Source organism: Hemitrygon akajei, chromosome 27, assembly GCF_048418815.1.
Source record: "Hemitrygon akajei chromosome 27, sHemAka1.3, whole genome shotgun sequence".
In the NCBI taxonomy this organism is placed as follows: domain Eukaryota; kingdom Metazoa; phylum Chordata; class Chondrichthyes; order Myliobatiformes; family Dasyatidae; genus Hemitrygon; species Hemitrygon akajei.
This window is the reverse complement of record NC_133150.1, coordinates 27,235,786-27,379,964: the sequence shown is the minus strand read 5'-3', so window position 1 is coordinate 27,379,964 and position 144,179 is coordinate 27,235,786. Positions and strand designations below refer to the sequence as shown.

The 144,179-nt window shown below is 41.1% G+C and overlaps 1 protein-coding gene across 1 annotated transcript; it reads left to right on the top strand.

Annotated features, from left to right (window-relative positions):
* The first annotated feature begins 63,458 nt into the window (after window positions 1–63,458).
* alx3 (ALX homeobox 3) lies at window positions 63,459–110,834 on the top strand. The gene is made up of 4 exons (XM_073030511.1): window positions 63,459–63,806; window positions 101,956–102,245; window positions 104,374–104,502; window positions 108,389–110,834. Exons 1-4 carry the CDS (start codon window positions 63,485–63,487, stop codon window positions 108,707–108,709), a joined length of 1,062 nt encoding a protein of 353 aa, XP_072886612.1. The 5' UTR covers window positions 63,459–63,484; the 3' UTR covers window positions 108,710–110,834.
* The last annotated feature ends 33,345 nt before the right edge of the window (window positions 110,835–144,179 follow it).

Here is a 144,179-nt window from a genome sequence, read left to right as displayed (position 1 = left end):
TCTTCTAATCAATGTGCAAGTTAACAGGATAAACTGATGCAATTGATTTATTTGTGGGTAAAATTGCATCCAGAGGCAACAAAACAATCAACAGTAAAGTAAAATACTCAGCTAATTAAAGCTATCAGTTGATTGGGTTATAAGAATCTAAGACCTTAAGACTTTAGAGGTCACTTAGCCCATCAAATCTGCTCCGCCATTCAATCCCATCTGATTTATTTTTCCTCTCACCCCATTCTCCTACCTTTTCCTCACAATCTTTGATCCCTTACTAATCAATAACCTATCAACCTCCACTTTAAACTTACCCAATGACTTGGCCTCGGCAGACATCGATGGTAATGAATTCCCTCGGCTAAAGAAATCCTTCCTCATCTCTGTTCTAAGGGATACCTTTCTATTCTGAGGCTGTGCCTTCTGATCCCTGACTCTCCCGCTGCTGGGATCATCATTTCCATGTCCACTGTATTTAAGCCTTTTAATATTTAGTAGGTTTAATTGGAAACCTATTTCTTATTAGACAATTCTTACTAGAAAATAAAATCTGACACCTGAAATGTTTTTACAGCAACAAATGGATGGTGTTTGATCCATGATCAGAAGTTCATATTTGAAGGCAAATTGAAAATTTGGGCATAGAATTCACAGAATAATTATATTCATTCATTAAAAAAATACTGGATATTAAGTCATAGGTCAGTGCATTGGCTATAATTTCACCCATTGACCCAGAACCCTGAGCCAGCTGACGTAGTGTCCCACTGTCTCCCTGACGTCGATAGAATTCCTTTACCCAGTGACCCCATTGACCCATTGACTCTCTGACTGGGTGACACTCCAACAAAAGCTGTAAACAAGAACAACTGACGCTCATGTTGTTTTATCTGGAAAAAATATTGTAGATATTGGAAGTAAAAAGAGAAGTTGTTGGAAAACGTTCATAGGTCGGTGAAAGTAGTTCGTCAGGCCAGTGCGGGGCAGCAGAAAGTGTTGGGCTCCAAGGGTTTTAGAGCATCTCCAAAGTTTTTATTGGTTGATTGTTGTCTAATGACAATCAGTAATCGTTTAGAGTTCTTTGTATTTCTCTCTAATGACTCGCTCCTTGTAATGAAGTCTCCCAGTGCCTTTGGTTTAAATTTATTATGTGTATTTTGATCAGCTCAGGGAATCCGTGTTACTTGTATTATTTAAGTGGATGCACGATTAACACTGATTGCTGAGTCCTGGTTTTCAGATTCCGATTCAGATTCAGTTTATTGTCATTTAGAAACCACAAATGCAATGCAGTTAAAAAATGAGACAACGTTCCTCCAGAATGATATCACAAAAGCATATGACAAAACAGACTACACCAGAAAATCCACATAATGTTTGGCAATCCCCAATCCAGAGTCCGGAGAGACTGCTGCGTATTAATATCGTGTTACCATGCTAGCACGTTTCCTGGAAAGGAGCTCCGAACCCACCAGACAAAACAAGACCAAAAACTAAAGCTACAAGACCTGAACAAAACCACATAGTTACAACAGTGCAAATAATAGCATAATTGATAAAAAAACAGACTATGGGCACAGTAAAAATAGTCCAAAGATGTTAAAGGACTATAAGTTCAAAAGAAATCACCACACATTTTCCACAAGTCCCCAGGGTCCTGACAGACTCGCCATCCCATGCCGGCGGCAGAAGGGAATACCCCCGCTATGGACTTCCATGGCTCCGCCCGACTCAGCCTCGCAGACGCAGCACACACCGAAAGCGACCTGACCGCAGCGGACTCCGAGTCTGTCGAACCTCCGAGCCAACAACCATCCCCTCCAGCACAGCTTCTCTGAGCACCATCCTCTGCCGAGCATATTAAGATGGCCCCGCCAACGGCCATCGACAACGCGACCCCGAGGACTGGGGGCCTGTTCTTCCCAGCAGAGTCCCGGACCTCACAGCAGCAGCAGCAACGAAGAAGGTCTTCCTGGAATTTCCTGATGTTTCTCCGTGCTCCCACGTCCATTTTCAATTGATTATGATTGCGCACGGCACCCCACTTCACAAATAACAGATAATTTGAGAATGTTATTTCGCACAGTGTCACTCTATTGGTGTTTTTTTTTTGGAATTATTATAAATAAACTTCTATCACTGTTTCTACATGGGGAGTCTGTCATTTCTCTGCACTTGGGTTCTGATATTGCCAGCCAGGGCACATTGTGACAGCCAGTCAGCATCTGTGGAGAAGGAAGCAGAAATTTATTGCCTTATAGTAAGTGCAGAGTTATTGGCATGAAAAGGCAACGTACAAGTAAAAGGAAAGACTTCCTTCCTTTTCTTCCACAGATTCAGTGTTTGGTTCATAACTCTGTGCTTGATTTGAGTAGAGCATGTTACAATGCTAATTTTTTTCCAGTCTGATAAAAGATCTTCAACCTGAAAAGATAGTCCTTTTTCTCTTTCTACAGCTGTTGCCTGACCATTGTTTTATTGCCACCATTCCCTGCTGTCATTGCTTTGTTGGGAGATTGGTCACTAAAGGTTCTACAACACACTTCCCATATCTGAGAATAAGGAAGTGGTCCCAAGAAGAGCTCATGACTTTAAAGTAGTGAGTTTGTCACAAGGTAACAAAGTATAACACAGTCAGCATTTAACACAATCATTCCTACAGTTTTGATGGAAAAGCTCCAGAACCTAGGGCCTCTGTACCTTCCACTGCAACTGGATCCTTATTTTCCTAACTGAAAGGTCACAATCTGTGTGGATCGAAAATAACATCTCCACCTCACTGACGATCAACACTGGTGCACCTCAGGGATGTGTGCTTAGCCCACTGCTCTAATCTCTCTACAGCCATGACTGTGTGACTAGGCACAGTGCAAAAAACATCTATAAATTTGCTGATGACATAGCTATTGTTGGCAGAATTTCATTTGATGACCAGAGGCCGTGCAGGAGCGAGATATATCAGCTAGTTGGGTGGTGTCATAGCAACAACCTTGAGCTCAATGTCAGTAAGACTAAAGAATTGATTGTGTATTTCAGAAAGGGTAAGATGAGGGAACGCACACCAGTCCTCATAAGATCGGAAGTGGATAGAGTGCGCAATTACAAGTCCCTGGGAGTCAATATTTCTGAGGATCCTGGACTCAACATATCTTTTTTTCTTTTCTTTTTCAGTCTTTTTATTGAATTTTTCAAAATCAGATACGTAACAGTCATAATAGTACAAAGGGAGTGAGATTACATTGTTGGCAATTAACACGAGTAAAAACTATAGGTAACACCAATATTGTATACCTCCCAAACCCTTGATATAAACAAGATACAAAAAAAATAAAAAGATAGGGGGAAAAAACCCAAATTGAAAAATCAAAAACAAAGTAAACTAAACTAAACACAACTAAAACCTAAACTAAAAAAAAAGCTGAGCTATTCTATTGCATGAAAAAAAAATTATTAGTGTCGTCAACTCTGCTCCTCTACTCAAGTTAATGAATAATATAAAGGAATCAGAAAAGGTCAAATTACATTCTGTGAAAATATTGAATACAAGGCCTCCAAGTTTCTTCAAATTTAACCAAGGAATCAAAGGTACCACTCAACATATCGATGCAGATACAAAGGAGGCATGACAGCGGCTACATTTCATTAGGAGTTTGAGGAGGTTTGGTATGTCACCAAAGACACTCGCAAATTTCTACAGATGTGCTGTGGTGAGCATTCTAACTGGCTGCTTCAGCGTCTGGTATGGGGGGGGCTGGTGTTACAGCACAGGATTGAAATAAGCTGCAGAGAATTGTAAAATTAGTCAGCTCCATCATGGGCACTATCCTCTGTGGTATCCAGGACATCTTCAAGAAGCGATGCCTCAGAAAGGCGGTATCTATCATTAAGGGCCCCCGTCGTGCAGGTCATGCATTGTTCTCATTGTTACCATCAGGAAGAAGGTGCAGAAGCCTAAAGATACAGAATCAGAAACAGCTGAAACAGTTTCTTCCCCTCAGCCATTTGATTTCTGAATGGACATTGAACTCATGAACACTACTTCACTAATTTTTAATTTCTATTTTTGCACTACTTATCTAATATAACTATTTTATGTACATATACTTACTGTAATTCACAGTTTTTTTCAATTTTTTCTATTATTCTTATTGCATTGTACAGCTGCCACAAAGACAACACATTTCACAACATATGCTGCTGATATTAAACCTGATTCAGCTTCTGATAATTATACTCTTTGTTTGAAAGAGCATTGAGTGACTTTCAAAAGACAAACAAGTTTGTGGGGAACTGGGATTCATCACTGAAGAATGGAGACTGATTTCACCTGCTGCTTACTGGGAAATTTAATAATCCCAAACACAACCTGTTGTTCCATAACTATTCCCCCATGATTTACCTGCATTACCACGGAATTGGAGTGAAGGGTATTAACTGGTTGATGAGCCAATATTGGTCTGTTAAAGGAGAATGTTTAGCTTGGTAAAGTCATGAGAATCTCTCAATCATGACAACGTTGGCTTAATTCTGTAAGTCTCTTTTCTCCCCTGCCAGTGATATCAATTCTGCATGTGATTCCCTGATACAAATACCCCTGTTGGCTGTGGTCTATATTCCCTCTAAGGATTTCTGAGTGGAAACTCGATCTGTTTTTTTTTAAATATAGCTTGCAATGGCAGTTTCCAGAGCAAAAAGAAACTTGCAGAGATTCTTTTGCCTTTGAACATACAAGGAGCTGAATGCCTACTTTGGGTAAGGGTCTTCGATTTCTTCATACATTTTTTAACTATAAGAGTTGGTAGCATATCAGACTTCTAAAGAAAAACATTTACCCCTGTCATATTGAATATTTAGCGACTTAATTTACACTTGAAATGTATGACCTGTAACTTTTGGCATTATGCAGATTAACTGCAGTTATTATTACAATATATTCTCAAAACATCAGGTTTCTGTCACAATTTAGTAACTGCAAGGATCTATCCAAATGTAACAGGCTGTAAGGTTTCACTGCTAATGCAATGGCCTGTCTGTAATGTTCCACTGCATGTTACAGTAATCGTTTTTCTGTAGCAGCAATGTTTGGGTTATGACTAGAGATAATGGGGGCTTTGGACTGTATACTAGCCAATGAATGGGATGTTGTTCTTTTTTGTGGGTCTGAGAGTAGGTATTTTGCAGTCTTTTGCTGGGGAGGGATGAGGAAAGAAGACGTGAATGGAGAGAGTTGTTAGACCAGTTGACGGTGTGGACTCGGAGTGAAGGTCCGACAGTCAGCGACGCTCGGAGGAGATCGATGGGGAATGAATGGACGAATCCGTGAGCTCCAAAGTGCCTATTAGACCTTTTTATTAAAATTGGCCCTTTTTCTTTTAATTTTCTTTACTAACCCTATAGTCAGATTAAGATTTAAGAAGTTCAATCGTTAAATTGCATACAGTGTACTGTCTGATATTTTGCGGTTCGGATTTGTAACCGGGCAACACATCACGCAGCATCCACACAAACGAGATTTCTCAGTCTGGATGGGCCAGACGCTCTCTTCCCCCTAGACAAACGCAAGTAGGCTGAACCTGAGGGTTAGAATTGTGGGGGCTCGTCCGGGATTGATTCCATTGGATGCTGTGTGATTGCCCTGAGCATTGAATCAGTAGGTTGTGTGTTTAAGTCTGTGCTGGTATGGATGCTGCTGGGATGGAGCAGTGGTGCATCTCTGTGGGGTTACCTGTAACTAATGCGTGCACGTTGAGTGGGGTGGATATTCATACCCCAGATTAATTGTTAATTCAATTTTTGAGTAGGATTAAAGCTGTTGTAGGGCAGAGATTTCATAAAATGTCAGGCTGAGACCTTGTTTTAGTTCAGACTAGCGTTGATATAATGGCAGTGGAACTGCCCGCTTCTATCAGTACCGCACGTGAGGCAGGGCCATGGCCCGTCCATACTGTCAGGGAGGAGGAGAATGTAGCGGAGCAGTCCGAGTCACAAGTTGAGGTTCCCATAGCTGGGGGTGGAGACTTCAGAGACAGGGTTCTATCTTTTCTGAGGAGTGAGGGGAAGAAGTGGTCAGACTTGGAATGTCTGATTAGTCCCTGTCCCCCAGTGAAAAGTGAGAATTCTGAGTTAGTGTCTGCTCTTACCTCTCTGGTGAATAAATGGAAGAATGCCCAGGTTCAAAGTCTCTGCTATGGTAGGCTCTGCCTATTCTCTGGAATAACGCCCACTCCTAAAGGGGAGGGGGAGTATGTGACCTGGGCGAAGCAGACCTCTCAGTTGTTAGACGAGTGGCAGTGCTCTGACGACATAAAGCGACAGAGATTGGTTGAGAGTTTGACTGGGCCGGCCGCTTATGTGGTGAAAGCTGTGAAAACACGCCAACCCTCAGCATTGGAGAGCGCCCTTGGTAAGACAGGGAGCCCACCGGAGCTCATGGTGGGGGGTTCGGAAGGGGGAGAAGCTTTCTGCTTACATTTTTTGGCTAGAGAGGCGGCTAAATTGCTTGCAGCGCAGAGGGCTCATTCAGACAGCTGAGGTGCATCAGTTAAGAATGGACCAGACAACCAAGGGTCTGATGGTGTGGGGTCTTCGACAGTCCCGAAAGATGCGACCCCCTCTCTCTTTTGTTGAGCAGATCGGGAGGAGGACGTGCCAGAGCTCCGTCAGCAGCTCGGTAGTAGCCCCCCGTGATCGCCTGCCCCAGAGAGCAGTAGAGGAGATTGTGGCAGAGTTGAGAACTGAGATGTCTCGGCTGTTATCAGCAGGTGTGACCTCCCCATATGATGGAGCTGATGGGAGGGGGGTGGATTCCCTAAGAGGACAAACAATGCGAGGGCTGCTAGCAGCCAGTGTCACACAAGGAGAGTGAGACCCCAGGTAACTAAGCAGAGAGAGTCATTGGGAAAACCTAGAGGAGACCCAGTGAGGGAACAGCCTGGTGTCTCTGGGGGAACATATTCCCAGCAATGTACCAAGGAACTCCCAAAAGCAAAAGATCCTATTCCTGAAGGCTTAGTGGGGCCAGGTTCCAGTGTGTCGCTATGGATAGAGGGTATTTATGCTAAAGCCATACTTGACACTGGGTCGCAGGTCACATTAATGTACAGTTCGTTTTACAACCGGTATCTGGAGCATTTACAATTGACACCATTCAGGACACTGGAGATCTGGGGTTTCAGTGCCAGTGATTATCCCTACGACAGTTATTTGTCAGTGAAGCTGGAGTTCTCGGAGGCCAATGTGGGAGTGTCTGAGGTCCTCGATACGTTGGTGCTGGTTTGTCTGGACCTTGTTGAGAAAGGCGGTGTTTCAATTCTGGTGGAGACCAACTCGTCTCTTGTCAGGAGGCTCATGAGGGCCTGCAAGGAGAAGGCTGGCGAGAGCTTTCTGGGATCATTGTCCGTGCACCCAGTGTTTCGAGCTGCTTTCGAGGAAGCACGTGGCAGCATTGGGCCGGGTACAGAATTTAGACACGGGACTGTGTCGTTCATTCAGTCAAAGCCAATAGTGGTACGGCCCAGGAAAGTAGCATGAGTGATAGGGACCCCCAAATTTGCTAGAGTGCCGGAGGGCAAGGCCCTTTTAGTGTACGCTTCTGAAGACCACGAGGGGGAGGCGGGATTTCCTGCTGGGGTACTAATGAAGCCCGAACTGCAGAATTCTCGGTTGTACAGAGAAGCAGGATGGCAGTGATTGTCAAGAACACTACGAAGCGGGAGGTCACTTTAAGCAGGGGATGCCCCTTGCTCATCTGTTCCTGGTGACATTAATGTCTAGTGTCCCTCTGAGACAAGCCGGGAGAAACTATTGGAAAAAGGGGGAAAGTTGACCGCTGAGTCATTCAACTTCAGGGACTCCCCGGTTCGTGCAGGTTGGAAGAGGATGTTGGTAGAGAAGACGTTGAAGCTGGAAGGTGCCTTTTCCACTGATGAGTTTGATGTGGGTTATTCCAAGAGCACTCATCACACTATCCGGGTGACCAAGGACACCCCGTTTAGAGGGAGGTCATGGAGACTGGCCCCTGCAGAGGTGGAAGACATTCAGCAGCATTGGTGTAAGTTGAAGAAAGCTGGTATCATCACAGAGTGCCAAAGCCCCTAGGCATCCCCAATAGTAGTGGCCGAAAGAAGAATGGGAAGGTACGGATGTGTGTGGGACTATAGGACATTGAGCAGGCGCACCATCCCTGACCAGTAAATGGTCCCAAGCATCAAAGATGCGTTGGACTGTCTGAGTGGTGCAAAGTGGTTCAGTGTGCTGGAATTGAGAAGTGGATATTACCAGATCCCCATGAGTGAGGCCAAGAAAGAGAAGGTGGCATTTATACGCACCCTGGTATTATTCCAGTTCGAAAGGATGCCCCAGAGGGTCATGAAGAAGGTGATGGGGGATATGAACTTGCTCGAGGTATTGGTGTATCTGGGTGACCTCATAGTGTTTGGATCCATCTTAGAAGACCATGAAGTGAGGCTACTGAAGGTGCTGGGCTGCCTGAAAGCTGAAAGGTTCAAACTTTCCCTGGACAAGTGCCAGTTCTGTGAAACGGCTGTTAGCTATGTTGGGCACATAGTCTCATGGGATGGAGTAGCTGCTAGCTCAGATAGAGGTGGTGACCACTTGGCCAAGACCCCAGACTGTGAGCGCTCTGTGCTTGTTCCTCGAGCTCTGTGCTTACTATTGGAGGTTCATGAAGGGCTACACAAAAGTGAGTCACTCATTGAATCAGCTTCTGTGTGGTTAGCCTCCCTTGGGGAAGGACAGGAGGGTGCAGAGTATCTTAGCCCATCAGAGCCCTTTGGACGAAGATGAGATGTGAAATGTGAAGAGGCCTTTCATTTGTTGAAGGAGCTGCTGACCCAGGCACTGGTGCTGTCTTTTGCGGACTCCCTATTGCCATATGTACTGCACACGGATGCCAGCCGAGAGGGCTTGGGGGGCATCCTGTATCAGGATCAGAGCACCTGGTTGAGACCTGTTGTGTTTGTCAGCCAGAGTCTGTCTCCCTCTGAGAAAAAAACTACCCCACGCACAAGCTGGAATTCCTGGTGTTGAAATGGGCGGTGGTGGATAAGCTGAGTGACTACCTCTACGGGGCCAAGTTTGAGGTGAGGACGGACAACAACCCCCTAACTTATCGCCTGACCTCGGCGAAACTGGATACCACAGGTGGAGTTGTCTGCCTATGAATTCAGCCGGGAAGTTGGAACATTGACACTGACACCTTGTCCCGACAGGCACACGAGGGACTGGACAGGGACAAGGAGTGGGAGAGTGTTCCGGCTGTTGGGGTGAAGGCCATGTGTCAGTTTGTCATCACCGTGAAGGCAGGATCGAGCGGTGGATTAATTGAGAGCTTCTGATGACACCATCCCCCAAGGTTACTGTAACCTGACTGCTCCGAAGACAAATTAGCTACCGGAATTGAGTTCTGGGGAAGTGGCAGGTACTCAGCGAAATGATCCGGGTATCAGTACCACTTGGTCAGCAGTCAAAAGGGGAAACATGGCTCAGACGGAGAAGACGAAACATGTGTCAGTGCCTCCATTACTGACAGAATGGCCGCGGCTGGAGTAGCAGCTCCCTTGTCCCACTTGCAGAGTGCAGTGCCCCTGGATCTGGTGTGTCTGGATTTCCTGTCAATAGAATCTGATGCCAGCAACATTGGGAATGTCTTAGTCATCTCAGATCACTACACTAGATATGCGCAAGCTTTTCTTACCAAGGACCAGAGGGCGCCTACGGTGGCCAAAGAGTTACAGGAGAAATATTTCATTTATTATGGCCTTCCCAGGTGAATACATAGTGATTAGGGACAGGATTTTGAGGGTAGACTCATCCTTGAGTTACCGGGCATGCTTGGAGTCAAAAAGTTGAGGACCACGCTCTATCACCGGCAGGGTGATCCCCAGCCCGAGAGGTTTAATTGGACCTTGTTAGACATGCTCAGGGCTCTGGAGATCAGCAAGAGGAGCAGGTGGAGTCAACATATTGGGCATCTGGTTCACTGTTACAATTGTACCCGAAATGAAGCTACTGGGTACTCGCCATATTATCTGATGCTTAGGCGTGAGGCGAGGTTGCCCATTCCTCTTTGTTTTGGGACTGATGAGGGTGACTTACCACCAAAGACTTATCTGAAGTATGTGTCTGACGTGAGAAATCTGGAAAGCGCTTATGAATTAGCTGGGGTCGCAGCTGCCCAGCAGAATCAAGGAAAAGGGAAGAGGTATGATCAGAAGGTGAGGCTCTCCCAACTCCTGCTGGGAGATCGGGTCCTCATAAGGAATTTGGGGCTACCTGGAAAGCATAAGTTGGTGGACCGTTGGGCAGCTACATCCTTTGTGGTGGAGAGTCAGATGCCAAACCTACCAGTTTTCCGAGTGAAACCAGATGGTGGGAATGGGCCTGTCAAGTTTCTCCATCGAAACCACTTGCTGCCCCTGGGGCAAGAGGCGCAGGTAGACCCAGAGCCCGACTTGGAGCCTACACCTAGTAAGAAGACTCTGCGGAAATGTGGGGCGTCTGTAGGGCTCACAGCATGAGAGGTTAGGCTGGCCCCCACCCCTAAGAGGGATACTGATTCGGAGGATGAGGTGTGCTATATGCTGCTTTTTGCAAACTTTCAATTGATTGAGGAAGAAATTTCCAGCCCTTCTCCCACTGAGTCAGGTGAAGTTGGGGGGGTCTATCTGTGGGCAGCCTGGGTTGCAGCAGGACTCTGCAGGGGAGGAAGTGGGGCCTGGACATGGGACAGAGGAGTTCAAATTGCAAGTGGGCACGAGTGATAGGTCGGGGGAGGCCTCGCCAGGTAGACCGGAAATATCCCCAGTAGTGTCTGAACCTGAAGAGTTAGGTGAGGGAGTACGGAGGTGTTAAAGAATTAGGCGACCCCCAGATATGCTGTCCTATGTAGCACTGGGGGAACAGAGTGTGACCCCTACTGTTTTGGGAAGCTACGTCACTGCCTGTTACACCTGGATTGGACTTTGTGTTTTGCAGGAAAGGTTGACGAATTAATGTCATGAGGACATGAGTAATTTTGGTGGGAGGGGAAGTGTAACAGGCTGTAAGGTTTCGCTGCTAATGTAATGGCTTCTCTGTAATGTTCCACTGCTGAGGTAATAGTTTCTCTGGAGCAGCAATGTTTGGGTTATGACTAGAGATAACAGAGGCTTTGGAATGTGCGCTATTCAGTGAGAGGCATGTTGTTCTTTCTTGTAGGTCTGGGAGTAATGATTTCACAGTCTTCTAACAGTGAGGGATAAGAAGCTAATGGAAACAGTTGGTAGACTGGTGGATGGAGTGGACTCGGAGTGAGGGTCCAACAGTCAGCGACACTCGGAGGAGGTCGATGGGGAACGAGTGGACGAATCTGTGAGTTCCAATGTGCATATTAGACTGTTTCATTAAAATGGGCCCTTTTTCTTCTTATTTCCTTTACTAAGGAAGGTGAAGGTTTACAAAGTTCAATGGTTAAATTGCATATGGTGTACTATCAGATATTTTGCGGTTCAGATTTGTAACCGGGCAACACATCACGCAGCATCCACACAAATGAGATTTCTCAGTCTGGCTGGGCCAGAGGCCGTCTTCCCCTAGACAAACGCAAGTAGGTCGAACCTAAGGGTTACACAAAAAGTTGCAAGGCAAATTGTCTAAACCAGCACAAATCTGAATTGTTTCTTTCCCTGAAGAGATTTGACAGTAATGAATCTGAGTTAAATTTGGAGACAGGAGCTGCAAGTACTTGGGAATTAATCCGCACATGGGCCAGTCCTGAAGCCTTTGATGAATGTTGTCCCAAAATGGGACCAGTGCTATATAAATCAGACTAGTTCAATCAGCTGCCCCTCTGAGTCCGAGTCAGTCACAGAAAGTTTCAGTCCTCCCACAGGTTCTCCTTAAACTTTGCTGAAATAGAAATCTGGCACTAATTTACAACTTGCTCATGTTTCATGGCCAGTTTGTGTCTCAGGGCCACCAGATTTAGATTTCACAGGGCATTTAGAGTTCCAGGCTCTGTCTGTAAATGCAATGACACAATGTTTTTTTCTTTCAGATTAAACTCGGAACCTGTTCCAAGGCCGCTTGTCAGTATTAGAGAGTTGCCAAAGGAAAGTCAAGGCAAAGCACCAAACAGAGGGAATCAGCACAGAGGAGCCTGCGGAAGAGAGGGGTGTGATCGCTGAGTTACTATGAAGCACCTCTGAGAATAATCACTCTATTCCATCAACTTTGGTATCATCCCCTCAACGAGATCCATCTTCAATTAAAAATTGGGTTCAAGTTTCTTTCTGGGATACTTGCCAGAAAACTTCAAGATGAAGCAAAACAATTAAATAGGCAAAGCGTTACAGTGTTCTTACTGTGATTCAACAACACTTCAACAGATAGCATTACCTCTTTGAGCACTGATACTCCTAAGTAGTACCTACACAATCATAAATGAGGACTGATAATATTGCTATCGGCAAACGGACTAAATTTAAAAGCAGTGGCTCATGTCGACTCATGGCTCCCTTGCCATAGGACCTGGGTGGGAGTTCTGTGCCATTGACCTGTGATACCAGGTTCACTTGGAGTGTTGTATACAGTTCTTACTGCTATGCTAAAGGAAGAATATGATTATGTTAGAGAGGGTGCACGTACAATAACAACATTTAAAATACACTGGGGATGTACATGGATATGGAAGGTTTAGAGTGAAATAGGCCAACTGTGGGCAAATGGGACTAGTACAGGTGGGCACCTTGGTCAATATGGACAAGTTGGGGCAAAGGGCCCTTTTCTGTGCTTGACAATTCCATGGCTCCATGATGTAATTAAGTTTGGATAGCAACTAGGATTCAGGAACTGTGCCTTTGATGGAGGCAGGGCTATCCAAGGATGCTTACAATCATTGACTAAACCTTTTGGTGGATGCCAGAATAGTGTGGAATGCATATTATTCCAATGTCTTCCCACTTAGATAAAACAAGGGTCAAGATTGATGGAGAGTGGGTGAGTTCAGAGAGAAGTTAAGAAGTTGGAAAATCCAGGGCTGTGGTCCTCTTTTGTGTGTTTTAGAGAACATTGCCACAGGATCTCATTACAACCTACCGAATATTCAAAGGCCTGGATTGAGTGGATGTGGAGAGGATGTTTCCAATAGTGGCAGAGTGTAGGACCAGAGGACAGAGCCTCAGAATAGAAGAACAGCCCTTCAGAACATTGACATGGAGGAATTTCCTTAAACAGACGGTTCCAAATCTGTGGAATAGATTTCCGCAGATTGCTGTGGAGGCCAAGTCATTGGCTTTATTTAAACCGGGGTGGGGGGGGGTGGCGATAGGTTCTTGATTAGTTATGATATCAAAAGTTACAAGGAGAAGGCAGGACAATGGGGTTGAGAGAGTTAATAAACCAGCCATGATCAAATGGAGGAGTAGACTTGTTGGGCTGAATATCCTCATTCTGCTCATTTGCCATAAGTTCTTATTTACCATCATTGTGAAAAGCCATTGGCAATAACTTGATGGGTGGTCAAGAAAATCCGATTCTGCTTTTCAATGAAATGAAGGGATTGGTACAACTGTGTGGAGACCACAGAATATAGAGCCAGATAAGCTGACTCCCACAGGGTGTCCCACTCTCTCCAAACCACAGAGAAAATGGGCCACTGGCATTGACTCAAACTGCTGGTACAAAATCACACAGAGCTCAGAATATAGGAGCAGAACGTCTGACTGCCACTGCCTGTACAGTCCTGTAGACATTACAATGAGCAGAGGAACACAAGAGACTGACTGACAACTGAAGCAAGCAGTCTTGTGTGGAAAACAAATGGCATGGGGACTCACACTAATGGGAGAAGTCTAAGATAAGCACAGAGAGTACGAGGGGTGATTGATACATTCATGGCCTAAGGTAGAAAGAGTCAATTTTAGAAAACCTAGCACATTTATTTTTCAACACAGTTCCCTCCTACATTAACACACTTAGTCCCGCTGTTGTGGACCACACGGGTCCCTTATTTGTAGAAGTCGGCGTCTTGGTCCTCCAGAAAGTGTCCACAGCAGGGGTGATTGATAAGTTCGTGGCTTAAGGTAGAAGGAGATGAGTTATACAGCTCTCGTTACATGCATGTGCAGTTCAGCTCTTTGAGTGATTATGCAGGAAGTTTGAAGTTAATAACTTTTGTGGTATTTCTGTTCCAGATAATTGAAAATTGCAAGTAAGCACTGTCTGAGAAAATGCACAACATCGGCCTTCACGCAGTCATCCGCTGCCTCGGTCTCAACGGTTTATCACCCAAGGAGGTCCACAAGGACATGGAGGCAACACTAGGGGACGGTGAAAAATAAATGTGCTAGGTTTTCTAAAATTGACTCCTTCTACCTTAGGCCACGAACTTATTAATCACCCCTCGTATGAAGGCACCAGAGATGGCGGCTAGTATTGGTAAACCCCTTTGCAAAGCACGGCGGACAAGGGAACACTGGGGATTGACTCTCAAAGCTGGCACAACCCTGTGCATAGTGGAGCACATCGGACTGATTCCAGGGCAGGCAAATATCCACGTATCATGAAAATGTTTTATACTAAAAGTTCTGCCTTTTAATTTCAGCTTTTCTTAATTCCATACAAATTCTCTTCATTCCTCAAATAAACTTTGCAAAGCCATGGAATCATGGAGTACTACAGCACAGAAACAGAGCCTTCTAGTCATGGCCCATCTAGTCCATTCTGACCTGATCTTCTGCCTAGTCCGATCAACCTGCACCTGGACCATATGGTTTCAAACACCTGCCATCCATGTCCCTGCCTAAACTTCTCTTAAGAATTCAAATTGTAACTGCATCTGCCATTTGTCCTGGCATTCCACCCTCTATTCGTGATTTTTAAATCTACAAAAGAATGAATGTAGTACATAGCTCTTTATGTTGTAAATGGCAATCGCTCAATATATTCAACAACATTAATACACTTTCTTACATAGGATCACGGCCACTCTGTGACCCCGCCCCCAGGTGATAAGCCCCTGCATTGTTTGAGCAGCTTCTCTGCACAACTCAGCCTCGATGTCCAGTAGCAAAAGGAGTCTAGACAGTGGTCATTCCCCACAAAGCCTTTGCATTGGGAGAGCCATGTATCTGTGCATCTCACAGTTCCACACATGTTAGAGGCATGGTCCAACTGTCAATGGTTGACTATTGGACTACATCTATGTTACTTGTTGACGGATATTGAAGTGCAAGGGAGTTATATCAAGTAACGAGTCCACTCAGATCAACCAATCCATGTCAACTTTTTCTCCCCCCATACAACCAATTTTAAACCCTTCTCCCTTGTTCCCCTGTCCCTTCCGTGTCATCCCCAGTATAACCTAGAATGTCTGAGCCACCCACAACTGCAGTCCAAAAGGCGTTTTGCAGGGAAGTCTCCCCTGCACCTCCAGCACTCAATCTTCTATTCTTTCTCTCATACCAGACCTCTGGCCACAGTTTGCATCTGATGATCATCTGTGGAGAACCTTTGGAATTCTCTGTCCCAAAGAGTTGAGAAAGCTAGCTCACTAGAGATATTTAAAGGCAGAGCGGGTGGGGGGATGAAGAGAAGGAGGGTTCAGATAAATTTTTGATAGATCATGGGATAACGGACATGAGGATCTGCCACTGAGAAGGAGCAAAAACCTGGTTTACATCAGCCATAATTATATTAAATTGCAAGAGTCTACTGTGATTCCTATTTTCTTGCGTTCTTGTGTGTTTAGTTTCTCCCAGACAGACACAATAAAGCAGCACCCATCATCAAAAGCCCCCCCCCCCACCATCCCTCTTCTTGCTACTACCATGGGGCAGGAGGTACAGAAGCCTTAGGTCCTACACCACCAGGTTCAGGGAAAATCGTTATCCTTCAGCCATCAGGCTCTTGAACTAACGTGAATAACTTCATTTGCCATTATTCTGAATTGATTCATTATCTACAGACTCACTTTCGAGAACTCTTCACAACTCTTGTTCTCATTATTATTATTATTATTTCCACAGTTAGTCTTTTTTTGCACATTGGTTGCTTGTTAGATTGTCTGTTTATGTATAGTATTTTTGTAAATTCTATTGTATTTCTTTTTCTCCTATAAATGCCTGCAAGAAAATGAATCTCGAGGTAATGGCATATATGTACTTTGAGAATAAGTTGTCTTTGAGCTTGGAAGGAGGCAGAACAGGGATTGAGAATGTAAATGCTTTGAGGTTCTAAACAGTGGAACTCAGCAAGGAAATGGAAATTGTAAAATGCCCTATATGATAACCGTAACAATGTACCGTCAAAAATATTTTGGGGGCTATACTCCATTACTGCCAGAATGTACTCTTATGCTTTACAAGTTTAAAGGTTCTGAGGAGAGAGGTGGTGGTGGGGCAGAGTGGGCAGGCCATAGCTGAAAGGGATAATATTGCTATCTATACATTAAATTAACCTCTCCCCCCACAACAAGTCACTGATTAAAACAACATTATACAATTCTTTATTTACCTTTCAGGCAGGGCAATATCCGAGCACATTTGAAATATCAGAAAGCAGGATGGACACACAATATTCTTTTAGTCTCTGAAAGATCTGGGCCGAATAGAGGAACGCACAATCGGATTAGATACAAAAATACAAAATCTGTTTGTTTTAATCAGACTTCTGACACACATCCAACTCGATCTTTGAAATGTAAGATGCCTTCGGAAGAAAAGTGAAGCCCCAGGCATCCCAGCTTGGGAAGGAGAATGAGAACCATGCCCTCCCTGGGTCAGAGCCGCTGTCATCCACAAGGCCAAATACAGTTCAGAGAGAACACAAGATCTCTCGCTGAGATTACCTGGGCATGCATCAAACATGGCTGCATTTCCAAATCAAAACAACACGCACAGAAACATAGCAAAGCCTATCATGCAATGGGTCAAAATGCCAAATGTCAGCCAAGGTTACTTCAGTCTGTTGTCCAGTTGATATCAGATACTTCTGTGTTAAAACACTGAATTCAAGAGCAACACACACAGCTGTGGTTTCATTGACACAATACTCTTCTATTCTGCAAATTCCTATTTGAATTCCAGTTTTAGATATTAAAGACTAGAAACAAACACATAACTGCAGATAAATGTTTGGTGTTTGCACGGCATTCTTTTAAGTTTTTAAGCAAAACATTAACCCATTTAAAATAAAATGGACTAGTTTTACATAGAACCCTTTGGCCCACAATGTTGCGCTGATGCATATAAACCTAACTCACAATCAATCTAAACCTTTTATTTTGTAACTTGGGAGGGAAGAGAAATGTATTTGCTAGCTGTCAGAGGATGTGAATCTGCCATCAGATTTCCCTCTCATTTTTAACAGACATGGTAATTTTCTCTCAGCTGCTTCTCTCATGGTCTAGACCCATCTCTCCTTTACATCCTTCTCCTCCTCCTATATCCACATTTAGCTGAAATGAGGCCCCCCACCCATTCCTTCCCAGGAAATCAAATTCTACAGTCTTTCTATAACCAACAAGCAAAATATTGAAGGAGCAATTGATAAACTAAGACTAATAGGCACTGGAGAAGTTTTTTCCCTACTGCAGTCACTTTGCTGAACAGTTAACTGCTGGTTAACTGTCGGCTAACTATTACTTGGAGTGCACTACCTGTATGTATAATCTATATTTTCATTTATATTTATCATTATTATTGTTATGAGCAGAGAGACAACATCTGCTGGAAGTAAATTCCTTGTATGTGCATAGGTACTTGGCGATTAAAGTCTGATTCTGATCCTGCAGATGCTATAAATCCAGAGCAACACACACAAAATGCTGGAAGATCACAGAAGGTTGGGCAGCATCTATGGAGAGGGATAAACTGTCAATGTTTCAGGCTGAGGCCCTTTACTAGAAAGTTGGCGGATTGGGTAGCATCTATGGAGGGAAATGGGCAGGCAACATCTTGGTTTGAGACCCTTCATCTGGACAATACACAACCCTGACCAAGTCCCACTTGCTTGGAGTTCCCTGTTCCCAACAGTAAGTAGTCTTTGAATATCTGAGAATATGTTCTGCTAATGCAGCCTCTTGATTTATTCCATCTTCTCTCCCATTCCTTTCAGAGGTGCCATGGATTGGAGCGAAATGAGCAGAGTAACTGGAAAGAATCAGATCCCTTTGGTTCCAGCATAGATGTGTGACTGCAGAGAACAATCTTCATTGCGATGAGATCTATGGTACAAACTTCATTCTGAATGGATGCATAATACTGAGACCAATATGAATATTTAGCAGTACAGGAAAGAGTGGGGAAGTGGGCCATGGATTCAGTAATAGTGAATGAAGGGTTTCTCCTGCAGGGCACCATTTGTGCTGACTCCAGATCCTGACCATTTATCAGAACATCAATGCTTTGTCTAGAGTCTTGGGAACTCAGAAATGTAAAGAAACAAGTTACAAAATTTTCTGCAGATGCTCAAAATATTGGGCAACACTCACAAAAAGTTGGAGCGATGTAGCAGGTCAGTCAGCATCTACGATGAAGGGTCTCAGCCCGAAATGTAGAGTGTTCATTTCCCTCCATAGAGGCTTCCTGACCTGCTGAATTCCTGTGTGTTGATGAAGATTCATTATTTGTATTTATTCATTGATACGGAGCTTGCTCTGCAGCTAATATTTATTGTTCCTTTAATTGTTCCTTCAATTGGGCTACTTGATAGGCCATTTCAAAGGGAGTTCTCAACACAACATGAACAGCCAAAAATAAACAGCTGGAGGAAGACGTTGGGTCAAGCAGCATCTGTAGGGGGAAGGATATTTTGGGTTGTGACCCTGCAGTAGGACTGAGAGTACAAAGGGAAGCTGCCAAAATAAAAAATAGAGGGGGAGGTGAGACATTATTGGTAGGTGATGGGTGATAGGAGGGGTGTTGGATGATGGCTATTTAGGGAGGAGGAGGAGGGGTGGAGTAGGAAGATAGAGGCAGATGGGTGATGGGTGGAAGCAGATGAGGAAATCAGATTCAGATGAAAGCTGGTGGGGACAGGGGAAGGTGAAGGTGGAGGCAGATGCTCGAGGGCAAAAAGCAGGAGCTACAAGGGCTGGAATCTGGTAAGTAAAGAAGATGATAATGAGAACCATTGAGGGGGAGCGGAAAGACAGATGGAATCATATGGGGGAGGGGATCCAGTGACTGAAGTACATGGCTAACAGATGGATGGAACTAGGAAGGCAGAGGACCAAATTGGAGGTGGGTTGCTGGAGGGAGTTTGAATGGAAAGGGGAAAATGTGTGAGAACTAAAGGTGAATCGGAAGAAGAGAGAGAGGGTAACAGCAGGTAAGGATTATGTGAACTGGAAATTTCAATGTTGCAAAATTCAAAGTAAATTTATTATCTAAGTACATATATGTCATCATATACAACCCTGAGATTCATTTTCTTTCAGGCATACTCAATGAATTCATTATAGAATAATATCCGTAATATAATGAATGAAATCTGCACCAACATGGGTGTTCAACCAATGTGCAAAACACAACAAACTGTGCAAACACAAAAAGAAAGAAACTATAATAATAAATACATATGCAATAAATATTGAGAACAAGAGATGAAGAGTTCTTAATAGTGAATCCATAGGTTGTGAGAACATGACGGGCCAAGTGAAGTTGAGTGAAGTTATCCTCTTTGGTTCAAGAGCCTGATGATTGAGGGATAATAACTGTTCCTAAACTGGGTGGTGTGAGTCCTAAGGCTACTGTACCTTCTTCCTGATGGTAGCAATGAGGAGAGAGCATGTCCCTGGTGGTGGGGGTCCCTGATGATGGATGCTGCTTTCCTGCAACAACATTTTGTATAGATGTGCTCAAGGGTGGGGAGAGTTTTATTCATGATGGACTGAGCCGTAGCCACTCCTTTTTGTAGGATTTCCTGTTCAAGGGCTTTGTAGACAACCGAGATGGAGTGTGAGGCGGTGTCCTGGTTTGCATTGGTCCTGACTTTGGCAGCAGAGCAGGTCAAGGGAGGGCCGGTCAGTGTGAGAATAGGAAGGGGAATCAAAATGGCATGTAAATGGGAGCTCATTCTGGTCACTGCAGGCACAGGGTGATCTGCAAACAGGTAATCTAGACTGTGCTTGGTCTCAATGATATAGATGCAGCCACTGAATACAGTAGATGAGGTTGTGGGAGATGTATGTGAATTTTTACCTCAACTGGAAGATCTATTTAGGTCCCAGCGAGATGATGAGGGAGGTGGTGTAGGAAAAAATACCACACCTCCTGTGGTTGCAGAGAAAAGTGCCTGGGGTCAGGGAATTTCAGCAAAAAGTACCCGGGGTCAGGGAGGATGTATGGGAAGGGGAAAGTGGTCCAGGGTCTCGTGGAGATGCTGGTCCCTGCAGAAGGTGGTAAAGGCAGAGGGGAAGATGTGGTGTGCTGGATGTGGTGGCTAGAAGGGTGAAAGGTGAAAACCAGAGGAACTCTTTGTCCTGTTTGGTGGGAGAGAACCAAAGTTCAGGAAATGGAGGAGAAGCAAGAGAGACGATTCCACCAACCCCAGTAGAAGGGCAACAACTTTTTCTGAAAAAGGAGGACATTTCAATGAACTGGAATGGAAGTCCTCATCTTGAGAACAGATGCACTCGAGACAGTAAAGCTAGGAGAAGGAGATTACATTCTTACAGGAGACAGGATGGGGAGAGGTATAGTCTAAAAAGCCATGGGAGTCAGATGGTTTATAGTAAATATCAGTGGATAGTTCGTCTCCTGAGATAGAGACAAAGGAATCTCAAAAAGAGAGTAAATCTGGAATTTCCCAAGCCACATGACTGTGGTTGTTATATATCAGGCTTCAACAGGTAGGGATGGCAGAATTCTTGCCCTGAAGTATAAAAGTGAAACAAATGAATTTGTGTCAATCAGAAGTTTCATGAGCAGCGTTATTGATACTACTCTACTGGTTCTTTTTTGACACTAAATACAATTAAGACTGTACTTCAGTTCTCTGCCTTGAATCAAAGCCCTTAACACACTTACCCACTGTCAGTCTCAGGTCTAAAGGCTTCACTTGGCCAGCCTCCAATTATAGATATGATCCCACGGTGGAGAAATGGTGGATTAGGAATAAATTCCCACCTATTCACTACTGTGCCCTTCTCTGACCCTCTTCCTGATCCTTTCCTGAAAAACTGCCCCTTTACGTGAGCTGGGTAGTACATAACCGACAGCTATAAATCAGATTGAAGTCACCAATGAAAATAAAAGTGTTCAGGGAAGGTCATGAAGCTGCATAGTGGATTTCAGTTTGCCTCTGAACATCATTTGAACTCAATGGCTGGATTTGTGACTTACATTTACTTGCTCTTTGATGTGGCTGTTGTTTGAAGATGAAAGCTTTGCCCGGTTATGTAGGGGAACAGATATTTCCCATTAGCACTCCCTGAAGATTAGTCCCTTCGCACTATGGGGCATAAATTCACCTTGAACAACAGCAAATCAGACATCCATTTGCACTAATGCCGGAGATAACTTTCACCCTCCATATCATGCACATAGATCAAATACTTCACGAACAGCAATTGATGCAGGGTGAATGGTGATAGTTAAGTCTGAAATGATGCAATTCTTTGTTAACTCTAGGTACCAGGAGTAGGTGGCTTTGTGGAATTAGGTCACACTAATTGACAGAATAGTCTTGTAAACCCAAATAGACCTCTCCCATTCATGTGTGTGAGTAAGGAGAGGGTAACTTGTTTCATTTGCTGAAATATCATATGTGGCAGAGGACTGCAAATTTCTCCCCACAAGACTGGAAGGTAAGATGCATCTATTTATTTGAACATTTGCTAAAATGTGGCTAAAGCACTAGGACACGGCAACAAGCTGAACCAACCTGGCCTACCCTGACTCAACGTAAAGGACAATCAACTTTTATCATGCACATCTTGAAGCAATCCAGGTCCAGTTCGGTGGGAGGTGGGTCACCAGACTGTGAGTACCACCTCTCCCATCTACCCTATTTCTCAATACAAATCATATAAAACCTCTTGTCTTTGATTTTTTGTTTGATGTCATTGCCTTTAATCTCTCAGAACCACTCACTATTTTCAGTGTCTTTCTTTTCACTCTTCTTTCCTTCCCTTCTTTGTCTTCATTCTTTCCCTGCTTTCAACTCTGTTTGGCAATGTCACCATCCCAGTATTGAGGCCCATCCATTGGTCAGAGTTGACCATGAATATTGCCTCGTAGCTGTCTACGTGACATGCAAGACAGGGGCAGTACAGTATGGAGAGCAAGATGTTGCCCATGAAGCAGCCTTCTCCTCTATACGGAGCTGATGAATCCAAAGGAATGGTGGAGATTGGTACAGTCCGGCAGCAGTGGCATTGCAGGAGTTGCCAGTCAGTGTTGAACTCAATGTAGGATTGCCTTAGGAACTAGAGTTCCAGTTTCCCTCAGGATTTACTCCCAAAGCCTTCCCTGTGAGTGGGTATAGCTGCAAGGCAGCAGAAGTTTGAGATCTGAACTTTCCTTCTCCTAGATGAGCTGCCAACCATGGCTGATGAGTCCCATCTGCCTGGAGCACTCGGATTTAAAGTGCCAGTAACCTGCTTTTGCCCCTTCTCCTGTCAGTAGAAACATGTGAAGGCCAGGAGCTGGACTTGGTTGTCAGAGGCTATTTGAGACACACGCCATGGGGAGCATTTAATAGGTAGTGAGAGCTTGTCTCCATTACCACCCCCAGCTATAACAACTTAAGGATCCAGATAATAAATCATCATCTCAATAAAATCTGCACCAGTGTTTACTCTAGGCTTTCTCCAGCCTATGCTACCAGTGCAACATCTTCCTGATAGTCTGAATGTCTCTTACACTTGGCTTGATGCACGCAATGATGTGCTGGCGAGCAAGGCTTTCTGCCCACGTGGGGCAGACACACTGTTGGGCTGTGGCTGATATGAGCAAGACCCTAGCCAGGGTCAACCCACGTAAAGCTCTGGGGCCTTATAACATGCCTGGTCGACTGCTGAGGGATCGTGAAACCCAGTTAACAAAGGTTCTAACAGACATCTTCAACATCTCACTGGAACAGTCCTCTGTCTCCTCAAGCTTCATGGTGGCCACCATTGTCCTGGTGCACAAGAGGGCAATGGTAACCTGCCTCAATGACTACTGTCCTGTAGCACAGACCTCAACAATAATGAAGTGCTTTGAGTGGCTGGTTATGGAGCATATTAAATCCCAACATCCTGCTACATTGGACCTTTGCTAGTTCATTTATCCCTCAGATCGGTCCACTGATCATGCCATAGCCTCTGCACTCCACTCTGTCCTGCCCCATCTGACAACTGGTGCCCCATTTGCCTGGATGCTATTTGTTAACTGCTTATTAACAATTAATATGGTCATCTCTCAAAATCTAGTGGTCCTCATTGGGTCTCAATACCTGTCTCTGCAACTGGATACTGGGCTTCTTGACAGAACAGCCACAGTCAGTCCCTATTGGCAGAAACATCTCTAGCATGATGCTGAGCACCAGTGCTTCTCGGGGTTGCGTGATCAGACCACTGCTTTTCACGCTGCTGATGCATGACTGTCCTCCACATCCAATTCTAACCGAATCGTCAAGTTTGCTGTTGACACAACAGTGGTTGGCCTCAATAATAATGTTGAGACGGTGTATAGAGAGGAAGAAGAGTGACTGGTAGAACGGTGCCAGCTCAACGACGTGAGACTCAACATGAATGAGATCAAAGAGACCAAAGTGGACTTTAGGAAGGTGAAGGCTGACCATGTCCACTCTCACTGCACACACACACTGCTCCTACTTGGAAAGAGTTAGGAGCACTGAATTTCTGAGTATGTACATAATGGCAGTCTTACCCAGTTCCACAACACCACCTCTAGCCTGGGATGACATTCACAGCAAGCAGTCACAAGCTCCCAGCGAAGGGAACTTGGGAATGTCTTCCCTTCCCGATTCGCTTCTCCACCATGAATGACATTTGCACCAACACAGAATACAGGAAAGTAGGAGAAACCTTCCTTCTTGGTTCTGCCCATTATATGACCTTATTATGGACAAGGCAGGGAATATGTTAACTATACATAGAACATCCAGTTTTGAAATAAGGCAATTTAACAGACAAATCACTTTAAGGTTGTAGGGCTGCCATTGAAAGCGGGTCTCCACTTTGAATTAAAGCTCTTTCTGTTTCCCGATTTGACAAATCTTTTCCAGCGACCTCCTGGTGACCTCATTCAGGAAGTCATTACTACTGCTCCTGAGTGACCTAGTGAATGAGCCTGTTTCTGACTCTAATCAGTGACATGAGAGAAATAGATAAACACACAGCCTCTGTCCAGTAAAAAAAAACACTACTTTTCACATCACAAAATTCATGATTCCTTCAGCTTTTTATTTCCCATTATTTGACCATCATTCTTGAAATGCCAAACATTTACTTTTTCCCTTCCTTTGGATTGGTGGCCAGTGTTAGCATCTACTTCCAACAAAAAGAGAAAACAGTCATGAATATATTCTTATAAATTATGGAAAGGTAATAATTTAGCAAATATTAGGAAAACATCTGCTCAAAATATAACAGATGTTAACATTTGTGTTGTAAAATGACAAGGTATAAAGACTGGAAAGTGTCTGTGACAAACTAAAAGTTTTTTATTGCAAGAATAATATTGAGTCTAATAAGTAAACTAGAAGTCCAATCAGCTTACTAAATACTTCCTTAATGTTCACCTATTGATGTATCTTTTAATTCTGATCAGAGGACAGGACAATAAAACAGCAGAATCAAGTGAAGAATTTAATGGATTTAATATAGATTTCTAGAAACTGAGTTAAGTAGCACAAGAGGCCATTCAGTCCATTGAGTCTACACTTGTTCGCTTGAAGAGAAGCTTTGTAACCAACTCCAAGAAATGTTGTTCTTCAGTTCTTTATCTGATTCCATTTTTTCAAGGCTGTTATTAAATCCAACCATCCCATCATATTAATCTGGACCCTCTAGATATTGACCTTTCAATCCTGGAAACAACTTCTTTGCTTATTCTTTCTAAAGCTTCATGATTTAAGCACTTTTACCATTTTTTCTCTTATGCCATCTTTTCTCCAATGAGATGAACTCCACCTTCCCAATCTATCCACATAATTATTATCCCTGTTGTCCTTAAGCCATTGTGGTATTTTTTTCCTGTACTTCTTCAAAGCTTACATTTCTTTCCCTGCCCAGAATTAAATATAATGCTCCAACTAAAATGAGGCTAATATCTAAACAGATTTAGCATAACTTGTGAGTTTTGAACTCTTTGCCTGTAGTTGTAAAGGTTACTGCTGTTAACATTTGCTAACCTGCCCTGTCATCTTTAAAGAATTATGCAAAAACTTACTAGATCTCTTCTTTTTTGATGCTCTATTTGAGTGGGCTAAATAGATACATATGTTGTTGTTTGGAGACAAGTCTCTACCAAAGGAGATATACGGCACTTCTTCCCTTTGCTAGGCTGCAAGTCACCCTACAGCAAGGTGTGGCCCCCACCGATTCAGATCTCATGAAGCCAAAGGTGGTGGATGGTCATATGAGCAGCTGGTGTATATACAAGCCCTAGTTATGTGACCACTGTCACCAGGCAAACAATATCTGAGGAGTATTGATCATGGCTGGGGTCACCCATCTTGTAAAGACTTCTGTAGAAAAATTTGTCATGATCAATCATGGTCATGAGACCATGGTCGTCCACATCATATGACATGGCACATGATGATGATGACATAGATACAAGTAGAATTTAGTAAGGAATAGTGGACCTTAATGATAGATGAAGGTCTGTTTTAAAAGGTGAGAACTTCGGAATTAGAACAGGGAACGGTATAGGTCCTTTGGCCTACGATGTTGCTGTGAACTTTAAACCAACCTAGCCCTTCCCTCACACATAGCCCTCCATTTTCCTTTCATCCACACACCTAAGAGTCTCTGAAACGTCCCAAATGCATCTGACTCTACCAGCCACCCCCAGCTGTGCATTCCTTGCACTCACCACTCTGTGTAGAAGATCTACCTCTGACATCTCTCCTATTCTTCCTCCAGTTGAAAAGCATGATTTGCAAAACCCACTAACTGAATCTGAATAGATGCAGCAAGTAATTTCATGAAGGGACTGCAGTGTTGTAATCTAGAACAAACATTCAATTGCTGAGGGAACTCAGTGGCTCAAGCAGCACTTGTGGAGAGAAAGGAATTATCAACATTTCAGGTCAAGACCTTGCAACAGGTCTAGCAATTCCTTCCCTCCACATGTGCTGTTCGACTCATTATTCCTTCAGCAGTTCCCTAATTTACATTTGATTTGATGGACTAGGTGATTCCCCCATAGGACTCCCTTTACAAATTAAATATGAGGTCCCTCCCCACTGATCTCCCTCCTGGCACTTATCACTGTGAGTGTGACAAGCGCTACACCCGTCCCTACACCTCCTTCTTAACCACCATGCAGGACCCCAACAGTCCTTCAGGTGAAGTGTCACTCGTCCGTGAGCCTGTTGAGATCAACTACTGTATCTGATGCTCGTGGTGTGGTCTCCTCAACATCGGGGACACCTGACACACATTGGGGAACTGCTTGTCAAGCAGGTTCATTCTGTCTGCCACAAAGGGGGGTATTTCATGGTAGCCACCCAATTCAACAAATTAATCAATGGCCTCTTCTACTGCCACGATGAGGCCAGACTCAAGTTGGAGGAACAACACCTCATATTTAATTTGTTTAACCTCCAAACTGATGGAATGAACATTAATTTCTCCAACTGCTGGCAATTTCTCTCCCCTCTCGCTTCTCTGATTTTCCATTCCCCATTCTGGCTCCCCTCTTAAACCTTCCCTTCTCCTCAACTACCCACCACCACCCTCAGATGCCCCTCCTGCTCCAACAAGGGCACTGGCCTCCTAGCATCGAGGATATTTTAAAAAGGCAATGCCTCAACAAGGCAGCATCCGCCATTAAGGACCACCAACACCCAAAACACCTGCTCTTCTCATTGCTACCATCAAGGAGGAGATATAGGAACCTGAAGACACACATTTAAAGTTTCAGGAACAGCTTCTTTCCCATTGTTATCAGATTTCTGAATGGACAACAAACCCACGTACACTACCTCATTGGATTTTTTGCTCTTTTTTTGCACTACCTATTTAATTTTAATATATTCCATATTGTAATTTATAGTTTTTAAAATTATGTATTGTACTACTGCCGCTACGAAACAACATATTTCACAACATATGCCAGTGATATTAAACCTGATACTGATTCTGGTCCACTGACCTCTCACAGCAGATTCCTCCTTCTTCTTCAGCCCTTTACCTCTTCCACCTATCACCTCACAGCTTCTTACATCACCTGCCCCTACCCATCCCCTCAGCTGTAAACCTATCACCTCCCAGCATGTGCTTAATCCTCTGTCCCACCCTCCACCATCTTATTCTGGCTTCCTCCCCATTCTGTTCCAGTCCTGATGAGAGATCTGGGCTCAAAATATCAACCGTTTATTGCTCTCCATAGATGCTGCCTGGCCTGCTGAGTTCCTCCAGCACTTTGTGCACATTTCTCGAGATTTCCAGCACCTGTAGAACCGCTTGTGTTTTGATGGGCCAGTAATTTCCTGATGAAGGGTCTCAGTCCAAAACGTCGACTGTTTACTCTTTTCCAGAGATGCTGCCTGACCTTCTGAGTTCCTCCAGCATCTTGTGTATGTTGCTAGAAATTTCTTTTTCCTTTTACCTCAGGAAAACCAAAATATAAAAGAATGAATGAAGTGTTGCAACTTTTTGGATCATTTTCAAACCAAATTTGGATTCCTACATTCATTTCTGGGCTACAGACTGTAGAAATAGTACATTGGACCAGCAGGGGATATAGTACATGTTCTCAGTCAGAGAACTAATTCATAATGTGCAGTCCCCTTAAACATCCAAAATAAACTGTTAATCTAGTTGAAGATTTTAAGGTATTCATAGAAATGAATGAAACAGACGGTAAAGGTGGAAGTTGGGTTGACAATCTCAAACTTAATAACTGATAACGTTTTTGCTACCTTTATGCTTTCAAGATTACACCAATAAGTGGCAACTCTTGGCACTCTTTGAATCATCAAACATTCCCATTTAGGGTTACTACAGCTGAAATCCACAGTCACAGCCACGGGTACTTCAGTAAGCAACATTGTTTCTAAAAATTGATCAATACTCAAAATCGGCTGACCCCGGACAATATATACTCGGATCATGAGTGCAGTTCCCCTTTAAGAAAATGGAATTGTGAAAGGCAAGCCAGTCCATAGGTACATTTGAAAATGCAGAGCCTTTCAACTCCCACTCCCAACTATCGGGCTGGTGAATGTACAGTCTCTGGAAAATGAAGTTGAAGACCTCAAAGCAAGATTGCTGTACCAAAGGGACATCAGGGATTACTATATACTTTGCTTCACAGAAACACAGCTCACCCCCATGATCTCAGATGCAGCGCTGCAGCCCGAGGGCTTCACCATCCACTGAAAAGACAGGACAACTGAGTCTGTTGGAAAAGGAGGAGGTCAAGTATGCTTTCTGATTAACTCATCCTGTTGTACGGACATGATGATTCTCTGTCAATCCTGCTCACCTGGCCTGGAACATCTAGCAGTCAAATGTTGTCCATTTTATCTGCTGATGGAGTTTTTTTCCCCATCATCATCGTAGCAGTGTACGTTCCCCCTCAGGCAGGCACTAGATGAGCTGATCATCATGACTAACAGTCACGAAACAGACCAACCTGATGGACACTTCAATCAGGCCAGCTTGAAGAAGTCTCTGAACAGCTATCTCCAGCATATCACTTATGGAACCAGAAAAGCCAACATGCTTCACCACTGTTATACCACCACCAAGAACGCTCACTGTGCAATCCCACGGCCACGCTTTTGGAAGTCCGATCATCCAGCTGTAATTCTACTCCCAGTGTATAGGCAGAAGCTAAAGACCCAAGCACCTGTGGTGAGGATGAAGAAAGTGTGGTGAAGAGAGGTGGAGGAGGTTCTACAGGATTTTGAGTCAGTGGACTGGACAATACTCAGGGATTCCTCTTCGAATTTGAATGAATACCTGTATCTTTGACAACATACTGAAACCAAAAGCCGTGGATGAGCCAGAAGATGCGTAGCCTGCCAAGGGCTAGGTCTGTGGTATTCAAGACCGGTGATCCAGAACTATACGAGAAATCCAGGTATGACCTATGGAAGGCTATTTTAAAAGCAAAAAAGCAATTCCATTGAAGATCAAGATAGAATCGGATGCACATCTGCTCTGGCAGGGTTTGTAGGCATTACTTCTTACAAGGTGAAACTGAACATCATGAACGGCAGCGACGCTTCGCTCCCAGATGAGCTCAATGCCTTTTATGCACACTTTAAAACTATACCCATGCAAATTCCTGCAGTATCTGGTGATGCCAATCCGGTCTCGGAGGCCAGTGACAGAACACCCTCCCCTGCATTGAGGACGCCTTCAGAAAGCATTGCCTCATGAAAAATTCCCATCACCCAGGACGTGCCCTCTTCTCACTACTACCATCAAGGAGGAGGTACAGGAGCCCAGAAACACACACTCAACATTTTAGGAATAGTTTCTACCCCTCCGCTGTCGGATTACTGAATGGACAATGAACCCATGAACACTACCTTGCTATTTTTTTGTTTTCTTTTTGCACTGCTCTATATATATACATTTCTTAGTTACAGTTTTTTTATTATGTTTTGGAGTATAAACACATATGCCAGTGATAGTAAACCCGATTCTGATTTTAATAAATGGCTACAAACCTGAGGTGAGCAAATAATGTTAAAGTACAGTCATCCACGGTCAGATTGAATTGTCCTGAGGTCCTGAAGGGCATGCAGCTGTTCCTGGGATGTAGGGCACTAGATAGGCAAAGGCTAACACGCAAAATAATTGGTTGAACTTTCAGAGATGAAATTTCAGTGGGACCACATTCATTCCCAACTGTGATGTTCTGACTTCCCTGACTCTCCTAATAAACTTTTGGAATAATGTCTCCGACAGTAAAACTTTCCAGGACTGTTCTTGTGTGTTTCTATCTTGGAGACGTGATAATCTGCAAGAACCTAACATAAAAATTGTCTATTAAAATCAAATAGCACTGGTGTTTACACTCTGCACAATCCTCCTTTTTATCTTTACAGAGTACTACCATGTTAGATTAAAGCATACAGCAGCTAAAACTTCAAACATAACCGATATACTGTAATCTTTTAATATGAAATATCTTAAAATCAAACAGCTGCTATCCCATTCCAAGCTTAACTGTACAGGTAATGTCTTCATTGAAACAAAAGACATTAAACAGTTTGGAAAATGCATTAAGAACTTGTGTATTAACATAGTCAAAGTTACATTGTTAGAGTCTGAGCAGGAGCACGCAGCGTCAATATAGGATATTTAAATCAATACAGGGTTGTTGGATTCATACCGAAGCAATGAATTAATGCATAATTATTGATCAAAATGGGACCATTTGTTCATTCATGATCATTAGATCTATATGGATCTATTAGCTCAACATACATCCTTGAATCTTTACAGTAATGAAAGTTCAAGATTCAAAGTAATTTTTATTACTGAAGTACATGTATGTCACCATATACAACCCTGAGATTCATTTTCCTGTGAGCATACTCAGCAAATCTATAAAATAGTACCTGTAACAGGACCAATGAAAGATCAACCCAAGTGCAGAAGACAGCAGACTGCGTAAATGCAAATATAAATAAATAGCATTAAATAGCAAGAACATAAAATAATGAGATAAAGAGTCCTTAAAGCATAGGTGTCAAACACAAGGCCCGCGGGCCATATCCGGCCCGGCGTACAATTATATCCAGCCCGCGAGATCATTTTAGATAGATCTATTATTTTAATTATTAATGGCCCGGCGATATGAAGCACTGATAACACACAAACTACAGATCCCATAATGCAGCCCAACAGCTGCCGATAGGCTACCCGGGAACATTCCCGCGTCAAGCGTCTGTTGCTGTATACAACGCTATGCTGAAGTCAAAGCTAACCCCTAACAATGGCGAAGAGAAAAGTTGATTCTGAAAAAAGAGTCTTTCAAAACCGATGAGTATATGTTTACTGACATTGCCGGTAAACCCGTGTGTCTTATTTGTGGAGCTAATGTGGCTGACATAATAACACATCTCAGCGTCTTAAACCTTCAGCTCCAGGGACGTGACTGCATGATCACTGACATGTATGATGCAGTGAAGGCATTTCAAGTGAAGCTGCTCTTATGGGAGACACAAATGCACCAGTGCAACTTGCCTCATTTTCCCTGTTGGAAGTAATGTTGAACCAGGTCGGCACAATGATGTTCCCAAATGCGCACTTTGCTGATAAACTGAGCGCACTTCACACTGAGTTCGCACGGCGCTTTGGTGACTTTGAAGCACAAAAAATTAATTTCGAGCTGCTTCGCAACCCATTTGCTGTTGACGTGGAAACTGCACCTGTACAGATTCAGATGGAGCTGATAGAGCTGCAGTGTAATGGGACACTAAAGGCAAAGTACGACACTGCAGGGCCCGTACAGTTTATTCGCTCCATTCCTGAAGCAATGCCTCAGCTCCGTCTACATGCGGCTCGAACCTTGTGCATGTTTGGTAGCACATATCTGTGTGAGAAGCTTTTCTCAGTGATGAAGATTAACAGAACATCACACAGGAGTCGTCTCACTGATGAACACCTGCAGTCCATCCTGAGAATCTCCACAACACAGAACCTTACACCAAACCTAAACGAACTTATTGCCAAGAAAAGATGCCAAGCATCCAGCTCTGACAGAACGGCATAAGAGCAAAGAAAACTGAGTGTTTTGATTTGTTGTTGTTTTAACTTTTGCTGAAAAGCACAAATTTTATTTATATTTTCAGGGTTTTTTTGCAGCATGCTCATATTTCTAACTTGTATAATACTGACAGGAGATATTTTTATGGAGAGCAAAATATTTAAGTTATTTAAAGTTTTAGTTTATTTTTTCTGGAATAATATTCCTGTCTGTTTTTATTCATATTTATGTTCAAAAAATGTTTAGTTTTAGTGTGTTCAATAAATGTTTATCCTGTTCGGCCCGCGACCTAAAGTGTGCTTTGAGTTTTGGCCCCATGTGCAATTGAGTTCGACGCCTCTGCCTTAAAGTGAGACCATTGGTTGTGGGAATACTTTAATGAATGGGCAAGTGAGTATAGTCATCCCCTTATGTTCAGTAGCCTGATGATTGAGGGGTAGTAACTGTTGTTGAACCTGGTGATACGAGTTCTGAGGCTCTTGTACCTTCTAGCTGATGGCAGCGGCAAGGTGACGGGGATCTCTGATGATGGATGCTGCTTCCCTTTGACAGTGTTTCATGTAGATGCGCTCGGTGGTCGGTGGGGCTTTACCACTACCTTCTGAAGGATTTTCTGTTCAAAAGGCATTGGTGTTTCCATACCAGGCAGTGATGCAGCCAGTCAGTACACTCTCCACTACATATATATTGAAATTTCTCGAACTTGTAGAAGTCATGCTGAACCTCCGTGGACTCCTAAGGAAGTAAGATGCTACCGTGCATTCTTCTTAATTGCAATGAGATTATTGAATGATCATTGCATCTGCACAGAATCAGTAAATCCATGGAGCATTATTAGGCCAAAACAGGATTATTGGCTCAATCTGTGATCATTGTATCAATATACTCATTAGATTATATGAGAATAACGGGATCAGGTCAAGAGTATTGGATAAATGCAAACTCATTGGATCATTTCCATATTTTAGATCAAACCAGGATCAACACTTATTATAGGATCAAAGCATAGTATTTGTATTAATGCAAAATTACATGGCAATGTAAAATCTTTGATTCAATACATGGACCAAAGAAAAATCATTGGACAAATATGAAATCATTGAATCAGTGAAAGATATGTCAGTTCAATGAATTGATGTGGGATCTACAAATTAATGGTGACTTGTTGGATCATTGCTGGGAGATTGGATCAGTTTTGAATTGCTAAAATGTTAGAGTATCTGCAGATGTTATAAGGTCCATGTTACAGCATTTAATGGAATGAGGGAAGAGTAGAAAGAGAAAAAGTGGGGGAGGGAGGATAAGATTTAAGACAGTAAAACATATTCTGCTTTCCACAGCAGTATTTCATTTCATTTTCAGTTGGAATGCCAAGACAGACAGTTAGGCTGAAAGGCAGTCAGAGGTCAATTCAATTACCTCAAGAGCTCAAAGACTGCAGACAGTTAATTCAATGCCGGATTATTTTTGTGGCATTGCACAGTATCTTTCCATCAGAGGGAACCATGCTTGTTATGGTTCAGTCTGACTGGCAGATGTTAGCCTAAGGGGTCATGGGGGGAGAAGGCAGCAGTGGAAGTAGTTAAATGAAAAAAAATTCTGAGTCAGGCCTTTGACTGACAAGGTGCGGGCATGCTGAATTATTGTGGCGTGGCTCAGTACTGACCTCTCGATGGTCGTTAGGTCAATGTTCCTCTCACCATGTTCAGACACAGGTTCGAATGAAATGCAGGCACATTTTATGATATACAGATCACCTTTGCTAACATTAACGCACAGCCCAAATCCCTCCACAATAGTCATTTTCCCTGTAATAAATTTTATGGGAACATAAATCCAGATATTGCTGCATTTTTGAGCACAGACTGCATGGATCACAGTGTGTATATTGGAGTTTATCAGAGAACAGACATTATATTGCGTTACTTTCAGGGTATAGTTTACATATTGTAGTTTCTTAAAGCCAACCCTACAATTTGAAGTCTATTAAGTTACAGTTAACATATTGCTGTGTATTAGGTAACAGCCTGAATAATGTTGTGACACACATATATTTTTATGACTGCACCATCTACATGATTCATCCTATTAAAATATAGTCTGTATATCACTATAGATACACTACACAAACTGTAGTCTCTGAGAAAATATTAGATGTTCTGATATTATGCATTTGAACATGGATCATGTGTTATTGTATTTTAGATTATTGTTCATATTATGCAGTCCTAATAGAATGCAGAATAGATTTTGCCCTGTGGCAGAACACAGCTTGTATATTCGGTCAAGTAGTGCACAGTTTGCTTATTGCTGTGAATTTCAGAACATGCTTAATGGAACTCAGCAGGTCAGGCAACATCTACGGAGAGAAATAAATAGCCAACATTTTGGACTGAGGTTCTTCATTAGGACTTTCTCAGGATGACTCTTATTCTAGTATAGTTGCAATCCAAATGGTGAAGTTGTTTTACAATTGCACAATGCAGTTAGAGAGTAAGAGTACTGAGACTCAGCTACAACAAACAGTGGTATGTTTCCAAGTCAAAATGATGACCATGTCATTATTAGCAACTAGTAATCAGTGGTGTAATCAGGTACCTGTAATTCTTGTATTACTGGTTGGTGCAGGTTAGTGCTTTAGGAGATGCTCCTGGAAAAACTATGCTCCAGTAAGAAGCTCCAGGTCATATGCTGATGATATGTGTTGCAACTGCGGGAAAGTCATACTGATGCTGAGATCCAGAAAGGGCATTTCAAGATAGCAAAGGAATTCACAGGATGAAACACGGGTGTAAATCTTCATGAATGTTCCTTTAAGCATCTGTGCACTGGAGTGTTTGGCACGTGGAAAGTCCTCTACTAACTTCCAACTCCAGCTATGAAGTGAATGAAAATCGCACAAAAGGCATCCATACATATATTAGATAAAATGGAGTGTATCAGAGTCATCCATATTAAATGTATGGTTGAACTTGGAATAAAATAGATGAATTTGCTACGTCCTTGGTATTTAGTTCTGTAGAAATGCTATCATGCAGTGCAAAAATGATCATGCTAAATTATCTTATTTCTTAGTAATTATATGTGAGTGTATGTGTATGTTTTCATAAATACAATTATGTTTGTAATTGGATATGTTTCTCTCTATGTGGAGGGCTGAGTTTAAATATGTATAAGTATGTCTTTTGTGCTGGAACCTGCAGATATTCACAAGAATAAGTGAACGGGTGCAAATGTATTTAAGAATGTATGGGAATGTCTAAATAAGTACTTATTCTTCCTGTAATTAAAAAAATTTTGTAGCTGATGATATTTAATAAAAATAGGGCTGGGTTTCAATTGGATCATTTGCATGCTGAAAGATCAAATTTTCTGTCACACATTACCAGTATCACATATTGAATAAATTAGTACTCACAAACTCTGAAAGTCTTGTAAAATTTACCCACATACAGTTCCTAGGCTTAAATATATCTCTGCAGTTGTTTTTCAGAAATAAAATTACAATAATGTGAGTGTAATACAACCTCAAACAATAGGACATGGATCTTCAACCTATCACTGCTGTGGACAGAGGTCCCACCAACTTCAAAGGGCAGCAATCATAACGGCACCCAGGAAGAGCAGGTTGAGCTGCCTCAAAGTCTATCACACAATAGCTCTCAAATATACCATAATGAAGTCCTTCAAAAGATTGGTTATGGCTGGAATTAACTCCTGCCTGAGTAAGGACCTGGATTTGTGTAGAGCAGACACAATCTCACTTGCTCTCTACTCTTCTTTGGAGCACCGAGACAACCATAAGATATAAATCAGCCTGGTCAACATTCAACACCATTATCCACTCAGCAGTACTAGTCACCTTACCAAATCAATACAGGGGTAGTTTAATTCCCTTAACTGGAGCACAGAAATGACATTGGCACCTACAGCTGCTGCACTATTGCTTGGATTCAGAGCCAGGGGAAAAAAAGCTGGTGTTTACATTCTCGTATGAACGCAAACAAAAAACAGCAAAAAGGGTTCAATTCCCACCGCTGCCTGTAAGGAGTTCGTACATTAGCCCCATGACCGTATGGGTTTCCTCCAGGTGCTCCAGTTTCCTCCCACGGTCCAAAACAGTGCCAGTTGGTTAATTGGTCTTTGTAAATTATCCCATGATTAGGCTAGGATTAAATTAGGGAATTGCTGGGTGGCACAGAAGGGCCTATTCCACACTGTATGTCAATAAATGAAATAAGTAAATAATCTGCGTACACATGATCTATATCCCTTCATCTCTGCCTGTTCAGAGTTCATCTGAATGTCGCTTAAATGTGCTGTCATATCTATTTCCACCACTTCCCCGACAGTGCATTCTCTGCGTATAAAAATATTGCCACATAAATCTCCCTTAAGCTTCCTCTTTAAACTTTCACCTTGAAGCTTCACCCTCCAGCTTTTGGCTTTTCCACCCTGGGAAAAAGACCCAGACTCTCGACCCTATCTGTGACACTCATAATTTTATATAGTTCTATCGGGTTGCCCTCTCAACGCCTGATACTCCAGAGAAAGCTTATCATACTTTTCCTTCTACCTAATACTTTCTTATCAGGACAATATCCTGGCAATCTTCTTCTGCATCCTCTCCAAAGCCTCCACATTCTTCCTGTGATGTGTCAACCAGAACTACACACTGCACTCCAAATCCAGTCAAGCCAAAGTTTTCTACTGCTGCAACATGGCATCCCGATATTTATACTCGACCGATAATAGCAGGGATACGTATACCTTCTCTACTACCCTATATACTTCCAGGGGGCTATGGACTTGCATCCCAAGATACTGCAGTACATCAGTGATCCTTCATGACTTGTGAACATTCCCACAACCTATTACTTCCCACTGGTTTCAACAACAGCTTTCACTTATATATCCTCACATATCCTAAATTATGCCAAGCCACCTTGTAGATGCATTACTAGGCAGAAGTTGTTACATCAGTGATTTCCTTAGGATCACAATGTCCATGATTTCAGGTTGAACTGGGCTTATGTTCAAAGTGCATTTGTGAAATCGGTTGACACAAAGTGAAGAAATTGTGTGCAGTCCGGAAGTGATATGATTCTGAAACTGGGACTGTAATTTCAGTATTTTTCTCATTTGCTACCCATGACCTCTCACATGGTCAGTATGCTGATGATCGTTGAATGTCCCCCATTCATATACTGGAGGCATCTGAGGAGCAGTGTTGTGAATTTTCAAGAATTTCCCATTCCTCAGAATAGAGCAAAAGGAAAACAGGGGCACGAGATACATTTTTCTGTTTTTCCATCTATCACGTTCCAACTTCTTACTTCATCCCCCCTCCCCCAGCAATCTACCTTCCCCATCACCTGACTCCACCTATCAAAGTACAAAGTAAATTTATTATCAACATACATATATGTTACCATATACAACCCTGACAGTCATTTTTCGTGGGCATTTACAGAAAATACAAGGAACACAATAGAATTAATGAATAACTGCACCCATCAGGACAGACAAATAATCAACTAGCAATAGACAACAAACTGCAAATACAGATAGAAACAAAGAAAGTAATAGATAGGTAGATATGCAAGCAAGCAAGCAATAGATATCATAAACATGAGAAGTGAGTCCATAGTTTATGGGAACAGCTCAGTGATTGGCAAGCGAAGTTGTGTGAAGCTATCCCTCTGGTTCAAGGGCCTGGTGGTTGAGGGGTGATCACTGTTCCTGAAACTAGTACTCCAGCTTGTACTCCTTCCCCTCCACCACCTTCTTATTCCAGCTTCTTCCCACTTTCTTTCCAGTCCTGATGAAGGGGTATGGCCAGAAACATCGACTCTTTATTCCATTACATAGATGCTGCCTAAACTGCATAGTTCCTGCAGCATTTTGTGTGTGTTATTCTGGGACTCGTGGGATTGAATAGAAATAGTGTCACACAGTGCAGAAAATTATTGGCTCATGCAAGCTTATTTCCTGGGAATTATATGTGATGGCATATGTTATTTGACTAGTAATCCTGTCAGTGAGAGTTTAAAAGCTACCAAGAGAGTAAAGTTGTGGTCAGGAACTTATAAAAGAGACAAACCCGATGCTGCAACATGTTTAATGATGTGGCCTGGACCAAACACCAGATATCAAGAAGGAGAATTAATAAATATTACAGAAGAAACTAAAAGGTGGGCATTCATTCTTAGTTGAAAGTACTAAAGCCAAGCTTAAGTTTATTTGTCGTTCACCAATACTTGAAAAACCACGAATACAGCCAAACAAAACAGTGTTACTCCGAGGCCAAGGTACAAAGCATAGTACCAACAGTCATACACAGCACAGGGCAAATACAGCGCACGTAAAATAGCAAACATATAAGAGAGCAAGCACATATAAGATAGCAGTAAAATGCAGCGACACAAACAAAATACAGTGCAAGTGCTGGAGCCCATGAATGTTGCAGCAGTCTGCTGCTGAATGAACCCTGGAAGGCAGCACCGATTCCAGAACGTTCCTCACACAGCAACACCTCTGGCACTCCAAGGCCTCCACCTGGGTGGCTGCAAAAAAGTGATTGCACGGCTTGAGGCCCAGTCTTTGCTACAATCGAGGCCTCGCAGCTCTGTCGGCATTCGCCAATAACCCAACGAATAGTATGTGCAGCGTTCCACATCACCAAAGTCTGACAGGGGCTCGCGATCACAAGGAAAGCAACTAAGATGATCATTCACCGTTAGACTGCATGCCGCTTTCACGCACCGACCCTGATGCAGACTGCCGCACAGTCCACACCAAATCCAGTTCCTTCAGTTTCTCTACCAATGATGGGAGTAGACCTACAGTACTTTAAATTTGCAATACCCAGCAAGTTCTTGCAATCATAAAAAAATGTTTAAAAAAGTCAATAGCACCTTTTATTTTGTTGGCCTCATAGAAGCTGCTGCGTCTGAACGCATCACCAACTTACCAGAAGAGTATATCCAACATAGTACTAGTTGTAGAAAATTTTCCTTGGTGGTTTCTACTATACGTACATTTCTGAAATTCCATTCCACTGAGAAAGCACAGTACAGCACAGCGGCTGCCACACTGCACATATAGCGCAGACAACCGACAGCACATTCTTACCCATTCAGAGAGGTTTAGAACATAGAGCATCACAGCACAGTACACACCTTTCAGGCTACGATGTTGTGCCAACTTTTTAACCTTCTCTGAGATCACTCAAATCCTTCCTTCCTACAGAGCACTCCGTTTTGTTCTCATCCATGTGGTTCAATCATTAGGTATTAATATTGAAGTAGTAAAATGGATTCAACAGTGGCTGGATGGGAGATGCCAGAGAGTGGTGGTGGATAACTGTTTGTCAGGTTGGAGGCCGGTGACTAGTGGTGTGCCTCAGGTATCTGTACTGAGTCCAATATTGTTTGTCATATAGATTAATGATCTGGATGATGGGGTGATAAATTGGATTAGTAAGTATGCAGGTGATACTAAGATAGGTGGCATTGTGGATAATGAAGTAGGTTTTCAAAGCTTGCAGAGAGATTTAGGCCAGTTAGAAGAGTGGGCTGAAAGATGGCAGATGGAGTTTAATGCTGATAAGTGTGAGGTGCTACATTTTGGTAGGACTAATCAAAATAGGACATACATGGTAAATGGTAGGGCATTGAGGAATGCAGTAGAACAGAGTGATCTAGGAATAATGGTGCATAGTTCCCTGAAGGCGAAATCTCATGTGGATAGGGTGGTGAAGAAAGCTTTTGGTATGCTGGCCTTTATAAATCAGAACACTGAGTATAGGAGTTGGGATGTAATGTTAAAATTGTACAAGGCATTGGTGAGGCCAAATTTGGAGTATTGTGTACAGTACTGGTCACCGAATTATAGGAAAGATGTCAACAAAATAGAGAGAGTACAGAGGAGATTTACTAGAATGTTACCTGGGTTTCAGCACCTAAGTTACAGAGAAAGATTGAACAAGTTAAGTCTTTATTCTTTGAAGCGTAGAAGGTTGAGTGGGGACTTGATAGAGGTATTTAAAATTATGAAGGGGATAGATAGAGTTGACGTGGATAGACTTTTTTCATTGAGAGTAGGGGAGATTCAAACGGGAGGACATGAGTTGAGAGTTAAGGAGCAAAAGTTTAGGGATAACACAAGGGGGAACTTCTTTACTCAGAGAGTGGCAGCTGTGTGGAACGAGCTTCCAGTAGAAGTGGTAGAGACAGGTTTGATTTTGTCATTTTTTTAAAATTGGATAGATATATGTACAGGAAAGGAATGGGGGGTTATGGACTGAGTGCAGATCGGTGGGACTAGGTGAGAGTAAGCGTTCAGCACGGACTAGAAGGGCCGAGATGGCCTGTTTCCATGCTGTAATTGTTATATGGTTATATGTGCCTATCTAGCAGCTTGTTAAATGTCCCTTATGCATCTGCCTCCAACCCTGGCAGTACATTCTGTGCACCCACAACTCTTTGTGTGAAAAACGTACTTTTGTCATCCTCTCTATACTTTCTTCAATCACCTTGAAATTATGTCCTATTATATTAGACATTTCTGCCCTGGGAAAAAGACCACTTGATCTGTACCTCTTGTCATTTTGTACACCTCTATCAAGTCATCTCTAGTCCTCCTTTGCTCCACACAGAAGTCCTAGCTCACTCAACTTATCCTCCTAAGACATGCTCGTTAATCCAGGCAGTTTAACCATAACCTTTCCTCATCATTATGTACCAGACCTGCGTGTATTTCAATGCCCAAGTCATTCAGCTCATCTTCTTCATTGTGTCAAATCTGGACTATAAAAACCACAAATTCTTGCAGGTTGTATAAGTGAATACTGCTTTGAGTCCAGGACTATCTACTGCTTCACCACACAGCAGTGTAAACAGCAAAGCAAGCTTTAAAAGACACCAGGGTTTAAATCCATAATCCCCTGTAAACTGAGTGGAAATGAACTGCACGGATGGATCTGGAGTTATATACATCCATATCTTTATTGAAGATTACAGCTTTATTTGCATTGAAACACAGAGTGAAATGTATCATCTGCGTCAATGACCAACACAGACTGAGGAAGTGCTGGGGCAGCCCGTGAGTGTCACCAGTATAATATGCCCACAGTTTACTAACCCTAATCCATATGTCTTTTGCAATGGGGGGAAAATCGAATCACTCGAAGGAAACCCATGTCATCACTGGAAGAACATGCAAGCTCCTTACAGCGGCAGGAATTGAACCCCGTTCTCCCGATCTCTGGCATTATACTAACCACTACACTACCTGCTAAGGATGGCAGATTCCTTTCCCTGAAGTATCTTAATGAACCAGATGAGTTTAAAGTGCTAACATGAAGAGAGAAAAATGCTTGGATCTGTTATCATTAAATGCAAAATGATGCACCTCACTATATGTTTCGATGTACATGCGACAAATAAAGTTAATCTTACAATCTTATCTTCTCTTATCTTTAACAGTTTGAAGCTGAATGCTGCCATCTCTGAGGGAGCGGATGCTCTAGGCATCTAACCATCTTCTACCATACCGAAATAGACATGGCAGGATGGCAGAGCTTTGATCTGACTGGTTGGCTGTAGAAGCACTTAGTCACCTTGCATGCTGTCTCACAACAGGACCGCTCATGAAATAGCATAGAGGTACCTGATAGACTATAAGGCAAAATTGTGCCTTATATGATGTTTCAAGCTGTGATTTGACACTTCTTTCTGGGAAAACTGACACACTGCATCATATTCTGCCTCTGGAATCAACAGAATGAACTTGAAATAGAGGGTGTAACATTCTGAGGTTAATCAACGACCAATACAGTCCAAGGCCATGCTGGGGGCAGCCCACAAGTGTTGCCATGCCATGACACCAGCATAGCATACCCTCAACTTACTAACCCATATGTCTTTGAAATATGGGAAGAAAACAGGGCACCTGGTGGAAACCCACATGGCCACGGGAAAAACATAACCTTACAAACAGCACTGAGAATCAAATTCTGATTGCTATTGCTGATCCTGTAAAGCACTGTGCTAATATTATGCTTCCTTGTCCACCTACATGACCATGGTATCCTAAATGGAAAAGACAAGGCTGAAGCAGTAACATAAATGTTTATCCAGGAATGCCAGGTGTCAATTTCAGCCTATTTGATTCTTTGTATATGGTATCAAAAAAAGGATGAAATCACTAAATACCATAAAGTACTGTGGGACCAGTCAACATTGCAGCTGGGATAGTGAAAATGTGCACTCCAAAAGCAGCCCACCATTAACCAAGCTGTTCCTATTATTGTATTGACATCAACCAACCCATGTGAGATATTGGCATGGAAAAGTTTGCTATTTTAAAAATGTTACCATCAAACCTGCTGACAAAGGGGATGCTGTTGTAGTGTGATGGACTGACCTCTACCTTGCTGAGGCCAGGTGGTGTTTCTCTGACACCCACTAATACCTACCCCTTAACAAGGACCCCACTCTGGACCATCAGGAAACTGTCTCCAACACCATCACCGACGCCTTCAACTCTGGAGAACTCCCATCTACTGCCATCAAATTCATCGTTCCCTGCCTGCGTTGCTTGCTTCTTCCTCCTACCTAAGATCCACAGACCCGACTGTCCAAGTAGGATCATTGTCTCTGCCAGCTTCTGCCCCACTGAATTTATGTCCTCATACCTCAACTCCAATTCCATCCCACTTCGTTCAGTCCCTTCCCAACTACAACTTTGCCATTTTTCATGCTCTTGATCTCCTCACTAACTTTCAATTCCCTGGATCTGACAGTCTCATTTTTCACCACGGAGCTCTATTCCCTATAACTTGTATCCCCCATCAAGAAGGGATTAAACCTCTCCACTTCTCTCTCAATAAAAGAACCGGCTAGCTCCCCCCCCTCCACCACCCTCTTCTGTCTGGCAAAACTGGTCCTCCTCCTCAATAATTTCTCCTTCAGCTTCTCCCACTTTCTCTAGACTCGAGGTGTAGCCAGGAGCACCAACATGGGCCCCAGTTATGCCTGGCTTTTCGATGGTTACATAGAACAGTCCAAGTTCCAAGCCTTTTCAGTAATGCTCCCCATTTCTTCCTCCACTGCATTGACAACTGCATTGATGCTGTTTCATCCACCCATACCGATCTCATCAATTTCATCAACTTTGCCTCCATGTTCAACCCTGCCCTTAAATTCACCATTTCTAACACCTCCCTCCCCTTTCTCAATCTCTCTGTCTCCATTTCTGGAGACAAACTGCCGACCAACATCTTATATAAGCCTACAGATTTCCATAGCTATCTTGACTATGCCACTTCCCATCCTGTCTCCTGCAAAAATGCTATTCCCTTTCCTCTGTTCCTTTGCCTCCACTGCATCCACTCCCAGGGCATAAGAGATGTCCTCCTTCGTTCAAAGAACGGGGTGGAGCGTAGAAGACAATGGCACCTAACGACGACTCCTTTGCTTGCATCTTCGGAACCTGCTCTATTTCTATCTTTAATATCTCTATTTAATCCTTTTAGGGTTCTTCTGAAGACCCTGACCTGGAGTTACACACTAACTTTGGTTCTTTGTGGTAATGAGACCCGCTCTCCGGGTCTCACGACTGGCCGTTATTCAATATACCAAGGACGCGGCCTAGAAGATTAGCACGCCTTCGGAGTTTCGGGATTTCCTGGCGCGGGCGGACTCGAGGTCGGTGTCTCTGCAGGAAATCATGTGTTGTGGGAGACGGAAGATCTCTGGCTGTGTACCCAGAGACCTGACTTCTTTGGGCACAGAGCTTGTAAAAAGCAATGCAACAGACTTTTAACATCGTAAATCAGTGAGGTGTTCGTTATGTCTCCCTCTCACTGTGAAACGGAGACACCTCTTATTAAGGAAAGAAAGAGGGCTTGTGGTACGTCGAATTACTGGGTGAATGAGTAGTCTTTGGGGTACTGCAAGTCTGTGTATTTATTGATGCTTTGCTGCATGCTTGAGTGCTCGGTGGAGGGCGCTGATGCTTTTTTTGCTGGTGGGGGGAAGGAGTCGTTGCTTTGCTGCTGCTTACACGTGGGAGGGGGAGCTGGGGGGGGCCTTTGGGGTTCCAACGTTTAACTGTCATTCATTCTTTGGGGCACCCCTCTGTTTTCAGGGATGGTTGCAAAGGGAAAGCATTTCGGGATGTATATTGTATACATTTCTCTGACATTAAATGTACCTTCAGAACCTTCCTCCACCATTGATACTGTCCTCACCCACATCTCCTCCATTTTCCAGACATTCGCACTCACTCCATCATCCTGCCAAGTGATAGAGTTTCTCTTGTCCTTACCTATCACCCATGAGCCTCCACACTCAACACCTTAATCTCTGCAACTTCCACCGTCTCCAAGGGATTCGTACCACCAAATACATCTTCATCACCTCCCCCACCCCCCAATCTCTGCTTTCCTCTTGGAGTGCTGCTTCCATGTTTTCCTCATCCATTCACTAATCTCCCCCCTGCAAGTGGCCAAAGTGCTACAGCTGCCCATTCACCTCCTTCCTCACCTATATTCAGGGTGCCAAACAGTCCTTCCTGATGAGACAACACTTAACCTGCGAATCTACTCAGGTCATCCATTGTATCCAATGCTCCTGATGCAGCCTCCTCTACATTGTTGAGACCCATCGTAAGTTGTGGGACTGTTTCATTGAGCACCGTCTGATGGAGCATCCACCAAAAGTGGAATTTCGCAGAGGATCAAGATTTTAATTCTTATTCCCATTCCCATTCCAACATATCAGTCTATGGTCTCCTCCTGTGCCACTTTGAGGTCACCCTCAGGGTGGAGGAGCCACACCTTATATTCTATCTGGTTGGCTTCCAACCTGATGGCATGAATGTCAATTTCTCCTTCTGATAAAAATACCCCCTCCCTGTGCCCTCTTCGTCCATTTTTCACTCTGGCTTTTCACCTGCCTATCACCTAACCCCTGGTTGCCTTCTTCCTTCTCGTTCTCCCATGGTTCACTTTGCTCTCCTATCAGATTCCTTCATCTCTGGCTTAATTACCTTTCCCGCCCAGCTGGCTTCACCTATCACCTTCTAGCTATCCTTCTTCCCACCCCCCTCCTTCTTGTTTTGGCATCTTCCTCTCCCCTTCCAGTCCTGAAAAAGAGGAACTCAGCCCAAAGCGTTGACTGTTCACTTCCATGAAAGCTGCCTGATCTGCTGAGTTCCTCCGGCATTTTATGTGTGTTGCAGGGAAAATTCAACCTAGCTAATTAGTGCTCAATCAACCAACATGGAATTGTGGACAAAATGAAGGAGGGTGCTAATTACAGTGCGAACAGGTGGCACCTATTCTCCAATAACCTGACTACCAATGCCCAGTTTAGACACTGCCAGGGACACTCTGCACCAGATTCCGTCATAGTCAGGGACCAAAGCGGTGAATTCCAGATATGAGGTTTCTCTATTGGCTGTTCTTCACATCAAGGCAGCAGTTTATTAAGTGTGACAGTCAAAGAACTTCACAGATACCGCACAAAGAAGTTAACACTGTCAAATGTGAACACCATATACAAGCTTGCTGATGACACCACTGTTGTGAGCTGTACTAAAAGTGGTGATGAGACTGCATACAGGAGGGAGACTGAAAACTTGGCTGAGTGGTGTAATAACAACTACCTCTCACTCAATGTCAATAAGACCAAGGAACTGATCGTAGACTTCGGGAGAGGGAAACCAGAGGTCCATGAGCCAGCAATCATTGGATGATTAGAGGTGAGCAGGGTCAGTAACTTTAAATTTCTGGATGTCACTATCTCAGAAGACCGGTCCTGGACCCATCATGTGAATATTATTGTGAAGAAAGCATGGCTATACCTCTACTTCCTAAGGAGCCTGTGGAGGTTTGGCATGTTATAAAAAAAACCTTGGCAAACTTCTATAGATGTGTGGTGGAAAGTGGGCTGACTGGCTGCTTTGTGGCCTGGTATGGGAACACCAATGCCTTTGAGCAGAAAATCCTACAAAAGGCAGTGGATTTGGCCCAGTAAATCACAAGTAAAGCCTTCCCAACCATTGAGCACATCTACATGAAATGTTGCCATAGAAAAGCAGCAGCTTCCATCATCAAAGATCCTCACCACCCAGGATGCCCTCTTCTCACTGCTGCCATCAGGTAGAAGGTACAGGTGCCTCAGGACTCACACCACCAGGTTCAAGGACAGTTACTAACCCTCAACCATCAGGTTCTTGAACAAAAGGGGATAGTTACACATTTAAGAATGTTGCTATATTGTTATTTCATGCTCATTATTTATTGCTACTTATTTATATCTGCATTTGCAAAGTTTGCTTATAGTTTATGGTTCCTAATGTTTATAGTTTACAGTTACTATTCTATACATTTAATAAGTAGGCCCACAGAAAAAGAATATCAGGATTGTGTGTGGTGGTGAGTATGTACTCTGGTAATAAATTTTACTTTGAACTTTAAATGCAAAAGCGAAGAATGCATCTCAGAATGAATTTCCCCAAATCTCTCTGCTTTCTGCCTGTGATCATTTACCATTCAAGAGTGCGGTTTGAGAAACTTGCGTTGTCAAAATATTTACAGAAGCTAATAGCTCCAGTTCTGTGTTTTCCAAGCAGATGGAAGGACAAGGTCTAGAACCTGGAGTCACGTGGTTTGGATGGTTGGGCATGGCGTGTTTGAGCTGGGACTTGATTGTGGCTTTAATGATAACAATGTTTTCCTTTGCCGGAATGGCTCACAATTAAAATCTCGGGTGTTCATTGGACTGGACTCACTGATGGTGCCGCTGAATCTGATTTTCACTGGACAACAAATGATCCCTTAAATACTGCCCTGATTTCATTGAAGCCCAAAAGTCAATTGGAAATCTGGAAGTAGAAGCTCGATGCGCAGAATCTGAAGACTGATTATTGAAGGCCTGGAAGCCGGTTCTGGGATCAGAGGGCTGTCCATGCGTGTATATGGGTGTCTGTGATGGAGGAAAGGGCTTAGAAACATAGAAAACATAGAAAGTAGGTGCAGGAGTAGGCCATTCGGCCCTTTGAGCCTGCACCGCCATTCAGTATGCTCATGGCTGATCATCCAACTCAGAACCCTGTACCTGCTTTCTCTCCATACCCCCTGATCCCTTTAGCCACAAGGGCCATATCTAACTTCCTCTTAAATATAGCCAATGAACTGGCCTCAACTGTTTCCTGTGGCAGAGAATTCCACAGATTCACCACTCTCTGTGTGAAGAAGTTTTTCCTCAACTCGGTCCTAAAAGGCTTCCCCTTTACCCTTAAACTGTGACCCCTCATTCTGGCTTGCTTTGCTATCATTGCTCTGTTGCTTGTTGTGTTCTGCTTTGTGATAATCTGTGTTGTTCTGCCAACTATTGTCAGCGCTGGAATGTGTGGGGACACTAGCAGCCTGTCCCAAGCACATCCTTAGACGTTAAGGCAAATGACGCATTAAACTGTATGTTTTGTACATGTGATAAATAAATGAGTCTTAATCTGGACCATACAACACGGGTACTTGTTCTGCAATATGCAATCCAATTTCAATTTAGAATCAAAAGCAAATATAACTGAAGATGCGGGAATTAAACCAGTCACGAAAAGTCTTCAATTTTTGCTTAGGTCTCAAAAAGTAATTTACAGTAACACTGACATCATGCAATGTGTACAGAGCATTCAGAATTTCCAATTTTATCCGTCTTATCCATACCTTCCACCGGCTATTCATTCAGCAACAGGCTTTCCCAGTCTCTGGGAGGATTATTTCTCCATGCTTCCATACAGTCCCAAAACTGAGCTGGAAATTCTTGACAAGTCGGTCCCTCTCAAACAGCTCTACACTCTGCAATTCCAGAATATGCCAAGGAGAGTCCTGTCCAGGGCTCCTGCACAACTAAATTCCTAATGATTGTCCTAGGAAAAGAGATTTATGAACCTGAAAAAAAAATCAGTCTTGGAAAAGAAAGCAATTTAGAGGTGTTGACCAATTTCTCCCAGTGTTTATTTGAATTCCTACTTACACAAAGTCACAAATAGCATTACAATCATTATTAACAATTCGGGCAGTACAGTAGTGTAGTGGTTAAGGTAACACTTTACAGCACCAGCAATCCAGGTTCAAATCCCACCGCTATTTGTAAGGAGTTGGCGTGTTCTCCCCACATCCACATGGGTTTCCTCCAGGTGCTCTGGTTTCCTCCCACATTCCAAAGACTTAAAGGTAATGATTAGTAAGTTGTGGGTATGCTATGTTGGCACTTGTGGGCTGCCCCTAGCACATCCTAGGACTGGTTGCTGATGCAAATGGTGCATTTTACAGTACGTTTCAATTTACAGAAAACAAACGAAGCTAATCTTTGATATCTTTAACCTGTAAATTACTTTTGAGGTGTATTCACCATTGTAGTATAGGAAGCACGGTAGAAAAGTGCAGCATTGGATGGAACTGTGAATCTCAAGTCAATGCACTGGGAGCACTCAGAAATAGAAGGACTAACTCCCAAAACATCCACCAACAAATCCTTGCAATCAACTGTAGTAATCCTGTGGCAAAATGGACAGGACCCACATTTGTCTCATCAGGGTCAACAGAATGAGAGTGAAAGCAAGTTATCTACGATTGCAAGCGACTGTCAGAAAAGGAGCGTTTTCCTATAATTTCACATGAAAGACTATCATAAAATGAAGCTTGAGATTCATGACAAAACTTAGGAATGGCTAAGAAACTGTCTGGAGAATAGAAAATAACATTTACTCATTAGAAGTTTCATTTCAGGATAGGGCGATATCTCCAGCAGCCATCCTACAGGAAAAGACGAGAGATACAAGGGTCCAACATCTCCAAGTGTTCCTCCAAGCCAAACACAATACTTAGGTGATCATGTCCAGTTTCATCTCCACTGGCAATTAGAGCTGCAAGGACTGGGGCTGGCAGCCGTTCAAGACGGTTCAGCACCTACTTCAATGCACCAGGGACTATGTATAAAAGCTCTGAATGTTGTTGCGATATTCGGTTGATAGAAGAGTCATTTACCTCCACCCAAATATACATGTTCAAGGACTATAAATGATTAATGATTATCGTTGTTTTGTTCATCCACCATTGATCCAATCCACGAAACGCACTCCCCGTGAGACTGACAATCGATTTAATGGACACATCGCATGAAGCAAACCTATTACCTGCTCCCGTCAGTTTGAGCAAGACAAGAAAGAAGACCCTAAAGGAGTTTTGGAGCGCTGTGTTGATTCTGTTTCCCTAATGTTATGCCACTCTATCAACATTTATTTATTTATGTGAAATGAATACTGAAATGAAATGGACGTTTCCTCAACTCCTCGATATGTTAATCTTTGTTTCTATAGTATTCTCTCACGCCCATGCAATTAAGTCGATTTTTCTTCCATCTTCTCTCTATTTGACTTGCAATCTTATCCCCTACATGCTTCACAGCTAGTTCTGTTAACAATTAGCTCTTTGTCTACGCAATGTTATCGTATCTGCTTATTACCCTAAGCATATAAACAAATTCTTTAGTAAACATGGCAGAAAAGTGAAGGATTCGGGGGAGTAGATTTAGGACGGAGATGAGGAGGAACGGCTTCTCCCGGAGAGTGATGAATCTGTGGAATTCTCTGCCCAATGAAGCAGTGGAGGCTACCCAAGTAAATATACTTAAGACAAAGTTGGATAGATTTTTGCACAGTAGGGGAACTGAAAGATATCGGAAAAGGCAGGTAGGTGAAGATGAGTTCGTGGCCAGATCAGCCACGATTTTATTGCATGGCGGAGCAGAATGACGGGCCAGATGGCCGACTCCTGCTCCTATTTCTTTTGTTCTTGGAGCGTTTGGTGGAACTGTGAATCTCATGCCAATGCACTGGAAGCACACAGAAATTGAAAGAATAACTCCCAAAATATGCACCAATAAATCCTTGCAAACAACTCCAGTACACCTGTGGCAAAAATGGGCTGGAAAATTAACAGAGGTGCTGTCTTTCAGGTAATTTGATTTCTCCAGCGGATGTAAAAGGTGCTCTGGCGAATTTCAAAGAAGAGCAGAAACATTCCTTCCAGAATTTTAGCTAACGTTTATCTCTCAACCTGCATCGCTAGTAAAAAGTTTATTTCATTAATTGAACTACTACGAATAAATTAACTGCCAAATTCCCCTACGTTGTGAAGGTGTCCATATATTAGCTAGATATTTAACTGCTCTGGGGTGTTGTGATAAGCGCTAAATCTTTAGGGAAATGAAAATAAAGTTACATCTAAAGAATTGCCTTAAATAGGAATATTATTTCAATACAAGATAAATGTGGGATTAACGTCACTTAAAATAGACATTCAGTTTAAACTCTGGAGGAATAAAGCAAAGAATCATTTAAGAATAAATTGAAGCTGTAACAGTGAGAATTGAGTCTCTCAAGATTGACCTTCCTCATTGTAAATATGTGATGATCATGTAAAAACAATGCCGGCATATCTGGATCGTTCTTTTTGTCTTTCTCCAGTTTGAAGAGCGCGAGTATTTAAACCAGATGCAAATCGCCCAGAATTTGAAAGTCTAAATCCCGTATCCAGTCACTTTTCATTTATCTTCATTTGGCAACCTTCAGAATGCGCAAAATCATTGTATTAAGTAAACTCACGCTATTGCTGTAAACTATCGATGCGTTCAATCCCAACCTTTCGATGTCGGCGAGACAAAGACGATTTGCACCCGTATCTTCCTTTGATCTAACGCACACTGGAAAAAGGATCCACCTCAATAGTGAGCTGATCCCACAACCTATGGACTTATTTCCAAGAACTCTACAATTCATCTTCTCATTATTATTTACTGTATCAGCCATTTATTGTTGTTATTTTGTGAATTTGCACAGTTTGTCTCCTTCTGATGTTAATTCTACGGCAGCAGTACAACGAAATACATGACAAATAAGTATAGAGAAAAAACTGAGCTACACTTAGTATATATATATATATATATATATATATAGATTAAGTTAAAACAAGAGGTGCAAAAACACAAATAAAATAAGTGCAGTGAGCTGGTGTTCACAGGTTCAATGTCCATTTGGAAGTCATTGGCTTGTCAGTATGTGTGTAGTTTTTCATTGATTCGAATTGTGTTTCTATGCATCTGATGTGAATGCCTGCAAGAATGTTCGCATTTGCGTAATGTGATAATAAATTTACTTTGAACTAAAACAGAATTGACAAGATTCTAAACGTCCACCTTCTCTCCAGAAAGAACTAACCGCGGCCATGTTCGTTATAAATTCCTCCCATAGTTTAAGTGGAGAAACCACTAATCGATTGACTGCAAAACGCCGTCAGGATGAGTCTGAACGTGCAAAGCTGAGATCCTGCTCCTGGCCTCCAAACCGCACGCACCATCAACTGCTTGGTTCAGATGTTCCGGACCTGCTTTGCATATCCCAACTATTTTCCTTCCTATAGGATTTTAAACGAATTGATCAAACACTGATCATACAGTTAAAAGTACAAATCTCAAAATACATACATTTAGCATGAGAAAATCAAAAGAAACCTAAAATTAATTCGACAAAATACGAACAAACTCGAAAAAAAATTCTAAATCGTTTTAGTAAATGATTCAGAATATTTGGTGAATGGTTCAATCATGAAATGGTGCTCTTTTCATTGTAATTGTTTTTCTACCGTTCCAGATTCAAACGGATTCCATCGGATCTACTTTAAATCACATCCTTCCCATGATCTTGAATGCTGTGGATAGCTGTAAAAAAATCAAAGTATGAATTTAAGTCATGCGATAAGTTTTAATTTTAACCTTGATTACCAAGATAAAAATAGCAGAAAATACTTAAATAAAAACATGCTAAAATGTTGTAATCCCCTTTAGATGGCATGCAATGAGAGTTTAACACAAGTTTCAGCGCGTTCAGCAGGGAATCTCAAATTAAATTGACCAAAGGAATTTTTTAAGTGCTATAATGGTGAGATTGAGTCCTTGAACTTGGTCATGATCAATTGGCGGGTATTTTAAGAAGTGAGGTGAGCGGATTGATACCAGATACGACGCTTTCGATTAATCATCGAGGAGAGAAGTTGCTCTCTTCGCCTGCACGGTTTAGATATTAACTATTGCCTGGTCACAATTAAATTTTTCTTCATTTAAATATTATTTTTGATTTTAAAAAAAATTAAACCCAAACAAAGTTAGGCTGTTTTATTTTCTGGGGTGGGTTGGCTTTCAATGTCGTGTCTTGCTCAATACCCTAAACCATTTCTCAATTTTCAATTTATAAATTTGCAAGATTTTGCAAGGATTATGATTCACACTTTATGCTGCGCTCATAAATCATGCGTAATCAATTCAATTCATAAACACTCGTGCTTTGGTGAGTATCTATGCCGACCTAAGCAAGAATTATTTGATGAGGGTAATTAATTTAAAAACACCAATACAAACACTGATTTCACAATGATATTTATTTGCTGCAATGTTTAGTACACTTTTGTTAGTAGCCGAATGCGTTCAGTTGTTAGATAACATCTACGCTCGAACTGCGTTAACTATAAATCTTTAAAAGTTAAACCTAGCAGGAAATCTTGCGTCTTCGTGAAAGCAATTTATAAAAGTTTCCAACCTGTTTAGCGGCGCATTTCTCAATGAATTGTAGCTGACCCGACAACGAATGAAATCTCCAAAATTTCAATGAATTCTCTGAATAATGTCAACATTCCTCTTCCAAATGGCAAAAATGGGCCCCTAATAGGAGGACCCTCGGTATTTTATTGGCTCTCTGCAATAAAGTGTTCTTTTTTCTGCTCATTACGCTTTTGAAACAAACTTTTGAAATGCGGAATATGGCGGGTGCTGGAAGTCAGGAGTAAGCGCAGAAATGTTGGAAAAAGTCGGCAGGTCAGGCACGGACAGAAAAAAAAACAAAGTTAACCTTTCGGGTTAATAACCTTTCATCAGAACTTCGAACAGAAAATATTTTACAGCTAACAAGACATTCTAGTAAAAATACTTAATATTCTCGGGCGCAGACTTTGATCATAAGGTTCGAACCATGAATAGTGAGTCTTACGTAGCTGCTTTTCTGGAACTGCTGAGGTGCGTTACGCACTCCTGACACACAGTAATAACTGTAACGAGTATTTACATCGGGAACGTATGAAGGCAATTCCATTGTTACCTGACAGCAGCTCCTCTTGATTGACATTGATCCCAAATTTCAGTGCATCTCCAAGTCGCTTCTATGTTTAGTAGAAACTCTTTTGTGTTACACGTCAGATTATACGTCAAATGACGAGAACCGCGACAGTTTACAAGGAGCGTAATTGTCTCATAAAAATGACCCATAAAATTAATCTGTCGGGGTTTTTTTCGACACAATTGTAAAATCTTAAATCATGATCAATCGACTATGCAGAGCTTGAATTAACATATAGTCTTTCACAAACCTGGGAGCGGCCAAATGTGCTGAAAAACATATTAAGTACCGGAGTCATCATTGTACGTAAGTATGTTGGTTTGAACTGGACGTAATTAAAATCGAGGGTAAGTACGGATGCCCCGTCCCATCCCCAGCAATCACACTTTAGCATCCTGCTAAACTTCGAGCTTTCTCGTTATAGTCTTTTTTCTGTAATTTATCCCACAAGTCGTTTAAGAGTTCCAGGATGTTAGTACTTTATAAAGCAAGATCTTATTATTAAGATTTAATTGAGTCAAAACTAATGAACAGCGTGTAGATTCCTATTTACCCCATATCCTCAGTGCCCCCTCTCTGTGAAATAAGAACCTGCTATTTACTTATAAATTCTGCAATTACTTTAAAATTAAATCACTTAATCTACATCACACAGGTGTAGAGAAACAGAAGAATAAACCTTTTCACCGTCTACCAAATAAATAATCAATTGATATCTTTATAGCTGCAACCTCATATGTTTAGATTTAAAATTAAAGTGGAATTATATCTAAAGAATTGCCAGATGTATTTCTAAATTAAAACTTGAATACTTTACATTAAAATAACCATCTTAATTAATTGGCAATTATTTAAAAAGGAGCTAAATTTTTAACAGACCTTAAATAAAACTTGAACCCTCCTTAACAATGGCTCCTTGATCCCCATGAATCCAATGTCACCCATTTTCATCCCTACCCAACCAAATCCACCTCTACATTATCACTTTTGCACCAAATGTTTGCACTATTTTCAAACAGTGCAATCCTGACGTGCGGCTAACAATATTTTGTCAATGTAAATGTGCTCACAGTGGCCACTTCATCAGTTACCTCCTGGGTACAATCAGGTGGCCACTGATTGTACGTTCATGGTCTTCTGCTGCCGTAACCCATCCACTTCAAGGTTTGATGCATTGCCCATTTAGAGGTACTCATCTGCACACCACTGTTGTACTGTGTGGTTATTTGAGTTACTGTCACTTTCCTGTCAGCTTGAACGAATGTGACCATTCTCTTCTCACCGCTCTCATTTGTTAATCTTTCCCCACAGAACTGCCACTCACTGTTTTTTTTGGGGGGGTTTTTTGTACCATTTTCTGTAAACTCCAAAGACATTTGTGCATGAAAATCCCAGATCAGCAGTTTCTAAGATACACAGACTATAACAATCTGGCACCAACAATAATTCCGTGGTCAAAGTCACTTTTCTTCTCCCCTCTGATGTCAAGTCTGAACAACTGAGCCTCTTGACTATGTTTTTATACATTGAGTTCGCTGATCAGATATTTGTGTTAACAAGCAAGTGTACCTAATAAAGTGGCCACTTAGCATGAACTCAACTGGTAAAATTACCATAATACTTGTTAGAAGGTATATTAGCATATGCGGAGTCAAATTATTTGAAAGCAAAGATCTGGATCAAATATTTCTGGATTTCTACAGATTGGTTAACCAGAAAGGAACTGGGAGATGCAGAAATTATTTGAATATTTATTGTCTATCCTTGAAACTATTCAGACTAGTCCAAGGTATTAACTGGATATATAAGCTCAATAAAAATTTATCTAGCTTAGTTGTTATAAAGCAACAGATGTTAACAGTTGAATATTACAGAAGGAACAATGGAAAACATGTGGTGCAAATGTACCAAACAAAGGGAAGTATTAAAGCAAGCATTAGATACTTGACCAAGTAACTGTAATCCATGATAGAATGGTGGAAAAGTGACAAATTTCCAGTTCACTCCATTTATAGGAATGAATGAAATCCCCCTCATACTGCTATTTAGTAGATAAACCTTTCCCTTTTCTCTGGATAATGCTTACATGTGAGAACTTAGTAGAATTTAAGTAATTTCAGTGGCTGCTGGTATTTTATTAAGTACTGTTTTGCTTTTATCTTAAGTTTATTGCAAATACAAGACTATTTTTGCTCTGGTTCCTAAACCAAGTTTTGGTATAATAACAGGCCATTATTGTGGGGACATTATCATAGAAACAGACAACCTACAGCACAATACAGGCCCTTCAGCCCACAAAGCTGTGCCGACTGAACATGTCCCTACCTTAGAAATTACCAAGGGTTACCCATAGCCCTCTATTTTTCTGAGCTCCATGTACCTGTCCAGGAATCTCTTATCATAGGAATAGAATGGGAGGGGAGGAGGGCAATAAGCCTATCAGTCTATGTCTGCTACTTTGGAGAAAAATCTGTTCCCTCCTCTTTCCTCCTTAATCTACCATTTACTCTTTCAAATACTTGTTCAATATTTGTTGAGGATATGCCTTAGACTTCATCTATCAGAGCATTCATAATAAGACTATAAGACATAGGAGTACAATTAGGCCACTAAGCCCATCTAGGCTGTTTTATTATCTCTCAACCCCATCCTCCTGCCTTCTCACCATAATCTTTGACACCCTAACTGATCAAGAATCTACCAACCTCCACTTTAAATATTCTCAATGACTTGGCACCCACAGCTGTCTGTGGCAATTAATTCCACAGATTCACCACCCTCTGGCTAAAGAAATTCCTTCTTGTCTCTGTTCTAAATGGTCATCCATCTATTCTGAGGCTGTACCCTTTGGCCCTAGACTTATCCACTCTCAGGAAACATCCTCTCTGCATCAACTCTATTTACGGCTTTCAATATTTGATAGGTTTCAATGACATCCCGCCCCCCACTTCCTCTATTCCCCACTCTGAACTTACACTACTCCTCACCTGCCTATACTTCCCCCTGGGTCCCCCCTCCTTCCCTTTCACCTATTGTCTACTTCCCTCTCCTATCAGATTCTTTTGTTCCTGCCCACCTGGCTCCACCTATCACCTTCCAGTTAGCCTCTTTCCCCTCCCCTCACCTTTTTATTCTTGCACTTTCTGCCTTCGTTCTCAGTCCTGAAGAAAAGTCTTGGCCTGAAACATTGGCTGTTTGCTCTTTTCTGTGGATGCTGCCTGACCTGCCGAGCTCCTCCAGCAGTCATTATGTTTTGCTTTGGATTTTCAGCATCTGCAGACTTTCTTGTGTTTATAACATTACATTTGCCTTCTTTACCACTGACTCGACTTGCAAGTTAACCTTTAGGGAATCCTACACAAAGATTCCCAAGTCCTTTTGCACCTCTGATTTTAAATTTTCTTCTTATTTATAAACTAGTCTATGCCTTTACTCCTTCTATCAAAGTGCATGACCATACACTTCCTTACACTAAATTCCATCTGCCACTTCTTTGCCCAATCTCACAATCTGTCCAAGTCCTTCGGCAGACTCTCTGCTTCCTTAACACTACCGGTCCTTCCAATTATCTTCATATCATCTGAAAACTTGTCCATATCTTCAATTCCATCGTCCAAATCATTTACATATAATGTCAAAAGATGTAGTTCCTATACCAATCCCTGCGGACACCACTAGTCACTGACAGCCAACCTGAATTGGCCCCTTTTATTCCCATTCTTTTTCTTCTGCCCATCAGCCAATCTCCTATACATGCTAGTATCTTTTCTGTAATACCTTGGGATCTTATCTTGTTAAGCACCTTCATGTGAAGCACCTTGTCAAAGGCCTTCTTAAGGTCCAAGTAAACAAGATCCACTGACTCTCCTTTTTCTATCCTGCCTGTTATTTCCTCAAAGAATTCCAAAAAAATTGTCAGGCAAGATTTTCCATTAAAGAAACCAGGCTGACTTTGGCCTTTGCTATCATGCACCTCCAAGTACCCTGAAACCTCACCTTTAATAACTGACTCCAACAACTTGCCAACTACTGAATTCAAGCTAATTGGCCTAAAATTTCCTTCCTTGTGCCTCCCTCCCTTCTTAAAGAAAGGAGTGACATCTGCAATTTTCCCGTTCTCCGGGAACATTCCAGAATCTAGTGATTCTTAAAAGATCGTTACTAATGCCTCCATAATCTTTTGGATACCTCTTTCAGAACTCTGGGGTACAGTGCATCTGGTCCAGGTGACTTATCCACTTTCAGAACTTTCAGCTTTGCAAACACCTTCTCCTTAGTAATATCAACTACACTCACTTCTGTCCTCTAAAACTCTTGACTTTCTGGGATATTGCTAGTGTGTTCCACAGTGAAGGCTGATGCAGAATACTGTAGAATACTTATTAAGTTCATCTGCCATTTCTTTGTACCTCATTACTACTTCTCCAGCATCATTTTCCAGCAGTCTGGTACCCACTCTCACCTCCCTTTTACCTTTTATATATCTGAAAATTCTAGACCTAACCATGCACAGGCTAGAGTACCTTACATCCTTCACAGTTCTTCCATTCCTTTTACAAACCATTTTAAAACTGCGCTCTTTGGCACTTATAAATATCTCCTCTGATAAATTGGAATAGAAAAGATTTAAGCTCCATCCACTGTGAAAGTTTCTCTTACTATTTCTGGTTTGGTTGCTAGCTTTCAACGGGCAAAGAAACGGATATAGCCTCCCCAAATTAACCACAGAAATGTACTTTTATTTCTGGAACCATTTTAGAAAATCTCTTTTGTATGTTCCCCAAAGCCTTTCTAAAGACTTGTATTCAGAAAGAGAGACTGATCTATTTGCAGCTCATGCATTCTTTTGGTATAACTGCCTTTGGCATCCCTTGGCTTTATCTATGAAGCCTGTAATCTCATTACTTTGGAATTGCTCAGTTAACCTCTAAACGTTTGTGGGGAACCACCCCCAATCTTACTCTTCTTTCATCCCTTTTAAAACTGTTTCATCTACCTCATGCTGTCTGTCTTCATTCTTCCCAGCTAAATGTTTCACTGTAAGTATCACTATTGTGAATCTCCCCCATCCCATTAACTCACTCAAGTCAACGCTATTCTTTTTCTGAAGAAAGGTCTTGGACTGAACATGAACCATTATTCATTTCCATAAATACAGCCTGACCTGCTGAGTTCCTCTAGCATTTTGTGTGTGTATTTCCGGCATTTGCAGAATTTCTTGTGATTATTATTTTTCCCACTGTTCAATACACCACCAAGCAAATCTTTTCCACATTTCTAAGTTGTATTGCTAAATGGTTGATAATATGTTTGTATGATTCTGCCTTCACCAGATTTGGAAAATCAATTCAGTTGTGTTTTGTGTCACTGACTCTTATTGCAAGGGTTTCAACTTTGGTAACTGGCATATTTTGTAACATCTTATCAATGGTGTTTGGGAGAAGTTTTGCTTTACCAGTTTCATTTAAGTTCTAAAATTACAAACACATAATTATGAAAATAAGTCATGTGCCAAACTAAAACTCTTCTTGCGTCATTTGTTTAATTGCCAGCCAAGCAAACCATTCCAGAGCCCATTACTTTTAAGCTATAGTTTACGTTATGTTGTAACCCTATTACCATTAGGCAGATTTACACTATTGTTAATGATGATGTAAGCATATGCATTACCTTTTTAGAAAGAAATGAATAACATAATTAGTATTTTAGATGTTAAGAATCTATTCATATTCCAATGTGAAACAGAAAAGAACAAAAGTTGGTCCTTTATAGGTAAATAAACAAATATGCAATTATATAGTAATTATTTACATTAATGAGTTATTTATATGTTATATATAAAAGTGATGTTAATTGCTACATGTAGTTTTAAGCAAAGGTAAGTGGAATCCAAGTGGATGTGTTCAGTCATATTGGTCATTTCTGCACTATAAACACTAAGTTAACTACAAAATAGGACAACGATTCTCAACTAGATCCTTCTTAGATATTGAAACAAAGATCTGATTATTATCTGCAGCAATTAGTCATTAAAGTAAATTAACCAGTGATCAAAAATATATACCTTTTGAATTGAACTGGGATATCTGATTGCTTAAGTAAGTTATATAGATCGGAAAGAAGATGAATCATTCAGACTGATGCAACACTGAAGATGACCACTGAGACAATCATGTTTATGTATGCTTATTGAAAGACTTTGTCAGTTAACCCCACTCTAAACTTTCTTTCCCCACTGTCTTGTACCTTTTGTTTTAATATGAATGAATACATTATCATTGTGTGCTTCTCTGTCTCTTAAGCAACACATTCCAAGCACATTGACTTGCTAAGGATTAATTTTCTCTCCTCATCTTTGTGACAAATTATCAACTCCTCTGCAAGTAAAAAGGATTTCGCCCATTTTAGAAGATTTCATAATTTAAGATCTAAATCTCACTTTTACAAAGAAGAATCATAATAATAATACCATCTCCATTCTGTGGAAAGATATACATTTATTGATTCCCAATTCTATTCTGACCTGCCTTTACGAGGTGATAAATGATTATTCAAAATAATTATGCCCAGAATTAGATGTAATATGCTGAATAGAGCCTTGCTAGTGATTAGTAAAGTTTTACCTTAGTTTGTACAAAGTGATGTTCAACATACAACACAATAATTGGTTATTCAATACTGCATTTCATTCTCTGTAAAACTCCCAAAGTTTAATATCTCATCTCCTTTTATCAGCTTCTATTCCATTTTCTTTCATGACTCTTCTAAGTACTTTCTAAAAGTGCCTAAGCCATTTCCTTCAACTATTATCTGTGTATAGTGCCATTTTCTAATACTTAATTTGCATCAGCATTTACTCTAAAATGTATCATCACTGACATCGCAATGTAGCTGATGCTAAATCAGGATGAAATTATAAAAGACAATGGTGAAATAACCATAACATGAATATGAGTAACAAATTCACCAAAACCATTTGCCTCCAAGAATTTTGTAGGAAATGAGTGAGGATTTTTGCAGAAGTTCTAATGACAATCTTCCAAAGTTATCCAGATTCGGAAATGGTCTATAGATTAGAAAATTGAGCATATTATCTTCAGCTTGAGAAAAGTGAGAGAGGAGAAACCAGTAGGTTATAGACTGTAGCAGGAAATCTATGGGTGAAAAATTACCAGGATTTATGGTTTTGTGGAGATTGTCTGAATGCATGAAAATCTTAAGCTGATCTGAGGCAGGCAGCATAGTTTTCTAAAAGAATAGATCATGGCTGAAAACTTCGACTTTTCAAATTGTAACTAAATTGCTGGAAAGTTAGAATATGTGATTTACATATATGTAGACTTTTATGAAACGATTTGATAGTCCCTATTTATACAGGCAAATTGTGATTTTTGAAATTGGACTGTAAATGGACAGAGCAAAATAATTCCTAATGAGGCAAAAATTGGAAGTTATGTGTGGCTGTATAGAAACCTGGGTCCTTGTACATATTTATTTTAATGTCACAACAAATGTAGAAGATAAACAAACGACTAATGGAATGTTTGCCTTTTATCAAGAAGCCAGAAGTACAAGAACATGGAATAAAAAATAGAAAATGCTGGAAGTACTGATCAGGTCAAGCTACATATGTGGGAAGAGAAACAGGGATAATATTTCAGGTCAAAGACCCTTCTGTCAGCAGTACTTGCTTGAAACCGTGGGAAGATATTTTGGTCTTGGAGTGATGTGGTGAAATTTTACTAAAATGCCCTGTGAAAGCTCATGGTTAAATAATGAGCAATGCTAATACCAACCATATCTGCATTCCCTTAGAGTTAGAGGGTAAAGGACTGGAAAAAAATCAATTGAAAGATGGAGAAAAATGCGTCCTACCAGCTGGGATGCCTGGAAGCAGCTAAGTTAGGCCCAAGATTTTCAGGACTGAATTGCAGAAATACTTCTCAAAATAGAAGATGGTTAAAAGAGTGGAATTCTTCTCCACTAACCAGAAATAATGTTGTCAGTTGTGAATTTTAACCCTGAGGTTGATCATTTTCTTGTCAACTAAAAATTTCACATTGATTTATATGCCATAGATCAATAACATTCCAATTAAACCATAGAAGAAAATCAAAGACACAATGCTGATTTTCTTTCATGTTCATTGTTTTTATGGAAGCAGTGTATGAGCAAAGAAACTTCCTTTTCCCCCTTTGTATATATTAATAACAATCTTAATGTTAGACCTTGGACATGATAATAATCTCTGTACTTTTCAAACAGTTTTAATCTTAAAAACCTCTATTACATCACACTTTAATTTCCTCCTTTTATTTAGACTTCCCCAACTGTTATATTTTCAATCGGGTACATTCCTGTAAATATTTTTTTTTCACTTTCTGCAGTAGTTCGTTGATCAGCCATGATCTCAAAATGGCGGTGCAGGCTCGAAGGGCCGAATGGTCTACTTCTGCACCTATTGTCTATTGTTTTCAATGCACAAAGGCATATTTCACCTATATTTTAGCAGCAATATCCACTTGTCCTGCCAAAGTAAAAGAATTGCAGATATGAAGATCGTGTTTTCCTTTTGCTTTATTCTGTTTCCACGGCTCACGTCACCTTCTATTCTAAAGTTACCCGTTATTTCACGGTTAACAGCCTTTCGGTACTTTTCACGCATTTTCACGTTTCCTCCTTTCTAGTAGCGCGTCCCAATCTGGACAAAGCGACTCATCGAGTTTATGGTATTCCCCCTCCAGTCTCAGTCACCATTCGCTGCTTCTACCTTTCAGCTGGTGTTATATATCTGTTCCATTCCTGTCTCTTTAATTCCATGGGATTTAGTTTTGCTATGAATTTGCCGTTATTTTTAAATTTGTTGATTTACTTTTTTCCGTTTCCTTTCTATCTATTTGATGTAAATTCGTTAAATCGTTTTAATTAGTTGCTTGTCCAAAATCACGTTTGCTTCAACAGTCCGCTTTCTTTCAAGGTCATAGTTTTTTTTAAAAAAAACGTTAATACAAACGAGGATGTACTACACGAGGGAAATGAGTGCATGCGCCGGTTGGGTCGAGAATGCAAATTAATTGTTATAAAATTCAGCGGATCACTCGACTTTAAGTTTCCTGCGTGCCTTGAAGCTTTCAGTGCACGCCTCCTGCTCGAGGTTTTACTTCAATTAAGTATTTATCATTCTTTCAAGAACAATGGTTTTAAAGAAAAGAACTAATCTCCGAAATTAAAACGCTTCAGTCACTGTGTATTTTCCCCTCAGGTTTGGAGGAGCTGTATAACTGTGAGGATTTATGATTAGCACTCGCTGCCGAGAGATTAAAGTGGCTTCGATCCATCAACAGCTTCCCAATATCAGATGAACAAAAATTAAAATACTCACGGACACAATCATTCACGGCCCCATTGACTGGGCATTTCAAAGCAATTTCAAACTAACTGTGCATAATCCACTTAAACTGGGTCAAAACAGGGAAGTGAATTTATTTCGCCTCAGATGTTCTGTTCAGATAGTTTCCTCGCGATACCGGCAGACGATGCTGTTTCCTGGCAGCCTTCTGAAACTTCGGATTTCGGAAAACAAAACTTTCTCTGAACCAACTTTACTCCGAAATCTCGCGGAGTCAGCACCTTGTTCAATGTTCCGCTCACAATGTGACTCAATGGGTAGCGAGGGGTGTTTTTCCAAATTACATTGTTTAATTGATCCAGCAGCGGGTATTGCCATTACCATGTTCAGTTTGTGAACTTCACGCGAGCAAGGAATTTCGAATCATGCTATTCAGGTTGGCATGGTGCATTTATCAAGGTTTTTTTTTTCTCCCCCTGGGAATATTCATGGTGTTAGTTTTGAGGTAGTATTGGGACATTGCTCCGAAAATTTCATATGTTAATTACTCTTGGCGTTCTGCTGGATGTGCTCGGGATGTTGTTCAAGATACTGATCATGTCAAGATCCAGATATTATTGTCGGTATTACTCGGGATACCGTGAGGGATAATGCTGGAGATATTATTCGGAATGTTCTTCCACATGTGACTGGATATCAAATCCATCTTTTTAAACAATGTTCCTTAAAATACTTTCACGTTAAAGGTTCATGAGCTTGTTACTATATTTGAATTTGACTGCTACCTTGGACCACGGGGATGTGAAAGGGTTAATTGAGGCGGCGGGTGTTCCACGTGATTGGAGTTTTAGGTGGTTATGTCACAGATATCTGAACCCAACCCCACCCCACCCCCCTTGCCCCAAAAGGTCCCATTGTCTTATTTAGTAAACAACCCGCCCATTTCAAAAGGGAAAGACGGAAGAGCAAGGGGTAGAGCACAGAGTTTAATATGAAACATCAGTACAACGGCGGCGAACTGGTCATGGAGTCCCGGGTCTGTTTACCGTACCGCACCCCTTCCAGACAGTCTCACGCAGATTCGGAGCCCGGTGCTACGGCGTTTTATTCCCGTGATAAGCTCCACGGCGCGGCGGGTACCCGCAGCAGCTGCTGCAACTCTCGAACGTACGGAGTTCCGGGGACTCGTTGCGATTACTTGTACATTGATGGTCATCGGAGGTCGTCCGCGGGGAGCCCGCCTAAGTACTTGGAGAGTATCGAGGGAAATCGGTCCGGGTCGTTAAATGGCGAGGTGAACGCCAGCCCTGAGGGTAAGTTTTGCCTCCAAAAAAAAGTGTGCTCTCAGACCTTCTAGTAGGTGAATTATACTGATCAAAAGCGAAATTACACAGCCGATTCCGGATACACTGAAAATTGCGAGCCGTAGCTGTGATTAGTTAGACCAGTACCAGTTAATTCTGAAGTGGACGAACATTTAAAATTCGGATTCAAATTAGTTTATTGTCAGGCGCCAGGGTGCAATGAAATCCCTTGCTGGTTTGAAACTCTCAAATCAAAGAGTAAACACGGTAATAAGTACAATATTGTCGGATTCATTCAAGCCCGTGCATCAGTTATGGATAGAAGAAAATCGCTTTTGTGGGAGTATGCATGCGAGCGTTCATTTGTTTGCGAAGTGCGCGTTCAGTTCCATTGTGTTCCTGACTCGTTCATTCGCCCCAACACAAACTACGTGGAAGCGGATATTAAACGTACAATGTTCTTTCTTTATATTTGAGGTTGCAACCATTAGCTGAGAGCATTTAACTTCTGGGGTTGAGATAATAAGTTCCTGTTCCCGAGTGGAGGCGTTGTGGTGGATCGTCCGTGTCACTCGGGAATCGTCAATCGATAGCTCTCGTGTGTCAGATCTAAAGCTTTCCCCAACTCAATGCAGTTACAAATTTACAAGCATACTTAATTTTACAGAGTCGGGGTTCACTGTGTCCGTGTTATATTAGAATTGATGCTCTATGAATATAATCACGCCACACGACGTCCGATCAAAACGATCCATCCTTCAGCACAGCGGTCATTCGGACAACACGTCTGCCCTCGTCCACGGGTATCCGGATTCGTTTTTCTGCATTCCCCCGTAAAGGACGAGGATGCTGACATGTGTTCTGTAGAAAAAAAAAAACATTTTGATTTGGTTTCCAACCAGACTGAACGTTTTAGGTAAATATCTTACAAACATTGATTACTCTAAACTTGATTCTCATTTTGAAACCTTTCCTGGGGCGAGAGTGGTGTGATAACGTCGCAGCACCGAGTCACCGACCGACCCGAAGGAGCGCGGTGGTTACCTACTTTGAAACCTTGTGCGTAAAAATAATGCGCAGAGGAAAATGAATAACGTTAGAGAGGTAAAATTGTGTTCTTCTATAATTGCGGAACCACTATTTTGGTCGCATCTAATTCCTTACTAGTTGAAGATGACTACTCTTATCTTCTCCCCGGGAATAAGAAGGAGTTTTATTTGTTGCGATGTAGTCTTCAGAAAATAATCCCGGCCCTGTTAAATGATTATGACCAGAAAGGCACCTGGTAGATCCACATTTGAATTGCCACGTTTAGTGTCTTGGGTCACCCCAAATCTCTCGCCCTCCGGCTGTGGTTACCATGGAGAAAATTGCTTGGTTTGCAATAAGTATTACGAATTTCTTAAGGACTTGCTGGGCAACTTGCAATGCAACTTAAGGCAGAACGTATTCCGACTTGATCCTATTTTAGGGTTCATTGGATTGTCAAAGGTACAGCACGTGCTCCAATACGGAGCAGGAAAGGTAAAGGAAATTCTAGAAGGTTTAACAGTCGGGGTATGGAGAATTCAGGATTGCGCTGACGATATTAATTCTCGTGAGAGAAAATTGATTCCATTGGGTTTGTGTGAACTATTTCCAAGGGTATTTAAATTCATCCCAATTCCCTTATACTCTTCCTCGCCCACCATCTGCAAGATTTCCCCTTTCAGTAGTTATTCGAACTTTTCTAAAGGCTTCTGTTCAATCTGCAACTATCACCTTCTCAGGCAAAACATTGTATTTCCTAACCATTCCTCGTAGAAAACGTTTCACCTGTCACCTGTCATTTTTTTTATTGGGGAACCATTTTCTTATATACTAAAGGCAAACTTTGCATGATTTTCAACGTCCCAGCACATCCTACTTTTTTCTCGCTCCAAGCAGAACACCAAGTTCGACTGGCTCGCATAACTATTAATTCATCTTCTCTGGTGCCATTCTAGATTACTTTCCGATCTTCACAAAAGCCATGAGAGCCTTCCTAAATATGGTAACTAGAACTGGCCAAGATTCTGTAACAGGAACTGGCGTATTACTCTATACGGACTTGCCAAAATTTCCTATCTTGTGTACGCTGTGCTGCCAGTTATGCCAACTTCATCCATCAACTTCAAATACTTGTGGTTCCTAGGTTTGTAGCCTGTAACTATACCACGGAAAATGAATGTTGGCCCTCCTCACCCAAATGTATCACTGTGCAATCTCTGATGCTGAATATCAGATTAAAATTGTGATTTATTTATCACACGTACGTCGAAACATGCAGTGAAATATGTCGTTGGCGTTACCAACCAGGCACTCCCAAGGATGTGCTGGAGGCAGCACGCAAGTGTGGCGAACACATTTCGGCGCTAACTTAGCATGCCCACTATGTTCCACAGAACAACACAAGCTACAGCAACGGTAATAACATAAGACAACAGCTAAACAAACCCCTTTCCCATCCCTCCCACTCACACACCCAGAAAGGCCTCTAACTCCCAGACGGAACGCTTCCGGACCTCAAGTTCCGTTCTCTGGATCGCAGACATTAGGCCTCCAACTTCACCACGAATCAAAGATCACGGGTTTGACCTTCGGGCCTCCACTTCCGGACTCGCACGGATTCCCTATCCTCGGTAATCTGGGGGTGGGGAACCATCACAGGTCCTCGTGATTCCCATCCGTAACCGGGACTCGTTGCCCGTACGGACCTCCAACCCGGGACCGACCGGTCTCCGCCCAGAGAATCGCTGGTCTCGTCAGCACCTTCGACACGACCTCCGAGATCGCTGTCATTCGACCGCAGGGCGCTTCGACCTGGACTCGAATTCCTTCCCAGACTCTTCACTTACCAGCCCCGATCTCTAACTTCCCAAATTCTCTGCCGCTAAACCCTCCTCTGACTTCCAACTCTCACCACGTCGAAGGACATCATCCATCATGTGAGCCCATCTGTGTTGATGAAGACTGATTATGAAGTCTATATCCCTCATTGTTTGCTGCACTTAGAACTATTATTGGCAGGAGGAATGCAAGTCACAAATTTCAAAATTGTGTCCTGTATCCCATTGCAGTAATGTATTTCGGAGCTGGAGTAGTTAAGTTAACTCTATCCACCCCAAATGCAAAGAAAATTCAGCCATTCACAGAATTTGTCATCTATTTCTTGTTGAAATTATGTTGAACTTTCACCTCATGTATTAGTTTTGCTAACAATCCTAAAATGTAACACACACAGACTGCTGGAGGAACTCAGCAGGTCAGGCAGCATCTACGGAAGAGAGTAAACATCTAATGTGTGGGGCACAGATCCTTCCTCTGGACTGAGGAGGGGAAAGATGCCTGAATGTTAAGGAAGGAGGAGGGGAAGGTGGCAAGCTGGGAGGTGATAGATGAGGTCAGGGTGGTGGGAAAGGTCAAGGTCTGGAAAAAAAGCACCTGATAGGAGAGGAAAGTGGACAATAGGAGAAAGGGAAGGAGGAGGAGATCTAGGGAAGAAATAGGCTGGTGAGAAGAAGTGAAAAGGTCAGAGTGGGGAATAAAGGAGGGTGGGGGAGGAAATTTGTTCACTTGAAGGCGAAATTGATATTCATGCCATCAGGTTAGAGGGTAACCAAATGGAATACAGTATACCTTGTAACTCCTGCACCCTGAGGGGGCTTCATCGTGGCACAAGGATCGACACCTCTATCTAAAATGGGCCAGTTTTGGAAGTCCATTGAAACTGCAAATCATCATTAAAATATTAATCCAGTTACATAACACTGACAAAACTGCTTCAGTTCTGTGGATTAGTTATTCCTTTATGTTTTAATTTATGTTTTAAATTGTTCCTGTTTCATTTCAATCCTACTGTCACTTTCTAAAGCTGTTGTTATTATGCAATGTTGGTTTGCACCATATCAGAGATATTCATTGATTTTCCTCACAGGCAAGTGTCCTTACTTTAACCGTTATGATGAAGGGTTATTAACCTGAAAAGTCAGCTGTTTCTTCCCATCCCCACCCCTCATACCCCACCCTAGATGCTGACTGTCCTACTGAGCACCACTAGCATCCTCTGTTTTTTAAATCTTCTTATGCTAATTCTCTATTATTAGTCAATGCTTGTCCAAGTCACTGTTAGTTACCTTTGGGATTATTTCATTATCACCTTTAATAATAGACCAACTGTTCACCATTGTGAAATTATTATTTCACTACATTTTGAATAAGACTTAATCACTTTTAATTATTTAGTCCTCAGTTTCCACCCATGTATTTTTAAAAATTGAAAATTGCAATTCCCACCCATACCACCATCAACAAATATGTATCTGATGCAAAGTGGTGATTTAATTATTTTAAACACCATCAACATATCTACAGTTAGTTTGATTAAATGCAGAACATGAGTAGCCTTATTCTTCGGCAAAGTCCTCTTTCTCGGTAAACATCAGTGCAAAATACCATAGCTGTGGCTTCCCTCTTCATCGGTCTCCATTTTGATTTCCACTTCATCTTGGTGCTCCTCTATACAGTCTATATAACTCAACACAGATATAGCACCAATTAACTATCCTTTTTGCTGTTAATATACACTGGCAAGATCTTTGTCTTCCCTGCTATTGTTCTAAACCAATCTCTTTGACATTCTTAGTATCTTTCCTTTCAGTTAGTCCTGACAAAGGATCTCAGCCCGAAACGTCGACAGTGCTTCTCCCTATAGATGCTGCCTGGCCTGCTGTGTTCCACCAGCATTTTGTGTGTGTTCTTTGACATTCTTAATTCTTTCTTCCCTATGCATTTTGGATATTCCAACTAGTTTATACTTATTATTTTCAGGATTTCATCTACCAATATCCCTTCTTTATTGTACAGAAGGCATACTGATCCTGCTCACACCAAAAAATCATCCTATATCTACTGACAGCACAGTCATTTCCCACATTCAACATCAGACTGACTGTTGCTACCTTACAGGATGTTTCCTACAGTGAGGAAGTCTACAACCAGAGGGAACAGCCTCAGAATACAAGGAAAAAAACCCACAAAATGCTGGCAGAACGCAGCAGGCCAGACTGCATCTATGGAAGGAGGTAGTGACGACGTTTTGGGCCGAAACCCTTCATCAGGAGTGAAGTAACATGGGATGGTCGGCGGGGGGGGGGGGGGGGGGGATAAGAAGTGGGGGGAGGGATGAAGTAGAGAGCGGGGAAGTGATAGGCTGGAAGGAAATGGGCTGGGGGAAGGTGGAGAATTATGGGAAATAAAAGAGAAAGAAAGGTAGAGCTGGGGGGAGATTATAGTGAGGGGGGAAAAAGAGAGAGAAAGAGAACCAGACTAAAATTATAGATAGGGATGGGGTAAGGGGGGGCAGGGGGAATCACAGACCTCCATCGTCACTATGTCGCCCAAAATGTCGTCACTAACTCCTCCCATAGATGCTGTCTGGCCCGCTGAGTTCTACCAGCATTTTGTGTTCTTATTTATTTCCAGCTTCTGCAGATTCACTCGTGTTGCCTCAAAATACAAGGATGTCCTTTAGGGCAGAGATCAGAGGGTGCCAAAGGGTGGGAAATCTGTGCATTTCATTGGCATGATGGCTGTGGAGTCCAAATCATTGGGTATATTTAAAGTGGAGGTTGATTGATTCTTTTTCAGTAAGGATGTCAAAGGTTACGGGGAGAAGGCAAGAGAATGTGGTTGAGAGGGATAATTAATCAGCCATGATGGAATAGTGAGACAGAATTGATGGGCTGAATGGCCTAATTCTGCTCCTATGTCTTATGGTCTTTTTATAGTTATTTTTCTCTATAATTTCTTAATCAGTTGACTACTTAAGTTTCTTTCTATTTAGTCATACATTAAATACAGCCTGGCCTTACAGTGCCTCCATTTTAAAGCTTGTACAATTCTTTCTGACATTTTGTCTCACTTATGTTATATATGGAATTATTTATTATATAGAATTTCAGTGCACTGAAAGGAGACATTTCAGCCAATATGCTTCCTGCTTATGTTCCATGTGAACCTAGTTCAATAAAAGTCAATAAGAAGATAGATGAAGAATGGTTTTAAGATGTTTCTTACCAAACAAGGCAATTGATATTTTGAAGCTCATACCTTTTCTTCCAACAGCTTTGCTTACTTTCTATCAATTGCAGAGATGTTTGGTACAACGGAGTTCACAGCTCAGAAATTTCATCCAATTTGCTTTGTGTTTATGTTCCAAAAGTACCTACTCCTGCCAAATTCACAACCCACCCTATGTTCTGCTGATCCCTCATTTATTTACCATTTCCTCCTCAATATAACCATGCTGTTCTCCTTTGCCCCGCCAGCAGTAACAAGTTCCTTTATGATGCTGCTGCCTCACGTTTACAGGGACCTGGCTTCAGTCCTAATCACCGGTGCTGTATCTGTGTGAAGTTAACACATTTTTGCTGTGAGCATATGGGTTTCCTCCAGCTGCTCCAGCTTCCTCCCACGTCTCAAAGACGTGTGGGTAGGTAATTTAATTGTAAATTGCCCCTAGTGTATAGGCAAGTGATGGAATCTGGGGGAGGGGGTGGCACAGGGAGTCAGTGGGAATGTAGATAGAATATATGAGATTACGATAGGATTGGTGTGAATTACTGTTACTATACCGTATTTCTATATGACTCATTGTGCATGTAAATAACTTTCCCCTGAATATGTCAGTTGCTCTCTTATATTAAGCCCTCCTAATTTTATCTTCCCACATGCAATTTTCTTCTACATTAGAACAATGAGGCCCTTATATGATTTAGGATCTGTCAGGGTGTTCACTTCCCAAAAGTTTAAAAAATTAAAATGTTACCTTTCACTTCAAAGAAGACTGAATTTTAAAACTTAACCTTTAACTTATGATAACAACAGAATATGGAGAAGCAGATTAGATAAGTCAACCTGTCAAGTCTGCTACCCCATCAAAAACATTGTGGGTGATCTATTGTCTCAACACCATTTTCCTGTATTAAATCTACAACCCTTCATCAATATCTGAAAATCAGTTGATGCCCGCACATTTTTAGAAAGTATTCCCAGAAGGAATATGATGGGCCAGAACATGCTACTGTCTGGTCAGTGATTCTTTCCTCTACACAGGCTAATTTCAAAATGGTGCCTATTCCTGTGGAACCTAAAGGCAATTTGACCTCTCACTTCCCTATTTCATTCAGCTTTTTACACTCAGCCCTCAGCTTTACATTCAAACAAGCAGTGTGTGTGTTTGTGTGTGTGTTTAGAAATCTGCAACTGCCAATTCAAATAAAATGAACACTTCCTCGAAATATTGTAAAGGTGATACAGCCAGAAGTAGGCTGTGTAACCCAAATGGTCAATGGCAGGGTTTACATCCCACATGGACTTCCTCCAACAGCCTTTCTAAAACCCTGGTAACATATCCTTCTCTCTTAAGTATGTATCCATCTTACTGATGACTACTCATTCACACTGTTCACCTTGCTGGTTACTTTTGTGGAAATGAGTTACAGATTGTAACTATTCTCTGAGTAAAATTTACATTCAACAGGGAAATCTGAAGAAACCAATGAATGGTAAGATAGTGGACTCACCAGTATAGGAAGTGCTGGAGGCAAATTGCATTGATGTCTTGAAGGTAAGACAAGCACATCTTGCAGGAGGAATGGGAGAGTTACCATTATTTATTTAGATGTGGAAAGGTAGATCAGACTGAATGCCTCCTGTCTTCTCCTTATGTCCCAATGTATAATCTTTGTTTCCAACTACTCCCCTCCCAGAGGGTAATTGGGGATAGGGGGAGTGAATTCTTGAATGTGGTCCTTAATTATTTGCTTGCGAACATCTGGCAAAGTAATTATAGGAAGATGGTGCGATGTACAATGTCATAAATCCTTTCAGAAAAGCATTGTAAAATAGTTCTGTTTGCCTGCAAATGCATTTATCGCGTACTTTCTTCCAGTTGTCAATCCTCCAAGAAGCTAGGAGCAACGTCTTGAACTGTGAAAGGGTTATTATTGTTGGATCTGTTGTGCAGTCGGTATTGTCGTTGCCTTGGGTTCATTTGCAGAGCTAGAATTTGTTTATTATAAATCACATGTGCGAAGATAAGTGGAAAGTTTTTGATTGCCTGACATCTAGACAGATCACTCCATGCACACATCCAGTACATGGAGGTATTAAAAAGGAAAGCAGAGTGTAGACTATAGCGCTACAGTTACAGAAAATGCAGTGTTGTCGACAAGAGCAAGAACCACACTAAGGTCCATGAGAAGATCAAGAGTTCATCTTTTTCTGATAAGTCAGATTACAGCGGGATGCAAGCTCTCCTTGAGCCTGATGGTATTAGTAAAAGGATGTTGCAGAAATTGCGCAAATTTACTCTCAGCCCTTCAGCCTTATACTGAAGATTTGCCTGAATAGAATGGCTGTGCTTGATTGAAACGGTAAGGACAGGTAAATACTTTGCACCCCACCCTCCCTTTTATTCTTTTTTACCACTGTTGCTGAAACTCCATACACTGTTGCGCACACAAAATGTTGGAGAAACTCAGTAGGCCGGGCAGCATCTGTGGGGAAAAAAGTACAGTCGACGTTTCGGGCCGGTCTTTGAGCTCCTCCAGCATTTTGTGTCTGTTGCTCGGATTTCTCTTCTGCGTTCTGTTCTTGCTGTTGACTTTCCAAATTCCATTTGCTGCCGGCATTGTCCTCGATCCCTCTTTTAGTCGAGCGAGGGAATTAATACTATGCAATTGTACGTCTCAGTGATTGATTTGATCGCGGGCATATTCCACAAAATGAATCACGAAAAATAAGAAAATTGAAACTTTTATCAAAATATATATGCTACGAAATCATACAGTAACTTATGTCGGTGGAAGCCGGAAACGTGGACACTTTGGATTATGAGTCCGGTGAAGTTTCCCTAACACCACACAGAGTCTGTCTCTGAAGTCATCGTACACAATGTGCCTTGGAGAATTCTTATTAATTTACAGCTTCGGTGCGCATAGAAATGCATATAAAACGCATTAGTAAAATTAATTTAACCCTGAATTTTAAAAATCATTTTTAATGGCGAGAACCGCTTCACTGAGCTCGGAGAAATTTAACCTGCCGTGGATTCCTGAATCCCGGCCTGTGGGGTTAGTCCCAATCCTGCTTTACCGAACGCCGAGCACCGGAGGCTTAAGTCTCAGCCCCACAGGCTCCAGAGCTTCAGTCTCAGACTTGAGTCCCGGGGCCCCAGTGGTTTAGAAGAAACGATGTATATCTAGTAATCAGAACATTTTCGTGCGTTCCAAGGCGCCGATTGTAATCACTACTAATAATTTAATGCAACGCTCACATCTGTTATCTTAATTAATTTTAACCAATGAATCTACTTATCGAATTCCTTTCTGTCGGGGATGGTACTGACTATGATTATTATTTCGTTGGTAATGATTGCCCAGTTTGAAGTAACATGAATATGTTTTAGCAAATCTGTATAGCTGATATTGAAGTGACTTGGATAAACCCTGCAATAAAGTTGTATTCCAACCAAAGCTCGCGATCCTCCGCTGAAGAAGCGAGTCAGGGGCATTTCGAGCAGATTATTCACAGTGAAACGTGCAGGCAAGTTCGGAGGGAACTTGCTTTAAGAATGGGCGATTCTGGGGGAAAAAAAATCTTTTGACGGCGAAGCCAATTGGAATGTTTCTGTCAAAAGCGATCAGCTTGCTAAATTAATGCGTTCTCCAAAAATATAATGTAAATTAATATCTGAATAAAGTAACTTCACCTGAATTTCTCCGCACTGTTTGTTTAGACAACTCGGCTTGTTCTTTTTTCCGGTCTGTTTTCTACCTCAGCTCTTTGTTTCCCCTTCTCACGGCAGAACTGCTAGTAACCCCAATGAGACGTGGTTTAAATTAGATCGAATTTTATCGGCAATAAATAAAGATTAAAATGCAAGTTTCCGCTCTGGACAAATCCCTGCTTAGTTCTTCAGTGGCAAGGGGTGGGGTGGGGTGGGGTGGGGTGTGTGTGTGTGTGTGTGTGTGTGTGTGTGTGTGTGTGTGTGTGTGTGTGTGTGTGTGTGTGTGTGTGTGTGTGTGTGTGTGTGTGTGTGTGTGTGTGTGGTGTTGGCTGGGTGGGTGAAAGATCTACACAGTGGAAACTTGGATAGATTCATTACAACTCCGGGACAGAGAGAAAGCCAACAAAACACGCGGTCGCCAGCAAATCTCGCGTTATATAAAATACTTCAAAAATGCATTTCGTGTGTGACGGGATATAATCAGAACTGGTTCTCATTCTATTTGGATATCTGTGCTATAAAAGTCTGGAAAGGTACATTGAATAATTCTGTGGTAAAATGACATACTGTATCCGCTAACGTGGCCCCTTTAAAAAGGTAAACTGTTATCAATCATCCTAAATAAGTCTGACTCACTGAACCGGCATGCGTTAGGCAGCAACTAGTGCGTAAAATCTTCAGGAATTCCTGACGTTTTAATATTACCCCAATGTGCCAGATTTACAATGAATGCATATGAGGTTCACTCTGAGAGGGGTGTCTAAGTACCTTGGGTAGAAATGCCATTTCACTGATCTATCTTCATGTCCTGCCACAGGCAGGGTGGAATGGATCCGGGTGCTTCGATTCCGCTACAGTGAAGGCTAAATGAAATTCGTTTGTGCCCTGATCTGTGTAGTTTCAGTTTTCTTGACCTGGCAGTTCAAAACATAACGGGGCTCCGAACTGATGGACAAATGTGTCTTGCATCCGATTTAGTGGTGCTAATTTTGGATGGCAATTTCTGTTGTAAATCGGATTATCGCTTTGCGAATATCGCGAATTCCCCCTTTACACGATTTTACCATTTAGTATTCAACCTCGATGTAGTTAATTGATGCTATCAAACTTTACCATTACATCCCTTTATGAAACCTCTAAAATATTCTTAAAGGCTTTGATTTACTTTTACGGATGTAAAGATGGATTTTACAATGAAGAGAGAATGGGTCGGTGGAGTTTGTTTAGAATGCTGAAGGTTGAAAGGGAGCTTGAGTGAAGCGTACAATATCGTACAGATAGTGAGAAACATTCCCCCTTAGCGAAAGTGCAATAGAGGACATAAGTTTAATGTAAGGAGTAATAGATTTCTAAGTTATTTAATCACCGTTAATAGAGACTGATAGAGGCATGGATTTTCACAACTTTTAATTATTTGTATTGCTACGGAGTCGGACAGTCCAGACAGGATGATGGAATAAGGGGCTGGTTTAGATAGGTATTTCATTGCTAGCACAGATAAAGTGAGCCCAGCAACCTGTCTCCTTGCTGTGTGATTCCGTGACTTTATGATTAAAAATAAGAATCTGAATCGAGATGTTTTGTGGCAGTAGTACATGCAATGACACAAAAATTAGTAAGTCACAATAAAAAAAAAACTAGTGCAAAAGAGGAATGGAGAATGGGTTCATGAACCATTCAGAAATCTGATGACCAAGGAGAAGAAGCTGTTCCTAAACCGTTGAATTGCGGGTGTTCAGACTCTCTCCGTGGTTTATTAAGAACAAGTTGAATGAAGAGTTAAGGAAGGTGGCCATTTGAAGAAAAGTTGTATTTTCTACCCCGAAGGGAAAGCATCATGTTTGAGGATAGCACCGTAAAGAAGGAGGACATTGAGGCCGTGTTAGTTGTTCAAAGTTACTGTCCAATTCACTGTATTTTCTGCGCTTTCCCAACAGCGCCTCAGACTCTTCCCACTTGTCAGTATTAGCACAGCTACATTTCGCTGCTACCATCTTTCACACAGTGTGTCCCAGCTAATGTTTTTGTGCGTGTGTTTTGTAAGGAAAACTTTCCAAATTATTTTAGTAACTGCACTAAATTTTTATCACTGGTATCTATCGTATAAATGTCTTCTTCATAACCTTGACATCCACCTTCCCAGCATGAGACACGCCATTTTCTATGTTCAAAGTAAGTTAATCAACAAAGTAGATATGCCACTCTGAGATTCGTTTTCTTGCAGGCATTCACAGGAGAAAAAAATAAATACAATGGGAATCAATTTAAAAAAAACTACACACAAAGAATGGCAAACAGCCAATGTGCAAAGTAAGACAAACTCGGCAAATAGAAAAAACACTAATAAATACATTTATTAATAATAAGTAAATAGTACTTAAAACATGAGTTCTTGATGCCTTAAAAGTGAGTCCACAGGTAGTGGGCTCAGGTCAGTATTGAGATCAGTTAAGTTATCCACGCTGGTTCAGGAGCCTGATGGTTGAAGAGTAACCACTGTTCCTGAACCTGGTGCTGTGGGACCTAAGGTTCCTGAGATTAGCTGAGGCATAATACTTGCAAGTTCCAGAATGAAATAGAATCAGAGGAGGTGGACGGAATAAAGGGAGAGGGGTAATTGGGGAAAGAACAAGTGTCTGTTAAGAGAGACAGAAATAAAGGACTGCGTATGGATACAAGACAGAAAGGCCAAAGGAACGGAAGCAAGAATGGGCCGTAGAAACTGGATAAAGGGGCGAATTAACACACTAAACAGAACGACCCAAAGAGAGGAACGTGAAACAAAATGTGGAGAGACATAAATAGGAAGTGGGGGGAGAAGGAAGGGAGAATGGAAAAGAGAATGAAGTCAAAGAAAGCCTTTGGTTAGTGCCATTAACAAAACTCTAAATGTGGATTTTCAATAAGTGAGTCAAAGTCACAGGTTTTAATCTCATTCCTGAGTTATAAGGAGCTTAACTCAAGTGAATCCACATGATTCACCGTGGTTCAACTGGTTAAATCCCTTTTGCTTTTGATGAAGTTCATGCAATGAATTAATAATAAGTTTAAGATAGCGGAGAGGAACATGTTTAAGGACAGGAAAGTAACAGATCAGAGTTTAACCCAGAGCCACAGAAATTATTTGTGCACATTCAAAAAACTTGTTATAATAGTTACATGCGTTAATGATATCATAGACTATGTGAACATATCCAAGAAGATTCATCTCATGATCATATGACCATAAGATTCTAATGCATGGGAGCAGAATTAGGCTGTTTGACCCATCGAATCTGCTCCGCCATTTCATCATGGCTATTCCAATCATCCTCTCGGCCCCAATCTCCTCCCTCCATGACCTGACCAATCAAGAATCTACCAACCTCTGCCTTAAATATACATAAAGACTTGGGCTCCACAGCTAGCTGTGGCAAAGAATTCCACAGATTCGCCACTCTGGCTAAAGAAATTCATCCTCATCTCCGTTCTAAGAGGACGCCCCTCTACTTTGAGGTTGTGTCTTCAAGGTCTTAGACTCTCCCACCATAGGAAACACCCTCCGTCACATCCATCCTATCAAGGCTTCTCGCCATTCGATGACAGTTATCATCAAACATTTGGCAATGATTATCATTTCAGTAAATATGAGGGGCTAATAAAATTTATATTGAATTCTACTGAATAGTTTTACAGAATAACGATCTGATTATTGCAACAATCCTCACAATCGTTCAGTTTTTGTTACAGCTCGGAAACGAACTTCCTAGTTTTAATGAACGCACTTGCTGGTTAAAGTGTGAAAATGGGAATGCTGTTAAAGATTTTTACCCAAATCTTTTAGATGTATCCGCGCAACAGCACGATCATTTTAATATCGAATTCCCTGCAGAATATTCAATATAAATTTCCAACCTAAAAATTTCATGTACATTGCAAGAGGTTTCTATGCAATCGTGTCTGAACTGTCCGGTTTGCTGATGTGTGATTCTGGGCACCGCTGTTGCCATTAATAACGTATTTCATCCTTAGTGCAGTTGTGCCTCCCTTGTTATTTCAGCTATCTCCATTCTGCTTAAGTCTTGGCTAAAGGCTTTTAAATAGCACTTGAAATTTCAACCGATTGGTGAGCGCGCCCCGTGAATGTATCGGTCAGGTTTCTTACCTGTGAAATTACGTACTTGTGATAGAGGAATTGCAGTGAACGTTCCCTCGGATACCGGGTGAGTGCTGGGCAGGGGTTGTCTTATGAAAGAACATTAGGCAATTAGGCCTGTTCTCTCAAGAGCATAGCAAAAGGGGAGAAATTTTATTCTTATAGGGCTTGACCGGACTGGCGTTTCCTCGACTGATTTTCGTAAGACTAAGGGTCATAATGTCGACAAAAGACATTTCTTCACCTAACGGTGGTAAATCTTTGGAATTCTCTCCCAGGAGGCCTAGGGAGACTGGGCCACTAATTATATTTAAGGCATGGATCGATAGATTTTAGATACACTGGGAATCGAAGTGAGGGGGTTTAATAAAGGTACCGCTTTATAATGATCTCAAGGCGGCAGGCTGCTAAGTTGTCTGCCTCTGCTTGCGTTCATGAAAACAGTTATCTGTGCAAGAACCAGAACCTACAAACTATTGGTAAGCAGGAAGAAATTCAGTACTTCCCCGCGCCGTCCAGTCTCACCAATAAACTGAAAGATAAGACAATTAAATTTATTTGAATTGTAAAATATTAGCGCAATACTGGAGCAGGTTGAAATTTAGAGAGCAGTGCGGCAATGGGCTGCCTATTATACGCTTCATATTTCGAGATCTGTTCGTTTAAATGTTAGATTAGCCCGGCTCGTGTGTGAAATTAAATCGCTGTTTCTTTAGGTCACCCAGTGCCAAACCTGAAATTTCTGCTCTAACTTTAACCCCGTGATAAAGGCAGTTTAATGAAACAATATTTCACAATGGTAGCTCATCTTCAGACTATATAAACAACAGTATGAGAACACGAACTTTCCTCACAATAACACGTGAATGAAGCTCTGCATATTTGCATCTAGTACAGTACATAAAGGCACCGCATTATATTTTTCTCTATGAACCGTGTCGTCAAGAAACTTTACTTTTTGAGACGCAGTATAGAATTGGATGAGTATGGTAGTTAAGTACTGCAGGTTTGCATTTAATTGTCCGCAATGTTTATTTTTGATTCACTTTTGCACAATTCGTAAGTTACATAATTTTAACTGGTGTGTGTGTGTGTGTGTGTGTGTGTGTGTGTGTGTGTGTGTGTGTGTGTGTGTGTGTGTGTGTGTGTGTGTGTGTGTGTGTGTGTGTGTGTGTGTGTGTGTGTGTGTGTGTGTGTGTGTGTGTGTGTGTGTGTGTGTGCACGCGCATACGTTAGACATTGAGAGTTCAAATTCTGTTTGAAAACTATACGGAATATTTTATCACAAATAAGAGAAAATTTGCAGACGCTGGAAACCAAAGCAACACACACAAAATGCTGGAGGAACTCAGCAGGCCAGGCAGCATCGATGGAAAAGAGTACAGTCGACCTTTCGGGGCGAGACCCTCCAGCAGGACTGGATAAAAAAGATGAGGAGTCAGAGTAAACGGGTGGGGGGAGGGGAAGGAGAAGCACACGGTGATAGGTGAAACCGGGGAGGGATGAAGGAAAGGTTTGAGAAGTTGATTGGTGAAAGAGATACCGGGCTGGAGAAGAGGGAATCTAGGAGAGGACAGAAGGACATGGAGAAAGAAAAAAAAGGGGAGAGGCACTGGAGGAGGGCGATGGGCAGGCAAGGAGATAAGGTGAGAGAAGGGAAAAGGGAATAGAGGGTGGGGGGGGGCATTACCGGAAGTTTGATAAATCGATGTTCAAGCCATTAGGTTTAACTTCCGGTAATATCCCGACCTTCTCTATATCCCATCCCCATTTCCCTCTCTCACCTTATCTCCTTGCCCGCCCACTTCCTACCTCCAGTGCTCTTCCCCCCATTTTTCTTTCTTCCATGGCCTTCTGTCCTGTCTTATAAGATTCTCCCCTTCTCCAGCCCTGTATCTCTTTCAGCAACTTCTCAGTTTTTTACTTCACCCCGCCCCCGTCCTTTTATTCTGACTCATCTTTTTTCTCTGCAGTCCTGCTGAAGGGTCTCGGCCCGAACCGTCGACTGTACTCTTTTTCCATAGATGCTGCCGGAATATTTTATTCTCGTAAGGGAATGGAGACAGTTTGTAGAAGTGGAGTGGGTGGGACTTTTTGTGTTCGGGTATCAGGAATGCAAAACAAATTCGCATGTACGTTTTTTTTTATGATCTTGAAACTTTTCTTCACTTTCCAGCTCTGCGAAGTAATTTCTCTGTAAGTCCTACAAAATGCTGGATGAGCCATGGAAAGGGATAAACGGTGGCCGTCCTGATGAAGAGTCTCGGCCCGTAACATTGACTCTTTATCCCTTTACTTGACCTGTTAAATTCCTCCGGCAGATTGTATGTGTTACTCTGGATTCCCGGCATCTGCGGAATCTGTGGTGCTCATTATAAACCTTCGTCTCTCATAATCCTGAACTTCCTTCCCAAGTACTACCGCTCAACTCCATCGGTATGTATTACCTCTCTCTTTAGGTACAGTACCCTACCCCTTCTCCGCCCTTCTCCCATCCGCCGATCCATAGCTTTCAGTTGCAACACGCACTGCTCCTCATTTTCTCCACGAAGAGCCTACCTATTCTCCTGTTTGTATAAGAACGGGCTGAGAACACAGTTCACATTAAATCGGTCAGTTGATGTAGATATGGGAGCTGTATCTGCAGATGCCGGGAATCCAAAGCGACACACACAAAATGCTGGAGGAACTCAGCAGGCCAGGCAGCATCTATGGAGAAGACCCTAATGAAGGGTCTCGGCCCGAAACGTCGACTGTTCACTGTTTTCCAAAGATGCCTGGCTTGCTGAGTTCCTCCAGCATTTTGCTTTGGAAGACCTCTAAGTCGGAATTCCAGGCGTATATTTTTCTCTCTAGATTTCTGGAATAACATCACACAGGAGGTGAATTATTTCAAATTCGTGTACGGAAATTTTTATAAACTACTTGCAGTGAGACATCGATTCATTAGAAAATGTTGGCTTGCGTTTCCAGCTGCGAGTTCAGAGTGGAATGACATCCCTCTCATCAACACCTCAAAGACATTTCCTCTCCAGTCCCTATGGCAAAGCACTGTTATTTCACGATTTGTAATCTTTTCAACACAAGAGACTCTACAGATGCTGAAAATCCAGAGCAACTCGCACTGAATGCAGGAGGAATTCGGCAGGTCAGGCAGCATCAACAGAAATGAATTAACAGTCAGGATTCGAGCCGAGCCCCTTTATCATCTCTGGAAAGGAAGGGGGAAGATGCTAAAATAAGGTGGTGGTGGTGGGCGGGGGGGGGGGGGGGTGGGGAGAGTACAAGTTAGAAGGTGATATGGGAAGCTAGGAAGTGGGGGAGGGAATGACGTAAGAGCTGGAAAGTGATAAGTGAAAAAGGTAAAAGGCTGGAGAAGAAGGAATCTGATATGAGGGGAAAGTGGACCATGGAAGAAAGGGAGAAGGGCACCAGCTGGAAGTGATAGGCAGGTGAGGAGAAGAGGTAAGGGGGTAAGAATGGGGAACTGAAGAGGGAAGGGGAGTGGGATATAAGGGACCTTGTATTCTGTCTAGGTAGCCTCCAAGCTGATGGCATGAACCTAGCCTCTTCTAGCACGACGAGGCCACTCTCAGGTTGGAGGAACAACACCTTATATTCCTTGGAGTTGATAGCAAACCTAAAGGCATGCACATCGATTTCACCAACCTGATAATTCCACCCCCCCCCCCCTCACTCTGCTCCCTTGCCTCTTCTCCTCACCTGCCTGTCACCTCCCCTTGGTGCCTTTTCTTCCATGGTTCACCTTCTCTCCTATCAGATTCCTTCTTCTCCAACACTTTACCTTTTCCACCTACACCTGTCAGCTTCTTACTCCCCCACCCTCCCCCTCTCCACATCCACCAGGCTTCATCTATCACCTTCTAGCTTGTGGTCTTTCCCCTCCTCCCTCCCCACCTTCTTATTCACCAAACCCCCCCCCCCGCCTTCCTGTCCCAATGAAGGGACTCAGCCCAAAACATCAAGTGTCTATTCATTTCCATAGATGTTGCCTGACCTGCTGTGTTACTCCAGCATTTTCTGTGTGCTGATTTGTATTTTTTCAATGATCCCAATTCTGAATCAATGCAATATGCAATAGTTGAAACTGGTTGGTTTTTCGGGCTGATTTTTTTCAGTTATTTAGTGATAAGTTATTTTGTTCATTTTCACCTCCTTGAAACTCTCTGGGTTGGAAAGCCAACACTGACATCAAATCAGTGAATGATTCTCAATTCATTGCATCATTAAATAAATTGGGTACTTTTTCCACATCCTGTTGCTCATTCTATCCAAAATGACCATCTTCTCTCCCATTCTCCTTCTAATGATCAAAACCCACTCCAGCTTTATTTAAAAAAACAGCCGTTCTTATTCCATGATAATTACTGTATCCCTCTCCATGTGCAACTTCTCTCCAAGCCTCCTCATGATCTTTGACTCCATCCCAGTATTCCCCATTCACTCTCCATTTCCGCTTTCATTTCCTTCCCCCATCACTGACCAGACATTTTCTCTTTCTCATCCAACCTGCAATTCCTCCCCCATTCTTCCTCCTCAAAAAGGGGAGTGATGTTCAGGTTGTGAAGGAAACAATAAAATCAAAGCTTTAGTTTTAATGAGAATGAAACAGGGCATCAATTATAGATGTAAAGGTGAATTTAAATCACTAGAACATATGATATACTGTAGAAGCAGAATTAGACTGCTCGGCCCATCAGTTCTGCTTTGCCCTTTCAATGTGGCTGATTTATTAATGCTCTCAACCTCCCTTCAGCCTTCTCCCCATAAACTTTGATGCCCTGACTAATCAAAAACTTATCAATTTGCATTTTAAATACAGTATATGCAATTACTTTGCATCCACAGCCATCCGTGGCAATGAATTCCACAGATTCACCACTCTCTGGCTAAAGTAATTCCTTATCATCTCTGTTCTAAATGGATTCTGAGGCTGTGCCCCCTGTCCTGGACTCACCCACTATAGGAAACATTGTCTCCACATCCAATCTGTATAGAACTGTAAATATTCGATAGGTTTCAATGAGATTTCCCCCTCATTCTTTCAAATTGTGAAGGCTGAGGAAAGTCCATCTCCCACCCCCCATCCTCATCACATTCTACAGGGGTTGTATTGAGAGCATCCTGAGTAACTGCATCACTGCCTGGTTTGGAAATTGTACCATCTTGGATCGCAAGACCCTGCAATGGATAGTGAGGTCAGCTGAGAAGATCATCGGAGTCTCTCTCCCTGCCTTCACGGACATTTACACTACACGCTACATCTGCAAAGGAAACAGCATTATGAAGGACCCCATGCACCCCTCAAACAATCTCTTCTCCCTCCTGCCATCTGGGAAAAGGCTCCGAAGCATTCAGGCTCTCACGACCAGACTATGTAACAGTTTCTTCTCCCAAGCTAACAGACTCCTCAATACCCGAAGCCTGGACTGACACCTTGCCCTACTATCCTGTTTATTATTTATTGTAATGCCTTCACTGTTTTTGTGCACTTTATGCAGTCCAGTGTAGGTCTGTAGTCTAGTGTAGCTTTCTCTGTGTTGTTTTTTTTATTATTACGTAGTTCAGTCCAGTTTTTTGTACTGTGTCATGTAACACCATGGTCCTGAAAAATGTTGTCTCATTTTTACTATGCACTGTACCAGCAGTTATAGTTGAAATGACAATAAAAGTTGACTTGACTTGACTTGAGTGAAGTCCCAGGGCCATCAAATGCTCCTCATATGTTAACCCTTTCATTCCCAGGATCATTCTCATAACTGTCCTCTGGACCCTCTCCAATGCCAGCATATCTCCTCTTAGATAAGGGGCTGAAAATGCTCTCAATACGTACTCCATGTGCAGTCTGACCAATGCCTTATAAAGCCTCAGCATTACATTGTTGCTTTTATATTCTAGTATTCAAGAAAAACATGCTAACATTGCATTTGCTTTCTTTACCATTGACTCAACCTGCAAGTTAACCTTTAGGGAATCCTGCATGAGGTCTTCCAAATTCCTTTGCACCTTGGATTTTGAATTTTCTTCCTGTTTAGAGAATAATCTTTGCCTTTATTCCTTCAAACACAGTGCTTGATTGTATACTTCCCTACACTATATTCCATTTCCACTTCCTTGCCTATTCTCCTAGTCTGTCTAAGTCCTTCTAAAGACTCCCTCCTTCTTCAACACTACCTGTCCCCCACCTATCTTCGTATCATCTGCAAAAAAGGCCACAAGTGTATCAATTCTGTCATTCAAATCATTGATATATAATGTTAAAAGAAGCAGTCCCAGAACTAGCCCCTGTGGAACACAACTAGTCACTGACAGCCAACCAGAATAGACCCCATTTATTCCCATTTCTTTCCTCCTGCCAGTCAGCCAATCTTCTAAAATTTTTCCTGTAATACCATGAGCTCTTATCCTGCTAAACTGCCTTATGTGTGGCAGCTTGTCAAAGGCCTTCTGAATAACCAAGTAAACAACATTTATTGACTCTCCCTTGTCTATCCTTCCTGTTATTTCGTCAAAGACTTTGAACAGATTTGCCAGGCAAGACTTCCCCTTAACTAAACAATGACAAAGAGCTTGCAATCTGAGTGAAAGGGACCTTATTGCTGCCGTATCTATCGTTGTATGGATTTAACAGACTTGAGGAACTGAATGGACTATTCCTATTATTAAGTATTCAATGCTTCTATCAATTTTTTCATAATATCACATCAGTCATACAACAGTAAATGGTGCAGTCTTTTATATATGAGCTGTTCAGTTCTTTAACTGGACCTTTTCCCATAAAATATTTTTAAAACTATCAAGTTATATATTTCCAGTTCAAGTGAGCTCTCATTAGCACTTAACTCCAAGCTGTTCATGAGAAAGGGAAGTCTGTAGTGGTGTACTCATCTGTCCATTAATACGTCATTACAGGATTTGAGCACTGAATTCAGGCTGACTTGATTGGTTTGATGAGTAGCTGCGGAAATGCTGAAGGTATAGTCTTTTAAATTATTCGCTGCATAAAAGTTGCGTGTTATCCACGTCAGGGTAAGAGATGGCAGTTTATATATTAACAAAAATTTATGGGAGTTCACTTGCCCATCTGGAAAACACTTACTTCTGAACAGACATTACCAGAACTGTCTCATTTGCTGTGATGAGATCTGTGTTGGTAAATTTACATAATACATACAGAACTAGTTCAGAATATGCTGAGGGATTTCAAGATTTTTCTCTAAATAGATTTCCTTTCAATGCTCTTATTTCCAAGACGATACCACTCTCCAGCAGTCTCATGTTGTTCCTCATGATCTACTAATCCATTTTAATCTGATATCTGAGCTGTACCTAAACCTCTAAATAACAGTATCTATCTATGCATATTTGCACATCTCAACAGAAATTGCTGGATAATGGATCATGGCATTCTTTTCACTCCCACCACCATCTCACACCATCCTTTCACCACTCAGCATCATTAGTCTAAAGGAATTGCGAACTACTTATTATCTTGTCAATGCATTAGCTACCTTCAGCTTTCTGACGGAAAGAATTTTTTTTTAAAAAAACAAGGTACTACTAAATCTTGAAATGAGAAATAACTGGAAATTTTCAATCATGAAAGGCATGACTGTTTCTGAATGTTTCCTGCGTTCTTTGGATTTCCAAATTATCACTTGGTTCAGTTCTCAATTTACATTGGAAGCCTGTTCAAGTTCATAATAATCTTTATTGCCCGGTGTCTGTTCCAAGTCAGCTTTCTTTCTATTATTCAGAAGCTATAAACCTGATTTTATTTGAAAAATAATCAATATCAAGAGCATCACTAAATTGTTACTGTGCAGAAGGAAGCCAAATGGGCTTCAATCCAATCAATCTCATTCTCTGCTTTTTCACCAGAGCTCTGTAAATGATATTATCTCAAATGTGCATTTAATTTTCTTTTCAATGTCTTGATTAACACTATTTTCACCATTTCTACAGGCAGAGAGTTGCAAAACATGGGCACTTTTTTTCTCATATCTCTCCTGTATATTTGACCTTTGTGTTAAATCTGTGTTCCTTAATTTTTGAACCATCCATTAAGAAGAAAATTTCTTATTTCCCCTCTGATGTTCAAATAGGGGACAAGTACAGTTAGATGATTCTATGATGAAAAATCAGACAATGGAAGTAAAGGGTAACTCTACTTACTTCCTCAGCAGTCCCTCAGACTCAAAAAGTGCCTCCACTCATGCTTCCAGTATTTTGATGACATTGGCTTTGCCAGGAGGTACTGGATGAGGTGGCAGATTGGTAATCTCTCACTGCTACGTGCAGAAGTTCCCACAAAGACAACAATTATACCAGTGCCTAAGAAGAATAATGTCCTCAGCAAGGACCTGGACCCATTGCAATTTGCCTCTCGCCACAATAGGTCAACTGCAGACACAAACTCAATGGCTCTTCATTTGGCCTTAGACCACCTGAACAACATAAACACTTATGTCAGGGATGCTGTTCATTGACTATAGCTCAGCATTTAACACCATCATTCCCACAATCCTGATTGAGAAGTTGAGAAGTTACAGAACCTAGGCCTCTGTACCTCCCTGGCAATTGGAACCTCGACTTCCTAACTGGAAGACCACAATCTGTGCAGGTTAATGATAAAATCTCCTTCTCGCCGACAATCAACACTGGTGCACCTCAGGGGTGTATGCTTAGCCCACTGCTCTACTCTCTCTATACATATGACTGTGTGGCTAGGCATAGCTCAAATACCATCTATAAATTTGCTGATGATACAGCCATTGTTGGTAGAATCTCAGATGGAGACAAGATATACCAACTAGTGGAGTGGTATTGCAGCACCAACCTTGTACTCAACGTCAGTAAGATGAATGAGCTGATTGTGGACTTCAGGAAGGGTAAGACAAAGGAACACATACCAGTCCTCATAGAGGGATCAGAAGTGGAGAGAGTGAGCAGTTTCAGGTTCCTGGGTGTCAAGATCTCTGAGGGCCTAACCTGGTCCAACATATTGATGCAGCTATAAAGAAGGCAAGACAGCAACTATACTTCATTAGGAGTTTGAAGAGATATGGTATCTCAACAAAAACATTCAAAAACTTCTATAGATGTACCGTGGAGAGCATTCTGACAGGCTGCATCACTGTCTGGAATTGGGGGGGGGGGGGGGGGGCTACTGTATGGGACCAAAAGAAACCGCAGAGGGTTGTAAATTTGATTGGCACCATCTTGAGTACCAGCCCACAAAGTACCCAGGACATCTTCAAGGAGCAGAGTTTCAGAAAGGCAGCATCCATTATTAAGGACCTCCAGCACCCAGGGCATGCCCTTTTTTCACAGTTACCATCAGGTAGGAGGTACAGGAGCCAGAAGGCACACACTCAACGATTCAGGAACAGTTTCTTCTCCTCTGCCATCCGATTCCTAAATGGACATTGAACCTGTGAACACTACCTCACTTTTTTAATATATATTATTTCTGATTTTTAATCTATTCAATATAAATATACTGTAATTGATTGATTGGTTTATTTATATATATATATATATTTTTTTCTCTTCTTGTATATTATGTATTGCATTCAACTGCATTAACAAATTTCCTGACACATGTCTGATTCTGGTTCAATTCTGATTCTGCTTCCACTATCTTTGTTGGACTTCTGTGTGCCCCATACAAGGAGGTTCGAGATTTCTCAGCATCATCCTGAATGTCCCTTCTCCTTTTGATCAGTCACAGGCCAGCGGCTGCCATGAATCAATAAGGACGTTACACCTTTTTTTTTACCAAGAACCTGCTTGAAGTGCTTCCTCGGTCCTCCGAGTAATTTGGTGCCTTGATGGAGCTTGGAGTAGGCTGATTGTTTAGCTAGTAAAGCCAGCTAAGTGTGATCAGTGTATCAAAGCTGGGAATGCTGGCTCAATAGAGTACCACGGTAGCGTGACCATTAGCGCAATGTTACTACAGCTCGGGGTGTCGGAGTTCTGAGTTCAGTTCCAGCGACCTCTGTAAGTAAGTTTGTATGTTCTTTCTTGTGTGCTCGTGGGTTTCCTCTGGGTGCTGCAGTTCCCTCCCACAGTCCAAAGACTTCCTGGTTAATGGGTTAATTGGTCATTGTAAATTGTCCTGTGATTAGGTTAGGGTTAAATCAGTGGGTGGGCGGCTCAATGTGGCCTACTCTGTGCTGTATCTCTTAATATTGTAAATTAAAATGAAGAGTGGTTTACTTATCCAACCAGTGGATTTGGAGTCAGAGTTTGTAAAGACTGCACCTTTGGTACTTCCCCAGTGTAATGGGCACCTGTTGGTAAACAGTCAATGTTTCAGAAGTGGGAATCATTGCTGTCAAATAGAACATGAACCTTGTGCTGGTTTGTGGTCTTGATCTCTCTACACTGTTTTCCTGAGATGCAAAGGCAGTTCCAGGATATTGCAGTAGTGATGAGTTTCACCATTAGTGTGTGCCTTCACTGAGAATTGTTCCCATAATGAGGAAAAAGTTGTACACCTTCCTCTTTCGGCTATTTATTATGAGGGAGCAGAGAGTTGTCGGTCATTGTTTTGCAGATGTTTAAGGTGAGGTTTAGTTTTCCAGACATTTTGATGACGGAATTGGAGCTTGTCTTCCAAATGCTTCTTACAGAATGCCTCTTGATAGTCAAGTTTGGAATGAGCCTGGTTTTGGAATGATCATTATGTGGTCTCTCATTCATCCTATAGATTTGCTATATCCTAGTGAGAAGCATTTTGGAAATGGGATGCTGCATTGTGGTGAAATCAGATAAAGGATGTAGTCATGATGGAGCCTTCCTTAACTCCACGCTATACTGAGATTCACAGGAGTGTAAGTGGGCTGTAATTCTCCATGAAGGTTCACTATTCTTCTTAATTTACACTAACAATTTAGACTTTGAAATTAAAAGTATAATTTCTGAGTTTGCTGTTGGGTTTTGGGGTGGAGAGCCTTTTGGAGGAAATTAATTGTTAACACTGAGGATGACCACAATGAATTACAAAGGATTACAAAGTTACAAATCAACTTACAGCATAACTGGCAAGTAAAATTTAACACAACTAAATATATTTCAGTATTTCAGCAGGAGGATCAGGGAGGGCACACTTCTTAAAGACAAGTGGATAATCAAGCGGATCTCTGAGTATTAATATATAAATGACTAAAATGGTGCCACTGGTTAGACAGGCCATAGAAAACCAAACCAGGCACTTGGGTTTAATTCTATGTGTTTAGAAATTGTAAGGTAGAGAAGTTATTCAAAAGCTGTATCATTCCTTGATTAGACTATGCTTAGAGTACCATGTACAGTATTGTGCAAAAGTCTTAGGCACATGTGAATAGATTCTGTAAAGCAAAGATACTTTCAAAAATAATGAAATGAAAAGTTTCTGATTATCAAAAAAATAACCATAAAGAGCGGTAAACAACTAAAATCAACATTTGGTGTGACCACCCTTTGCCTTTAAAACTGCATCAATTCTCTTTAGTACACTTGTCATGCAGTTTTTATACGAAAATTCAGCTGGTAGGTTGATCCCAGCATCTTGGAGAACTTGCCACAGTTCTTCTGCAGACTTTGGCTGTCTTGCTTGCCTCTGTCTCTCCAGCTAATCCCAGACAGCCTCGATGATGTTATGATCAGTGATCTGCGGAGGCCATACCATCTGAAATCATGTACAAATAAGACTGTGGCACAGTACTGTACTGTCCTGAGTGCCATATTTGAAACAATATACAGAGGCTTTGGAGAGGATGAAGAATATTTATACAATGATGGTGTTAGAATAGAGGTAATGAATATCAGGAAATAGTGAAGAAACTGTGTCTCTTCTCTTGAGAAAAGAAGAGCAGGCGATGCAAAGACTGGTTTAAAATCATGAAAACTTTTGATGGAATGGATACAGAGAGAATGCTTTCACTTGTGGGGAAGAAGATAACAAGAGGCCATCGATATGAGATAATTATCCAGAGGTCCAATAGTAAATTCTGAAGAAAGTTCTTAACTGAAGGAACATGAGATGGTCAACAACAGGAAGATCCATTCAGATGTATTTACGGAAGGCTAGACAATCATATGAAGGATAAGCAATAGAGATTAGATGAGGAAAGGCAAGAGGGTCTTGAGTGGTCCATAAATATTTGGCATGGACAGATTGGTCTGCAAAGCCTTTTTCTGTGCTGTATTTCCTATAAAATTTTGATCTTGTACATTTCAGCAAATAGTGCAAGTGGCCAGAGTTGACATTTGTTCACTTTCTTCTAGAAGTGCAATTCTCTGGGATTTCTACTGCTATAAAACTGACTCTTGCAAAGCACAAAGTGCAGTAAGATCATTTTAACAGTCACTGTGGGCTTGCAGCACAGTATTCAATGTTAAATTGTGACATAGTTCAAAGTTCAAAGTAAATTTATTATCAATATACGTATATGTCACCATATATAAATCTGAGATTCATTTTCTTCTGGGCATTCACATATAAGGGTGTTGGTGCGTGGCCAAGTGGTTAAGGTGTTCGTCTAGTGATCTGAAGGTTGCTAGTTCGAACCTTGGCTGAGGCTGCGTGTGTGTCCTTGAGCAAGGCACTTAACCACACATTGCTCTGCGATGACATTGGTGCCAAGCTGTATGGGTCCTAATGCCCTTCCCTTGGACAACATTGGTGGCATGGAGAGGGGAGATTTGCAGCATGGGCAACTGCCAGTCTCCCATACAACCTTGCCCAGGCTTGCGCCCTGGAAATTTTCCAAGGCGCAAATCCATGCTCTCTTGAGACTAACAGAGGCCTACACACATATAAAGAAATGGCACAGAGTCAATGAAAACCCGCAGACAACAAAACAGGCAAACAACTATGTGCAAAAGAAAATAAACCATGCAAATACAAAAAGAAAAGAAAAAATAATAAATAAATAAGCAATAAATATTGAGAACATGAGATAAAGAGCCTTGAACATGAGTTCCAAGGTTGTGGGAACAGTCCATTGTTGGGCTGAGCAAAGTTGAAAGAAGTTATCCCCTTTGGTTCAAGAGCCTGATGGTTGAGAGGTAATAACTGTTAGAGGAAGGCAGCCAGACTGGAGAAGAATATAGCTTCAGGATGTAGAAAGCTGTTGAAGATGTGCAGAGGGAAAGCAGTAATGTGAGAGTCAAAAGTTAATGGACAAATCTTGCCAGTTTCTTTCCACTAAAGGACAGGAAAAGCTACTTGTGTCCCATATGGGGAAGAATAAGTTAGATCTCACAAAGATTGTTTTAATGATTATTGTTCAGATTGAAGGGCAGTACTAAGGGTATGGTAAATCCAAAATCTCCTCCAAATACCATGTGCTGGTCGATGTAAGGGTTCTACTTGACAATGTCTCAGTGGCCCTTCCATACAAACGACTATTGTCATTGCATTATGATTTCTAGTTTTTCCTATAACTACTGAGGTCATAGTTTCATATACATCACAAATACATGCCTAGAAATTGGATTTTACTTCTTTTGATATGCTAAAACGATATGTATGGAAAGGAGTAAATGTTGCAGGCCGAAACCTTTCCTCACTATTGGACCTGAGGCCTTGGTCAAACAAGCAGCTCAGATACTACGTAACTAATTCACTTCATGTGTGCTCTGTTGTCTCTGAGAAAAAGGGCCGTGCGCTTTGTTCTGGTAGGATCTGTGCTGAGGGACTTCCTTCCATTCTATATGGCACTCTTCCCATCCCTATCCATTTCTGCTCATCAGACGATATTTAATAAATAACCCATTTAATATGTTTATGATGTCCCTCTGCGAGTTTCAATAGATTAGGTGAAATGCAAAGTTTAGGGTTTGTTGAACAGTGGTTTGGGGGGGGGGGGGGGGTGTGTGTGTGTGTGTGTGTGTGTGTGTGTGTGTGTGTGTGTGTGTGTGTGTGTGTGTGTGTGTGTGTGTGTGTGTGTGTGTGTGTGTGTGTGTGTGTGTGTGTGTGTGTGTGTGTGTGTGTGTGTGTGTGGTAAAGCATTTATACGTGTACATTCATAGTGCTGCAGAGAACAAGATTCAAGTTTGTTTTTCACACGTACCTGTACATCAAAACATACAATGAAATGTGAAGTTTACATTAGCAACCAACAAACCCAAGGGTGAGCAGGGAGCAGCCTGCAAGTGTTGTCACACATTCCAGCACCTCCAGCATTTTGTTTATGTTACTCTTGATTTCCATCATTTGTAAAGTTTTTGGTGTTTATAGTTTCTTGTAACAGCTTTCCCTGCCTGACTCAGGAAATTTTACAAATCATATGTCAAGTTAGGGAGCAACCTAACACTGTGCTGAAAGAAGGGAGTGTCTCTGTGCTTCTTTCCCATGAGGATGATGAACCCTCCCCACCCTGTTCTTCAGCCTGGTGCCCCTCTGTCCACATGGCCTAATTCATATTCTTGGCCTTGGTGGAAGGTACCGACTATATCAGCTGAGTAATCATATCTTGCACAAGATATGTCAGAAGAGATTATCAGAGAAGAATAAGAAGCAGCTTCAGAATAGTTAAAGAAAACCCAAGGGAGATTATAGTAAACACAACATTGGCTACTCAGCCAACATCCAGAGTAAATGTGAGAGAGATGCCAATCATACTGAAATCATCAAGAAGATCCCAGAGACTGAGAAACTCTTTGGTACAGTTGAACATGTAAATTATTAAATGTCTATGTATATGTAGGTCTGTAACACTGTAACAGTTCTTTTATGCAGTCAGAAACTGTGTAATATACAGTATGTAGTATTGCTTGTATTAAGGCAATTGTTGCCTTAATCTTACATCTTGGGTTTGATGTGGAAATAGAACATGATCTACTGTATGTGAAATATAAAATTTTTCTCAACTTTCAGCAAGTAATTCTTAGCTCCATATACTTCGATGTCTTTTCAAATTCTAACTGAACGTCCAAAAGTGGCCAAGAAATCTCAACATTTGCCCTTTGTCACACATTCTTAAGTCCTTTCCTTTCTGTATTGGTTGGAAATGTAATCTTTGACACCACGTTCTCACCATTATTTTCCTCTTTTAGTTTGGATGCACAAGGCTTAACCTTGTTCTGAAACAATATCTCAGCTCGCATGCAACCAGTGCTAGATCGGGGTATTGTCCTGCCCATCAGCTGCAAGATTACAGTTCTTTGCTTCGGAGATCAGTCCTGCTTATTGTTCATTAAAAGTTTCCATAAATTCTGCTTCACATTCCAAAAAGACTATTCTGCTTCTCCATCTGAAACAGGTGAAATGGTAATGTGAGACTGTTTAACGCCATTACTGCACATACCGCTATCAAATCGATTGGGAAGAATATAGGCCATTTGTCTGATGCTGGATCTTTTGGGAAACCATAGCATGAAGATTACCCATAGTAGGTCAAAGGCCCTTTTCTATGGTGGGTGATCCCATTAATCACATTTTCCACTGCTTAACTTTTCTACATCCAGATATAATGAAGCAGTGTCATCTCATCTGGCAGCAGTAAACACTGATCCTTTGGAATAGTCTTGCGAAATACTCCTATGTCTCAACTGGTATCCTTAGGGGTTAGGCACTACAAACTTGGCAAGTTAACTTTGTTAATGATGTCTTAGTCTACGCCAGACTAATGAATAAACACATGTGTCATACGCACCGTGCCAAAACACTGTTAATGGAACTCCCTTAAGATTCATCCTTCAAATACCCTAGGAGTAGCTATCTAGTTTCCACAAGTAACCCATTCTTGATTTGTAATAATTCATCTCATCTGTAGTATCAAGGTTAGTTGCATTCGGTGTTACCAACATCAGAATTGTTCCACCTAATGAAGGTACATTCCTATACCTCCAACAGAGCAGTGACTTTTTGAATGGCGTGGCATCCATGCTCAGCTGGGGGCTAGCCTCTCCTGTTAGTGCTGCCCTCCAGTGTTTGGTGGAATGACATGCTGGATTGTGTGAGTGCACAATGCCGACAGACTGCACCATCAGTTTAAGAGACCTGTCACTCGGGGTCTTGGACTATATATGAGGCTTTTTTTTTTGCGTGACTTTTTTGAGTTCGCTCTGTACGTTTTGCACCTTGGCCTCAGGGGAACACTGTTTCATTCGGCTGTTTCCGTGTGTGGTTGAATGGTAATTAAATTTGATTTGATTACTTTGTGGCAATCTGTGGTGAGAAATGGGCACAATATTTTAGTATGTCAAGGAACGTCATGAACTGAGTGATGTTTTCTGGTCTGTGGGCATTTTGTTGTAGTGTCAAGCTGCGGTACATTTAAATCTATTTTTGGCCCGAAATAGATAGACTTCCTTTTGCAGGAAGTTATATTTTTCCATAGTAAAATATATTTAAATAATCTAAACGTATAGAGAAAATTTACAAGGATGTTGCCTGGATTTGAGAACCTGAGTTACGGGGAAGGTTGAGTAGGTTAGGACATTTTTCCCTGGAATGTGAGAGATTGAGGGGAGATTTGATAGAGGTGTACAAAATTATGATGGGTATTCATAGGGAAAATGCAAGCAAGCTTTTTCCACTGAGGTGACTTGGGTGAGACTAGAACAAGAGGTCATAGGTTAAGGGTGAAATGTGAGATATTTAACAGTAAATTGAAGAGGATCCTTTTCACTCAGAGGGTCGTGAAAGTGCACATCAGCTGCCAGTGAAAGTGGTAGATGCGGGTTTGATTGAAACATTTAAAGAAAATTTGGAGAAGTACACAGAAGGGGCGGCGGGGCGGGGTGGGGGGTAATGCAGGGCTATGGTCCCGATGCAGATCGATGGGACGAGGCAGAATAACCATTCAGCATGGACTATATGTATGGGCTGAAGTGCCTGTTTCAGTGCTGTTGTGCACCATGACTTTATAACCTAAATCTTCTTCTGTAGTTTTTGAGTGCTGTGGCACTCAATGGCTTTTGGATTACAGCAGAAACAAACAAAGCATCTAATCCATTACAGTGCAGAAGAACTTAACTTCATGGAAACATTGGATATGCATGCAAAAATTTTATAAGCCTTCAAATAGCTTTGGTTCACTGCCCTAGAATGAGCTGGGAGCATGAATTTGATGTTGCTTAAGATCTTTGGCCCTGTCACCTTGCACACAGATCGTGGAATATACTGTAGGCAAGAGATGCTGTTCATCATCTATTGCACTGTTCAGAGTGACCTTAGAATCACTAGGGAGAATTTTATTAAACTTTGGAATCAGATCTGTTAATGTTGCCCAGTCACTCTAGTGTTTTTTTAAAAGCATTTCACAATATTCTAAGTCACAGATTCATCGTCATAGGAAAGTACAGCACAGAAAAAGGCCCTTCAAATTATCCAGTCCATGCCAAACCATTTAACCTACCTAGTCCTATCAACCTGCGCCCAGACCATAGCCATCCAGGAGCTTACTATCCATGTAACTATCCAAAATTCTCTTAAATGTTGAAATCAGGCTTGCATGCACCACTTGCACTGACAGCTTGTTCTACACTCTCATAATCCTCTGAGTGAGGAAGTTTCCCTCAGGTTCCCCTTAAACTTTTCACATTTCACCCTTAACCCATAACCTCTCACTGTAGTCCCACCCAATCTCAGTGGAAAAAGCCTGCTTGGATTTACCCTATCTGCACCCCTCATAATTTCCTATTAAATCTCCTCTCAATCTTCTACATTCCAAGGAGTAAAGTCCTAACCTATTAAATCTTTCCATATAACTCTGGTCATCCTGACCCTGCAACATCCTTATAAGTTTTCTCTGTACTCTTAAACCTTACTTCTATCTTTCCTGTAGGCAGGAGACCAAAACTGCACCCAATCTTCCAAATTAGGCCTCACCAATGTTGTATACAACTTCAAAATAACATCCTATCTCCTGTACTCGATACTTTAATTCATGAAAGGCAATGTGCCGTGAGCTTTCTTTATGACCCTATCTAACTGTGCCAACACTTTTAATGAATTATGGACTTGTATTTCCGACCCCTTTGTTCCACCGCACTCCTTAGTGCCCTGCCGTTCACTGTGTCAGACTAGCCTGGTTGGTCCTAGTGAAGTGCAACACTTCACACTTGCTGCGTGAAACTCCATCTTCCATAGCTAGTCCAGATCCTGCAGCAGGCCCTAATAGTCTTCCTTGCTGTCCACTACACCTCTGATCCTGGTCATATCTTCAAATTTGCTGATCCAGTTAACCACATTATTATCCAGATCATTGATGTAGATGACAAACAACAAAGGACCCAACTCCAATCTCTGCGGCACTCGACTAGTCACAAGCCTCCAGTCAGAGAGGCAACCATCTACTACTGTTCTCTGGCTTCTCCCACAAAGCCAATGTTTAATCCAATTTAATACCTCATCTTGAATGCCAAGCAACTGAAACTTCCTGACGTATCTCCAAAGTGGGACCTTGTCAAGTGCCTTACTAAAGTCCATGTAGACAACATCCACTGCCTTGACTTCATTAACTTTCCTGGAAACTTCCTCAAAAAACTCTTTAAGATTGGTTAGACATCACCTCCCACACACAAAGCCATGCTGACTATCCTTAATAAGTTCCTGTCTATCCAAATACTCATATATCTGGTCCCTTAGAATAATTTTCAATAACATTCCCCCTACTGATGTCGGGCTCACCAGCCTATAATTTCCTGGTTGAATTTTAGATCCTTTCTTAAACAGCAGGACAACATTAGCCATTCCCCAATCCTCTGGTACCTCTTCCGTCACTAAGAATGATTGAAGTATTTCTGTTAGGCCCCTTGCAATTTCTGCACTTGCCTCCCACAGTGCCCAGGTGTCAGACCCTGGAGATTTATCCACTCTAATTTGCCTCAAGACAGCAAATACCTCCTCCTCTGTAATCTGCTGCTTTCCCTCACTTCTAAAGACTCTGCACCTGACTCCCAAGTAAATACAGATGCAAAAACATCCATTTAAGATCTCCCCCATCTCTTTTGGCACCGTGCATAGATTATCATTCTGATCTTCCAAGAGGACCAATTTGTCCCTTGGTATCCTTTTGCTCTTAACAATTCTATAGAATCCATTAGGATTCTCCTTCACCTTGTCTGCAAGGGCAATCTCATGCCTTCTTTGAGCCCTCCTGATTTTTTTCTTAAGGGTTCTCATGCATTTCTTACTCTCCATAAGTACCTCGTTTGTTCCTACCTGCCTAAACCTCCCATGCAACTCTTTTTTTTAAAATTTTAAACAGGGCTTGAAGATCTCTTCAAAACCAAGGTTTCCTAAATTTGTTATCTTTACCACACTTGCCAGATCCTTTCTGATACCATCAAAATTGGCCCTTCCCCAAGCTGGACTCTCAAACCATGAACAAGACCTATCCTTTTCCATATTTACTTTGAAACTGATGGCATTAGGACCACTAGATGCAAAGTGTTCCCCTACATGAACTTATGTCGTCTGCCTGTCTCAGTCCCTAATGGCAGATCAAGTATCACACTCTCTCTCATTGGATCTTCTAGATACTGATTAAAGAAATTTCCCCTGAACACATTTGACAAATTCTATACCATCTAGTCCTTTTACAATCTGTGAGTCCCAGTCAATATGTGGAAAGTTAAAATCACCTACTATTACAACCTTATGTTTCTTGCAAGACTGTAATCTCTCCACAAATTTGTTCCTCTAAAATCATGTGGACTGTTAGATGGTCTATAATATAATCCCTTTAATGACATCATACCTTCCTTATTGCTCAGTTCCACCCATAAGTTTACTAAACAAGTTTTCCTGTTTGTCCTGACTGAGCACTGCCAAGACATTTTCCCTGACTAGTAATGCCACCCCCTCCACCTTTAATCTCTCCCACTCTGTCACATCTAAAATAACAAAACCCTGGAATATTGAGCTGCTAGTCTTGTCACAACAGCAACCAAGTTCACTAATGGCTACAATATCATAATTCCATGTGTTGATCCATGCCCTGAGCTCATCTGCTTTTCTTACGATACTTCCTGCATTGAAATATACACAGCTCAGGACATTAGTTGCACCATGCTCAATCTTTTGATTCCTGACTTTGTCTGAGGTCTTCACATCTGCCTCCACTACCTCTCCATGATCTGTTCTGGCACTCTGGTCTCCTGCAACTCTAGTTTAAATTTCCTCTGTGCAGCACCAGCAAACCTTCCCGTAGGATATTAGTCCCCCTCTAGGTCAGGTGCAAACTGTTCCTTGCATTCCCTGGAAGAAAGCCCAGTGATCTAAAAATCTGATGCACTCCCTCCTGCACCATCTTCTTTGCCATGTGTTAAACTCTATGATCTTCCTGTTTCTGGCCTCATTAGCATATGACATGGGTAGCAATCCTGAGATCACAACCTCAGATGTCCTGTCCTTTAACTTAGCACCTAACTCCTTGAACTCACTTTGCTGATCTTCGCCACTGTTCCTACCCATGTCATTAGCACCTAAATGGGTCATGACCTCTGGCTGCTCACTCTCCTACTTAAGAACACTGAGCACTCGATCAGAGATGTCCCAGACCCTGGCACCCGTGAGGCAACATACAATCTGGAAATCTCAACCTTGTCCACAGAAACTCCTGTTCTCCTAATTAATCCCCTCTCAACACAATGTGCCTCTTCTCCACCCTTCCACTTCTGAGTCACAGAGTCAGACTCAGTGCCAGAGACCTGACCACTGTGACTTTCCTCTACAGGTCATCCCCATCCTCACCAAGCCGCCCCCCCCCCCCACAGTATCCAAAGTGGTACACCTATTGTTGAGGGGAATGGCCACAGGGATACTCTACACTGGCTATTTAACCCCTTTCCCTTTCCTGACTGCCACCCAGTCTCCCATGCCCTGCACCTTTGCACCTTGAGTGTAACTACCTCTCTATATGTCCTATCTATCACCCCTTCAGCCGGGCAAATGATCTGGACTTCATTAAGTTCCAGCTTTAACACCATAATCTGGAGTGTTAGAAGCTGCAGCCAGAGCCTCAAATAATCACTCTGACACTGTCCACTCTAACAAAGGCTGCTCCAACAATGGCCGCAGCACTTGCCCCTGCCTTAGTTTTATTTGTTCTTGCCAATCGCTTTGACCGTTGATTGGCTGTTTCTCAAACACCAGACCGCCGCGACTTGATGTCTTACGCACTGAATCGGTAAATCTGGGTGAGCTACATCTTCTCATGCTTCCGTTCACTGATTGACCAGTGTTCAAACTCCAAACTGCTGGAAGTCGATGCTTTTAGTTCATTCTTTAGCACAGTCCTTTTCCAAGTCCTTTAGTCCAGGTCTAGGTTGATTGGTTTTGCATATTGCCGGATGGATCTTCAAGAAGATAGCCCTTTGATAATACATTAAATCCAGGGTGTAGTTCCAAATCATTTCTAGACCAGGATGTACTGAATTAACATTCTATGTCTATCTGTGCCCAATGAAACCTGGGTATTTTCACTCTGTACCCAGCAACATTAGTCTTTAGTGTATTCTGCTATAGTCAAATTTAATTTTATATATTGACATCAATAAAAACAATGTACGTCACTTTGTTGTCCAGTGTTCATCATCGATTTGAATAAGTGTTTCTTAGTACAGTGCAACTACATGTGCTTCAATTTCTAACTAAGTAATCTTGTATCGACACAAGTTTCAAGATTTTGGCTATTGAATCTGATAATCTTGAAATTTCTTTCATGCTTTCTGTCGTGCAAAATCTGAAGTCATAGTTTTGACTCACATCAAAATTCTGTGGAATAGCTCTCTGTGATTGCATACTAAGATGGATTCTTTGGTATTTAAATACTGGTGGATTGATGTATTCTGCACACATTATGTTTTGTCTATCCTTGCAAATTTGTGTTGTGTCTTCCAGACTGTTAGAAACATTAATGGGCAGAGTTGAACTGAATGATTGCCCTCCATCGAGAACAGCATTTCCTGTGCTTTCTATCCAAGTCCCAATATTAAACTGCCACTATTACCACACACATTGGATTAAACAGAATAAACATCCTCATTTTCCTCTTCCACTGATAGTTGCTGTCTGCCTTTCTTTAACAGCATTTCTGCAGCAATAGCAATCTTAACCGAATGTGCTCATCTGTAAACCTCCAGGCAATCTGAAGCCTCAGTGCCCAGCCTTGGAAAAATCTGTAAGTGTTGGGCCACCATAATTTCTTTAACTCAATGATACAAACTCCAATCACTTCTCCAGGTTTTTCACCACAGTATGTAATTGATAGATTTTGATAAATCCTGAGGGTGTTGGGTTTAAGAGGCTCCACAATAATTTAACAACCTTAATGAATGAGATATTGATAGCATTAATAAATTTATTATCATTGCATAGGTATTCAATTCTTTCGACTTAAAAGTGTTTTCTACTTTCAATTGACTTTGTAGTGTTTCTTACCTCTTTTTCTTACTTCCTATATAATAGTGTTAGTTGCTAAGACATCCTCATTCCCTCCAAATGTATACAAAATGCTACTCAAGTTTTCAAAATTGCTATCCAATTTTTCCAATATATTCAGCTTCACTCTGGTCAGGCACTTTGTCAAACTTTGTTAGATCCACTGGTCCTCGCTCACTGAAGCTGAGATCTGCTTTTAGACTTGGTGTGCTTTTTGTTGACTCATTCAGTTCCCCTTATAATCTGAACTTTCACAGTCTTTTATCTACATTCCAGTGTGCTATCTGCGCTTGGTGGCCACTTTATTAGGTACACACCCGCACCACTTGTTAATGCAAATAACTAATCAGCCAATCATGTGGCAGCAACTGAATGCATAAAAGCATGCAGACATGGTCGAGAAGTTCAGCTATTGTTCAGGCCAAACATCAGAATGGGGATGTAATGTCATCCAAGTGACTTTGGCCACGGAATGATTGTTGGTGCCAGACGGAATGGTCTGGGTTATCTCAGAAACTGCTGATCTCCTGGAATTTTTCACACACAACAGTCTCTAGAATTTACAGAGAATGGTGCGAAAATCAAAACAAAGAATCTATCTCTTTATCTATCCATATACTCAACCCGGCAGACGGTTGGATGGGCTTCAGCAGCAGAAGATCACCCCAGGTTCCACACCTGTGGCCATATTATTAGGTACACTCCCATACCTAATAAAGTGGCCACTGAGAGTCTGTTCCCTGTTTGAGTACACATTGAAGTGTTGAACAAATTTGCCAAGACTCAGGAGCTCTAACGAACTCATATTTATTACACTAACTCATCCAGACTGATTTATACTTGTGCATCACATCTACGCCGTAGGGTGACGTGCATCTCCCCAAAAAAGTAACACAACCGTCGTGGAGACACATACCACAACAACTGTGATTGGTCCGCCTGGTAGCATCGCATTTCCTCCTACGCATTCCCGGTTGCTTCTTCTCCGATGTGAAACAGATGAACCAAATCATCAAATCTACCTGCCTACGTACAAAAATGTAAATGCATTTCCCCGTCCATGTCTCTCATGAAGAAACTCAACACAGTGACATAGAAACCCCACCGCCAACTAGCGTTTTGGCACACACCAACGCATCCTCGCTACGGCATGCACCCTACGCAGAATCGAAAATCAGGGCTATGGCGTACGTGCAAGTATAAATTAGCCTTTACTCTGGAAACTTTTGTGGATACTGCTGTACTCTAAAGAGCAGTCATGCTGTGTAAAGAGACAGACACAAAGCATCATTTGTTTTTTTTACAACCAATACTACATCTCCTTTGTTAGATTCTCCAAAAAGTACTCTTTATCATGGTCTAGGCATTTTGGCACTTTCCATTGAGTGTCAGAACTGTTTTTTGAAGTGTCCTATTTAGAACTGAGTGTTCTATTAAACCATAACGTAGAATGCAGTATGTTATGTTCTTACTTTTATTTTCGTCGCCGGGCGATGCTTCCAGCATCTGGGTGCTCCAGTTCATGTCAGAAAGATAGATTAGGTGCACACCTGATGCAAAGAATTTCTGTGATGGAAACCAGCTCCATCTGTCTGTTCAATTTTGTGATTGGTGTGATTATATCCAGAAAAGATCACTAATGTAGCTTATTCTGGTTAATGTCAGCGTGCATCAGATAGTGCTCATAAAAAGCACAATGCAATTCAATTTCTAGGTAACAGTTCCTACAAATTCACTAACCTGATTAGATAGTTACCACCTTTTTATTTTAATAACCTCAATTTACATTCATTTTATTTTTCATTAGCACTGAATATCAAGGTTTCAAAATCCATTGACTATCAACTGATGGACTCTGATCGCCAAGATCCGCTGCGAATCTGTGGAAAACTGAAAGAGCCCCCAGGAAACGAGGTTCCCAGTGAGCGGAGCGAGGGAGATACCAGCAGCAAGAACAAGAAGCGGCGGAACAGAACCACGTTCACTAGTTATCAGCTGGAGGAGCTGGAGAAGGTGTTTCAGAAAACTCACTATCCCGATGTGTATGCTCGAGAACAGCTGGCTCTGGGTACTGAGCTCACCGAGGCCAGAGTTCAGGTAGGGTTGGATGAAAGGTGATGATTAAGCCTAGATGCAATGGTACACTTGGCCATTTCTTCTTGATAATCACCACTGAGCTCTGACTTGAGACCGGCATCATAGAGAGGCTGGTTTACTTGGATTGCTTGTGGTCCACTGGCCAAAGTTATAATGAAATGGAAACAGACATCTGTAAACTTTTTTTTTGTGTAAGAACAGCAAAGTAATTTGTTGCAATTTGTGAAGTATAGTCGAATGCCTAAAGAAAAAGGTTTCGACTGGAGAAAGGTGAGCCAGGAAACTCATGAGATATTCTCACAAATCCCCAGGTTTACACAAAACTAGAAGGAATAAAGGGTGTAGAAGTTCAGTTTACTATGACACTACTGCCTCTCTGAAAGAACTCTCCAACACCACACACATTGACTTACACATGACACGCCTGTTAGCACAGGTACAAAAAGACACGGGCAGAGAAATAGGCAAATATATGGTGCACGCAGAGAAAGAAATATATATAGCACCCACTAACACAGTAGCTGGCCGGTAGCATAGTGGCATCAGCGCCGGACTTTGGAGCTAAGGCTCCCGAGTTGGAATCCACCCGGCTCCCTTGCACGCTTTCCATCCGTGCTGGGTTGAGTGTTGAGCTAGCAGCTCGGCCTTGTAAAAACAAGAAAGCCTGCTAAAAAAAAATGCCGTCACCACGGCATCCTGATGATCCACTCGGAGTTAAGGGCTTTCTTCTTCTCTTTCTTCCACTAACACAAGCATATACCTGTTCCTCTTGCTGTGACAGATGCATGCATATACAAAGACCTGGTTATACATATACAAACAGCTGCAGCTACAGGGATAGGTAAATGTATCAAGGTAAATAATGAGATATATACACTGAAAGAAATGGGTATATAAATTCTGCAGAGAGGGACAATGATAGTCATTCAGACATTCTGAGATATAAAAGCAGATACTAATTCCAAATGCAAGAATATCTCTTGCATTTATTGGTGATCCATTCCGGATCTCCCATTCACACATTTGCTGCTTATCTGCAGTTTTTTGTGCTTTCCTGTTGAAGTTACCCCGCGAATAGAAGAATGTCATAGAACCACAGTGCTTACAATTTTGTAGGATCTGTTTTTACCCGTTGGTAGCCAATCCAGTGAATGTTGAGCCAGAATTACATGTGCTGAAATTGGACACATAATCTGGTTTATCATTGCATTGTGGAGGACTTGATGAAACATTAAATGTTAGCTTTAACTAGTGGAACTGGGGACTGTTGAAGATTCTGTTGGGGAAAAAAAGTGGAAGAACAGAATGTTCTCCTGATTTCCAGTTCGACATTGCAGATAGACCTTCCTCCCTCAAAGAGTCCAAATTAAAATACAAGCTAGCTTACTAATTTTTGGGGTCTTGCCAAATTTCAAATTAGATGTGCTAGTTAACACCGGTAATGGGATAATACAGTCGAATGCATATGAATGTCTTTGATGCATTTCAGAGTGATACAATATCTATTTACAATAGCAAGTACAATATCTTTCATTTTTCAGCTGAGTTTGAAACCTCGCTAGAAATGTCAGAGGAAGAATTGTGACATATGTGTGAAATCTTTATTCTGAGTGCAAAGTGATTTTCATCTCATTTGACAGATTTACTTTGCACTTTGATAATGGTTTGTGCCTTTCAAGCCATTCAACAAATCCAGATCTCTTGAGAAATCCAGAAAGCGTTTGTTATTGAGTTACAAAGTTAGGTTGGGAGTTGGTTCAGTGAATCTTGGTTTATATTGGCAGATAAAGCAAATCTTATTCCTGGCACCAATTGAAGGAAAAAATAGATTTATGTACTTGTGGTCAATGAATACTGTTTCACTATAGTCACCATTCTAATGTAGTTAACTGCAGCTATGATTCACTTATAACAAGGCTGCACAAAACAGCACTGAGATTAGGAGAAACCCATCAAGTCCCATACCAACCACAGCATCCAACCAGCTAGTTCCAATATCCTGAATTTGGCTATTATCCCCCTAAGACACCCCCCCCCCCACCACGACCATGAATATATTTAAAGGCAAAGGTTTATTAAACTTTCTCCATAATAATCACTGATCTCTATGTTTTGCTATATTCATTAGGTTTGGTTTCAAAACAGAAGAGCCAAATGGAGAAAACGAGAGCGATACGGAAAATTCCATGAAGTCAGAAACCACTTTGCTGCGGCATATGACATCTCGATCTTCTCAAAACCAGAAAATTATTCTCAGGTAGAGCATTCCAGCATAGAGTGCTGGGATTAAATGGTAGAAAATTCATTAGGTTACACCATTGAACTGTTGATATGGTCAAGACCATGCCTATTAATTGTAAAAAGAGATTCAAATATATTTCTTGAGGTACCTTAAATGCAAGTCCCCAGTTATTCTTATTTCATTGTTTGAATTTTTTTTTCTTATTGTTTGTCGTATTTTACATCCCTAATTCACAAACAACCTGACTTTAATTTCAAGTAACTTTCCCAGATTTTATTCAGAATAAACCAGTGTCCAAAAGATCTGTTAACAAACACAATCAATGACAATCAATAAACATAGGACCAACCTGCTAAATATTTTATTTGTGCATCATCCCTTTTCAATCCTGTTTCTCCTGTGTTTTGATGCAGTAGTTAAGAAGAAATTGTTTTCATGGGCAGGAGATTAAAATAGCGACTTAACGTTAGTTGGTGAAAGAAAAATGGAGAAGATGAAGGAAATATATTTTTATGCAACAAGTTGTTAAAATTTGGGATACTCTTAGAATCAATGTAAATTTATTATTAACTTTCAAAACGGAGTTAAAAGAGACCTTCAAGTTCAGAAATCAACTGAAGAAAGAGCAGATTGAATGAATTAAATGTTTTTTTTTAGAAAACTAGCATAATACAATGGATTGAATAACTTCCAAATGGGCTGAATAATTCTCTTGTTATGAAATCACACACAACCTTTCATGGTCCCAGAACACAGTCAAGAATGCTCACCAAAGCCTCTACTTTCCGAGGAGGCTGAAAAGAGCTGGACTTTGTACATCCGTACTCGTGATACTTTGCAGATGTGCAGCAGAGAGCATCCTGACAAACTACATTTCCGGTCGGTGCAGAAGCTGCACAGCAGCGGCCAAGGAGGCTCTACAACGGGTAGTCAAATCTGCCCAACAAATCACTGGCACCAGCCTATCCACCATCAAGGGCACATATACAGAAAGGTGCTGGAAAAGGGCCAGTAACATCATGAAGTATCCTACCCACCCTGCTCATGGACTGTCTGTCCTACTCCCATTAGGAAGGAGGCTACAAAGCATCCACACCAGACCCAAAACCAGTTACTTACCCCAAACAGTATGGCTGATCAACACCTCCACTCACTAACTCCACAACTACTTTATTATTTGTTGTCAGTCACCCTATGCACAACCTAGTGTCACTTTATGGACGTACAATCTATGTATGTAAGCTATCTTATGTAATTACAGTACGTGTCTTGGGCACATGTAAAAAAAATTCTGTAAAACGAAAATGCTTACAAAAATAATGAAATGAGAAGATTCTAAATATCAAAAGAATACTATAAAGAGCAGTAAATGGTAAAAACTAAATCAAAGCAATATTTGATGTGACCTTTAAAACTGCATCAATTATCTTAGGTACACTGTCATGCAGTTTATAAGAAATTCAGCTGGTAGGTTGATCCCAGCATCTTGGAGAACTTGCCACTGTTCTTCTGCAGACTTTGGCTGTCTTGCCTGCTTCTGTCCCTCCAGGTAATCCCAGACAGCTTCAATGATGTTGAGATGAGGGCTCTTTGGAGCCCATACCATCTGAAACCATATAGCAATAAGACCTTTCCACAGTACTGTATGTTTACCGTGTTTTTTAAAAAAATATGATTGTGTCCTTTATCTTTTGTGGGGGTTTTTTGTTACATTAGATCCAGAGTAACAATTATTTTGTTCTCATTTACACTTGTGTACAGGAAATGACATTAAACAATCTTGAATATAAATAACATGATCATTATTTCTCCCTCTCCGTCTTTATAAAATCATTGGCATTCACAGGATGGAAGGTAATTCAGGTCCTTGGCCCACTGTTGGCTCTTTGCCCATGTCTGTTCAATTTTATCCCGTTTCTTTCCCTACAGCCCTGCAGATTAACTCAAGCACTTGTCCATCATATTCAGTGCAGACATTGTGGGCCTGTTCGTGTGCTGTACTGTTCCATATTACATGACATTTCCTCAAACGGAGGACCATATTTATAAGGAAAGATTGGATAGGCTAGGTCTTCTCACTGGAGGCTAAGGGATGACATTACAGAAGTTTATGTGGAGTGTAGAAATGATAGATAGTCATAGGAGAGGAGAGAACAAAAGTGCACAAATTTAAGGTGTGATAGGAGAAAGTTAAAGGAAATCTGAGGAATCTTTTTTTTAACCCAGAGGGTGGTGATTATCTGGAATAACCTGCCAGAAGAGATTATGTAGGCAGATTCAATTACTCCATTTTAAAGATATCAGCCAGGTACCTGGATAGCCAAGATAAAGACAGATGTGGGCCTAATGTAGACAAATGGAATAAGTGTAGATCAACATCACAGTCAGCATGGATAAGGTGAGTTGACAGGACCAGTACTGTAGGGGTCTATGATTCTAAGATGAATTTGCATAGAATTTTTCCAGGGGTATTTTGCCCTTTGCTCCTTAATTTCCTCAGAAGATCAGCACAAACCACAGCGACATGGTTTATCTTTTGGTCCTGTCTCATCAGACAGGCCTCGGTGAATCTCAATGGAAATTAATGTTGACTGATTTGTCAGTAATTGTGTGTCAGAGTCAACAACTCTGGAGGAGAGAACAATTTTAGATTCTTCAGATGCAATGTTTAGCATCTGTATGTGTTAGAATTCAAGCACTGAATGTCAGTTCTCAGTAAGTCAGCTTTCTTAATACCAACACCAAATACAGCATTGACTTACTCTCAAAGAGACTTTTATTTTTCAGATATTTTCACTAAATTAATATTGCATTTTTGTCTGTAGATCTTAAAGCAGAGTATTGATTTCATAATCAGGTTTAATATCACTGGCATGTCATGAAGTTTGTTGACTTTGCGGCAGCAGTACAATGCAATACATAATAATTGAAAAAACATGGATTACAGTAGGAATATATATTAAATTGTTAAATTAGTGCAAAACTGGAAATTTAAAAAATGTGATATAGTGTTAATGGATTCAGTGCCCATTCAGAAATCGGATGGCAGAGGGGAAGAAGCTGTTCCCGAATTGTTGAGTGTGTGTCTTCAGGCTTCTGTATTTCCTTCCTGATGGTAGCAGTGAGAACAAGGCATGACCTGGGTGATGGGGTCCTTAATGACGGACGTCACCTTCTTGAGGCATCACTCCTTGAAGATGTCCTGAGTATTACGGAGGCTCGTGCCCATGATGGAGCTGACTAAGTATACAACCCTCTGCAGTTTATTTTGATCCTGTGCAGTAGTTACTGCCCTGCCCCCCCACACCAGACGGTGGTACAGTCAGTTGGAATGCCCAGTGCAACTGCAGAAATTTAAGAGTGCTTTAGGTGACATGCCAAATATCTTCAAACTCCTAATGAAATGTAGCCATTGTTGTGTCTTCTTGTAGCTGCATTAATATGTTGGGTTCAGGTTTGATCCTCAGAGATATTGACATCCAGGAACGTGAAATTGTTCACTCCTCCCATTTTAAACATTCCAAAGATTGACTAAATCGTATAACAACTTATTAAATTAATTATAAGTTTCCATTGTTGCATTATAGCAGTGAAATGCCAGTCTTGAGTTTGCACTCAAAACTCACAACAATACAGAAAGACTGGGAAGAATAGTTACCCCATCTACTAATTTAGATCAAAATTATATCTACCGACCGTGTATTTTGATTTTGAGAATTATAAGATAGTTTGGCAGTTACATGGATAGTAACAGTTTAGAAGGTTATAGGAGAAAAACGGGAACTAGCTTGAATGGGCACCTGGTTGGCATGAACCAACTGGGCTGTACAGCCTGTTTCTGTGCTGTATAATGCTATGACTCTGTGTACTTTATGCTCTAAGTATATCTGTTCTATTTCAGATACACAACAACCTTTGGTCCAGCAATGCAACCAACACTTCTACGGTTTCTTCATCCATTTTGTCCCAAGAATCCATGTCTTCATCTTGCATGACACCTTATTCACATTCCCATGGGAATGTTAATGCATTTATGGGGATCTCCAGCTCTCCTTCTCACCATAATGGCATCAAGAGTCTTTATTCTCTTCATGGATTCCCTAGTTCACGTGCCAACCATGCCTTTGAACCAGTTCCTGAATCTGACTACAAAACGTCCGGTCTTGTTGCTCTTCGGGGGAAGCCAAAAGAGCCACCAGCATTTCTTTCATGGACTAGGTGATTGAATGGCAGGAGATGACTGCTTTGACTCAAGTTCTTTTTATCATTGAAGAGCTTACCAATATCATTGTGCTTTTAATTCTGAGTAATTATGAGTTACTTCATGGAGAATCAAAATGCCACATCACATACATGAGGAAGGACTAGATTAGAAAGATTTTTACTTCTCCTCTTCAGTATCAAGATTCTCACCTCTTCTCTTTGTTGCCTCAACCAACTATTTAATTCATTGAAAGTGCCATAGATTACAAATTCTACCACTGGCTGCACATTGCAGAGCAGATTTGAATTGAGTTATGATTTTTTTAATTAAGCAATGTGAACGTTACTGACATAAACTCTTACATGTCAAAGAACAGCAAATTTAATTTAAAGCACTTCACGTTGCAACTATTTCCAATTTGTTAAACTTTATTAATTTGGTAAATCTGTTCCAAATGCACACTGCTATTTTAGAACAATAATTCAAAACAATAATGTTCAACCGTTACACAATAGCAGTGGGAAATATTGTATAGTGATCATGAATTTCTTAAGTAAGCTGTATACTGCTTGGAGTAGCACAGAAACACACGGACATGAGGTCCCATGTATAATACTCTGCCTCCGATCGTTGAGCTAAGACAGGATATCTGGTGAGTTATGTTTTAACTGGACATAAGAGGGATAACAAATCAGATAGGTGTCCAGCAATTGTTTACTTTGAGTGATACCTGTTGCAGGTATCAGGCTATGCAATAACAACGGCATTGAGATACACACCAGAGGGCATTCGCCTCATTCATCTGTGTTGGTACTCTCCTGGAACAATCCACTGTCGTGCTGAACATGTGTACACTTCTCAGAGATAAAGGCATTGCCAAAATCTCTAGATTCAAGCATAGAGAAAGGGCAGTTGGATAGGATCCTGCAGGGAATCTGATAACAGTGGAATCATATCAGGGCCTCCAGAAGATAAAGGGTCCAACTGAGGGGTGTGGAGCCTGCAATGCCTACATATGCTAGATAAGGGGGAAAAGTGCCAAGGAGAGGTTCTGCCGTATATTACATATTATACATTCTCCAAATAGAATTCCAAGTACCTCTGTAATAGCAAATCAGTTACAACATTTCCATTCATAAATGATGCAAATCACTGTAAATCTGGGTCATATGTACTGTGTGGACACACCAATAATTTCTTTTGATGTGAAAGTATTTATTTTTGTATTTGTGATGAGATGAACACTGGCAGGATGCTTTGCATTATCTAACACTGGTTTGCCCCGGTGGCAATCAGACGGTGCAGGGCCAGAGTCATTTGTAGTCCAGACTTGGTCAGGGTGGCTGCTTTCCTTCTCTGAAGATTAGTAATCAGCTAGTTTTTCTTTAAGTTTTGACTTTCCATGTGCACTTTTTATATGGTGTCAGCCCCAAATTGAGAGATATGTTAATTTTTCATAACATTCTCATGCTGGGATTTGGAATGCTATATACAGTTTAAACCGCCCTTTGCTTTAAAATATCCGAAAGTGATTTTGCTAGATCTCTGAGGCTTGATGAATCTCCAGGGCAGACACTGAAAATGCTGAACTGAATTGTCAGTCTGGTCAATCAGACTCCAGACTCAGTGACACTGAGCTAGGCTGTGTCGAACTGCAGCATACCAATTTATACAATCAATTTTACATTATAAAATTTTAGAGTACAGAAAAAGACCAATAAGTTTACTGTGGTCTTTGATCCTGTACATTAAAAAAAATAATTTGCTGCATGTCCACTTCCCTTTTAAAAGCCGTTACACGTTTTCTTTCTGGTTGCTTTTTTTTATTCTTCAGCATTCAATATCTAATCCAAATCTCTGTAATAAATTTTTGTTTAGTTTCTTGACTCTAAGGATAACTTTGTGCTCTGTTGATACTGATTCACTGACAAGTTAAAATAATTTTATGCATTATCAATATCTTTGAAATGTTAATTATCGATTAGATCTCCTAAAGTGTGATGTGATTTTTCTGGTCTTTCCTCATGATTAAAATCCTGGAATTGTTACTAACGTTGGTTTGTTTCCAGTGCTGATCTGCTTTGTCTGTCTATGATAGAATTCTTCATTGTATGGTATATAAAGTTCATTTATAACCAGCTTATATGGGAAATCCTAATTATAATAGATCACATATGTTGCCCTTTAAAGTAACATCCTGATATGCCTTTCCGTGCAGTGACATACCATTGTATATCTCTCCACCCAGCAATACCTGTTTCATACGGCACAAAACACTAATCATCTCTTGCATAATCTGTCAATCACAGCAATACATCCACCATTATATATCACACACGCCACACTTTCACATAATAATAACATCCTCACATAGCTTCAGCTTCTACGTTATTGAAAATGATCTTAACAGCTTTCATCAGAGATGTTCAGCTTGTCAGAAATCTCTCAGTCAGTTGCACCCACCTATCAAATCGCATGACCTGCTTCACACCCTCCACTTATCACAGTAACCATGCTTAGTGCTAATGGAGAGTGGAGCACGTTCAATTGTTTTAATAACTGATAAAGATTTTCTAAAAAAGTACTTCAATTTTTTAGCAATTTCTAAATACAAAGAAATGGTTTAAATAAAATTTTAAATTTAAAAATGCATAAATATTAAATTATTGATTGATTTCTTTTTCTTTTGCTTAACAATGAAGATGTCCACTCGTGCCCAAGGTTTCAAACAAGAACAGCTGCAAACTTTGCTTTGTGTCCCATTGAAGTCAATGGAAATAAATCTCATGAGCTGCAGTGTACAATGCACATATGGTACTATATCATGTTTAGCATAAATTAGTCTAATTTCTACTTTTTTTTAAAAATGGAACTTAATGATACTTAAAGAAGTAATTCATCAGTGCAAAAAAAGCTTGTTTGACATCTTGTTGAAAATTAGAAAGGTATAAGTGCATATTAGCTGCTGTTTTAACTACTTGGCACAGAGTTCAGGAGGGCCTGAAGAGGGGCAAGTAGTTCACTTGAAGCACTATAAAGCTGCTGAATTATGCACATTAATAGTCAATGCTGCTTATGTGATCCAAAGTGCAAAATTCATTAACAAATAAGCAGAGTTCTATTTTCATGTTGTCTTGGTTGTGGGAAGAGATTAGGGTGGCCTTGCTAATCATGCTGGACCCAGATACGCTTCTACCTTGCTGCGTTATTGGTTAAAGTGCCCCTGACATCATTAGCTCCATTCTAGAGAAGCATAGTTGAGACAAGTGATGGAAAAGTTTTTTTTTTGTTGCTATTGCCAAAACTTTGAAAGGTTTAAAAAGGAGAAACTGTTCTCAATGGCAGAACAGTTAGAACCCCTAATGTACTGCTACGAGTTCTGTAGTGAAAGATACTCAGAGAGAATGGAATTTGGTTACTTAGCCTTACCATCAAGGTCTGATTCGAAGTGCACATTCCCATTAGGCGCATGGAATCAGTTTGGTTTAATATTTCCATAATTCATCGATACACACATGTCAGAGAAAAGAATGGCCACTGGGTGAGGCATTAAAGTCTGGCCAACAATGATGCGTCCAAGCTTGAGGTCTGAATAATGCCGCAGAATGAGCAAATGTCTCTAAGGATAATAGAAGAAAAAATGAAATTTAAAGAGCTAAGAGTTTTTTTCTTTATCATATAAGAAAATATAAAGCCCTTACTGCAAAAGTAAATATTGGAGACCAGTTGTGCATATTTATGTTAAAAGCTCACCAGGAACAACCTCTGAATGTAAATCCTCTTAAGGGTGTAGTCCTTTAAGTGAATAAATAAACCGGTGACCTTCCACTACCAGGAAAAACACTCCCTTCATTTTCTCTGAATGCTGTTTTCATTATAATGTTTGGTCCAAAGTCTTTTTACCCCATATTGAAGTGCCTTCACCAAAGATTAATAATTATTACAGTATTATTGTCAATTCAAGCTGTGATTAACATAAATCTTGTATCTAAAATAATTTTAATTAGTATTTTAAACACAAGTGAAATAATATTTTGTCTTTCTCATTATGTATAACAAGCATAATTCAAAATGGAACAAAATGTGATCCTATATTTATTTGAACTAAATAAGTTTTACAGACTTTCTACAAACTGTGAGTTTTTTATGGGGGGACCATGTGTTGTAGATTATCTTTTCTCTGTTCAAACCTAATTTGAGCTCCTGGAAGGAATACAGTTATGTTGGCTTTAAGGATTTCATAATCATCAAACTGTCCTTGGCTTGAATTTGAAAGGGTGACAGAATAGTTAGAGGGCTGGTTTCACTCTCACAACAGAAGTGGCAGCGCAATGCTAAATGACATTTCATTTAACATCTTCCTAGGCTGTGAATAGTTGCAACCTGAAGCAGTATGTTTGGCCTCTCCAAACCAGGATGCAAAATGACATTACACTATTTTTTGCAAAAAAAATTAAACTGCAGTCACAAGCAGAAACCAATTTGATTCCAAATTTGTGTTTTAAATGAGGGAATTAAAATGGAACCAGTGCATGAAGCAATTCTGTTTGCACAGGAAGGAATGGAGAATTTGGACTAAAAAAAACCCCAGAAGATGCAGATAAAAATTAAGTCTATCACCTCCCCCTTGTGCCCCTTCTCCTTCCTTTTCTCCCATGATTCACTTTCCTCTCCAATCAGATTCCTCCTTCTTCAGCCATTTACTTTTTTCACCAATCATCTCCCAGCTTCACACTTCACCTCTCCCCCTGCTCACCTGGTTTCACCTAGCTAAGGTATTCCTTCCCCTTTCCTGGCTTCTTCCCCCTTCTCTTCCAGTCCTGATGAAGGGCCTTACTCTGAGCTGTTGACTGTTTATTCCTTTCCACAGATGTTGCTTGACCTGCTGAGTTGCTCCAGCAATTTGTATGTGTTACCCTTGATTTCCAGCATCTACAGATCTCTTGTGTTTAAAATTAAGATTGATTTGTTTTGTGTCCACAGATAATGCTGGTAATTACCATTGAGATGGCTATAGGACCTTAGAACAAGCTGAATGTGTTTGGAATTAAAAGGTTATGAATGAAAATATCATTACACAATTTTACTAGTCTGTTCTCTTTGTGGCTGAATATCAGGACTGCAGAAGTTTTGATTAATTAACATCAACCAGGGAATGAATGAATATTTTAGAAAATTGTTCAAGGAAATTCCTTTTGCCCAGATTGTACTTGGGAGAAGAAAAATTAATTTTGCATGGTTTATAGAAAGAGAAGGATTGAAGGGTTTCTTGTTTCAAGATTTTGTAATTGGTTTTTTTTCCTGTAGCAACCTCACTCTCACTCTCTCTCCAGAATATCACTACCTCAAACAATTTGTTGATAAATATCATTTGTGTTCTGTCCCTTTTTTGGCCTGAAAAGCCTGAACTGTGGTTAAAGGTGAATATAATCCAATATTCTACCAAGTTCTGTTTGCTTCTGCTGGAAGAGCTCAGTAGTATAAAGTTTAAGTATTGCAATCTTCAGTTCCCACCAAGGAACTTAAATTCAAGTAATTAAATAAATTTGAAGTAAAATGCTGATATAAGTATCAGTGACCCATGGATTATCATGAACACTGATCTGATTCTATAGGGAAGAAACTGGTCTGTCCATGTCCTTGGACCCACCAATACGGCTGACACTTAAGCATCTTCTGACGTGACCTCGCAACTTATTCAGTTCAAAGGTTAGTTAGAATTGGACAACATCTGCCAGCAATGAGAAGATACGTGAGCAGTCAATGGGGGTTATTTATGTGTGGGAGGCTTTGCACCTTATTGTGGACGTAAAGCTCAGGAGAGATATTCAACTTTTTGTTCAGTCAGATATAGTGACTGTATTGTAAAACGCATCTGATTATACATACCATTCAGAAAAGCTGATGCTTTAACGAATCTGGCTTGAATGTAACTCTAGACCCACAGTAATGTAGATTACCTTTAACTTCCATCTTTACTCTGGGGAAAATGAGAGAGGGAGAATTAACTGTGGTCTTGCTGTTGATGTTCTCCCCTCACAAAGGCTGCTAAGAGAAGGAGCAGACAAAAGCAGAACCATATAAGAAAGAGAAACAAAGTGGGCCACTCCAAATCATGGCTGATCTTTTCCCCCATCACTGCTATTTTTGATCCTAAACCAAGTGTTAGATTACATTATACTGCTTTGGCAGTCAGCCATGGGTGACACTACTTTAAGCAACCTTTTTTGAAAAGCACGTGCTGTCTGGGGCGGAAGTGGTGATTGAGGAACCAAGCTGGAGTGCAGAGACATGGATAAGAAAAGGGAAGGAGAAAGGATGTAGTTGAGAGTGAGTGGAGTGAGACAGAAACAGGGTTTCTCTCACTCAGTCTATCACAAAAGTAAATCAGTCTCTTCATCAGTACATAGGCCCCAACTCTGGAAGTAATGAACAAAGCTAAAGAGGAATTCTACTCAAACTATGAGTAATCCTTAACTCAGATCCCATTGGGAGACCAGTTGGACATCCTGAGAGATGTTGCTGCCAGAATTGGAAAAATTAAAGTCTTTGGAAAGTTGTGATTGTGAGGAAATATCAGGGAAAGTTAAAATTCCAACTGTCCTCTGACTAACAAATTACATTAAACATGTTCTTGCCCTACCCAGCATTGTTAGAAACAAGTAGAAGGTCCATGGTACCATCCATAGTATAGAAATTGCCACCTATTAGATGCATCATCATCTGGGCAATGGTACCATATCACCAACACTACAAGAGGAGCTGACAACAAGTGCAAACAGCGAAAGAACCGCATCATCATCCAGGCAGTCCATCAATCCACTCACATCTCACTGATTTTAAGTCCGTGATATCCTTTATTCACTTTAGAACCCTCAGAATTTTCATTGTCAACCCTATGGGACTATCCAAGAAAATTATCTTCTGCATTCCACATCTTACCTGCATGCATCAACACAATGTGTTTCTAAGTTTAATATAACCTTAACTGTTTAGTGATGGTATGAGTTTGGATTACTTTGATTATTTGCCTGAGGTCTCTCCAGTTGGCCACTTGTGATATGTGATTCACCTCAACTACAACACTGTGAGTCAAACAAGTGCCATTAGGAGCATTCCAATCCTCTGAAATCTCCACTATGTGGTTTGTCTAAATCAAAACAGATTGCTATGGAATAATGGTGGTGCCTGTTGGATAAGACTGAATAAGGACAAACTGTTGCCAAGAATTTAACAACACCTTTAGATACAGTTCATGTGTTTCTCTGCTCCAAGAAAGATGTGGAGTTTTGGACAGAAATTAATCAAAATGGTTTCTGGGATCAGTTATGTGGAAGTTTAGATTGTCCTCCTTAGAATAAAAGGGTCTCAGAAATTTGGTGGAGGTGTGGAAAATTAGTAAATGTATCATTTGTATGCATCAAAAAGATTGAATTGATGGAGGTGCTCAGGACTATGGGAAGGCAACTGGCAAAAGTGGCATGAAGGGAAAAAAAATCACTTTTTACATGGCAAGTCCAGGATGCACAGCCAAATGTAATGGAGAGCACGGATTCAAATGGAGCAGCAGAGCAGGTCTGTATAGGGATCCGAAAGGGAAGAACTTGCAAAGACTTAAGGAGAGGTTGGGAAGGGGCACCAGCTAGGCTGCTTTTGCACAAAGTGAGTAAAACTGAATGAACCAAATTGTTTCATTCTGAACTGTAACTGTTCTGCGGTTCTGTGAAATAAAAGTTAAAGAAGATGAAGTGTGGTGTTGAGGATAAACACCATCCTTGATTTTATCAACATTTGCAGATTTTGGCATGTGAATGCTGGGAATGAACGGGCCACTGTGAGAGTTTCACTCTATACGGAGGGACTAATAAAACAAAATTCCCTGAGACAAAAGGCAGTTACATCATAGTTTGGAAGATGTGTATCTCAAATGATGTAATCATTAGGAGAACAGACACCTATACATCTGTCAGCTCAGAACAAGAGTAATTCTCTCAAATCAACCTCATGAAGGATCCCACCCACCCTGCTCACGGACTGTTTATCCAACTGCCATTAGGGAGGAAGATATGTAGCATCCATACCAGGACCACCAGACTCAAAAGCAGTTACTTTCCCCAGGCAGTAAAGCTGATCAACACCTCCACCCACTAACCCACGCCACCATCACTACTTTATCATTTCCTGTCAGTCACCTTATATACAGGCACTCCTGTGCCTAGTGTCACATTATGGACATACAGTAACATATAGTACTGAGTATATAATATATATTACTGTATATTAGTGTGTGTGTGTGTGTGTATATATGTAACAGAAATCTACCGTACATTCCAGGACCTACAGCCCGCAGTGTTGTGGCAACCATGTATGCGTACAACTGTCTTGAATCTTGAAATGATCAAACTGAGCTTGATGGCACCAGCTGGGAGTTTCATGTTGCTTTAAAGGATTGTGAGGTTGTGATGTACTTTTGAAGCCTCTCGTTTTACTGACGCCTCCAGTTAGGCAGCATGTATGCCCCTTTTAGGAAATACTGATGCAGAACTGGACTGAGCAGACCCCAGATGTTGAGAGCAGTGCTGAAGAATGGCCGCAGGTAAATACCCTTCTTCAATGTCTTCACCATACTGCAAGCTTCCTTTATGTCCCGCACCACTATACCCAAACTAACTTTGATCTTGACTCCACCTCCCTATCCACCACAGCTGACTTCCATGTTGCCCCATCTAACCATGACTCCAAACATTTCCAGCCTCCACTGTACTCTCATCCAACCTGTATCTCAATCGCACTTAACTACTGACAGTCTTCCCCTCACACCAACCTTTCTTCATCAGAACACTCCTCACAGAAGACAACTGGCCAGCCCTTGTTTTCCTCTGGAGTGGCCTTGTGTGCAAGAGAATTTTACGGCACGAATCCTCAAGGAAAATATTCATGGACTACTTCACATCACCTCTTTAATTCGTCTTTCCCCAGCTGAAGAGCTTCCGGGCTGTTTCATTCTGCGGAGAAAAAAAAAGTATTTCAAAATAACCATTTCCAGTTGTGCATATGATGGTAACAGAACATCAAGAATTTTTAACGTGGTTTTCTGTAAACCATTTACCTCAGATCTTGAGCATGAAAGAGTTAATACAGACTTAACTAAACGAATCACAGCTGGTCTGAGGAAACCTGGAGCTCAAATCAACCTCTCCCTTTTGCATCTTGTTACCTCAGGGAACACAGCAATCCTGCTTGAATTCCACACATACCTACAGCAAATTAGGGTGATTGTTGTTTCAGTTGCGAATTCTAAAGGAAAACAGATCAATCCTATCATTTTTAAAAGATTAGCAACTGTTAGCCACCACAAGCACACACTAACCCTCCAACTGGGCTTGTAAAAAAATACTTTGCTAATAAAATATCCCACAAGTTGAAAATCTTTGGTTCATGCAGTTTATTTTCAGGGGATTCTCTAAATATCAAGTTACTCCCCTGCAAAATGTAACTTTTCAGAAAATCATTTTTTGGGAATACCTTTCAGTTCAGAAGCTTGGCCTGTAGCACTATTCAAAGGAAAATGGACATGAATCTGAGGAAATTCAAAGAGGATGAAGAAGAGAGAAATCAGAATTTATCATGAGAGAATCAGAGAAAAAGCGAGAGAGAAAAACAAATTGAAGAGAGGCAACAAAAGAATAAAATTTGGAAGGAAAGATAAAGAGCATGATTTGAAGAGTCCAATTTGAGTCTCAGTTTTCTCAATGTGGTTATTAACTATCATTTGGTTACTGAGCCAAGCCATCAGTCTGAGCAACTACTCTCCTGTGTAGACCTCACGGTTTATCCTTAATCCCAGTACTTCTGCTGACTCAAATACTGGTCCCTAACAGTTTCCTGCTAAAAAAAAACGACAGCATCACAAGCATTCTTAATGGCCTCATGGGCTTCATTACCAGCTCCCATCTCCTCAGAATATTTCATCCCACTTTCTGCACCTGCTTCCTTCCCCACCAAGGTTGGACTTCCAGCTCTCCACTCTCTTCACCCATCTTTCTTTCATCCTTTCTACTTACACCACTACCTACCCATATTACCTTTGGCTCATCAACAAATTACGTATCTTTCTGTGTTCGTCGGACTCATTGCAATTTCCAAACAAATGGAAAGCCTGGAAGATACTGTTTGTTTTATTTGGAAGAATTTTGGGAAAGTTTACATGGGCTTTTCTTTGGAATCAACAGAAAGGAGACTTCAGGTTGATAAAGAACCTAGATGGAGTACTGATCAATTTCCATAGTCAAGCCATTAAAACCAGCGTAGATTTAATGTAAGAAGAAGAATTTTCTTTTCTCCCGGAAGAAAGTTTGGAACTCACAACCGAGAAGCATGGAAGAGGGAAAAACCCTCATCATATTTTTAAAAATACCAAAAGATCCATGACTTGTGGATCTATTCAGGACATGCCCTCTTGTAATTTGTACCATCGGAGAGAAGGTACAGGAGCCTGAAGATACACACTCAATGTTTTAGGAAAACCTTCTTCCCCTTTTTCACCCCTGCCATCAGATTTCTGAAGTCCATGAACACCGCCTCACTATTTTACTCTTTTTGCAGCCTTTATTTATTTATACATTCCTTAATGTAACTTAGTTTTTTAAAATTTATTGCACTGAACTGCTGCAACACATCATTAAATTTCACAACATGACAGTGGTAGTAAACCTGATTCAGATTTGGGTTCTGATTCTGTCTCCGGTCAAGAGGTCAAACTAGGATAGATAGCTGTCTATTGACTAGGACAGAAGCGATGGACCAGATGTCCCGACTTACCTCGTACAAATAGTATATGTTTCTATGAATTTGTGACCTTCCTGGTTCATTGAGCTGAGCTTCACACGGGGTAGTGCATTTACAAGTCGAGCTATCAGGAAGGAGGCAGAAACTCTCATCATTTTTTTCAAACTCATGGGCAGGGAACCAAGACAACAAGGCCTCTCATACTTTAGCACTGCGCCACAATCCATTTGCCCCCGAGCTGTTCCAGATGGACAGACCCCAATGCTCACATTGATTTCATTTTCAAAATTTTTTATAATGGGTTACAGAATTTTCAACCTTCTCTGTAATGAAACATGGCTTTGTTAAGCTTTATTAAAACCAGAACTTTTGCAGGTTTATTTTTTGGCAGGTTTGCTAAGCTCATTATCAAACATGAATTAGGAAAATGATCCCATATTGCCGGGAAAGACTGATAGGGCGCTGCTCCACTGTTATCAAAACCCTATAGTGACTTACTGGTTTTGACCCGTTGATAAGATTACATAGCTGACTAACCTGTCCTGGCAATGCCTAGCACCATAGAGAGGTCACCATCAAAACGGCGTAAGTTTTAAAGGCCTGCTAACAATGTGCACTTCAGTTTTCTGCTGCAAGGTTTGAGAAATAGGATGTTGAGAGGGAAGAAGTACAAGGGTGAAAGCTGAAATGTTCAAGGGGAACATGAGGGGGAATCTCCTCTGATTAGAGGATGTTGAGAGCAGTCTGCAGAAGTGGTGCATGTGGGTTCAATTTCAACTTCTAAGAGAAATTTGGATAAGTGCATGGATGGGAGAGGTATGGAGGCCTATGGTCCAGGTGTGCGTCGACAGGACTAGGCAGGATAATTGTTCAGCACAGTCTAGATGGGCCAAAGGGCCTATATCTGTGCTGTAGTGCTTTACGACTCTATGATTGTTTGTACAGAAGAAACATTTTTGTCATGCCCAGAGGTAATAGATGGCTAAGAGACTAACTGAGTGTCACCAAGCTTCTGGCACCAACATAGCATGCCTACAGCTTACTTACCCAAACCCCTACATCTCTGAAATGTGAGAGGAAACCAGGACACCCATAGGAAATCCACACAGTCACGGAGAAAACGTACAAACTCCTTACAGACAGCGGCGAACATCGAACCCCAATCTTACAGCTGGTGCTATAAAGCAATGCTCTGGCTCCTACATTACTGTGCCAGTACAGAAATACTCTTCACAAAAAGGTACGGTACTTGTATTTACAGGAGTTAACAGAATTCAGCAGTATAAGGAAGGGTTTTATTGTACACCTCGTACTGAAAATGGTTCATCACGGGAGGAGAATTCAGATATCCTTCAGCAGATAGGATACTAGTAGAGCACTATTGAAAAATCGGCAGTGAAAGTCGACACGTGTAATTCAGGGCACTCTTAATTTCCTGAACAATAAAATCAACCCTACCCTCTCCCTGCTGCTATATATCAATCCAGCACTAAGTTCACTGCTCCACATGGTGGTGTACAGGTTAGTGTAACACTAATAAAGCACTGTCGAACCCAGTTCAATTCTGCCGCTGTCTGTAAGGAGTTTGCATGGTCTCCCCTGTTACTGCATGGATTTCCTCCGGGTGCTCTGGTTTCCTTCCACATTCCAGAGACTAATGGATTAGTAGGTTATTTGCTCAAGTGGGTGCAACTGGGTGGCGCGGGCTCGTTGGTCTGGAAGGGCCTGTTTATCTACCTATTGAGATACAGTTCGGAATGTGCTCTTCTGGCCCAGCAACCACCCTTTAACACTAGCCTAATCGTGAGAGAATTACAATGACCATTTATCCTACTAACCGGTACATCTTTAGACTCTGGGAGAAAACCGGAGCACCCAGAGAAATGCATGCTTTCCATGGAAGTACAGGCTCCTCTAAGTAAAATAAATTATCCTTATCATCCTGATAGTCAATTTCGAATGGTTTCCACTGTCCCAGTCCTCTTGGTTCTTCATCACTCCTGAAGTATTCTCACTGCCCATTCCTCTGCCCCCTTCCTTTCAGCTGTTTATTGCCCTCCTAGCTGCTGCCTGACTTGTTGAGCTTCTCCAGCATTTAGTGTGTTGCTCAAGATGTCCAGCACCTGCAGAATCTCTTCTGTATTTCCTCATGAATATGAATATGAATCAAAATCAAATCAAGTTTATTATCACTGACATACCTGTATGTCATGAAATTTATTGTTGTATGGCAGCAGTACGGTGTAGCACATAAAAATACTACAGATTACAATAAGAAATATATTTTAAAAAGTAGTGCAAAAAGAGCAAAATAGTGAGGTAGTGTACATAGGTTAATGGACCATTCAGAAATCTGATGAAAGAGGAAGAAGCGGTTTCTAAAATATTGAGTGTCTGGCTTCTGGCTTCTGTATCTCCTTTGTGATGGTCCTAATGAGGAGAGGGCATGTCCTGGGTGATGGGGGTCCTGAAAGATGGATGTCACCTTTTTGAGGCATTGTCTTTCGAAGGTGTCCTCAATGGTGTGGAGGCCAGTGCCCAAGATGGAGATGGCTGAGGTTATAACCCTCTGAAGCCTTTTTGAATCCTGTGCATTGGTGCCTCCATACCAGACAGTGATGCAACCAGACATCAGTTTCCTGGACGTCAAGCTTTCATCTAATCTACTCAGATCTATGCCTCAATTACTTTCAAAAGGCAACACCTTCTCTGTCCTAGTCACTTTCTCCATAAACAGTTTGATCCTGATCTCTTCTTTCATTCTCTTGATAATTTTGCGTTCTGGAACTTTGTACCGTCACCTAATTCAAAACATCTTTTCCAGTGGAAGTAATCAGCATTCTAAGTGATGGTGCAAATTTAGCCACTGTAACTAATATGCACAGCATACAGTGGAATTGTGATTGCAGCAAATTGATTTCTTATTGCTTACACTCTGACCTTTGACCCTCTTTCTCTTGAAGGTGCAATGATGTAGCATTAATTAAAGGCGAGAGCAGAAGGTTTGTAGCCTTGAGGGAGGGGAAGCAGGCTTGTCAAAACTCATTTCCAAGTTGCAGTTTAGCAGTCTCATTACTTACTGTGTTTATTATTGAAATAAAAAAGTTCAAAAAGCATGGGGTGTAGGTCACAAACAATTGACTTCATATGCAGACAGCTGCATATACAGTACATTGTGCTACAATGGGCATAGAACACAGATAAAGGCTGTTCAGCCTACCTGCGCTATACAGACGCTAGTTAAGCTATTCTAATATCTGGGAATGGGACTATAACAAAGGGTTTAATTGAAGGCAGGAAAATCAAATACATTGGCCTCCAAGATCAAAGATACCTATTGGAGGTTCACGGGCAAAGATCAGTGATTTAACAGACCCCTGTGAAAATCTCAGAGATTGTGAACAATCTGAACATTCTCCAGAGAGAAATAAAACGAAAGCCTGCCTGTCTGCAAGCATTCCTTTGACATTCTTTTAATCGGAATTCATTGACATATGATGTTCTTAAAATTGAAAGAGCAGATGGTAGAGTGGTTTTGGGGAAAGATGTTATTAAGCCTACATACAAAGTCAGGAACTGAAAGATTGAGTATTATGGGACTCGTGTTCTGAATTGTGTATATTTCAATGCAAGGAGTATTGCAGGAAAGGCAGGTGAGCTTAGGGCATGGATCAGCATGTGGAATTATGACATTGTAGTCATTAGTGAGTCTTGGTTGCAAGAGGGGCAGGACTGGCAGCTCAAATGTTCTGGGGTTCAGTTGCTTTAGATGGGATAGAGAGAGAGGATTAAAGGAAGGATGGCATTACTTGTCAGTGAAAATGTCATGGCAGTGCTCAGACAAGGCAGACTAAGAGCTCATGTACTGTGGCTATGTGTGTGAAACTGAGGAATAAGAAAGGGGTGACCACATTAATGAGATTATCTTGTAGATCACCCAACAGTTCATGGGATTTAGAGGAGTAAATCTCTAGAGAGATTACAGACTGTTGCAAGAAAAATAAGGTTGTGATAGTAGGCGATTTTAATTTTCCACACATTGATTGGGACCCCAATATTGTAAAAGGGCTGGATGGGAAAGAGTTCATCAAATGTGTTCAGGAAAGTTTCCTTAATCAGTACATAGAGGTCTCAATCAGAAAGAGTGCGATACTGGATGTTCTATTAGGGAATGAGACAAGGCAGGTGATAGATGTTTGTGGTGGGCAGGGCTTCCCAAACTTTTTCTATGTCATGGACCATTAAGCAAGGGGTCTGTGGACCCCAGGTTGGAAACCCCTGGCGGAGAACACTTTAACTCTTTGCACCTAGTGATCATATGACATTAGATTCAAGATAATTCTGGGAAGGATATGTCTGGTCCTCAGGTTAATATTCTAAATTGGAGAAAGGCCAATTTTGATGAAATCAGAAAGGATCTGACAAGTGTGGATTGGGACAGGCTGTTTACTGGCAAAGGTGTACTGGGTAAGTGCTAACTCCTCAAAAGTGAATGTTTGCGAGTACAAAGTTTGTATATTCCTTTCAGAATAAGGACAAGGATAACTGGTTTAGGGAACCTTGGTTTTTCAGAGATATTGAGGCCCTGGGTAAGAAAAAGAAGGAGGTGCATAACAGGTATAGACAAGAGGCAGGAAGTTATAGAAGAAGCACATGAAGTACTTGAGAAATATAAGAAATACTAGAGAACACTTAAGAAGAAATTCAGAACGGCTAGAAGAAGGCATGAGATTGGTCTGGCAGGCAAGGTGAAGATGAATCCCAAGGGTTTCTATTGATCTATTAAGAGCAAAAGGATAGCAAGGGACAAAATTGGTCCTGTGGAAGATCAAAGTGGTCATCTATGCATGGAACCGAAAGAGATGGGGAGATCGTAAATGTATTTTTTTTTGCATCTGTATTTACTCTGGAGAAGGACAAAGACTCTACAGAAGTGAGACAAAGCTGCAGTGAGGTCATAGACCATATACAGATTACAGAGGAGGAGGTGTTCGCTGTCTTGAGGGAAATTAGGGTGGATAAATCCCCAGGGTCTGACAAGGTGTTCCCTCTGGCCCTGTGGGAGGCAAGTGCAGAAATATCTCTAGCAGAGATATTTAAAATGACCTTAGCCATGGGTGTGGTGCCAGAGGATTGGAGAATAGTTAATGTTTTTCCAGAGATTAAGAAAGGCTCTAAGAGTAAGCCAGGAAATTTTAGGCTGATGAGCCTGACCTCAGTAGTGGGTAGGTATTGTAAGTGACTGGATATATAAACATTTGGATTGACAGGGTTAGTCAACATGGTTTTGTATGTGGCTGGTCATTACTAACTGAACATAGAATTTTTTGAGGAAGTTATCAGGAAAATGGATGAAGGCAAGGCAGTGGATGTTATCTACACAGACTTTAGTAAGGCCTTTGACAAGGTCCTACATGGGAGGTTGGTCAAGAAGGTTCAAACAGTTGGCATTCAAGATGAGGTAGTAAATTGGAATAGACATTGGCTTTGCAGAAGAAGCCAGAGAGTGGCTGTAGATGGTTGGGTCTCTGAATGGAGGCCTGTGACTAGTGGTGTGCCACATGGATTGGTGCTGGGTCCATTGTTGTTTGTCATCAATTTCGAGGATCTGGATGATAATGTGGTAAACTGGATCAGCAGATGACACTATGATTGGGGGTATAGTGGACAGTGAGGAAGGCTATCAAAGTTTGCAGCTAGATCTGGATCAGCTGGAGAAATGGGCTGAAAAGCGGCAGATGGAATTTAATGCAGACAAGTGTGAGGAGTTGCACTTTAGGATGACCAACCAGGGTAATACTTACACGGTGAGCTGTAAGGTGGTGAGGAGTGTGGTAGAACAGAGAGATCTCAGAACAGAGATCCATAATTTCTTTATACTGGCATCACAGGTAGATAGGGTTGTAACGAAAGATTTTGGAACATTAGCTTTCATAAATCAAAGGATTAGGTACAGGATTTGAGATGTCATGTTGAAATTGTACGAGACATTGGAGGTGAGGCCTAATTTGGAGTATTGCGTGTAATTTTGGTCACCTACCTACAGGAAAGATGTCAATAAGATTGAAAGAGTGCAGAGAAAATTTACAGGGATATTGCCAAGATTGAGGACCTGAGTGATAGGGAAAGGTTGAATAGGTGAGGACTTTATTCCCTGAACCACAGCAGAATGAGGAAAGATTTGATAGTCATACAGAATTATGAGTGATATAGATAGGGTAAATGCAACCAGGGTTTTTCCACTGAGGCTGAGTGAAACTACAACTAGAGGTCTTGGATTAAGGGTGAAAGGTGAAATGTTTAAGTGGAACATGAGTGAGAACTTCTTTGTTCAGAGGGTGATGAGAGTGTGGAACGAGCTGTCAGTAGAAGTGGTGGATTTGGACTTGATTTCAACATTTACCAGAAAGTCGGATAGATACATGGGTGAGATGGGTCTGGAGGGCTGTGGTGCGGGTGCAGGTAGCTCAGCACAGACTGGATGGGCTGAAGGGCCTGATTCTGTGCTTTAGCAATCCAAGACTTTATGACTCTAATAAACCAATAGTAACTTAGTCCTCCCAGATGATGAGAAGGCTCATGAACAAAATTTATGCTTCCTCCCAGAATAGAGAGTAATTTTTCAAAAACTGAAGGGCCCAAGATGTATGTTGGGCCATTGGTAGCTTCTTCCAAATAGCTCCTCCTACAGGGCTACTGTAAAAATGTGGTCAGGTTTGAGATACAGTACGGTTTCAGCTGTGTTTTGGGCCCCTCTAAAAGTGGCAGATTAGGAACCAATGAGATCTTCAGAAGACTGGTAATTATTTTGGAGCATAATTCACTTGTAAATATTTAGTAAGACGTTTCAAATGGTAATTTACTGTTCACATCGACAAACATTAAAGCACAAGAAATCAAGCTCTCCCTCCTCAAATTCACAGCAAATTCCATCTTGTGGGCTAATAGACGTGGCTAATGAGAAGTATTGAAATAACTCTCCAGACAGACTTTATCTCAGACTAAAGCCACTGAACACTACCAGACATGAGATTTATGAATGAAAAATATTAACATTCTCATTAAAACTTTATCTTAGTTTTAACGGATCATGTGAGACAATATGCATAACTCACTAGCTGCGAGATGAAAGTAATGTAACAGCGCTGGAACAGTGAACTGCTGCGATTTATTCATTTATGTTAGAAAGGCTTGTCCTGCTTTGAAGATTTGTACTTTCCCACTCCGGCACTGCAAAATGAAAACCATAAAGTGTTCCGACCTGTCAACAGACAGACTACAAACTAAATATCAGATCAAGACGTAATAAATTACTTGATTATCCATGAAACAAATTTGTGGAAGATTATCAATTAATGTATGATTAAACTTGACTCTGCTCTCCTCCTCTAGAAACCAGATGCCAGAAGAAACTTGGACCCCTCACCTACTCTCTAAAGTAAAATATTATTTGAATCCAATAATGACACTTCTGGCTTTCTGAGGAATGTTATTCTTGGATCAGTATTCCTATAAACTGTGGACTAAAACAGATAATTTTGCCAAATACTTGTGCTACATTCTTTTTAATCATGTAGGCAATTCATGCAATTAAGGCAAAGAACAGAAAACAAGACTTCTTACTGTTTCTCAGTGCAGTTTGGTGATAGGCTGATTGTAATAAGTGGGCTGAACCTTCAGCCTGGGATTTCTGCCTGATTTCATTAGTTCACTTAAGGCAGTTCCACAATACCAGCGTGTCCTTTTACTATTCATTTAGGAGCTAGGCTTCCAAGTAGGAGAACGTGACCCCATTCTCCACCAAAAAAAAACCTCTCCCATTCTTCCTTCCCACCCCATATCATCTTGCCTTGAAGAGGGTCAGGGTGATGTCAAAAGAGTGCATTCACAAAGACGTCTGCTTGGGAAAATAAGTCACTATTTCACAAGTCATTGTTGTGACCTTCTTAAGTAATTGTGGCTAGAGCAGTAAAGGAATTTGAATAAAGGACACTTTCCTTTCCACATCAGTGAACATAGGAATTGTCGGCATTTGAGTATACTGATTTGAGTAAATTCCTGCCCTATAAACCAGAAGCATAGATGATAGATCTGTATGCATGAACTCAAGAACATGAAAAAAATAGGTGCAAGAGTAGGTCTCTGGCTCAAAATATGCTGGTATTCAAAATAATCATGGTCAAATCCCATTTCCCATGTTCTTGGGGAATTCAAATCCAACTTATTTAACAAATCTATAATACAATGCCTATTTTAGCCAGAGTTACTGTGAAACCTTCGGCTAAAAGCCTAGCTCATTCATTAATGCCCTCTAGGAAGGGAATGTGCCTTACTTGTATGGTCTGATCTATACATTGATTCCAGACCTACCAAAATAATTGATCTGTAATTGCCATCCAAAACAGTTTACTAAGCCATTTTGTTCAGGGAACAATAAAGGATGAACAAAAAACTGGTGGCCTTGCCCTTAAATTCCATTTCCCATGCTTAAACAATTATGTCATCAATACATGAGATGTCCATTAATTACTTGGACTGAAATTGGCTCAGAAAGTTCTGACCTTTGATTTTAATGCTTAATAAAACAAGTACATCATTCTGACTGTATTGAATGATGCAAAATTTAATGTTTGTATATCCTTTTTAAATAAAAGTATTAGAGCAGAGATTTGTGTACCAGTATAGCCTATGTACAGATGCCTCAGTTTTTGGTCCCAATGGTTATAGGTTTATATAAGTTATAACAAACTGATTTTGCTTTGAGGGAATAAACTGTACATTCACCCATTAGGAAAGGGCAGTTAGAAGTCACTGGGGGATGCTCTCTGGAGCTATGTTTCAGCAATAATAAAGCAAAACTAGAGATTTTTGTTTGAAGTAGATAAGTATAGAGCCAAGTTGAAAAATGAGCACCTTCACTTTCAATGTGCAGTAACTATTAGAGATTCAGCAGTCCTATGCTGATCCATATCTTGATTAGACTGCTCTCTGCGGAGACTCTTGATCTGTGGCTTCAGGAGGTTTGGCTGGCCTGTTATCAGAGCACACTGGCTGATTCATTACACTCTTTCATTTGCACTACATCATATTTAATGGGGAAGTTGGCAGCCAGCAGACAGTCTGCACTTGTGGCTGATTTACAATACAAGTCAGGATGGTACCTAGCTTCAGGATCCAGCCCACTTACATTTGCTTGTAATTATCTCCTCAACTGTTGCAAGACCAGATGATGTCATCCCTCCTGCCTCCATTGTGCTAATATTCATGTCTTCTACTGCCCTTTCTGATCTTCTTCCTGTCTAGTGTATGAACATTCAACATTATGTTTAACCGTCACTGCTTAGATGAAATTCAGCCAGACTCTGCACCAGATTAGTGACGCTGCCTCTGACATTAACTCACCTCCTGCTCTGTACCAATTGAATTGACCGTTCCATTTGGTCATTTGTTCCTTTTTCTTCCAATCACCAAACGGCTTTAGAAACTTAAGTTTTGGGGCATTTACTGAAACCTTTACATTTGTTGTTGCAATAAGTAAAAAGATACACCCTTTTGTGAAGGACGTTTCTGTACTTATTGCAAAAACAAAAGAAACTTACGTTGTAGGAGCCATGTGTCTTTATCTAGTTTCTGTCTGTGTTATATTTTGAGGCACACTTATTATGATAATCTGTCACATGGGTTGGGCTGTGGTAGAAGCAAATGAGTACAGTTACACATTCACATTGTTAGCCAGAGGGGTGAGCCACGGGGAATCATATTTTTCTGTTGTCCGCTTAAATGCGCTAACTTAGTTAACTGAAATGTTAATTTAGTTCGACTGCTAATTACACTTAGTATTGATTAGTTATATCTCTAATTAGAACACTTAGTTATGCTGATTTGAACACTAAGATTGCAATATCGCTAATTTAGTTTCATTAGTTTCTATCGTTATAAGATCGTTCGCCTTTGCTGATATCACAATAAAGGATCACACGTATATTTTTTGATTTGGAGATTCATTATTTGGAAGCATGTCATACAGTGTTGATTACCCTGGTTTAGTCTTCCAGCAGTTTTTGTTTGCTTTCAAGTAACCGCCACTCACATTTATGTGTCAGGATGTCTGTACCTTATGTATATGTGATGTAAATAAATTTTCATACTTTTGTAAAAAAAAGTGCACTCCAGATAATGATTGGCAATAATCACACACATTAGCGCAAACATCCAAAGGTTTGGTTAAAGAAGTCAGTTTTGAAAAATTGCTTAAAAAGTAGAGAGATTTTCAAACGAGGCTTTGTGTGAGAAATCCAGAGCCGAGGAGAAACTACAGCTGAGGCTACAGTGTCATTGCTGGAGTCATTAAATTTGGGGTGTTCATAGAAACATAGAAAATAGGTGCAGGAGTAGGCCATTCAGCCCTTCGAGCCTGCACCGCCATTCAGTATGATCATGGCTGATCATCCAACTCAGCACCCTGTACCTGCTTTCTCTCCATACCCCCTGATCCCTTTAGCCACAAGGGCCATATCTAACTTCCTCTTAAGTATAACTAATGAACCGGCCTTAACCGTTTCCTGTGGCAGAGAATTCCACAGATGCACCACTCTCTGTGTGAAGAAGTTTTTCCTCATCTCGGTCCTAAAAGGCTTCCCCTTTATCCTTAAACTGTGACCCCTCGTTCTGGACTTCCCCAACATCGGAAACAATCTTCCTGCATCTAGCCTGTCCAATCCCTTTAGAATTTTATACGTTTCAATAAGATCCCCCCTCAATCTTCTAAATTCCAGTGAGTATAAGCCTAGTCGATCCAGTCTTTCTTCATATGAAAGTCCTGCCATCCCAGGAATCAATCTGGTGAACCTTCTCTGTACTCCCTCTATGGCAAGAATGTCTTTCCTCAGATTAGGGGACCAAAACTGCACACAATATTCTAGGTGCGGTCTCACCAAGGCCTTGTACAACTGCAGTAGAACCTCCCTGCTCCTGTACTCAAATCCTTTGGCTATGAATGCCAACATACCATTTGCCTTTTTCACCGCCTGCTGTACCTGCATGCCCACCTTCAATGACTGGTGTACAATGACACCCAGGTCTCATTGCATCTCCCCTTTTCCTAATCGGTCACCGTTCAGATAATAATCTGTTTTCCTGTTCTTGCAACCAAAGTGGATAACCTCACATTTATCCACATTAAATTGCATCTGCCATGAATTTGCCCACTCACCTAACCTATCCAAGTCACCCTGCATCCTCTTAGCATCCTCCTCACAGCTAATACCGCCGCCCAGCTTCGTGTCATCTGCAAACTTGGAGATGCTGCATTTAATTCCCTCATCTAAATTATTAATATATATTGTAAACAACTGGGGTCCCAGCACTGAGCCTTGCAGTTCCCCACTAGTCACTGCCTGCCATTCTGAAAAGGTCCCGTTTACTCCCACTCTTTGCTTCCTGTCTGCCAACCAATTCTCTATCCACATCAATACCATACCCCCAATACCGTGTGCTTTAAGTTTGCACACTAATCTCCCGTGTGGGACCTTGTCAAAAGCCTTTTGAAAATCCAAATATACCACATCCACTGGCTCTCCCCTATCCACTCTACTAGTTACACCTTCAAATTTTCTATAAGATTCGTCAGACATGATTTTCCTTTCACAAATCCATGCTGACTGTGTCCGATGATTTCTCCTCTTTCCAAATGTGCTGTTATCACAACTTTGATAACCGACTCTAGCATTTTCCCCACCACCGATGTCAGACTCACCGGTCTATAATTCCCCGGTTTCTCTCTCTGAAGATGCCACATTTTGTAGAAACACGGATAAGCTGGGAGTCCAAGGACAGGAGAAATTCCAGAAGTAGCGATGCTACTAAAGTGAAAGCATTCTCTGTTAGTGTGCACCTCTTCTTTAGATTTGGCCCCAATATTGCTTTTAGATCTCGTTGAAACCAGCAGCTTCAGATCAACGCCTCTATTTTTTGGACACTTAACGCAGCTTGTCATTTTCTGTTTGAAATTCCAACTCTCACATTTTGCTGCATTCTAAAGGGAGGATGAAACAACTCTGGCTTACATGTGGAGTTAAAGACGGCATAAGAGCAAAAGAGAGGGCATACAATGTAGCAAAAATTAGTGGGAAGCTAGAGGATTGAGAAGCTTTAAAAACCAACAGAAAGCAACTGAATAGAAATAAGGAGAGGAAAGATTAAATATGAACCTAAACATGAGGAAATCTGCAGATGCTGGAAATCCAAGCAACACATACAGAATGCTGGAGGAACTCAGGAGGCCAGGCAGCATCTATGGAAAAGAGTAAATATCCAATGTTTCATCATGAAGGTCCCAGCCCGAAACGTCAACTGTTTACTCTTTTCCGAATATGAATAAGCTAGCCAATAATACAAAAAAGGATACCAAAAGATTCCTGTTGCTAAGCCCATCGCCCCTGCTGGTGTATAAGTCACTGACAGCAGCTCACCAGAGTTCCCTATCCAGGGCCAGTCTTTCAAGTTTTTCCAGGGGTAGTCCACCTTCTTGGTGTATCCTTCCTCCCCCAGGAATGAAGTCTTTGAAACTTCTGTGGAGTTCAAAGGCATTTTGCATATATATAAAGAATAAAAGAGAGGCAAGAGTGGCTCTTGGACTACTGAAAAGTGATGCTGGAGAGGTAGTAATGGGGGACAAGAAATGACAGATGAACTGAATATTTTGCATCACTCCTCTCGGTGGAAGACATTAGCAGTGTGCCAGAAATTCATGTGTCGGGGGACAGAAGTGATTCTAGTCAGTACTACTAAGGACAAGGTGCTTGGGAAGCTGAAAGGTCTGAAGGTAGATAAATCACTTGGACCAGATAGACTATTTACCAGGGTTCTGAAGGAGTCACCATAAAAGGTCATGGAGGCATTAATAGTGATCTTTCAGAAGTCACTAGATTCTGGAATGGTTCCAGAGCACTGGAAAATTGCAAATGTCACTCCAGATTTTAGGAAAGGAGAGAGGCAAAAGACAGGAAATTATAGGCAGATTAGCCTGCCTTCAGTGGTTGGCAAGATGTTAGAGTCCATCATTAAGGATGAAGGCATGAGAGGCATGAGATAAAATAGGCCTAAATCATCATGATTTTCTTAAGAAGAAATCTTGCTTGACAAATCTGTTAGTATTTGCGTAAATAACAGCCAGGATAGACAAAGAATTGACAAATCCGAAAAGGAACCACAATTATGACACCTCCTTTGGCCTAGGGACATCCACCTAGCTTGAATTATTTCGGCACATCTGTGTAATTCTTGTGTATCAGTGGTGTTACCACGGTAGTTGATAATTGGTTTAAAGAATTCACCCCTGTTGCGTCAAGTGTCCATAAACTTCTAATTTTTTTAGCACTGTCTTGAGATTTTGGAGATGTTCTTTGTCGTCATCATCATCGGTAACAATGATGTCATCTACCGTACTGTGCAAAGATCTTAGGCACCCTAGCTAAAAATATGTGCCTAAGACTTTTACACAATACTGTAGGTAACACACTGAGTACTTGGGCAGTCTTGCAGCACCTGGTCCAAGGCTTTCTGCCAGAGTGCAGGTGCAGATGCTACTCCAAAAACAAGCCTATTGTAGCAATAAAGCCCTTTGTGAGTGTTTATGGTGAGAACCACTTTGGATTCTTCTTCCATCTCCATCTGTATGTACAGTAGGCCTCAGCTAAGTCCATTTTGCCAAAGTATTTTCCTCCAGAAATTTTGCCATGATATCCCCTATCCTGGGCAGAGGGAACTGATCTACTCTCTGTACTGGGTTGAAGGTGACTTTAAAATCACCACAGATCCTTACAGACCCATCCTTCTTGGTTACTGCGACACGAGAGTTGCCCATGTGCTCCACTCAACCTTGGAAGGAATTCTTTCAACCTCCATGAGATTCAGCTCACTGGCTACTTTATCACGGATGGCATAATGAATCAGACCAGCTTTGTAAAACATGGTGTGGCATTTTCACTTAACACTATTTTACCCTTGATAAGTATGAGTTTTCCAATGCCACACTTGATTATTGCTGTGGCATAATCCAGTACCTTTCTTAATTAAAGTTAACACTACACAGGGGATGTGTCATGCAAATGGTAGATGGATCACTAATCAATTTGTAGTTGTCTCAGCCAATCATCCAATCATAGCCCCACAATGTTGGCCCTCCTGTTTTTACCACACACCAGCCCAATGTGGCCCGCTGGTTGTTGTATTTCACTGTTACGAATGTTATTCCTGCAGGGGTTGTCTTTTCTCCAGAGTAAGTTCTTAGCTGGATAACTGCAGGCTTCCTTTCAGTATCTTTGAAATACCATTCAAGCTCATTTTGTGGAATGATTAAAACAGCCAAGCCAGTGTCCCCTCCCCTCCCTACTTTCAAATCTCTTACTATCTTTCCTTTCAGTTAGTCCTGATGAAGGGTCTCGGCCCGAAACGTCGACAGCGCTTCTTCTTATAGATGCTGCCTGGCCTGCTGTGTTCCACCAGCATTTTGTGTGTGTTGCTTGAATTTCCAGCATCTGCGGATTTCCTTGTGTAAGCCAGTGTCCAATTTGTTTTAATTAATTTGCCATTACTTGTGGAATAAATAATATTGCTTGCATCTAGTTAGATAATGATATAACCACATAACAATTACAGCACGGAAACAGGCCATCTTGGCCCTCCTAGTCCGTGCCGAACGCTTACTCTCACCTAGTCCCACTGACCTGCACTCAGCCCATAACCCTCCATTCCTTTCCCGTCCATATACCTATCCAATATTTTTTTAAATGACGATATCGAACCTGCCTCTACCACTTCTACTGGAAGCTGGTTCCACACAGCTACCACTTTCTGAGTAAAGAAGTTCCCCCTCGTGTTACCTCTAAACTTTTGACCCCTAACTCTCAACTCATTGTCACATTGTCACATGTAACATTTCACATTGTAAATCTCAAGGCTACCCAGTGCTTTGTCATTCTCATCATTATCACATTTTTCACCACCAGCATGCAGGTTCCTACTCTTTTTGATAATTGTGATTTGACTTGTTATCTTTTTCTCTTCCCTGTGCAATCCATTTATTTTTATCTGCTCAACATGTTCTTTATACATGTCCTACTTTTTTATATTTTTCTACAAGTTTCACTTTTACCCGCATTGAACTAGTGTCCATGAGCTGCTGTCACAATTGTAACACAATTTGCTCACTCAGGCCAGTTTTTGTTTCAACATTGCAATTTTGTTCCCACTCACTTTCTTTTCCTGGCTGCAATTCAATTGCATCTCTGGATGCTGTTTCGATTGACACAGCGATTTCAACTGCTCTTTTAAATGTGAGTTCTCCTTGAGTTAGGAACCAGTATTGAATGCTTTCTTATAAGATTCCATAAAATAAATGTTAAGCCAGTCATTGCACTGACAATGTTCGGACAATTTCTTCAATTCTTCAATTCAGTTACATGGATTCTGCTTCCTTTGATTCTACTAATGAGACCTAAAGTGCTCTGCAAATGCCAATGGTTTCAGTTCTAAATATTCCTGCATTATTTTCGTATCAGTAAAGCACATTTTGCCTTGTTTTGTTGGAGTAGTTAAACATTTAAGCCATCCATATGCTTTCCACCCACTGTAGTCAGCAACACTGGCAATAGTTTTTTATTTCATTTGCTTCAAAATACCGTTCAGATAATTTAGTATACAACATCCAGTTATCTGTTGTGCAATCAAACCCATCTGTCTTTCCAATGTAGCCAGCATTTCCGCTATATTTATTTGTTTGTCTGTTTATTTATTTATTATCACCCAGTACTCACTGCTTATGAACCATATTGCTGTACTCTTTGCTTGTTAATTTAACCTGAGCACCTATCTCCCCTTCTGAAAAAAGTCATGCTGTGATTCAACAGGTAGGTAGTCACCTCGGGATCATTTTAAAACTTCATCATTGCCACTGTTATGAAAACTAACTGAAAGAACACAGAAGCTCGGATAAATGTCTACTTAGATATCCCCCTTTTTTTCAGTGAGGAGCTCACATATGACGTGATGGTGTAATGGCATATGCTATTCCTGCACTTCTTATTAATAGCCCATACTGAATTATATAGACAAAGAATGTTTAATAAGCAATATATTTACAATATTACTCAAATTTGACTATAATATTAAATGCACTACACCTAGCTAGAGTGGACATGTAGAGAATGTTTCCAATAGTGGAAGAGTCTAGGAACAGAGCGCTCAACCTCAGAAAAGAAGGATGTCCATTTAGAACCGAGATGAGAAGGAATTTCTTTAGCCAGAGGGTGGTGCATTTGGTGGAATTCATTGTCAAAGACAACTGTGGAGGCCAAGTCACTGGGTATATTTAAAGCAGATGCTGATAGGTTCTTGATTTGTAAGGACTTCAAAGGTTATGGGGAGAAGGCAAGAGAATGGTGTTGAGAGGCGAAATAAAGCAAATAGCAGAGCAGACTCAAAGGGGTAAATGGCCTAATTCTGCTCCTGTCATGATTTTTATTATCCTAGTTGTCATTTAATATTTCCTTCCACCCTCACACACAATGTCGCACACCTAACATTTTGTTCTTTGCTCCCTTTATGGACTCTGTACTTGACTAAAAACTTATACATTTGCCACAGCTTTTCCAGTTCTGATGTAAGATCATTAACCTGAAATATAAACTTTAGTTTTTCTCTGCTTGTTGTTTCAGCCTGACTAATTGAGCATTTCCTGTATTTTCTGTTCTGTTTTCAGCTTATAGATTCCCAGACGATATTTGATATCACAGTAGCTTGTTAAGAAGTCCATTCACTTTGGAAAAAGTGTCAGCAAACACATGAAATTAACTGAGTGATGGGAAGCAGAGGATACAAGGCGGGGAGGTGGCTTACCGCTATTGATCAGTTGCAGCCCCACTTCTCAATTTAAAATTGTACTTGCCATTCCTGGGTCAAAATTGTTTATGTAATATAGTTCATTCCAGCAGTAGTTCATTTTTTCTTATAAATAAGCTAAACTGCATTACAGTGAGTAGAATTAAAATCTATTCAGATAATAATAAGTATGTGGAGAGCAATAAGATGGTCACTTTAATTTCCCATCCACCCTGACTTCTTTTCCGTTGGTTTCTGGTACTGTTCCAATGCAGCCCAATGTGTACATGAGGAACCCACTTCTGACTATCCACATTTCAGCCCTAAGGACTTGACATTAAACAACTTCTGTGAGTCAGCCTTTCCAATTCATCAAAGAATGAGTTGATTCAGATTAACGGTCATCAAAGAGTAATATTAACTATTTTTTTCCATCTCCACAAATCATGCCTATTATTCCGAATATATTGATCCTATCACAAACGTTCCCTTGCTCTTGCCACACAGCTCTCTTCCATTCTCTGCAACTTAAACCTGTTAGTTCCTACCTTTCCATGGCTCTCATGAAAGTCATTCAGCTGAAAGACTAACTCTGTTTCTGTCTCCACAAGCACTTCCTAGCCTGTTGCATATTGCCAGAGTTTACTGATTCAGTTCAGCTTTCAGACATTTGAAATGACTAACTCTGAAGGTATTTTTAAACTTCCTTATGATGGTGAATTGGGCAGAACCATAGCAGGTGGTCCTTCAAGAGGTTTGGAGGCTTGTGCGCCGCAATGATCTGGAGAACCCTGTTGCCTAGAATCAGGGCTTTATGCTTGAGTACTTGATAGGGGTCACCTATGCCAAACAGGTCTAAGGACAGAGAACAAGACTAAGAGTGGTCCACTAGTTCTCCAGGTTTGGAGGCTCAGATCAGGGTGAACCCTGACTGATAAAACAAAATAGTTATGGAAAGAACAATGAAGAATCCTTCTATACCTGTGTGTGATGGTATGGACAGACAATTGGAGGACCTTCATTGTTGCCCTAGACACCATCGGTGTAACGGGCAATAAGATAACAGGTGGTGTTTGATGCTGAAAAACATTAAACGGCAACTGTTATGCTTCTACCCAATTTACCTCTGGCATAGTTCGCAATAGATACATTTGCAACAGGATGACAGAAAAATGGAAGGTTATTTAGGAGGGAAGGGTTAGATTGATTTTAGAGTAAGTTAAGAAGTTGGCACAACACTGGGGGCCAAAGGACCTGTTCTGCAATCTAATGTGCTATGTTCTATGAATGAACAATACACTTTGCCAGCTGGGTAATGGAAAGACATCCCAAGGTAAATGGCACAACTTTGAAATTGTTAAATATGCATTGAAAACGCTGTCCAATTAGAAAAAAGGTTTCCAGCCTTTTTTTTAATGCCAGGGACCAATACCATTAATTCCGGCTGGTGGCGTAGTGGCATCAGCGCTGGACTTTGGAGCGAAGGCTCCTGAGTTTGAATCCAGCCGGCTCTGAAAAAACCTGGAGAGGGATGGGCTCGGCCAGGTTTCAGATGCCAAAGACATGCCATATGATGAGCAATCACCAAAAAAATCAGCGCAAAATGCTTGTCATACGGCACCCCGACGACTCCGCCAGGAGTTAAGGGTGCACACACACACAATACCATTAAGGAGTCTGTGGACCCCAGGTTGGAAACCCCTGAATGACATAAATCATTAAATTTTGATATATATAAGCATCAAATTGTACAGAAATTACAAGTTGCTATTCAAATTAAATATTGTGGACAGCAGAAAAGATGTAGAGAACATGGAAAACGTGTAGAAATATACCATGAACTTATCAGGAGTAAGGAATATCACTCTTGACTACAGCTGTTTAGATTAGCAGCTCTGCTTGAGAAATTGGTAAATAACCTGGTAGAAGTTTTCAAAATGATGAAAGGCTATGATAACGAAAGGTTAATCACTGAAAAATGGTCAAAAGCCAAATATCATTGATTTAAAATCACTGCAACAGATCTAGCAAAGAGATTGAGTGATTTTGCCTTCATTTGATACAGAATTGGTAAACTGTCTGAAGATTATTGTGTGTAATTTTGAAAGGGAAGAAACTTGCAGGGGTATGGATAAGTAGGAATGGCGAGCGACTAATTATAACCACTTTTTCAGTGAGCTAGCTTTGTCATGATGAGCCAAGCATGTTCCCTTAAGTATCATGACTGGCCAGTCTGACAGAAATCTCTTTCAAAGTAACTGAAAGAGCAATGTTAATGTAGTAGATGTAACACCTCAAGATTTTCAAAAGAACTTTGATGTGGTGCCTCATTGTAGTAGTCTCATGATTAATGTCAGAACTTGGAATTTAAGATTAGAAACAGGATGGATAACAAACTAACAATTGCAATAATATGGCGAGTGTGACTGCGGCTGATTGCTCACACTTCACTAGTGTATCTGCCTCCACCACTGATTCAGGCAGTGCATTCCACGCACCAACCACTCTGAGTGAAAAACCTTCCTCTAATATCCCCCTTGAACTTCCCTCCCCTTACCTTAAAGACATGTCCTCTTGTACTGAGCAGTGGTGCCCTGGGGAAGAGGCACTGGCTGTCCACTCTGTCTATTCCTCTTAATATCTTGTACACTTCTATCATATCTCCTCTCATCCTCCTCCTCTCCAAGGAGTAAAGCCCTAGCTCCCTTAATCTCTGATCATAATCCATACTCTCTAAACCAGGCAGCATCCTGGTAAATCTCCTCTGTACCCTTTCCAATGCTTCCACATCCTTCCTATACTGAGGCAGAACCTTTATATAGACAGAACCTTTTTTTCAAGGCAAGGAATTCTAGAACTAGAAGACACAGGCTTCAGGCAAGATGGTTGAAACTTAGAGTAGTAGGTTTTTCACACAAAAGGTGATGATTATCTGAAACAAACTGTCGGAGGACATGGTATGGGCAGATACAATTATAACATTTCAAAGGCATTTGGACAGGAAAGACATAAAGGCATACGGTCCTCATTAGGCAATTAAGATTAGAGGAAATAGGCTTTACAATTGGCATGGATGAGGTGGGCCAAAAGGACCAATTTTTGTACAGTACACTAATATGATTCTAAATTTAGCAACTATATAGAAACATAGAATCATAGAAAACCAACAGCACAATACAGGCCCTTTGGCCCACAAAGCTGTGCTGAACATGTCTTTACCTTAGAAATTACCTAGAGTTACCCATAGCCCTCTATTTTTCTAAGCTCCATGTACCTATCCAGGAGTCTCTTAAAAGACCCCATTGTATCTGCCTTCACCACCGTTGCCGGCAGCCCACTCATCACTCTCTGTGTAAAAAAAAAAACTTACCCCTGACATCTCCTCCGTACCTACTTCCAAGCACCTTAAAACTGTGCCCTCTCGTGCTAGCCATTTCAGCCCTGGAAAAAAAACCTTTGACTATCCACACTATGCCTCTCATCATCGTGTACACTTCTATCAGTCCATCTGCCACTTCTCAGCCCAGTTTTGCATCCTATCAATGTCCCGTTGTAACCTCCAACAGCTGTCCAAACTATCCACAACACCCCCAACCTGTGTTATCAGCAAATTTACTAACCCATCCCTCCACTTCCCTTTCCAGGTCATTTATAAAATTCACGAAGAGGAGGGGTCCCAGAACAGATCCCTGAGGCACAGCACTGGTGACAGACCTCCATGCAGAAAGTGACCCATCTACAACCACTCTTTGCCTTCTGTGAGCAAGCCAGTTCTGGATCCAAAAGCAATGTCCCCTTGGATCCCATGCCTTCTTATTTTCTCAATAAGCCTAGCATGCGGTACCTTATCAAATGCTTTGCTGAAATTCATATACACTATATCTACAACACTACCTCCATCGTGTTTAGTCACATCATCAAAACATTCAATCAGGCTCGTAAGGCTTGACCTGCGTTTCACAAAGCTATGCTGACTATTCCTAATCATATTATGCCTCTCCAAATGTTCATAAATCCTGCCTCTCAGGATCTTTTCAGTCAACTTACCAACCACTGAAGTAAGACTCACTGGTCTATAATTTCCTGGGCTATCTCTACTCCCTTTCTTGAACAAAGGAACAACATCTGCAAACCTCCGGAAGCTCTCCCATTCCCATTGATGATGCAAAGATCATCACCAGAGGCTCAGCAATTTCTTCCCTCACCTCCCACAGTAGCCTGGGGTTCATCTGTCCGGTCCTGGTAACTTATCCTCTTTCTTAGTATCTATATGCTCAAGCTTTTCAGTCCGCTGTAAGTCATCCCTACAATTGCCAAGATCCTTTCATATCTTTGTGTCCTCATCAAAATCAGTCATATTATTTGGGGGGAAAAATGAGGTCCCAGTATTGATCCCCGCACAACCTGACAACCAGAAAAAAAAATCCATTTGCGCCTGACCTTGTTTCCCAGTTAGACAGCCAATCCTCTTTTGCATGCCTTTTCACAACTTCCAGCATGAGTTATATTTTTTTCCAGAACAACCCTTTATGTAGGCACCTTTTCAAATGCTTGAATTTAAATATAGTACACATTTCTTTAATTTTATTTAGTCCTTTACTTCTTTCATCATCCATGACAGGTTTTTGGCAGTTAATGCTCTAATCCCTTGAAGGCAGCAATCAGTTTCACATCACATTAAATGATATTATGAACACCTTCAACTGATTTAATTTCACTTTATTGTCAGATGTGTCTGGTTTAGTATGGACCAATATCCCATAACACAGAAAATACTTGAATGAAATTTTGTTGTTTCTTCCTTCCAAACAGCTCAGTGAACTCAACTACACCGTGACTAGTATTAGCTAAACGTTCCTATGTCTTTAGAATACATCTGGTCAATTATCCATTACAAATTATGGTCTGCCCTCTTGTGGTCCAAGGATTTATTGTTACAGAAAATTATGCAGATATTCCAGAAATTCACTGCATTTCAGTCCACTTAGTCCAATCTACGGAACTTAAACTTCCTCATTTAAACCATCTATCCTTCATATGGATATGGCTTGATCTCAGAGGAAATTATTAAACTGGATAAAGGCTAATTATAACATTATTACACAGGGGCAACATACAAAATGCTGGTGGAACTTTGCAGGTCAGGCAGCATCTAAGGAGGGAAACATACAGTGGATGCTTCCAGCTGATACCCTTCATCTGGAGTCTAATACCTTCTGTTGAGGAAGAAAGATAAGGATAGTAAGGTTTGGGAATGTTGGATTGATTATGAAAGATATTAAAATTATAGTCAAAATAAGAAAAAGAAGCAATTGTGAAGTTTAGGAAGCTGAAATAAGAAGCAACCTTGAGAATATAAAGGAAGGAATTTTAAAAAAATTGATCAGGGAATCAGGTGCAATAAAAGGGGCCATTAAATGTCCTTGGCAAGTAGAATACAGGAGGTAGGAAAGGTACCATAATATATACTTTGCCTTGGTGTTTGCAATGGAGAAGATAAAGAGATCATAGAGGGCTTTCCTCTATATTTTAAAGGCCTAATATGGTTTTTAATTAACTGCAAAGAAAGAAGAGGCATACATCACAAAGGGAGAAGCAAGCACAGATTATATGCATAGGTAATTGAAGTCAAAGGTACCAGTGGTGAAACAATGAAAATTGGGAATGCACCAATGACGGTGATTTTAATGTGCTAGCTACAATGCATCATATAATATACAGATGACAGCCAGAGAGGAATGCAATTTGTTCACTCATATGGTACTGTCAATTTTGCAAGAGGTTTCTGCTTTCAAATTTCAAGTTAAACATTCTTCTCTCCTTCTACAATTGCATCACCTAGTGGACAAAATTGTGTACAGTACCAATAAAGGCCCACCTTGAATGAAATATAATTATATGAGAGAAGTTTTATTATATATGTATTCCATCTTTTACAAATAATCACACATTTTCCAACAATGATTTGAACCATCTGCATATACTGTAAATGCTTATCATTAAGTTTTTGTGTACTTTAAATGAAGAGGCTTCAGAAAGGGTTAAGACTGCTATTAAGGATTTTCACTGAAGCTAAAAACAGTATTTGTCAGTATTGTAAATATCAGCCTTGATGAACTGAAGGGGCATTGTTACATGTGGCTGGTGTATTTGCATATTGCTTTAAAATTCCACCCTGTCTCTAACAAACAGACACCTCAAAACCTGCAACAACTTTCAAGGATGTTCTTTTTGATTTCAGTTTCTAGTTATCTTTTTCTTTATGCATTGATGCATATTGAGATAGAATGGTATATCTCTAGCTGTCATCCAGTACTACTTTTCTCCATGAATACTGCTTATTCCCAACACATTTCCCCTCAAATCCCATGTTTCAGTTACTATTTCAAAGATATTTGGCAGCAGTTAAATCACTACTGCTTTTTTTCTGACACTACTATCCCTTCTTTCAATTGCTGTAATTCATAATTTTCTTTTCCTTACATTGTTCTGAATCAAAGAAAATTGCAAGTGTCTGCAATTTCTGTATCAAAACCTTTGAGTTTGCATGTTACAACCATTGCAGACATATTTCACTATAATTTCTCTCTACTTACTCTTAACAAAATTCATCAAAACATCAAACACTCCAAGTCTCAGTTTAATCCCTTTTGTAAGAACTACCACCCCAAATCATTCATATAGTTTATCCTAGTACCACTCTTCTGTACCCTCTCCAAGCAATTGATATATTTCCTATTGAGTAATGCCCAGAGTTAAATATAATACTCCAGCTGTGTTGTATGTACTGGAAATTGATAGTTCTTCAATGGGCTGTTTCTGCTTCTGCATACTGTTAGTAACTCAAACAGTTTCCAAATTGAAAATGCCGCTGTGAACTGAATACCTACACAGCAGAAGATGCCTGCAGCCCTGCGTCAGCTGACAAATCTATCCAGCCAGCCTCCCACACACTTGATTGCATGTACTAACTCTGCCAAATAAGCCATGGAGCACTTGTGTCAACATGGGAATTATGATCATACAACAATGCGGAAATATCACTGAGCAAAGTCATTGCTAAACAGATGATGGGGGAAACAGCAATGTGCAAGCATGGATGTGGACAATTCATTTTAGATGTATATGTTGTAGGTGGGTGGAAAATAAAAGAGCAGCACCTGGTTTAAAAGAGAAAGATCCACAGAAAAGATACAGCCTCATCGGCCCAAGTCTGTACAGACCATCAAATATTCTGATTTTTAAATTATAGTGAATAAAATATAATTATATTTAAATTTTATTTCTATAATCGTTTTATATATTTTATATATAAATATAAAACTAATCATACACAAATCTTAGTTAATTGTACCCACATTCCCATTAACTCTGCTTTGAGTTTAGCACTAATTTACACATTGAGACAACTTGCAGGTGTTATTGAACTGACTGACCAGTGCGACTTTGAGGCGTGGAAAGAAATAGGAAGACACAGATGAAGCCCATTTGGTACAGGGAGAAATTCAAACAATAGGGACAGCACCATTGATCCTGATCACTGAAGCTGAGACTGCAGGTATCCTGACTTTAATAGTTTGCAGCCCTAAATGTTTGGATGTGATAAAACTATAGAGTTTCTGAAACAGATAAACTGAGCTAAGTATTCCCTCGATTTATTCCAAAATATTTTAAACTTCTTGTCAAATCTTTTGTTTTCTATGAACTACAGGGAAGCTTCTCTAGCTAATCAGCTGTTTCCCTGCAACTATTAGCATGCCTCTTCTTGTACATTCTCTAAATTCTTCAGTGTTGTGCCCAGAAAAATAGAGCTAATGAAGCT

Coding starts and splice junctions, on each gene's coding strand:
- alx3 (XM_073030511.1), top strand. CDS start 63,485: ATGAAACATCAGTACAACGGCGGCGAACTGGTCATGGAGTCCCGGGTC. Junction 63,807..101,955: donor GGTGAACGCCAGCCCTGAGG/GTAAGTTTTGCC, acceptor ATTTTTCATTAG/CACTGAATATCAAGGTTTCA. Junction 102,246..104,373: donor TCACCGAGGCCAGAGTTCAG/GTAGGGTTGGAT, acceptor TATATTCATTAG/GTTTGGTTTCAAAACAGAAG.